Raw genomic sequence first — 107,535 nt, 5'->3', positions numbered from 1 at the left:
AGTGAACCTCTACCAAGATTGTTCAAATTATAGTCCTGGGGTCAAAATTGGCCCTGCCCCGGGGGTCTTTGATTTTCACTTTGTACATATATTAGAAAATAAAAAAATCTTATTGTCTGAAGGTACAAGGCTTAGAGCTTTGATGTTTGGTATATAATCATCTATAGGTAATCTACACAAGTTATTCAAATTTTGTCTCTAGTGTCAAAAGTAGCCTGCCCCAGGGGTCATAGGTTTTCCTTACATGTATATAGTAAAAACTTTAAAAGATCATCCTCTCTAATTGACAAAGGCTAGAGGTTAGAAATTTTGCATTAAACATGTGTAGTTAACTCTAGCAAGATTGTTCAAATTATACCCTAAGGTCAAATTGGCCCCGCCCCTGGGGATCATTGATTTGCAGTCACTATGTTATAAAGTAAAAAATTAAAAATCTTCTTGTCTGAAGGTACTGATCTGATAATAACAATTAGATAGGTAATAGATCTATGCATTATGGCACTATATCTTTTTTACAAATGCAATCTTGTTTTGGCATAATTTTTGTTACCACGGCAACCAAAAATACACCTTTTTGTAATCAGTGCATTAAGGAATATATGTTTTGCATTGTATTAAATAATGTATATACCACCATGTTACAGCTATGAGTTTTATAGAGGACTTACTAATGATATTCACCTTAATCATGGAAAACTTACTGACATTCTGAGATTTAAGAATTACGTTTATATTCTGTTATTTAAAACATTTTAAGGGAAGAATGAAAAATCTTTTTTTTTTCTTTTTGTGAAAGGTCTTAAGCCTGGTTGTCTTTAAATACATTAATTTGGTGATGAATTAATCATGTCAAATGCAATAATGATTTATTTCAAGTTTTTTTTTTTTTTTATTTGTCGCCAAGGCAAACGATTATTGTTTGATAGTTATTTTATTGTTTTTATATCATTTATAACATGTTTCATACATAGATGAATGATAACTTTATATTTTGTTTATTTTATTATTCAAAACAATGGAATAATTTCTAGTTTATATATACCAATAAAAGTTTAAAATGTTATTTTTGTTTTTTACGATGATATCTTATAAATTAGAATATTTGTAAAATATCAAGTATTTTTAAAAAAAAATTATTGTTTCCAGCTATTCAACAAATGTTGTTCTACCCCAAACTGGTCATAACTCATTTCTGCCCAGATACCACATTTGGGCCAAAACTCGCTTAGCTTGTCACATATAGTCTTATATATGTTAAAAAGACGCTATCATCACATTATGGGTAACAAATTAATTATTGTTAGCAAATTTGGGAACTAATATTTTTTATCATGTTCTTCAGAATAAATTGTTTAAAAAAAAAACACTGTTAAAGATTATCTGACTTAATTATTTTTTGTTTTTATTTATTTTGATTTTGATGCTTAACAACAGAAGGTGTCAAGAGCTTTGTGCCAGCTGTAAAAACTTGCCCCCTACTTCACTTCAGTGTTGTTTTATTTTTCTGGTCCTTCCGGATCATTGAGTACCACTTATGCCAGTGCTAGGGGGCGTGAAGGATGTTGCAATTTTTCATTATTCCTCATGTACACACTCAATCAAACCGAGACTGCATTTTCCATTTAATTTTGTTGTAATTAATGCTTTCGAGGGATCAAACTTTATCCAGATTTTTAAAAGCGTATTATAAGATGCTATGAGATATTTACGGTGGCACAAAGGTGACATGTGTGTGTTTTTATTTATCTCGTGCGCACGAGATACTATGTCGTGGCCTTGAGTTACTAAGTCGTGGCAACGAGTTAGTCCAGTCGTGCGCACGAGATAATTAACCAATCTTGTTACTTGACTTATTTATCTCGTGCTCACAAATTAGTAACTTGTGGCCACGATATAGTATCTCATGCCCACGACTTAATTATCTTGTGGCCACGACTAAGTGCAACCCGTTTTTGCACACTTTTAAATGCCATAACTAGATTAGATTTATTAGGCAACCTGTTTTTGTACATACATAAACACGTTAATTAGAAAAAATTAAAGCGTGTAACCCGTTTTTGTACATACATACATGCTTTAAATGGATTAAATTTTAGATTGCAACCCGATATTGTACACACCTACATGGCCAAAATAGACTCTACGTAAAAGTGTAACCAGTTTTTGCACACATAGATGCATTGAATTGATTCAATTTAAGAGTGCAACCCGTTTTTGTACACAACTATATAGCCAAAAAAGATTGTATCTCAGACATAGGATTGTAACCTGTTTTTTCACACACCAATATACCCCAAAGACACTCAATTAAGTGTGTAACCCGTTTTTGTACGAACATACATACGTTAAATGAATTCAATTTCAGAGTGCAACACGTTTTTGTACACATCTACATGGCCAAAAAGGGTCTACATAAGAATGTAATCCGTTTTCGCACACATGAATTCATTGCATTGATTCAATTAAAGAGTACGACCTGTTTTTGTACACACCTATATAGCCAAAAAAATTGTATGCAAGAGAGTAACCCGTTTTTGCACACACACCTTTATACCGTAAAGAGATTCAATTCAAGATTGCAGACCGTATTTGCTCACTTATAAATACCATATATAGACCAGATTAAAGAATGCAACCTGTTTTTGGACATACAGAAACACGTTAATTTGAAAACAATTAAAGAGTGTAACACGTTTTTGCATACACATTTTCACCTTGAATGGCTTCATTTTAAGAGTGCAACCCGTTTTTGTAAGTATCTATATGGCCGCAATAGATTCTTTATAAGAGTGCAACCCGTTTTTACACAAGTATAAATACCTTATATGGATTAAATTTAAGAGTGTAACCCGTTTTTGTACACACCTTTATACAGAAGAGATTCAATTCAAGAGTGCAATCCGCTTTTATTCACATCTATATTCACTTGATACATAAAATTTCAAAGTGCAACCCATTATTGCACACGTAAAAATACCGTATATAGATTAAGTTTAAGAATGCAACCTGTTTTTGTACTTACATAAACACGTTAATTAGAATAAATGTAAGAGTGTGACCCGTTTTTGCACATACATATATACCTTGAATTGCTTCATTTTAAGAGTGCAACCCTTTTTTATACGCATCTATATATAGCCTGATTAGATTCTTTATAAGAATGTGCCCGTTTTTGCACACAGCTATATACCCTAAAAAACTGAACTATGTAACCCGTTTTTGTACACATCTATTTTCACTTGATATATGCACTTTAAGAATGCAACAGGTTTTTGCACACGTACAAATACCTAATATAGATTAAATTTAAGAATGCAACTCGTTTTTGTACCCACCTATAAAGCCAAAAAAGATTATATATAAGACATAAGACTGTAACCCATTTTTGCACCTATATACCCCAAAGAGATTCAATTAAGAGTGTAACCCGTTTTTGTACATACATACATACGTTAAATGGATTCAATTTCAGAGTGCAACCCGTTATTGTACACACCTACATGGCCAAAATAGTCTCTACGTAAGAGTGTAACCCGTTTTTGCACACATAAATACATTGAATTGATTCAATTTAAGAGTGCAACTCGTTTTTGTACACATCTACATGGCCAAAAAACGGTCTACATAAGAGTGTAACCCGTTTTCGCACACATGAAATCATTGCATTGATTCAATTTCAGAGTGCAACCTGTTTTTGTACACACCTATATAACCCAAAAAAAAATGTATGTAAGATAGTAACCCGTTTTTGCACAAACCTTTATACCGTAAAGAGATTCAATTCAAGAGTGCAGACCGTTTTTGCACACTTATAAATACCATATACAGATCAGCTTTAAGAATGCAACCTGTTTTGTACATACATAAACACGTTAATGAGATAAAATTAAAGAGTGTAACCCGTGTATGTATGTATGTATGTATGTATGTATGTATGTATGTATGTATGTATGTTATGTTATGTTATGTTATGTAATGTTATGTATGTATGTATGTATGTATGTATGTATGTATGTATGTATGTATGTTATGTATGTTATGTTATGTATGTATGTATGTATGTATGTATGTATGTATGTATGTATGTATGTATGTATGTATGTATGTATGTATGTATGTATGTATGTATGTATGTATGTAAAAAAACGTCTTACACTTTTAATTGAATCACTTTGGGGTGTGTGTGTGCTAAAAAGGGTTAACACACTTATATTCAATCTATTTTGGCTAAACAGGTGTGTACAAAAACCTGTTGCATTTTTAGATTTAATCCTTTAATCCATATAAGGTATTTATATGTGTGCAAAAACGGGTTGCACTCTTTAAGTGCATGTATTAAGTGCATATAGATGTGTACAAAAATGGGTTACACTGTTAAATTATCAGTTATAAGGGTATATAGGTGTGTGCAAAAACGGATTGCATTCTTAAATTTAATTTATATAAGGTTTATATGTGTGCAAAAACGGGTTACACTTTAAAGTGCATGCATCAAGTGTATATAGATGTGTACAAAAACGGGTTACACTGTAAAATTAACTGCTTTTAGGATATATATGTATGTGCAAAAAACGGGTTACATTCTTAAATTTATTCTATTTAACGTGTTTATGTATGCACAAAAACAGGTTGCAATCTTAAACTTAATCTTAATACGGTATTTATACGTGTGCAAAAACGGGTTGCACTCTTAAATTGTATGTATCATGTGAATATAGATGAGTACAAAAGCGGGTAGCACTCTTGAATTGAATCTCTTCTGTATAAAGGTGTGTACAAAAATGGGTTACACTGTTAAATTCAATGTTTTAGGGTATGTAGGTGTGTAGCAGTCTTATAAAAAATATATTGTGGCCATATGGATACGTACGAAAACGGGTTGCACTCTCCAAATGAAGCCATTCAAGGTATAAATGTGTATACAAAAACGGGTTACACTCTTTATTTTTTTTCTTTCTAATTAACGGGTTTATGTATGTACAAAAAAAGGTTGCATTCTTACATCTTAGATACATGCATAGATGTGTACAAAAACAGGTTGCACTCTTAAATTGAATCAATGCAATGAATTTGTGTGTGTGCGAAAACGGGTGACATGTAGACCCTTATCTGGCCATGAGATGTGTACAAAAACGGGTTGCACTCTGAAATTGAATCCATTTAACGTTTGCATGTTTGTGCAAAAACGGGTTACACTCTTAATTGAATCTTTTTCGGGTAAATAGGTGTGTGCAAAAACGGGTTACAGTCCTATGTCTGATATACAATCTTTTTTGGCTATATAGGTGTGTACAAAAACGGGTTGCACTCTTAAATTGAATCGATTCAATGTATTTATGTGTGCAAAAAACGGGTTACACTCTTACGTAGAGTCTATTTTGGCCATGTAGGTGTGTACAATAACCGGTCGCACTCTGAAATTGAATCCATTTAACGTATGTGTGTATGTACAAAAACGGGTTACACTCTTGATAGGTTATCTTTGGGTTATATAGGTGTGTGCAAAAACGGGTTACAGTCTTATCTCTTATATATTATCTTTTTTTTTTTTTTTTGGGGGGGGGGGCTATATACGTGGGTACCAAAAAAACGGGTTGAATTCTTAAATTTAATCCATATAAGGTATTTATACTTGTGTAAAAACGGGTTGCACTCTTAAATTGCTTGCATCAAGTATATAAAGATGTGTACAAAAACAGGTTGTGTGTGTGCGTGCGTGCGTGTGTGTGTGTGTGTGTGTGTGTGTGGCGGGGGTGGGGGTTACATTTTGTGCTTTTGAAAGTTTATTTTACGTTGTCACGTGACCTTGACGGTGTTGGTGCAACAAAAATCCTCCCTTCCCCCGAAAAAAAATACAACAAATAAACACATTTCCATAAGCATAAATAAGTATTTCTGATAATCTGCAATTTTGATAATGTGACTGCAATGTTCAATACAACTTGTTACGGAACGTCGATGGTTCTACACAAGTGCACCTGAGGTCCTTCAACCATCATTAAAACTGGAAAGTCGCCATATGGTCTATACTGTGTTGGTGCGACGTAAAACCTACCTAAACATAGAAATACACATATGAATCATGGCGTTATTAAGGTGATCTACTGACAAGGATGGTGGCAATAAAAGCAGATAAATAATAAGATAGCATGATCTGGCATTTTGATATTAGGTAATAATCACTTTATGCAAATATCAGTTTGCGGAAACGAATTGTTAATAGGTTAGGCAATGTCATATTTTGCGAAATTTACACAACAGAATATTAGGAATATCTCATTACAGAGACCCTTTTATCTGTTACTTTTGTATATATTTTTTTCACACCACAATTACCAAATTGGACAAACAATACAAGATAACTAAATGTCATATAGATGCCATATAGTTATGGAATTACAAAACACATTTAAATACAAACGAAAACGCCAATACTTTTAAGGCTAACCAATTGGTCAATGCATACATTAATATAAATGTTTATGCAAGGAAATGCCAAACATTGCCATTTAATTTTTGTTGAATATAAAGACTCATATCTCTTCTCACATGAGTTTGCTTCAGCTCTAGCTACTAGCAGGAAGAAGCGCATCAAATCACTCCGCGGATTATTTCGTTTTCCAAATATATTTTAATTTAATCTTTTTTAATTGTTTTACAAGAACTTTTACTATGCAGTCAGTGTTGTGGAAATAATTTCCCTTCAATCATCAAGGATGATCTAAGGTGGATTATCATCTTAATTTTTGTTAGCTATTTAAATACAGGTTAGTAATCAAACTTTTTATTCAGCATGTTACATGATATAATTTCGTATAAGCTGGATGTTGTTTTCTTCTTTACACGGAAATTGCTCACGTTTTGATGCAATGATCTATATCAAAACATATATATCATTTGATTGTTCTAGAAGTAAGGTATTTGATATAAGAATGTTTCGTTTAATTAAATCATACAAAAAGAAGAAGAAAAAACAACGTAAAAGTAAAGAAAAACTCATCAGTAAAATTTTATTTGATAATTCATTTTATAATAATTAAAGTTTGCAGTAATCAAAATATCAAAGTACGAATGTACAGACGGACTTGCTATCTGTTGTTATTACATCATGTAATGTTAGTAATTTTTTATTGCTATCAGCCTGATTATATATGGGCAATTTATACAATCTGCATTGATTTAAAGGAAAAATATTGTGACGTTCATATAAGTATGGTCATATTCTTTCTAGTAGACCTCTTCATCTATTTAATAAAAAGACAAAATTGTCATCAAAACCTGATTTTTTTTTATCATATCTTAATATGCTGCGTAGAAAAATCCCACCATTCAGTGCCTTTTCAACCGCTGTCACATGGTACCTGAAACTACACTATAATTGCATAAGTAATATAACTGTCTGTTTCAGGTCAGCACTATTAAGTGTTGAGAACTGAGTGACGATCAAGCCGATGCAAGGGGACGTGAGGGATGTTGCATGTATTCATTATCCCTCATGTCAGACCCAATCAAATCGAGTCTGCAATTCTCTTTTAATTTTGTTGTAATTAATGCTTCCGAGGGATCACTTTGTTTCAAAAATTTCAAAACAAAGATGTCAAAACATTTTACGTTTGTTAGTCATATTATGATGTACTTTGAAAGAAATTTTTAAATATTAGTACCACGATTTTCTGGAAGAGTGCTGCTTATAATGATTTCATAATTTCTCTAAAAATTTAATTTTAAACCCTACAATTAAAAGTGTTTGTTTTTGGTTTCTTTCGAAAAGGGATATGTGCAGTTCGTGAAATATTGAGTAATTTCTATGACAATAATTAGATTTGATATTGATTTCCATATAACATTTAAACTCCACCGAGGTGTATAAGCCTTGAAATATAAAATTTGAATTTGCTACATTAATCTGCCGGTATACTAAAAACAGAAAAATATGCATAGAATAATCAAGAAATACACTAAGAAAAGAACATCGCTTTTTATGTTATTTTTAGCCTAATTTATATGAAAGCGTTGCATCGCTAGTAAATTTTGGGTCATTTTTTACAATTAGAATAATTATTCTGAAGAAAATGGATTGAGCGAATGATCTGAAATTTTTGACTCAAGTAATTATCAAATGGAGCATCGATTTCGAAAAAAAATATTTTGGGTCCCGTCATGTCAAAAGATTATTTGTTCATTTCTTTCGCGTTTTTATAATATTATCCAGGTTACAGAAATGCATAAATTTACTTACACATAAATTGCTGTAGACTGCAACAATAGTATGTGTTATACAGTATAAAGTATGTTATATTAAAGTACGCTGACATTGATAATTAAGACCGCACATAATCAACAAATAATATATTAGCTCGAAGTTATTATTGTAACGTGATATTTAACACCATTAGCAGTCTACGATACCACGGGGGTGGGGGTTGAACTCAATATGGATCTCCAAATTTAGCATAGGTGAATTTTATAGACATATTTCTCTCTCACATATGGTGGTATAGCGCCCATCTGAATCAGCAAAAATTCCTCTTTCATAAGGTAATGGCCCCATCCATTATTTTTTAGAAAAAAAAACAAACAAAGAAGATGAATTTAAGATATTTCGGGAATTTTAGGGAAAAACTGAATGAGTTCAAAGAATTGTACAGAGGATAAGAGGGCAATAATGGAAAAGGTTTTATAGAAGAAGAAAACAATAACGAAGTTGATGATAATGCTATAAAATCTTAAGCTGGCTGCAAAAGTAGGAATCAAATACCAGCTGTCAATACAGACCGGAATATGTAGCTCACGGGAAACTGTTTAGGGCGGTTCCGAGGTTCTGTCGTGTTTCCGATTCATTGTTACCTGAGAGCTAAATACCGACAGCTGGTGTTTGATTCTTTGTCTTGCATACTACATGTCATTTTTTTACAAACAAGAATAACGATAACTAATGTTTTCTTTAAGCACTATTTTCTTATAGTAGCGTAAGAATTTACAACTTCATTCACGGTTAATGATGTCATCCTAAGAACGCAATTCAATCATAAAAGGCGCACGGGAATTACGTCATTTAAAGCACGCGACAGGTTTTTCTAGCACCGGTGTAAACAGTTCATAAACCACAATCATGGGTTTGACATTGTGCTCTGGTCCTAGACCCTTGACGAAGAGATGACGAGATGTTATCGGAAATTTTAACACGACCCGCATTTTACCGTATTGAACATAGAAGAACCGAAAGTGTGTGTTATTATGCAATAAAATCTCTGATTGACGTTCTATATTTAGACATGTGACGTAATCATTATACACTTGACGTACTCACTAAAAATGTGACGCGCTGAAAATAACTACATAAACAAATCAGGCGCAATTTAGCTTGATATCAGGTACGGCATTATTTATTTGATGATGTCGTATTAGAATCGAAATAATATATCCAAAATGGGTGATTTTATCTCTTGATAAAATCACTGTTTGTCGTTCGGATGCGCATCATTATATCACACAGGCTTCGCCCTCTTGATATATATCCTCGCATCCAAACTTCAAACTGTGATTTTATTGAGCGATAAAATCACAGTTTGGGATATATTATTCTTCAATTGAAAATAAGTATTGACGAATTACATGTTTATCAAAATATCCTATAAATTTATCCATAATTTTAACACTAATTTTGTCACCATACACAAAGGTGAAGAAAAACGCCGTTAAACTGCCAATTTGTATTTCTGGCGGTTACTTTTTATTCTCTCGATAATAAAGTTACCATCTTTTAAGACAACACTAATAACGCATTTTAATTGATATTTTCCGTTCTTACAATGTTTACTTTTTTTATAATACTGAAAAAATATATTACATACACTACCGTCACAGGTTTGATCCATATCAGTTCATAATTTTTTATGACATAAACCGCGGCGCAGGAGTGTAATAAAAACTATATGACACTAGTGTTTTAACACTTTGACGTGACGTCAATTACGCTATATAGAAAAATAGTGTTAAAGCGCGCTTAAGTTAGCGTTACACTATGGGCGCTATTGAAACATTACTCATTCTAACAGCTGAATGTTTTTATTTTATTAATGTGATAAATAGAATATTATATTCGTGTAGATTCAAAACTAAATTTATTGAACTCATTGAATAAAACTATAGTATGCTCGCTACAGGCTCGCATAATGTGGTTTTATTCAACTCGTTCAGTAAATTGAGTATTAAACTACACTCATTTGATATCATCTATATATGACAATTCGGCGCCAATTAGTAAGCAGCGTAATGATGTCATCCTAAGTATACAACTCATTCATAAAGACGCTAGAATGACGTCATTTTAAACTGACAAGAATGATTAATCGTGTCCTGATGTAAACACAATAAATCCTGTCTGACACGTAAGTTTTAATTGTTGAAACCTTGATAAAATAACATTTTTTCTTTATTAGTTCTTTTGTTTAATAATACATGTATCTTATCTTAGAAACAGTAAATGCGAAATCGAACAGCGTAATACGAAAATCGGCACGGGAAGTTAATTCCGCTTGAAAAATAGCATAAGTGATCTTCCTTATTTTGTCTTGTTAAGATCGGTCTGAACGGTGTTTATCGGCAAATTAACACCGGTGTTGTCGTTTGATGCGAAAAAATAATTATTCAGTCCTACATTCCTACGCATCAAAACTCCAAACCGGTGTTAAATAGCCGATAAACACCTCTCATGCTCTCATTATTTCTTAAATAAATCGGAATCATATAAAATAACGAATGATGCAATAATAACAGTTGTAAACGATTTTCTATTCCATTTTACATTAAACAACGTTTAAAATAGATACATTTTACTCGAAAATGAGGGGGTTTCAGCGTCCAATTTACCCGTATAGTAAATGCATCATCTCTTATCGCACAATCATGTCATTTTGTTCGTTACTTATATTCACAATGAATTCCAACTTTATATCGTCCGCAATTTTTTTAGCCTGATCATTGTGTTCTTCACCATGTGATTTTGGTACCTTTTCAATCGTATTATGTCCGTGTGATCATTATCCTTAGCTTTAATGGGTTTTTTTAAGTTCAAATTTTGTGATTTCAGCTTGGCATTTTCCTTCACATAGTCAAACATGGGTTTCCATAATTTCTAGTTTTTTTCATAATTGATGAAGAATATTCAGATCGCCTCTCAAATTTAACATCTTTTACTAGATTTCTCAAGAATGTATCATCCTTCGTTATTACATTTTCTAACGTTTTGTTAATCTGTTTCAGCTGTTCTGCAACATCATAATTATTGCTTTCAGCTATAGTTTCATTTTTTTCGTCTTAATGTGTAAATTTGAATCTTCAAATGTAGTAATTGTCTTTTGTTTTTTATATTAGAACGTGTCTCGTAATTTTTGCTACTATTAATCGACCTGTTCCCATCTCTTTTATTTTGATTGTTCCTACCCATTCCAGAAATATATTTTCCAAACTTATTTATATTTATAAAACAGCAAATCCCTGTGGTGTTTAACTTTTATGGCAAATACTTGTCATTACACAAATTTGTCTACCTTAGTGTGTAAAGCAATGGATCCATGCTTGGAAAATAGTTTATATAGTATTTTTCTCAATTTTTAATATCATTAGAAGCTGTTAAAATTTACCATTAATTCTCCATATTATAGTCCAATATTTTCCGCCGACAAATCCAAAAGATAGTGTTATTTCAATTGTATTTCTATTTTTAACGCACTCACAAAAACATGCACATACATCAAGGGACATTACTCATACATTACTCTTACTCTTACATTTTATTTTTATCGATACTTTGTAGGTAAGTACGGAAGCATGGAGAGGACATAGTCGATTTATTTTAATAATCTGTGGGAACAACTTATTTGTCGAAGTATTTTTTATTAATCTGTGGGAACAACATGTTTTGTGAGAAAAATCTTTTTTTATTCTGTGGGAACAACATATTTTGTGAGAAAAATCTTTTTTTATTCTGTGGGAACAACATATTTTGTGAGAAAAATCTTTTTTTATTCTGTGGGAACAACATATTTTGTGAGAAAAATCTTTTTTTAATCTGTGGGAACAACTTATTTTGTGAGAATTTTTTTTTTTATTCTGTGGGAACAAACTATTTTCTGCTATATTTTTTTCAATATCTTGTTCCCTCAAGATAATAAGTTGTGTGAACAAATTAATTATGTTGTTCCCTTTTAATCCTCTAGAACGTAGGAATTCTAATAATTTTCTAAACATTTCTTCTGCCATTATTGCAATTGTGTGCAAATGGCGACTTTTTAAAAAGGGACTTAACTTTGCAGTCACTCTTTGTGGCAATCGCTATTTTGATTGGTTGAATTATGTTGTGGGAACAACATAATTAATTTGTTCGCACAACTTATTATCTTGAGGGAACAAGATATTGAAAAAATATCGCAGAAAATAGTTTGTTCCCACAGAGTAAAAAAAAGATTTTTTTCACAAAATAAGTTGTTCCCACAGAATAATTTTTTTTTTTACTCAAATTAAGTTGTTCCCACAGAATAAAAAAAGATTTTTCTCACAAAATATGTTGTTCCCACAGAATAAAAAAAGATTTTTCTCACAAAATATGTTGTTCCCACAGAATAAAAAAAGATTTTTCTCACAAAATATGTTGTTCCCACAGAATAAAAAAAAAATTTTCTCACAAAACATGTTGTTCCCACAGATTAATAAAAAATATTTCGACAAATAAGTTGTTCCCACAGATTATTAAAATAAATCGACTATGTCCTCTCCATGCTTCCGTAGGTAAGTGTGAAAACTATAGTGTGTTTTACAAGGGGAAATTTTCAGCAATTTCGATCGTGTTATATTAATGTTACGTAAAGTACAATTCTGAGTTTAACAGAACATGTGACTACAACAGGATAAAAAAGCAAAAGGTACAGAACTTTGCACAACCAGTTTGAAGATTTTTATTCACTACGCGCGTTCATTTTTCAATAATCTAGGTCTACCAAGTTTCGTTCTATCACCAAAACGTACTTTAAAGGTTTTTGTGCTTTTCAGTGTTAAGGTACAACTGTTATAAATTACTGCCACAGTACGTTCTCAAATTGACATAATATTATGACATTGCAATTAATCGAAGCATAAAGCGACGGTATATTAAGTTATTTATTAAGGTAGTACACCCCTAATGGGCACTATAAGGAATTGTAAATTTGACAACATAGGACAGTTATATGCCTTAAATGTCACCTGTATGCAAAATTTAAACAAAATTTACCGTGTGGTTTATGAGTTATGGACATTTTTATGAACTAAAACTTTGCCATTAGAAGGGATTTTTTCAGAAATGAGGAAACTCTAAATAATCTATAATATCATCATTATGAAAAATGTATTCCTTTTGCTCATTGTTAAGAAATAAATAATGACATTTAGGTAACAAATTAAACAAGCAAAATGATTGTTTTAAACTAAATGTTTTTAATATGTATAAAAATGTAACCTTACCCCACCCACTTAAAACACTAATTTGACCATTTCCCTATGTAAAAAGCCTTATTTAAAATATCCCTAAAATTTTCCAAAATGAGGGGCTATTTTCAAAGTTTGCTTTAATTTTCTTTAATGTATATTGGTTGGTCTTGCAAAATATAAAATACTTTTACCGTTTAGTTCTTATTTTATTAAACTTTGAAAATATCTGGTATTATATTTGCTATTAAATTTGGCATTATTTAGTAAATAAATACCTACAATAATTATATAATTAAAATAAAACACTTTTTTCTTCCATAGGGGGTCTGAGAGATTAATAAAAAATGTTAAAAAGAAAAAAAAGAAAGAAAAAAAATTGCCCCTTCTGGGGTTTGAACCCACGCCCCCTCAGTTTCAATACACTTTACAGTGATTTTAGCCTATTTGAATACTCTTCAAAGTGGAGACAATGCATTAGGGGTGTACTACCTTAATTAATTTTCGAAAACATATTGCCCATAGCGGCGTGCATCCTTAAAAACAGGTAACAAACTGTGAATCTATTGATTATTCGATTTAATGAAGCATTTGCACGGTTCATAATTTTATTTATAAATCGGTCAAAAATGGCAAATTCAGCGGGATTGGTTTTGGATCAACAGCAAGGTCAATATTTTGCGAGTTTGGAGGATTGAGTTCATCTACGACTGGAAGAAAATTTGTGTTGTCAATAATAAAGGCTAACACCACCGACCAGACATGTTGAATATGTTTACACTTGTGTGTATGGCTTAGATACTATCAAGTGAGACGAGAATGTCATAAAGCTACTGAACATTTCCTCGACATTTTGGAACGCTATATAGAAGAAACCAGAACACATACTTTGTATTGTTCTGTATTGTAATATGTTAATACGAACCATTTTGTAAGACTACAAATGAGGCGATTTTTTGAAATTTATGTGACGTCACTTCCGGTTGGATGGATGTATTTCTTCAACGGTGATATGAAGAAATATGGAAGTACACATGTTTTTAATCAGCTCAGAGAAGACAAAAACTGCACATAGTTTGACATATTTATTAATTACATATCACAAGTATATTCATACAAAACATATTCTTACAAAATTGTTCGCATTTACATATTACAATAAACACCATTTTCTGGTTTCCAGTACTGCCGTATGTCCTCCCTGACTCTATTTTTGATGACGTTACTGTCACAATAGGGACTACGCTGGGATACCAGGCCGACCACAATTGCTATCTAAAACAACCAACAACTCAGAACAGAAAATATATACAAATTTATTTACAAGAAATGAATATCTATAAATGAAAAATGATTATATATGAAAAGTCACTGCGCAAACAAACACTATCAACGTATCTCAGTCTATTTCTCCCGTAAAGTTTCTGTCATGATGTTTCAATAAAGTGGTGGCGTTGTTGAACAAAATTCGTCACAATGGCGGGCGTCTTGTATAAAATCTTATCAAGCGTAACTGTACTTCCTACAGTGTTGGCACAGTTGATAGGATCCTGAACAAGGGCATGCGTCACCCTTTAGCCATGGACATACGTGTGGAGGGCCCGTGTCATCTTCGGGTGTGTCCTCAAATAAGAAGCTACAAAGTATAAAACATGGTAAGTTCCATGATAATCCCCTTGGAAAAGACTCGACCTTTGTCGGTTTCGAATAAAATAACGTGCTTCTTTGAATAAACAAAATGTCCACTATAGTACACCATACATTCCGTGGAACAAAAATTCAATCACATCCGCATAATACTGCGTTGCAAATATATTCAAATATACGCCACATAATAACCACCAATAAATAAGTCTTCCAAAATCATGCCACTGAAGACCCTTCTCCAGAGATACGTTAGTTTTGATACGTTGTATTTACTTATAACAAAAACTGATGATAAATGAAATGAAGTAAGATGATAACGTAAATTAAATTGATTGAAACAAATCATTACGATACTGCAGCATTTTACATAAAGTTACACAAATACGGTAGAACCAGAATAAATTATTTATGAATATATATATATATATATAGTTTTTATATATGCCACTATGTAGGCATATAATGACATTTCCAAACAACAGAACTAAGGGGTACTATGTTATATATATCAACTATATATTTAATTTTACAATAGGTGCAAACATATTGACCAATAACATAAAACCCCATTAAAAATATATACATTTGTGGGACATATACCATTTACTACTAAAACCGGCCTACGGGCACTATTTTAGAAGGGTAGCCTACGCCCCCATACATCATTTTAAACATGCTAGAGTTGCGGGGCCTTATGTATGCCCCACATTAAATATAAACCCCACAAGTATGGTCTCAAATAGATCGATGCCCCGTAAATGGAGGAATGTGACTGTATATATATATATATATATATATAGATAAAATTATAATGTTTAAGAAATAACAAACTCTGTAAAATCGGTAGCGCTTTCAATGCTTTCTTCGCATATCTTCAGCCGAAACTTTAATAAACAATAAACATATAAACAAATGACGTAACGTCATGAAAAAAAGCGGGAACGTTAAATGATAACGTATTTCCCGGCAAACACAATATGGTTATTTATACTGAAAAATTATAATATTACGGACATTGAGCATAATCCGTACAATCTGGCAGTGAATTAATGACATTTATTAAAGGGAGGTAATAAAATTCACAAGTTAATGATTTTATGACCACAAATTGTATGGTAATTAACAATTTTTACTCAATAAATATTGGTAAATAAACGAACAATTGGACTGAATAAAATCGCAAGCGTTTCTTTCATAATTAAAAATGAAGAGATTGTGATAAATATGAAGTACTTATATATATATACCTTGTTAAACGAGTATTACCAATGAGCATTTAGCTGTGGTTTTAACAACTTGATTAAAAGTTTTTCTTTTTCTTCTCTAAAATTGTCACTTTCGATTAATATCTTATATAGAGGGAAAATGCTAAATTTACCTCCTGAACAACTATGTAAATGTTTATTTACTTGTAACATTCTGAGTTCTTCAGTGTTTGTTTGTTGCCTATGTAAAGTCATACGTTTACATAATTCATTTTTTGTTTGGCCAATATAAAACTGTTTACAGTTGTCACAAATTATTGAATATATCACATTTTTTGAAACACAGTTCATACTTTGTTTTATCTTAAATGTCTTACTGTTACAAAATTGTATTTCATTTCCTTCTATTAGAGAAGGACATGTCTTACACCTACTCCTGTTGCATTTAGAAACTGTTGTTACAGTATTATTTGTCATGTCGAACTTTGAAGAGGTTAAGATGTTTTGAAGATTTTTTGCTTGTCTTTTACTGTTTATAATGCGCTTCTTTTCTAAAACACTGTTCATCTTTTCACTTTTTCGTAACACATTCTCACAAGATCGAATTGCTTGGGAAATATTGGTATTTTTGGGATTAAATGTTGTTACACATGGGATAACGTTGTACTTGTTGTTAGCTGTTATGTTTTCTTCAGTTTTGATGGGACCTTTCAATTTGGCTTTAGATATTCCGTATGTAATAATTTCATCTGGGTAATTCTGATTTTTAAGTCTTCTAGTTAGTTCTGAGAGGCGTTTTTCTTGCAGTGTTTCTCCTCTTACTATAGTTATGATTCTTGACGCAAGGTTGAAAGGAATGTTTAACTTTGTATGTTTCGGATGACACGATTTAAAGTTGAGGTAGTTGTATGTGTCCGTCGGTTTACTGTAGATATCTGTTGTTATATGTGTTCCAGATTTCATAACTAATACATCTAAAAATGGCATGCTCGTTTCACTTTTATTCATCGTAAATTGAATACTGGGGTGTAAATTGTTTATTTCTCTTAATAAATCATCTGTGTTGATATTTTTCCCGACTATTAAAAAACAATCATCCAAAAATCTCTTCCAGTTCATTTTAATGTAGTTTGAAAAGTCGTTTCCGTGTATTGTTGATATTCTTTCGTAGAATGTTTTCTCTAGATATCCAAGTACCAAAGTAGCATAAGTTGGGGCGACTTTAGTACCCATAGCTGTTCCTTTATTCTGGATATAATATTTGCCGTCAAAATAAAATACGTTATTCTTTAGGATAAGTTGCAGTGATTTCAATATAAATTGGTGTTGGAATCTAGTATCTATTTTATCGGGAAAATTTTCTATCCAGTGTTGAATTGCCTGTAAGCCCAGATCATGTGGAATGTTTGTATACAAATTTACGACATCAAAGGTAACTAAAATGGAATCTTCTTCTACATTTTCCGGCAAGTAATTCAGGAAATCTAAGTCATCTCGAATGAAACTTGGAACTTGTCTGCATAATGGTTTTAATATGAGGTCTAAAAAGTGGCTAAGTCTCTGTGTAACACTGTTAGGTCCCCCTACAATAGGCCTAAACTTTAAATCATCTGGTGCAGAAACTTTAATGTATTCAGATTTATTATTATTAATTGCCTCTTCAATTTTCCTACTTTTGTGAATTTTAGGTAATCCGTAAAAAAAGCTGGTTGAACTTTCAAAATTAGTCAAATATGTAGATTCCTCCTTTACCAATCCTTTACCGTGTTTATTTACAATATCATTTAATTCTTTCCGTGTCCTTAAATCTGCGTTTATATCTGTCTCTGAATAGTAACTTTCATCACTCAACATTTTCAAAATGTGATCTCTATAGTAGTCATTGTCCATACAAACTACAGCACCGCCTTTATCTGCTTCTTTTATGATTAATGATTTTTTTGATAATATACTTTTCAATGCTGATCTATCTTTCTTCATTAAATTAGAATGAACATCAGATTTATTTTCAAGTGGGATTTCCTTTAATGATTCAATAGCCTCTTCTAAAAAGATATCTTTACTTTTAGGAGGTTTCCATCCAGTTTTATTTCGTACTAAGGGTATATCGTTTCTATCATTATCTTTATCTTCTTCATGGAAAAACTCACTAAGCCTTAATCTTCGACAAAATTCTTTTATATCAGTTTGTAATTCTGTTTTATTTTCCATTGGAGTAGGAGTAAATTTAAGCCCCTTGCTGAGTAATTTTACTTCACTTTCTGATAATTCTATAGTGGAAGAATTATTATTATTAGGTGTAAGACATGTCCTTCTCTAATAGAAGGAAATGAAATACAATTTTGTAACAGTAAGACATTTAAGATAAAACAAAGTATGAACTGTGTTTCAAAAAATGTGATATATTCAATAATTTGTGACAACTGTAAACAGTTTTATATTGGCCAAACAAAAAATGAATTATGTAAACGTATGACTTTACATAGGCAACAAACAAACACTGAAGAACTCAGAATGTTACAAGTAAATAAACATTTACATAGTTGTTCAGGAGGTAAATTTAGCATTTTCCCTCTATATAAGATATTAATCGAAAGTGACAATTTTAGAGAAGAAAAAGAAAAACTTTTAATCAAGTTGTTAAAACCACAGCTAAATGCTCATTGGTAATACTCGTTTAACAAGGTATATATATATAAGTACTTCATATTTATCACAATCTCTTCATTTTTAATTATGAAAGAAACGCTTGCGATTTTATTCAGTCCAATTGTTCGTTTATTTACCAATATTTATTGAGTAAAAATTGTTAATTACCATACAATTTGTGGTCATAAAATCATTAACTTGTGAATTTTATTACCTCCCTTTAAAATACGTTATCATTTAACGTTCCCGCTTTTTTTCATGACGTTACGTCATTTGTTTATATGTTTATTGTTTATTAAAGTTTCGGCTGAAGATATGCGAAGAAAGCATTGAAAGCGCTACCGATTTTACAGAGTTTGTTATTTCTTAAACATTATAATTTTATCTATTTCAACACTGCACAAGGAACATTTATCACGTTTTAATATATATATATATATATATATATAATAAACAATACTGCCAAATAACTAAACCTGAATCAAATAAACTATCATTCTAATAGAAAATAGTATTTTACGAAATAGCAAAAATTTATGAAACAAAATCACTAGAAAATTAAATTTACCTTGTACAAGCTGTAATTTTATGACAAATTTAATTTGTCTGTCACCGTCATAGTGACCTGTATAACGTCCAGTGCATTGCAATATATCACTTAAAATTTAGTCAGTATATAGCAAACTACTGAGTACTGAGCGGGAAAACGGATCGTGCAAAACATGAAAAATCGATTTGCCCGAAATATAGCTGGGACGGCGGGAAAAATAGTTATGTAAAATAAAGGCCCGTCCTTCAAATACAGACATAATACATATATCTGGTTCATAAAACAAAAATGTAACTTTCTTATTACTGAAAGGATTTTTGTGAAATAAACGGCAAGATGTTTAAATTGAGACATGGAAATTTATGGAAACCATAAGAATACTCTAAATAATAATTTCACCCGAAAACTCTAAATTGAACAAAAGATGATGCAATCTCACATCAATGAATATAGAGTAAAAATGAGGTTCGGCATGAAAATATAATGCAAGATTTTACAGACGTACTTTCACTTTGTGACAGTTACAGTAGACATTTCCTGCACAGTGGGTTCAATAAATTTGTCTGTTCATTAAAGCCCTGTCCGCATGTTTTAACTGATCTACTAGGTTTTTCCATCGAAATAACGTTAAGCTGATGACTTTTTTGTTGGTTTGTCAGCCTGCAATTCTCTTATGTCGACTCTTAGTTTGCCTTTCCATTTATTAACTTGCACATACATCTAATTACCGGTGTCGCGTAATTAACACACGCATGGTAATATTACCACGCGTGTGATTATAACGCAGCGGCGTAATATCTACACGGTTTGGGAAAGTGCCGTTAGAATCACACGCAGGTCTTATATTTACTCAAAAATAGCTGGAATATATACCATTTTATTTCAAAATGAATTCCGCATCTAATGGTATAACTTTTGTGGGATTTCATTAATTTTCTAAGACACGGGAGTGTTTTAAAACGCATGTATTGCAGTGATTTTTAAATATTACAACCTTCGTTCGTTCCTTCGTTATGAATAATTATAATTATGTTCTGATAAATAATCTTTAAAAATGTTTAGTCCTTCTTTTAGATGTGTTATATTTATTGTGTTTTCACTTGGTGTTCAAATCAGTTGTGATTTTAAATATTGATAAGAGCTATGCGTGTTTGTTATGTTTTGTCAGGGATGTAAATAGACAATAATTGATGTGTCATTTATCCTTAATTAGAATAACATTATCTTAACAAATCAAAGCGTTTGAAGGTAAGTTATAACATTTAAAATGGGTATTATTAAAAGTGCAATCAGACAGAGCCACTTGTATTTTTGGGTTTCAAAAACAGAAATCTTTAACTGATTGTATGTTTATTCTTCAATCTGTCATATCAAAGACGCTTAACGCGGGTCAAAAATTGTACACTATATTTATCGATTATGAGAAGGCTTTCGAAAAAATTGATAGGTCCTATCTAATGCACAAACTTCTGGCTGAAAATGTTAGTTGTAAAATGGTTTAGCAATTGACGCGATGTACACCGTAGTGAGATCATGTGTTAGGTATAACTTCAAACTTTCGGGCTTTTTCGACTCGAACATAGGTCTGAAACAAGGTCACCCGAGTTCGCCTCTTTTGTTTATGCTCTTCGTAAACGATGTAGTCGAAAATATAAATGCAAATCTTGAAGGAATTTTTACTGTAAATGAACTTAAATTATTTGTACTATTGTATGCTGATGACCAGGCCATTTTTGCGACGTCACCGGAAACACTTCAATCCATTTTAAACGATATAGAAAATTATTGCGCAACGTGGGGGTTAAAAAAAACACATCTAAAACAAAGGCTATGATATTTGAAAAGGAGAGGCATACTACTTATATTTTTTATGTAAATAATGAAGTTATAGAAATAGTTAATTCTTTTAAATATCTTGGCTTAACTTTTTAAAAAAATGGAAATTGGTATCGATCACAGAAAAATATCGCGCAGCATGCTGGCTATGCGCTACACAATCTTTTCACAATATTAAATAATGTAGAACTGCCAATATATCAGAATTGTAAGCTATTTGATTCATTGGTATGGCCCATCTTTAATTTCTGATCGGAAATATGGGGTATGCACCCTGCTAACGATATTGAGCATGTTCACACGAAATTCCTGCGCCGTATGTTTAGTGTAAAAAACTACAAAATTTTATGCACTCTATGGAGAATTAGCTAGAATACCTATGTCCGTAATTCGTAAGATTAATATGATTAAATACTGGGTGAAAATATTAAATCAAGATGAGTCGTCACTTCAGAAAAAGGTTTACATTATGTTGAAAACTGATTGCAAGCTAGGTAATGTTAACGAGGGTTACTGGGCGTTTCAAATAAAGAGTATTTTGCAAGAACACGTGGTTCTCTATGTGTGGCTGCAACAATCCGATATACACACACAAATACCCTTTTCAGAGATTAAACAACGAATAATTGATAATTTTCTCCAAAAACGTTATTCAGATGTGGTTAATTCTAGACGGTAAGAAACATATAGTTTATTTAAACACGCTTTCGAAAGAGAACGGTATTTGGAAGTTATAACTGACCAAAGGTTTAAAAATGCTTTAGCCCGCTTCAGAACCTCTTCTCATAGACTTAATATAGAAATCGGAAGATATAACAATATGCCGCGAGATCAAAAGGTCTGTTTATCATGCAACATGAATATATTACAGAATGAATATCATTTTCTGTTAGTTTGCCCCAAATACAGAGACTTAATGCGTAAATATTTAAAGAACTATTATTGTCACCGGCCTACGTTAACGAAATTTAAAAATCTTATGTGTTTTACATGAAATGCAGCTATTATAAGTTTGTCGAAATTTATATATTTTGCAACAAAACTACGTGTCTCCTAACCATAACTATATTTATATGAAGTGCTTTTTTTAAGTAAACAAAGATATACACCAATACACATCATTATACTGAATAGCTTAAACTTAAGACAGTGTCGCCTCATAGTATTGTAAATGTTTATGTTATCACATAAAATCTTACTTCGTAAAATGTTTAGAAAAAAATACTATGTATTTGTCTTAACAGTACTCTTCTGTAAATGATATAAAACCTGCATGTCTTTCTATTATCACTGAACTGGTTACATTTTGTATGGCTATAAATTGTTATTTGTTTTATGCCAATAAAATTATTTGAGTTGAGTGGAATATTACCGAAAAGTCTGATTTGTATTGGAAATTAGAACAGTGCACGTGTTTGATTTTATCGCGCCGAAGTAACAACGGCAATGCGTACGAAATTATATTTTATCAAACATAATTAAATTATGTTTAGTATGACACTATGTTCTCCAAAATTAATTTTTGTGCCTACGTGTGACTTCAGCTGAAGGTTTTTGCAAACTTTTAAAATGTTTTGATGAGTACAAGATCTCGGAAAAAATATATAAACCGCCCGCGGCAGTAAATCGTGATAATCGCACGCATGGTTTTATATTTCACCAAACATACTTGAATTAATAATATTGTTTTCCAAAAATGAATTGTGTCAAATAATTGTCTGTTTTTACCAAAACTTTTGTTATCCAACAAACAGGAGCATTTAAATAATTGCATGGAATTGAGAAAAAAATATATAATTATATAAAAACAAAACAAGCGTATATTAATATTTTTTTGTAGATAAATTATACTTGTTTATGTGGAGAAATATTATTTAATGATATAAAATATATTTTTAACTAGATCGAAATTATCAGTGTCATATCCGGGGGACTTTATACCGTTGGTAGTATGCATAATACGTATTGGTGCATGAAAGTGTCAATTCTCTTAAAAACGCAAAACATACCGTTTAGAGTGTTCGCCATTCATTTCATTATCTGTAACGGCATATATGCCCCTCCTTTCTAGCCCTTGACTCACATAATTTGTAAAATTGTTATAGAAACTTGCCATAAATGGGTACATGGAAGCGTTTAATTATGGAAAAAAGAAAAGAATGAAGATTTCGTGATTAATAGTTTTCAAGATAATGAGACATTTAAGGCCCCTGTAACATTGACCTTTGAACTAGTAATCCAAAACCATTAGGTGTCATCTAATTGTTATGACCAATCAATATTATAAATATGAAGAATTTGTGATAAATAGATTTCAAAATAATGAGCGGAAACCATACTAACATTCAAGAACCCTGTGACCTTAACCTTTACCTAGTGAGTCCGAAACCAATAGGGATCACTTACTAGTTATGACCAATCAATATGTGAAATGTGAAGACTTTGTGATAAATAGATTTCAAGATAATAAAAGGAGACCATTCTGACATTTAAGACCCCTGTGACCTTGACCTTTGATCTAGTGACGCCAAAAGCAAAATAGATCATCTGTTGGTAATGATCAATCACTATGTGAAATTTAAAGACTTTGTGATAAAAAGTAAGCAAGATAATAAGCAGAAATCATACAAAACTTCAAGGCCCCATGTGACCTAGACCTTTGACCTAGTGACCCCAAAGTCAATAGGGGTCATCTACTAGTTATGACCAATCAATATCTGAAATATGAAGACTTTGTGATAAATACCTTTAAAGATAATCAGCGGAAACCATTCTAACATTTAAAGCCCCTGTGAACTTGACCTTTGACCTTGTAACCCTAAAATCAGTAGAGGTCATCTACTAGTTATGACCACTCAATATGTGAAAGTGATAAATAGTTTTAAAAATAATAAGCGGAAACCATATTACCATTCCAGTGACCTTGTGACCCCAAAATCAATAGAGGTTATCTACTAGTTATGACCAATCAATATGTGAAATATAAAGACTTTGCAATGAAGTGTGACCAAAATAATGAGCAAAAACCATTCTGACAATTAAGGCCCCTGTGACCTTTTACCTTTGGCCTAATGACCCTAATATCAATAGGGGTCAACTGCTGGTTATGACCAATCAATATGTGAAATATGTAGACTTTTTGTGAAAGATACTTTTTAAGATAATCAGCTGAAACCATTTTGAGATTTAAGGCCCCTGTGACATGGACCTTTGATCTAGTGAACTAAAATCAATAGGGGTCATCTACTAGTTATGACCAATCAAAATGTGAAATATGAAGACTTTGCGATAAAAACTTTCAAAATAATCAGCCGAAAACATTCTGACATTTAAGGCTCCTGTGGCCTTGACCTTTGACCTGGTGACCCTAAAGTCAATATTGGTCATCTACTAGATATGACCAATCACCATGTGAAATATGACAACTTCGTGATGAATCCTTTTTAAGATAATAAGCGGAAATCATTTTTATATTTAAGGCCACTGTGACCTTGACCTCTGACCTAGTGACTCCAAAATATAGGGGTCATCTACTAGTTATGACCAAACACTATGTGAAATATGAAGACTCTGTGATAAATAAATTTCAAGATAATCAGCGGAAACCATGTAGTCTACCAACGGACAGACCGACCGACCGACAGACAGACAAACAGACAGACCGACATTAGCAAAACAATATACCCCCCTCTTCTTCGAAAGGGGGCATAATAATTGAAAAAAACTTGCACAACCCATTATATCATAATGGTACGACCGATTAATGTAATGTTTTCTCAGATAAACGAGAAGTAATTGAATTTAGAAGGATATTACATTTATTTACCATGCAAATTTAACAACATAGCCAACATATTCATTTCTATTTATTTAACGATTTGTTTTGCTTATTACAGTTAAATATCACACTTAAACTGTGTATGGATGACATTATGCCTTCCATATAATATGAACAGAACAGAATATTTATCTAATCTATTACTACTACTTGCACATGCATATGATACGGATAAAGGATAATGTGCAATCACGATAATTAACGCTCAACATTCAACATTCTGTTTCTCAAAGGCAGAATTCCTTTAAAGTCATATGCTTATTCCTTTTCACTGTCAATCTTTTTTGTCAAACACTGACTGTTATTAGGGTGATTGAATAGTTTTTGATAAATGTGTAGCATTAAATATAAAAAATGCTTAAAAAATTAAACAATGCCCCACTCTTTTTATAAACTGAACATTACCGATAATTACCGAAGAATATAAATAGATATTAAATGTCACGGGATTACTGATTATTCAAGGAAACTGAAAACAAATTTTACGATTCGAATTTTACCTGTGTTCAATAGTTTCACGGTGCATATCGGTACCCTCTTTGTGAAATCTACTGAAACGGTACCCTCTTTGCACATGCACATGCCATTCTCTGCTATAAAAAAACATATTACAATGAAATTTTACTTGATTGTTATCCATCGATGGTTTGTTTTTTGATGGTACCGATATGGATATGCACGTGAGTTTTAACAATTTATATAGTGGTTCTGTTCTGTGACCAGCGTGTGATTATTTTCGTAATTTCGCGGCGTAATAAGTAGAGGTTATTTGTTTGTTTTGCATGTAAGATTGAAATATATTTCACTGAGTGAACATCAGATGCAATATTTTCACGAGTGGCGAAGCCACGAGTGAAAATAGAATAGCTAGTGTTCATGAATGAAATATATTTTAATCTTATATGTAAAACAAATATTTTTTTTTAATTTCATGCTTTTCAAGTGATTTCAAGTATTTTTTTTATTGATTTTGCCGCGTAACGTCGCGTTTTCAACTTTGTGACGTCATCACATCATGACGTCACATATCAATTTTGAAATATAGTTCAGTTATATTTCTCTAATTTTGTTACATTATTAACATGATGTATGATGACATCGACTTTCTTTTCCTAAAGAAGCAAAATTTACGTATTACAGCATTTACATTTGCATGTTATTCCAATTAGTTATGATTTTCTTTTCATCCGCCTTCAGATGTAGTCCGGCTGTTAAAAGTGAAAATTATATTTCATAAATTTCACTAGTGGTTTATCAGAGTATAATCATCTGATATATTACAGTAAAACACTATTAAGTATGAAATAAAGACACGGTTATAGGAAGTGCCGTTATAATCACACGCACGACTTTAAAATAAATCAGTTTTATCCGAATGATAAATATTTTCTTCGAAAATAGTTCTGCGTTTTATGGTATTTTTTTAGAATACTACTATTTGCCCAATTTTCTTTATTACCACGGTTCGTTATAATCACACGGTTTGGAGTAGTGCCGTGAAAATACACTCCAAATAATACGAAATATATAGCATTTTATTCCAAAATGAATTCCGCATCTAATGGTATAACTTTTGTGCGAGGGCTATGTATTCCCAAAAGCCCATCTCACACATTACACACCTCCTCTATTGTTTGTGACAGGTCTACATTTTTCGGATAGACCTGTTTAAACAAAAGAAAGTCCGTTATGAGGTCTATCTTTTGCACGTGCACAGGTCTGTTATAGTCAGACAGACCCGGTCATGAAATACACGTGAAAAAATAGACCTGCCTATGCGCAGACAAAGAAAACATGAAATGCAATCAAATATTAAAACCCTTTTAACAAAGAAATTATTCCAGCATCCCTATATTCAATCTTTGAATAAAAATAATGGGTAGCATATCAAAGTTAGGACACATTTAACATTTATTTAATCGCGTAATTTTAAAAGTAATAGTTATTCTGTCATTAAGTTCATAATATAACAAAATGGACGTTTCAAGTTCATATCTATGAAACTATATAGCAGAAATCACAGCATACTCATTACGATTTTAAAATGTTAATAAAGTTATAATTGATTTAGTTTAAAACATTTTATGATGAACGATCATATTTTATTCCAGAACATAATAATCTGCTACATAAAATATAGTTTCGGTTCATGTATCTTACACTTGCCAACAATATACATATGTAAGTCTTTTCTTTTGCACTTTCCAGTACCGTCCATGAACAGACTCAATCAAACCGAGCCTGCAACATTTTCAATTTTGCCGTGGTGGGCCTTCTTTAGGGATTCTGTATTTATCTATTTCGTGGTCTGCTGGGTATCCACACATTGCCCTTCGGACAGTTGCCCCCTCGAAAGTTTGCCCCCTTTTTGCAGTGGCGGTCATTTGCCCCCTCTTATCATTGGAAGGGGCGGACATATGCCCCCCCCCACTCCCTGTTTAAAAAAATATTTTATTGTTGAATTGTTTGCTACCATAATTTATCGCCTATTGTGGAAATTTCATGGTGCTTAAATACACAAAAACTCGCGCAAATTTGTGAAAGTCAAAATAGCATCCATAAACAAATAATACTAAAAAATCTATACACGAGATGACAAGTGACAAATCACAACGGAAAAGAGGGGGCAACATCCGGAGGGCAACTGTCCGGGGCAAATGTCCTAGAATCTGCATTGTCTGATACGAAATATTATCAACATCCATTCTTTAACACACCTTCTATTACAGTTTGTTCACTTTATTATTGACAAATTGCACATTTAGCTTTTTTGATTTTAAAGGGGAAAGCAAAATTAATTTAAATGCAAAAAAAAATATATTGTATTTAAGCAGAACGTTGATAAAAGCTTACCTGTATATGCGTTGTGTTAAAACTAATATTTGTGCATTTCATCAAATGATTCGGATCAGGCATTGCTCAAGCCAATATAGTTTTAACGGTGTGTAAGTTGGATATCGGCCTCGTACATCGATCTTTCTGTTTAGGCAAGACCTGGTCACGAATTTCATGAAACACCTCGAGCGCTACGCGCTCTCGGTGTCACATGAAATTCGTGACCAGGTCTTCCTAAACAGAAAGACCTCGTACTCGGTCGACATCCTATACGAACACACGGCTTATACGGTTTGCGAGAGAATGAAGATGCGAGAGAAATTGTGCCATGGGTATTTTCATTATTTTCTAAACTACAAGCGTGTTGCCAATATATAAACTAATTTCAATCAACGATGAACAAAACATTATTCACTCTGATACTTGCTTTACCAGGCACAATGCTATTGTATGAGATATTTAGATTGTGGTATTCAATACCAAACCTCTACTTAATTTTATGAAATCATATAACCAGAATCAGAATTTACATTCAGATCTTAAGAGACCATTGGATCTATATGGACTTTCACAGAAATAGGTCTAAAGAAATACTTTAAACATTGTTCTTGTCACCAACGGCAATGGTTTGTGTTTAGGTAGTACATGTTGTGTACTATTTACCAAGACTGACCCTTGCGTTCAAACTTTTCCATCAGGAAAAAACACGCATCTTGTGTAAATCTTCACCCATCAGTCACTAGGGTCATCTTATTAGTCACCGGGGTCAATGTCATATTGGCCAACAGAACAAAGCATTACAACATTCTAATTTTCCTTATAGTCATCATTCCGTTTGCAGTATTCGTTGGAACGGAGGGGAGAAGCGGGTATTTTTACAAGAAAAGAGAGAATACATCTTAAAAGATTTGTACTTTTCATTGTTCTTCTTTTTTCTAAAATCGTTCTTTAAATGACACGTTTAGACAATAATCTAAATAAAATCAAACGTAAATGGATTGATGTTGTATGTTGTAACTAATCGGAGGTTTCGATCACTTTATGTCTTCAGAAAAAGTCAGAATCTTCATTTCCATATATGCGTCTCAAGGTCACTAAGCATACCGGAAGTATAAAAGTTATGTTAATGCATGTCAGTCATAACTTTAAAACATTATTACTAAAAAACATTCTGCTAAATTAAATCTTGGCGCAGTCTTAAATGAAAGATTTTTAGGCATTTGAAAAGAGATCGACATAAAAATAATGACCAAAAGCTACTACTGAAGGTCAATGTCATGGACAGTGTCAAAGGTTAAGGCCATTGGTGTACTCGACATCTTCGGAGAAGTATAAGCGAATTTTTTAAAAACATTCCGTAAAACCTTCAATGCTATATTTTTATTTTTTTTACCAAAATTACAAACATATTTTCAACTAAATGTCGGCCATTTGAATGCTATCCTTAACACAAGTGGCAGTATCGGTGTTTGGACACCCCACCCCTATCTGCCCCTGGACCCCTTCTACAACCCTGAAAAAAATAACACTCTAAATCTTGCAGTAGGGTTGTAGTAGGGGTCCAGGGGCAGATAGGGGTGGGGTGTCCAAAACACCGATACTGCCACCTGTGATCCTTAAGATAACTTTGCAATCCAACAAATGACTACCAATAGCACTTGTGAAAATATGGAAGCATTAAGTTGCATCATCATATAAATACATCTGTATATCTTGGAGGTAAATATAGTAGAAATTATGATACTTGAACGAGCGGATTTTACTAGGATAGGATCTCATGAGGCACATTAGCTTTGATTTTAGTGCTAATTGTAAAATGTATAAGTGATATAATAAACCTTTTGAAGTCCTACTAGTAACACTTATTACTGTTAAAAATCATGGGAGCGATTTCACATACGTTTATGCATTTATTGTGTCAGAAGATCACCTTGAACGTGACTTTGAAACTGTAACTTGGGTACAACATCCCAACACACTAGCCGAGGGATATAATAATAGGTGAGCCAAGCACAAATATGTACCAAATAAGCAAATATTATTATTTGCCTAACTTTAATGCATGTATCACATGCACAGACACTACTCGCCAGAAAAAAATCTGTATAAAACGTAAGTGTACCAATAACATTATGGTTGTATCTGTAGTTTAAATTCAACAAGATATTATTATAATTATTGTATTCTGTTCCATGTTTATATAAATTTGACAATACCTCTCATGTGTGTAAAGTTACAGTTCAAGTTGGGCCCTATGAACATTGTGAGAACTGCTTACTATAATGGTATAAATACAAAGTTGTTTGTTACGAAGCATAACATTCCTGATCTGAATAATAATAATAATTATAATAATAATAATTATAATAAAACAGAAAAAACACTTAATTTCGCACTTTGTAGTATATATTTTCTTCTTACATTTTTCTGTTACTTATCATTGTGCAAATGTGGTGCTTCCTCAACATCTCAACATGTATACATTACTGTCATATCGGAGACTGCACATTTAACACTTGTTTTTGTATCTACGTAAATGCATAACATCTTATTCTTAACATCTGATATAAACTTATTTGTTATTGTTAACGCATAGGCAATTTATGATTCGCATCAAGAATGCTGCGCCAACAATATACTTAAACGTTATCATTTGTAATTATCTAAATAAATTTCTTGAATTCTTGTTTGCTTAATTATTTTGTATACGATGCCGGATATATTGTGAAGAACTGAATTGCGCGTAAATAACACTGTATTTCTACATCAGTTTAGTATTGAGTAATGCCCCGTTTAAAGAACATTTTCTGTGAATTTTTTGTTTTTGTAAAATTATTAGTTTCCACAGGATGTTTTTATTTGGCATGGAATAAGTTATATCAAGACAAAGGTCAAGTTTGATTTCCATTATACAATCAATTTATTATTGATATAGTTATGCACCTTTATATACACATTTTCTGTGAAATTAATGTTTGCCTTAGATTCCGCAGGATTACTTTTGAGAATTTGTATAATATTAATTTTGTCAATAAGGTATATATCAAGCACAGGTTAAATTTGATTTTATCTATCCATTAGAGATAATAGAGTTCTGCCATTTTCTGTGCCTTGAAATTATTACTTTTTTGCATTAAGGGGCATGACATTGCCTTTGAAAAATTATATGTATTAATCACTGATATTACTGAGTAATAGAGTAATGTTCACAGCCTGGAGTATTTCAATTTTACTTTGTTTTATGTCGTTTTAGTGCAAATTTGTATTGTATAAGGCAACTTTGAAATAATTGATACAATAGTTTTATGTGTAATGTGTATATTTGTTCTTTCACGTTGAACCAAAAAAAAAAACAAAAAATAACAACAAAAAACAACAAAAAAACAACAAAAAAAACAACAAAAAAACAACAACATTATTTTTTGCTCTTATTAGACAATATGTTAAAGGCATATTTTGATTGTGTCGTGTTCCATTTTCAGATTTTTTAATTCTTTGGTTGTTAATTACTAAATTTTATAGCTCAAATAAAATATTATAATCATCTTTACCTTTGTAACACAAAATTATAATATTCTGTAAACAAGACCAATCGTTACAGACACAAGATACACAGTTGTAACGGACTGTCGGGACTTGTTTTGCAGAAATGAGTAAAAATCATTGCTAATAACGTTAACTTCGCTGTAAAGGTGTGTGGCTGATATAGGTCAACATTGACCAATGGAAATACTGGTATATATGACATTTCTTTATGTTGACTCTGTATGATAATAATAACCATTCATGTGAAACAACTCATCAAAATCATTACAGTATTTCTCTCTTACCTAATACCAATTATGCATTTCTTTTCATATCTGAATATAGTTACTGGATACACTTCATTGTTGTCTCTCTGTATATAGATATAAATCCATTGTCATAAATAATTTCAGAAAACAAAGAAGCTTTGAAAAATCCAGAGAACAAAGACTACCGGTAAGTCCGGAGAACAAGGACGTTTGAAAAGTCCGGAAACCATCTATATAGACGCCTGGAAAGTCTAGAAATGCCCCAATTACGGAAATTAGAGATGTTGAAGATACTGATTTGCATTACCATGGTGATTCTCCTTATAGTTGGCCAGTCTTATGGATTTTATTGCGAAAATGGCCAGACAAATTATACAAGAACATATTAGTGAGTGTTAAGAAAATATCTAATTAATATTGAATATCGTATTTTAGTTTTAAACAATTTTTTATTTAATCTCAGTTGTGAAGAAAAAAGTTTGTTACTTAATATGTACACTCTCGAGTCCACTTCCTGGTACTAGCCATTACTCGTGTCACACGAAGAAACATCGTAATATTAGTAAGGCTCGAACCCACGATCCCTTTGTGAAGAGGCACACACCTTAACTTCGAACTCTAGGCCACCGTTCTCCATGTTGGTCGTTAATCATCTATATGTTTATTTGACTGGGATGCACTATCACTTCGCCCAAATATGTATTTCTAACGAAACGGTTACTCTTATGTTGCCAAAGCATAGACACTTTGAAGACTTGCTAAGTGTCCTTACAGCATGCCTAAATACTACTCAAGTTACTCATATAATTGCGCGTGTAGACTACTCACATGTTTGTACACTAATCTAATGATAAAAAACGCCCAAAGACTTCTTCACAACTTCTGTTCATATAATGCCGAAAGACTTCTCTCACTTTTCTATATTATATAAGGTCCAATGACTACTTTAATAACGCCAAAATATTTGCACGTATTCGTATTTGTAACAACGCCCAATAACTACTTCCGTGTTTTATGACAAGACCTAAAGACTTGCACTTTGTGCCTATAACATCACCGAATTAATAATACCGTATTCCTACGACATCGCCCAATAAAAACCATATTCCTATCACATCTCACTATGAATACTACCGTATCCACACAATGAATATCGTATTCCTTTGACATCGCACAAAGACTACATGTACTTCCTTGTTCCTTAATTAACGCTCAAAACATACTCCCTAGCTTGTATACGTACTACTACTACTGCTACTGCTACTACAACAACAACTACTACTGCTGCTACTACTACTACAAAAACAACAACAGCTATTACTACTACCACTACCACTACTTTTACCACTACCGATGCCACTATCATCACAATCACCGCCAACAACACAACCACCACTACCACAACAAGAACAAGAACAACAACTACTACTACCACCAACACCACCACTACTACTACTACTATTGCTACTTGTACTACTACAACAACTACCACTACTTCTACCCCACCACCCCTACCCCAACCACCACTACTACTACGTCTAAAACAACAAAAAACAAAACATCACAACCACCACCATCACCACCACCATCAACAACGGAAAACCTGAAAAGCATACACACACACGAGCGCACAAGCACGCACACACACTCAGGAAATTGCAATTGAATGTTCGCGTTCTCCTATAATCATGCCAAAATTTCATTTCCATAATATCATTATATGAGTTCTTAAGTAGAAGTATCTCTGTGCTAAAGAGTTCCAGAAATATCGCGCTCTCCTTTTTATTAAGCGCAGAGGACTTTCGTGTTCCAAATACAATTAATGTGACGAGGCAGATGCATAAACATGTACCTGCTTACAAACTGTAAACAATGTACCCGCCTGGTATGTTTATAACTGACATCATTCTGCACTTTGCTGGATATTTTCTTCTTTTACATGAGAATGTATTTTGTACAAGTTTGAAATAGTTTCTGTTCTGTTCTGTTTCTTCTTTTTCAATTCAACAGTGTTTATAAACGTGGTTACACAAATGCTGAACGCAAATCTTTGATTTTCCACTTTTAATTCAAGTGAATAATAATGTTTTATCTGAATTTCAGCAAAGACGTAAGCAGGGAAATATATACGAAAAATGTGGTACCTGTAAAGTACAAAACTTGTTTTTTATTTGTTTGTTGGACAAAATATAAGTGAGTACCTTTTATGATTTCTGCAATTATTTGAATATGTATTCTGTATTTCCTATGCGCACATGCACACTTCGACGAATTTCTAATTGGTCACTCACTTTTTATCACAACGAAAAAATGTAAATAGGCTTATATGCGATTAATATCTTTTATTTTTCATAAGAAAAACAAAACTTTATTGAAAATTATTAACGGAAAGAAACATATATGAGAGGGTAAACATAGCAAGGCGCTTTGCTATTTAATTGGTATTATGTATTTTTGAAGGAATGAGGTCAACATTTGATGATTTACACGCCTTTGGTCTCTGAAATTTGGTAGAAGCGGCTTATAAAATCAGTGCGCGTTAATGGATCTTAGTCAAATATTACACAGTGTATGATTGTTATCATTTCAAAGCTTTTTTCATATGAATTTTAATTACCTATATGATGATGCAAACATAATAACGTAAATGTTTTGCATTTATTTAATCAACAAATAAAGCATATTCAACTTTAACAACGACGTTAATCTTTCTGACTGGCCGGGGTAACACTGAATTTTGAAAAATGTTCCCATTGGTCACTTTTCATTAAATTTTGATCAATTCTAAACCTTGAAAGTTGACCCCTTCTCAATATCTAATGACCTACCCACGCATGAAAAAATGAACCCGTTGAAAACTGATCACCAATTGACAGACCATTAGTGATCAAAATAATAATGCAAAAATGCCTATATAATTATGGTAATACACATGAAACAGTAACTAATATGTTTGTACTCCGTCTGGGACTTAAAATATTCCCAGATTCCAGATCTTTAAGTGATAAATATTTATTCTTTTATTCAAAATGGACCAGGAGCTTATAACAATTTGCAAATCCATCGGAAATAACTTATAATGGACAGCTACATGGTACTTTATAATATTGCATAGCATTCAGAATAATGTATAGATGTGTATATATGTTGTTCCGCTATTAAATGGAATCGCCTGCTGGTATTAAAATGACTGCATTCTATTGTCATTAATGTTAAAAAGACATAACAATTGTTCGTGAAATGACCATTATCATGGGACAAAAACACAACTTAGTTTGAAAAGATGCTTTCTCTGTGAGTCTCCGCGAGCATGAGGACTCCGACTACATAGAGCCATCTTTTGGAAATCAGTGTCTTAAACTTTCGTAAAATAGTTCCCTCTTCAACATACAGATTATCTTGCATTGTTCGCATGTGCCGAGACTTTTTTTATTATTATTTATTTTTTTCTCAGTGATCATACAGTAATACAGTGTACATAACATATAATAAACTTCTGTCCAGATAATACAAAAGCATGGTCACAAAGAGTTGTTTTTTTCACACCCAAACACACGCACGCACACACATCCGCACCCATACACCCACATTTCCAATTCATAGATACCAACAGGATTTGTAACTATACATATTTCGAACATAACGCACACACAAAACAGCACACACAAAACAGCACACATACATTTCGGGTACCATCGGCAATACGATACTCGTATTAGTGTAACCTAATATTTAAACCAAAAAAAAGGGAAAGTAAAGGGGGTGAAAAATTAAATACAAAAGAACAAGAAGAAAAAAAACAGAAGATACATCTACAGTTTTTGACTGCTTCTAAACATAATTGTTTTTTATTCATGTAAGTAAGGTATTTTCATATGTTATTATATTCGTATCTGGGAAAATTCTATTCCATTTTTTGAAAATGAGTTTCCAGTTTATCTCGATTAAATGCAATACATTTTTCAATACATAGTCTGCTCCGAAAATAATGTAAAAATAAGTTAAATTGTGGTGTGCGTTTTCCAATTTTGCAACTATATATGTAGTATTTTGCCTCCAAAAGAATAAAGTTTTTTGCATCTTTTTGTGTATCTGTGCTTGTAATTAAGTGAGATATTGTTTTCAAATTAATTTCTATAATAATATTCCTTTTTTTGAAATATTCTATTAAATCCCTCCAAAAGAGTTGCGTGTAAGAACATTGCCAAAAGAGGTGTTCAATAGATTCAATATCCATTGCACAAAAATCACAAAGACTCGAGGAAGAAATGTTTTGTTTTAGAAGTCTTTTGTTTGTTGCAATTATTCTGTGTAGATATTTATATTGAAAATTTCTAAACTTAGTGTCAATCGTTGTTGATAGAATGTTTTTGTATGTTTTTTCCTAACATATATTTTCGTTTTCAAATATATTTTCCCACTTATTTTCTGCAGTATTTTTGATAATGTTATCTCGTTTTAACTGATGTTCATATAGAAATTTATTGGTTTCATTTGTTTTAATAAATGACGCTAAAATATATCTATTTGGGGTATTGATATTGACGTTGTCTAGATTGATACCTGTAATGACGTCAGGATGTATATTTCTTATTAAAGTCTGATATTTGAGGTAATCTGCATCAGGGATTTGATAAATTGTTTTAAAATTTTCAAAAGTGTAAAATTGATTAATTCTAAAGTCAAACAGATGTTCCAAATACACAATACCCTTTTCATACCAAGACTTATAGAAGAAAGATTTTTCATTTGATGTTATTTTCATATTATTCCAAATTATTTGTTTATTTGGGTTGTTACATTTTGGTATGACTTTTATTTGGTTCCAGGATGAAATTATATCTCTTAAAAATGGATAACTTTTAAATTTGCTTTGTATAAATTTGTCATTTATTTCACATTCAAAAGTAACATGCCTCCGTATCTGTCTAATTGAGATAAGTATATAGATTTTATTAAAGATGTCGAGTCATCATTTATTTATTTTTTTCACCCAGGTCGCTTTTATTGATAATATATATTTTCTCAAATCAATCATTTTTATTCCCCCATTTTCATACTTTTTCTTCAATGTATCCCTTTTTATCTTTTCTGGTTTATTATCCCAAATGAAATCAAACATACATTTTTCTAAAGTTTTTATAATTTTCAAGCTAGGTAAAGGTAATACAGATAAAGCATAGATCAGTTTTGGTAAAGCAAAAGATTTGATGAAAGTAACTTTTCCAAGAAGTGTAAGTTTTCGGTGTTGCCATTGTTTTAAACAATTTTTAAAAGCATGAATTTTAGGTTCTAAATTCTTTTGGAGAGTTAAAGTAGAGTTTGCACAAAATGTCATACCTAAAGATTTTGCATTGTCAGAAGTCCATTGGAAATTTCGGCAATATTTAGTTTCGGAGTTTCTTAATGAGCCTACTTTTAATACGTTACATTTCTTTTCATTTAATGTTAGGCCTGATATTTTATTGAAATCATCGAGTATTGCAATTAATGTTTCGAAAGATTCTTTTGACCAATCAGTTACAAAGGTTGCATCATCCGCAAATAACACATTTTTAATCTCGATTCCATTTATGTTTATCCCTTTTATTTTTTCATGTTTACAGTTTGAAAGGAGTTCGATGCATACAATAAATATCTATGGAGAAAGTGGACATCCTTGACGTACACCTCTATGTATTTTAAAGAAATCTGACATGTGTCCGTTATTGATAACACAGCTTTGTGGGTCATTGTATAGACTCACTGGACCTATGCTCGCCCAATAAAGGCAATTATTTGATAACTATTTAATACACTTTGACCTGAAAAAAACTTTTTCGAATTTTTTTTATAGCTGGTCATATTTGGAACGTAATGTGACCCATTTAAAACATAAACACTTACATCCGGGTACTGTCTGCCAGGTCAAACACCACCAAATTAATATTCTGAAATGTTGAAGGGAGGAGACCCATGCTCGCCCTCCGGTATATTACGAATATAAAACGGATATAACCTGGAATCATTCATCATATTTTTAGACTAATTTGTTAATATATAGCGGGTATTTATATTTTTGCATATAATTATATTTTTACACCGAAAAACTTATTAAGATATACTGACTATGTAGACTTTTCATTTTTTTAAAAAGATAGTCAACTGCTGTTGGTAGGGTGTGACTAAAAAGTTTATGTGACTTAGTACCATGTAAATAAGTTTTTTTTCAAACCAAAAAGTTAACTAGAAACATAAACTAGAAAAAACAACAGTGTGTGGTCTACAGTTTCAACAATTACACCTCTTTACAATATCTACAAAACCACCTTGTGCTGGTTACTTAACTCAGATCTACATCTGTTTGCACATTAGATGGCAAGCACTCATAGTGGCACTACTTGTCATATTGCTCTTTTAAAAGCTTTCTTGCCTTTTCAAATGTCTCAGGATCATGAATTTTTTGTTACTTGAGCATACTGATCACTCTGAAAAGGATATGGGAATATTAGTGGCGTAAGACCTAGGTTATTTTTAGTAACTTCTGATAAAAAAACGAAAAAAGTAATTAATTTTATATTTAAAGCTGTTATTATCTACTAAGTTATTGATAAATCAATGTCTAACCAAAAAATACACCATAAATGCACCAAAAGCGACAGATTTAATGGAAAAAGCCGTCTATTATGGCTGCCCTGGAAATTGCATGTAGAAAAACAATATGACAGCTGGTGTCAATACCAGTTTATGACTGTTTTAAGTATATCTGAACGACATAAACTTTACAAAAAGTAAGAACAATGTTTAATTGTTATTTTAAGTTTATTTTTATTGAGATTTTATTAAATAGTCACACATGACTCGTTGTTTTTATTAGCATCACGGACTTTCATTTGTACTTCCGTTTTCGTTTTCGTCTGCTTTATTATGCTAACAACTTCCGTTAAACTCTTCGAAAACAAGGTGAGAAACAAGAACACTTGCAGCATCAAGAAACAACAACACATGATTCAGATAATATTTATTTTTATAAGTTTATATCATAAAAATAAAAATCTGGGCGAGCATGCGCCTGGGCGAGCATAGGTCCGGTGAGTCTAAACGTTTTATCCATTGGATTATTGTATTGCCAAAATTAAAAAATTCCAAAACTTGAAAAATAAAGTTATGGTTGATACTATCAAAGGCTTTTTCAAAGTCTGTAAAAAAAGTGCATCTTTGTCTTTTTTTCCATTTGTTCTAATACTTCAAATATCGTCCGTATATTTTCTCCAATGTATCTATCTTTAATGAACCCGGATTGATTTTGACTTATGATTAGAGGTAAAACTTTTTTCATTCTATTTGCTATAACTTTTGCTATTATTTTCTAATCAATATTTTAAAGACTAATTGGACGCCAGTTTTCTAAGAAAAGAGTATCTTTGTTTGTTTTTGGTAACAGAGTGATGATACTTTGTTTCTGAAGTTCAGTCAAATTTTTAATTTCAAACGAATGTTTAATAGAGTTAATGTAGTAATATTTTATATCATTCCAACAGATTTTATAAAATTCTGTTGTTAATCCATCTGATCCAGGACTTTTATTATTATTCATACTTTTTAGAGCTGTTGTAAATTAGAGTTCAGTAAGTTCGCTATCTAGAGATGTCCGTTCTATATCACTTACTTTTGGTTTAGTTGGATCCATAAAATTAAATTTAGTTGTTTTTTGTTCAACCTCTTTATAAAGATTTTTATAGAAGCGCTTCTGCTCTTCTATTATTTCATTTTGTTTTGAAATTATTCGGCCACTAACTTCTATTTGAATCATAACCTTTTTTTTCAGAGTTTCTTTTTTCTAAATTTGCAAACAACTTACTATTTTTCTCATTATATTCAACATTTAACGCTTTTGATCTTAATATTATTCCATTTTTCTTCTTATCGTAGATTTCGTTTAACTCTTCTTTATTTTTTTCTATTTCTGACTTTATTTTATCAATATCATTGTTTAGGGAACAAGAACTGAATGTCTGTTCTAAGTTAATTAATTTTAAATTTATTTCTTTTTCCCTTTTTTCATCATCTTGTTTGGTTTTACTTGCAAACTTAATAGTTTCGTTTCTAATATTTCCTTTCATTATTTCCCACATTGTATTTGGATTTGCACCTGCATTTATCATAGCGGTTTCTTCAATAATTTTTCGTATAACGTTTTGGTATTCATGTATAAGTAGTAAACTGTTATTAGTTTTAAAGTACCCTTTTCCTTTTGTATGAATATGTGTGTTCATTGATAGTGTAACTCTAGAGTGGTCCGATTTATATCCATTTTCAATTTTACATAGGCAAACATTATTTAAAAGATTTTCTGAAATTAAAAAAAAAATCAAGTCTACAGAATATAGCAGGTTTGTCATGTGAATGCCATGTGAACTGACGTTTATGTGGGTTTTTAGTTCTCCAAATATCAAAAACGCTATATTTTTCAATTATGTCCTTAAGTTTTTGTCTGCATTTTTTGTGGCCATCTTTTCTGCCATTCTTTTTGTCTATTTCTGTATCTAAAACAGTGTTGATATCACCACCTATAATATTTTTTTTCTCTTCATGTTCCAAAATAAATTTATCTAGCTGTTCAAAAATTGAGGTATCATCATTATTTGGTCCATACATATTTATAACTATATATGTGTTCATTGTCTGTTCAAACTCAATTGCTATTAATCTACCACAAACTATTTCTGTATATGTTATGTTTTTGCAATCGAATTTGCTGTTAATTAAGAAGCATACGCCGGCACTATTGTTAGTATTTCCACTGAAAAAAGCCCGTCCATCCCAATCTGATGTACATTTAAGATATTGTTTTGTGTTTAAATGCGTTTCTTGTAAAAGACATATGCCATACTTTTGTAAATTAAGCCAATTAAAAACTTGCTTCCTTTTCATAAAATTTCCCAAACCTCTTACCATTAAAAGTACAAATTTTCATACTCATTTCAATTCAATATGAAGCTTACGTTCAAAAACAGTAAATGATCTTATATAAAAAGTTTAAGAGACAAAAACATATTGTTGAGTTTACATGTAAAGATCCATCATGTCGCAAAACATTATTAAACAGAACATCAAAAGCATGTATTTACTCACGCACGCACACACACACGCACTCACATACACATATAATATACATATATATAATATGCATGTGTACAAATATTAAGTATTTACACATTAAGCACAAAAAATCTTTCTTCAAGGTATACAGAGTGTGATAAAGAAAATATCTGTACATTTTTCCGGATCTTATATAAAATATTTTTGGAGAATTGCTACTGGTTATAAGGCAAAAAGGTTTCTGAAAGCTATTTTCCTATTCAGCTTTCAATTTTGTAACTTTTAGCAAAGGAGAAAAAAATAAAAACTTATCGCTATAATGCAAACAAAAATATCATTTTCGGACTTATCATTCATTTTTTAAATTAAGCCAGTTTCGCTTGTAACATAAAGGAGTATTTTTTGGATAAGTACACAACACATAAAAGCATGATTATATTCAGAAACAGAAAAAGCATAACAACATTTATATGACACAACTATACCTAAGATAGTTTAGTTAATGATATTTATTGATTTCTCCAAGAAAAAGACGTTAAGTATAATGATAATATATCATTTTTAAACATACAGTGTTTGTGTATTTTATTGTGTTAACTTAATCTGTAAAAGGTATGGAAGTACAGACGAAAGACAAATGACTTAAACAATGATTTAGTAATCATTGTTGGCCAATTTCTCTCTCATTAAATAACAAGTTTTCAAAAGAATAAGTGTAAAATCTTAATTAAAAAAGGAAAGAAGTCATCATTTCACCCTTATTCTTTATATATTGAAATTATTATATGTGTTACAGCTTAAACAGCCATGGCAGAAAAAGACTTGTTTTTAACATAAATATGTATCTTTTGAGCAAGTATTTTTAAAACAAAAAACAACAAAATATATTCAGTGACAAAAAGCAAACAATATATATATGACTCAATTTTTACATGTATGTTTTGAGCAAGTAATTTTTACACACAAAAGAAACCTCAACAAAATAATATTCAGTGACATAAAGCAAACAACATGTATATAACTCAATTTTTACCTAGGACAGTTTTGTAAATGATAGTTTTGCTTTCCTCTCGATAAAGATATCAAATACAATGATATAATAATATTTTTAAACGAACAATGTTTTGTGTATTTTATTATGTTAACTTAATCTGGTGAAATCGTGAAGGTGCAATGACTAAAACAAGGAAAGAAGATCATAATTATTCTTTTATATTCTTAAATCAGCTGTTTCCATATTGTGTGCTTTCAATAAAATTAATGAAAGAAATCCTGTTAATTCTATTATGACTTAAGCTCAAATAGTTAGTTCAGTTTTTTATGTATACTTTATTAAAGGTCAGCATTGCCATGTGTGTATAGGGGTATATTATATTCTAATTGTAAAAGAAAAAAAAAAATATAGTAATTTAAATTTACTGCTTCAGGATTTTCATATTAAATGTATATTTTAGTAAACGATAGTATAAAGTAGACAAATATGGAGAAGGATACAAAAAATTAACAATGAAAGTCCATTGCTTGACAATGTGTACTTATGCGTCTACTTTTATATAAGAAAACCGGTTTGGCAACTTCACTGTTAAATGTTTGTATTACATATGCTGATCATTGCTCATATAACTACTTTGTTAATTTCACTGGGGCTAACCATGCATTGTGGGTTGCTGGACGTTTAAGTTGGTCTGGTGTTACTGTCGGCCAAGGTAGATCGATCCATGTCTTGTATTCATCAGAATGAACTCGGTGAACTGATCCCATTTTATTTTTGTAGAAAATGTTACCGTTTCTAGTCCACACACCTTCCACTTCATCCGACAGTTTTTTCCTTATACATGTAAAAACGTGTTGATTCAAACGAGTAAGGTCTTCATTAACGTAAATTCCTGATCCTTTTAATAGTTTCCGATTTTTTAGTATTTCTACTTTTGTGCCCCGTGAGCAGAATTAAACAATTATTTGTCTAGGCTTTTTGTCATCTTGTTTGCCTAAGCGGTGACCGACTTCTATATCGTCTATTTCTAGTTTTAATTTAAGCATGTAAGAATTTAAGGTATTCATAACCTTTCTCTCCGTTTGTTGCTGGTCTTCATTAGTTGTTTCTTTAATCCCGTCAATTCGAAGGTTGTTTATTCGACTATATTATTCGAGATCATTTATTTTTCCTTTTGTTTGCCTTTCGTTTATACGTATTTCTTCGACTAGTTTTTCATTTTCGTTTTTTTGGTTTTCTAGTACCTTTTCAAGCTCTTTAACCTCTTGTTTTAAAACTTCATTTTCAGTTTCCTTTTCAAATAATTTTCCTTCAAGAATGTCGATTCTTTTACTAACAGATGATAGCATTTCTTCTTTCATTTGACTGAACATGTTTTTTATCATATCTTTTAAGCTACCATCATCTTTTGTGTACACTTTTGAAAGCTTCAAGTTTATGTCTTTTAACTGTTTGTTAATTTTGTTTAGTTGTTGTGTATCAGTTTCTTGTATTAATGTGTCATCCTCAATATCTTGTTTACCTTTCTTCTTTTTCTGTTTTTCTCCTATTGTACACATACCAGTACTAGTATCTAATGTGCTACTTACACTACTACATGCTTTTCTTTTCCTTTTCATTTCATCATTTTCATCAGAACAAGAGTAATTTTTTTCTTTAATATTTGACATTTTAATCAATTTCTATATATTTCAATATTGAACGGTTAGACACTGTGGTTTTCAAATATCTGCCTGGTTCCCATTTAGCAATAGAAAATATTTCATGACTTTTTCGTGCAGAATGATTTTTCAGTTACCTCAGTTACCTCAGTTCAATAATGCACTATCTCTGTGCGAAATGATATAGCAGCTAGCTCGTTTTTGCGACATGATGAATTTGGCTATTTATAGAGACATAATGTACCAATATTTTTAATAGTTCACAAACGTTTTTTTTTTAGAAATTATAGTAACCAAAGTATATCCTCATACAAAAACTTATTTATTACATGCTTTTCGGTGGTTTATAGAAATATATCAGTGATATAAAACTGGTAATTTCACTGTTTGAATTTAAGCCCCTTACCTTGTTTCAGTGAAATACCAGCGTGCACAGTACTGGGTACCAACTTAATGACGTGACGTCGTAAATGACGTCACGTTGTATTATTATTTGGCGCGCTTTTCATTCAGAATTGGGTTTAATGTCTTTTTAAAACGTTTCTTTGCATATAATAAAAAGAAAATTTGTTTAGTTTAGTGTAAGATCAAAATATATTTCACCTTGTGAACACCAAAAGTTCATATTTCACTCGTGGCTGCGCCACTCGTGAAATATACCTTTTGGTGCTCACTCGGTGAAATATATTCCTATCTTACACTTAACTAAACAAATATCCTCTATATCTATATATCCTTAAGACACATTTTATATAACACTTTGCACTTATTTATTGTTTATATATCAATATTCCTCGAGTGGACAAAAACAAACATCCGTTACCGCTGGTACCCGATCCATTGATCTATTGCCTAGACTTGGCCATGTTATGCTTGGGAAATGCCTGTAAGAGATTATGTTTCTTCTATGTGTTTCTCTACTGCAAACAGACGTTTAACTTAAATTTAACTAACTGTTAAAAAAATTACCCTAATGTCATAAAAATAAGACTGAAGATTTTTAACCGCATTTTTTTTATCAAAATGTAATGTTGAATTGTTGGCAGAGTCAAGTTTCAGGTAAATTTTTAACGTGGTCAAAATTTAATGTTACACAGGCACGAATAATCTCAAGGCTTGAGGGCATTGTGTAAAGGTCATTATTGGAATGTTTTATGTTTTACATAAAAGAAAATAAACAAAGAATGCATTTAATCTTAAACAACCATGTCGTGAACAAGGAACACAAGCTTGGGTAAATGGGATAATGAGTAATTTGAACGCAAAAACAAATTTTATTTATCAAACTAATCGAAAGGTTAGCGTGTACAATACTTATATTTGTTTATCAAATTATTTCTTATAAAATATCATATATGATATAGTGGCCAACTAATAGTTCGTTAAAGTGTAGCTCTATCTAACTCACCTGAGCACAATGTGCTGATGACGAGCTATTATGATCCATCTCCGTCCGTCGTCCGTCGTTTGTCGTCAACGAATACTTAGAACTAATCTACTCTGAAACCAATAACTGGACATCAACCAAACCACTACACAGGAATGTTCCTTTGATGGTCTCCTATATCAAAGTTGTTCAAATGATTCCAATCGGTTTAAAAGGTAGGTCACAGAGTTTCCCAACCCCTCCCCCCAAAAAAGTTTTTTTTAAACGCACCTTTCTCGTGCATCGATATCTGCAGAAGCACTTGGATGCATTCAAAGCCGGTGAGGGATTTAATATGTCCGAGGGCTTCTGTATGTGTTAATGAACGAAAGAGGTGCATTAGCGATATTGTTGCATAAAGGTATGCGTCTGAATCGGTAATTCCTATTTTCGTTATCTGTATTTCGTATAAAGAAACCATTGCTTACAATGCTTTCCATGTACTTGTGGAAAGATGATTGAGACAAAAATATGACCATTAGAGTGTTAACAAACAGATGTGGACGGACGGCGGTCGATGGACGGCAGACGACTGACGACAGACATTTAAAGGCCATCCTGAGCTAGCTCAGGTGAGCTAAAAAACCCAAAACATCAAGAAAAGAACAAAAAGATAGAAACAAAAAAAAACAAACAAAAACAACAACAAAAAAAACACGACTTCGAATTATACTTACGCTGATAAATTGTCAACTAGTTCGTTAAAACAACCATGCCTGGAACCCAGATGTATTGATTTAGTTACTCAAAATTCACAATTGCAATTAAAAAAATTTAAACCTCCCTGAATCTTTACATACTTTTAAGAGAGTACCTTTTTTGTCTTTCAGAACACAGATAACGACTATCAAGAAAACAGTAACCGAACAAGAACCGTACGAGGTTGTCAAATGTTGTCCTGGTTTCTTTAATGAGAGCAATAAATGCACTCCAGGTAACTAAATGTTGAAAGTTGCATTTTATACTACTATAAGTTTCATGCACTTGACGCGCTTTTAGATTAGTATCTATCAATCTCCATGAAAAAAATCAGACCCCACATATTACAACGGTTTCCCAGGTAAAGTTGAACAATTTAGAGTATTTATCCTTGTCCTTGATATGACTCGAACCCGGAACTTCTTGCTCCACTGCTTTTCAAGAGCAGGTATTTGGTTAAAGTCCAGTGGAAAGACATGCACTTTTGCCAGTCGTTGAACGAGCCTTATTCTATAACGAAATAAGGTTTCCTGGAGCAAGCGTTGCAAAACAAACCGTTTACTGTTCAACACGAACTTCCAGCGAAGATTCAAACGTCACTCAACTTATTTCGTTTTGTCATATTGTATTGATACACATTGTTCTTTGGTAGGTTGCGAGGAAGGCCTGTATGGTACTAACTGTACGCAAAACTGTAGCTTTTGCCCTTCATATTGCGACATTGATTCAGGAAAGTGCATTTGTGAGCCAGGGTATACGGGCGACAATTGCACACAAGGTATGTGCTTCTAGTGAAATTAAAGGACACTGAGGTCCAAATGCCTAAAAAATAAAATTTGAATTTCTTAAGTTTACCGGCTTGGGCACTTTAAACAGAAAGATTTGTGAAAGAAATATATCCAGAAATATATTGAAAATATCAAATCGTATTTTTGTGATAAAACACGTCCGATTTGAGTAAAATGCGTCGCAACGCTTTTTAATTTTTGGTGTTTTTCACAATAAGAAATATTATTCTGGAAAAAACGAAGATATCAAATGATCTGAAATTTTGCATATAAGTTATGGGTCTAGACCTATATCAAATGAAACATCACTCTCAGAAAAAAAGTTACGTCATGGGAATAGACCTCAGTTGAGTACCTTTAAAATACTAGTACCTCAATATTGTTGTTATTATTCAGATGTTAACACTACCCATTTTTAAAAGAAAGTACGTCCTTTTATCGATTGTTTAATGTTTTGCATGCATATCTTTATTGCTCTAGGATAAAAAGTATTCCATTCCACAATTTTCTTCTAGTTCAGAGCCTGAGGGCTAAACGGGCATCCCTCTGGCTGACTTTGACTGAAACTAAGCCAGACAAAATCATTCGCTGTGAGACATGGCTCTATCCTGGTATCCATGAAAAGTTTTTCCCAAATGGATACTACTTCGTTGTCAGGAAAGACAAAGGGACAAATCGTCATGGAGGTGCATTGCTGCGAAAGACAACATATGAGTCACAGAACTAGACACAAAATCAACAACGTAGATAGTTGCAGATTCCTTAAATGGTCCAAACAACTGCCAGCTTGTCATCTGTTCTACATATCGCCCACAAAGCAGCGACCTCACTTACATGGAAAACCTCTGCACATGCATCAAGAAGCTACACACATAGAACAAGAACGCCACCATCTGGATTGCGGGTGATATGAACCGACCAGATATTGATTGGACCTTAAACTCTGTGGTTGGGTCAAACTACCCTAAGAGCATTAGCAAGTGTATGCTTTACACTAAATACGATATTTCATCTGAACAGATTGTGGATTTTACAACCAGAGGCAACAACACCCTGGACCATTTCATAACAAAAAGACCTTTACTTATTGAACGTAGTAACCCGCTCCCATGACTCTTTTGTGCAGGCTAGGACTCAAAAAGCACGAACAAAGGCACCACAGAGGAAGATACTTTTGTGTTAAAGGGCTGACCAGGCCATCATACGCTCTGTTGTACAAGATTTCACTAACGGCTTCATACAGTATCACTCTGCCACCTCTGCCATTGAAATCATGTGGACCGACTTCATAACTGCAATCTCACAGATCATAGAAACCACAGTCCCATCCAAGATGTCAACAACTAGGCACAACCAACCTTGGATTACAGCAAAAGATTAAGCGCCTTTCTAGAAGAAAGAAAAGAGCATTCAACAAAGTCAAGTGCTCAGGGACAGCAGACGAAATCAAGCGGTACAAAGACCTTCAAAAGGAGCAACACTATGAATGTCGGGAGGCAAAACAAGCTTATGTAAGAGACATGGTTACAGGAAACACTCAGAAGCTCTACTCTTTCATCAAAGGAAGCGGTCTGACAGCATGGGAATCTCTCCATTGGAATGTGACGGTGTGACCCACAGCAATCTAAGTAAGAAGGCTAACATATTGAACAAACAGTTCACTGGGGTGTTCACCACAGAGGACACAACAGACATGCCAGCCGTGGATGATGTCTTTCAATCCCAGCAAATACGAAGTAATACACATCACCAAGATAAGAAACCCCATCATTTATGCCTACAAGGTCCGCCAATCAACTCTTCAATCAGTCAAACGTGGAAAGTACCTTAGTGTCAACATAGCAAATAATCTCTCATGGAACATACACACAGAATCTACCATCAAAAAGGACAACAACTCCCTATCATTCCTTAAAAGAAACATCACAAGCTTCCCACAAGACATCAAGGCCCAGGCCTACAAGACCCTTGTTAGACCAATTCTGGGGTATGCAGGCACAGTCTGGGACCCACACACAGCCACTAACATCAACCAGCTGGAAGCTGTCCAAAGACGAGCTGCCCGATTTGTAAAAGGTGATTACAAGACTTCCAGCAGCACCACTGTAATGATGGCAGTCCTAGTCTGGCCAACTCTACAGCATCGCCGCTTCAATGCCAAGCTAATGATGGTCTACAGGATCACTCACAACCTCATAGCCATCCCAGCTGCACAGTACTTCCACCCCTTAACCCTTGGTGGCCACGGCTTCGGACAAAGATTCCATGATCCATTCTGCAGGACATACACCATGAAGTTCTCCATTGTACCTTCGGCCATCCGTCTGTGGAACCAGCTTCTAGAGCACCTAGTCACAGCAGTTAACTTGAGGCCTTCAAGGGAGGACCTGTCATGGGGCCCTAATATGACGGAGTTTTTAACCTGTTCTTCTTTTAAACTTACACTTTTTCGCCGCTCAGCACTTTGTACATACACCCTGTACGTTAATTCCCCAAAGCGGGTTATGTACAGTACTGGAAGAAGAAGAGAAGAAGGATTTTTCAGGTTAAGTCTTTTAACAAACAATTATCATAATCATCATTTTAGAACAGTCATGACCGCCTCCGTGGTCGAGGGGTTAGAGTCGATGACTTCTTATCCAGTTACCTCTATGGCGTGGGTTCGATCCCCGGGAGATGCTTTGGTAGTTTAGCGCGGAGAACGGTAGTCTAGTACTGGTGTAACTCACCAGGAACGATGGTTAGGAAACTACCCGCCTATATGACTGAAATACTGTTGGAAAAAGGCGTAAAATGAAACAAACAAACAAACAAAAGAACAGTCATTATATGGCACTTGATACACTTTGTTATTTCAAATTTGTTTGTTTGTTTTGTTTTACAGAATGTTCTACACATTTTTATGGTGTTAACTGTGAACACAAGTGTAGGTGTAAAAATAACAGCACGTGCAATGCCGCTGACGGATCTTGTAACTGTACATCCCCTGGTTGGGAAGGAGAATTGTGTGATCAGGGTATTATATCATTCTAGTTTCTAATGTAATGAGATTGTAAGATAAGGGTATTGTCTCATTTAAGTGAAATGTATGTTAATGATTTATCTCATTTAAGTGAAATGTATTTGAAGGGTTTTTATTGTCTCATTTAAGTGAAATGTATGTTAAGGGTTTTATCTCATTCACGTGAAATGTATGTTAAAGATATCGTCTCATTTAATTGAAATGTAAGATAAGGGTATTATCTCATTTAAGTCAAATATATGTTAAGGGTAATATCTCATTTTAGTGAAATGTATGTTAATGGTATTGTCTCATTTACGTGAAATGTATGTTTTGGATATCGTCTTATTTAATTGAAATGTAAGATAAGGGTATTATCTCATTTAAGAGAAATATATGCTAAGGATATTATCTCATTTAAGTGAAATGATTGTTAAGGGCATTGTCCCATTTAAGTGAAATTAGTGTTAAGGGTATTATGTTATTTAAGTTAAATGTATGTTAAGGATTTTATCTCAATTTTGTTGATAACATGAAAGGACTGCTTGATAATGGTATAATCTCCGTCTGGCTGAGAAAATCATAGATCGGTCAATAAAGATAATGGGATTGTGTAATAAATCTTGTAAATGTATCTCATTCTGGTTGATGAGGTACAAGTTGGATTATATGTCATAACAAAAGTATCTCTACCTTTTTTAATGAGATAATAGGATTGTGCCTCAATGGTTGATAAATGGTTTGTTGGATTAAGTCATAACAGAATTACCTAAGACTTTTTATGAGACAATGGGATTACGTATTAAGATTATTAACTCGTTCGGTTTTTATAAAATAATGAAATAGTAAGAGAAAGGTCATATCTCATTCTGGTAGATAAGATAATTGGAATTGGTCATAATGATATTTTCTAAGTCTTCTTAATTATGATTTGAATATGAAAGAAAATGAAAAACATGTACCAATGCTCAGAGTCTTTTTTCTGGAATGGATACCACTTAAATAAATATACATGTATATACATATTTTTTTTTAGAATGTACCAATAATACATACGGGTTGTTTTGTAATGAGACTTGCATGTGCAACGAAAATCAAACATGTGACCACGTGCACGGTTCATGCATATGTAAATCAGGATGGCATGGAGAGAACTGTTCTAAAGGTATGCGTTCTTATCAAAGGGCAAGGAAAGCCTTACCATATTGTAGTATCCTTTAAATTTATGAATTGCAATAATAGCGAGTTTCAAATAGAGATATGTAAAAACACCAACCATTGGATTTTTTGATAAAGACTTCAGCTAACAAAGTTACTTTAATCGATGTTTTTTAGAAATACACACAGTTATTTCTATCTTCGAGTCAAGTCTAAACAACTAATTAGGGCCAAACATGCCATTATTTGATTAAATAGATATACATGTAACAACAACTTTATATAAAAAATCAAATTAATTCTTTCATCATTAAAATTGTCTATTGAACTATGAACATAATTGTATTTCGTTTTCCTTTAAACACACAGAGTGTGACGCAATGACGTTTGGTGTCGACTGTTTGAAGAATTGCACGTGTGACCGCAGTAACACGCAAACATGTGACAGGGAAACGGGCTACTGCCATTGCAAGCCGGGTTATGAAAACAGAGATTGTGATTCGGGTAGGTAATAATCGACTTTTATATCAGTTTGCTGGATCATAAACATTGTGTTTTTAGCATAAATTAAAGTGACATGGTGAGCTTTGGTCATCGCTTTACGTCCGGCGTCCGTCCGTCCGTAAACTTTTACCTTAAACTACATCCTCATAAATCGCTAAGCAAATTTCATTCAAACTTCACAGAAATAAAGCCCTTGGTTTAAACTTGGCCTCGGCCCAGGGGCCTATTTGCAGGACCATCATGACCCTCTTGTTTCTTTATTCCAGCAGTTAATGTAGTATACATATGAGTAAAAATGCCCTATCTTTTTTTTTAACTTGAACATCTGATGTACAAATTAAACATATTTGAATTTATAAACATGTATAAAAATTCATAATATGAATTGTTTATGTGTAAAATTAAGATAAAATAGACACATGTATAAAATAAATGATAAAACGTCAGTTCCAGTCAATACATGTATAATTACAAACAAATCAATAAAGGTTTCGATGGAACATTGTTGGAAGTCAAAAGACTAAATGAGCAAGTCTTGACAGGACATTAATATCACTTAATTTGCTAAAAAAATATATGATCATTTACAGATTAAATTGTTTATCTTGAAACAGTTTCGTCAATTTTCCTTTGAACAAAGCTGGAAGTCATACAACCTTAAATGATATTCGTAGGATGTTCCTTCAAAACATGATGTGATTATATGTTAGTCTATTATCTTCATTACTGTCACATGCTACTGTATGTTTAGGTGCTTATCGACCGCTGTACAGTTATGTACCTCGCTTCAAAGGACATTTTTAGCTAATACTCCAAGACATTTGTATTGCTAATACTCTGTCAAATTTTCAACTTTTTGTTTCAAAATTTACTGGCGACATGTACTATTTCGTACTTGACAGCGAAAGCTGCTTTTTGTACCCTCTCCCGAACAGATTATTTTACCAATTACTGATTGATAATGAAAATCAATAACCTGCTTAACGAGCGTTTGCTTTTCTGATAAATTCTAAAAGATCTTTTGATAGTGTTAACTTTAATTTATACAAATTCTCTTTCAGTCTGTCAGATGGGCACCTTCGGAGAAAACTGTTCACGAAACTGCTCTGATAATTGCACTTACACGGACTACTGTGATAATATAAACGGATCATGCATTTGCCTCGGAATGCGCGGACCTAACTGCTCTCAGGGCACGGTTACTTACACACTAATTCACCGAAATCATTTATTTTATATTGCATTCTTATACATGCGCCTTGACTGTCATATTTTATCAAGCTCATCGCTCGGGTTATTTGCAAAATTGCCAAAATAACTAAGTTAACTATATAACTTACTAAATAATTAATGCTAAAGTGAGAACGTATACGTGTTAAAGAAAAGAACGTACAAGTATATATATGTTAAATTTATTTAGTTTTAGAAGAATATGTTTTCTCTCGTATGCTTATTATGTATGTTATATTTTTCAGAATGTACAGCAGGTACATTCGGGCCAAATTGTATCTGGCTTTGTAACTGTAGAAACAGTTTAAACAACTCCTGCAATAATACATCTGGCCAGTGTGTCTGCGATTCTGGGTGGACCGGGCGAACATGTGACAAAGGTCAGATAATATCTGCACACTTATAATGATAATGAATTAGTGCCGATAATTATAACCGTATAAATAAAAATAAGTATAGCTGGACACAGGGCCCATTTTTGTTATTTTGTCCAGTTCACAATTAGATTGGGAATTTTGGACGTCGGGGATAGATATCATCTGCTTTGTGCAATTATTTTAATAGTTAGAGAAAACAGTGGCGAACAAGTTGGAACTTGACCCGACTGCAAGTTACAGGGCTTTTGGCCTAGTACTAAGCTCTAACTAAAGGCTTTTATAACCGCGCTTATTGTTTGGTACATGTATATATTTTGTCATTGATCTTTAGATCTGTGTACAATTCTGATCTGGCATGTTTTACATTTTCATGTTTCTTTTTATTTGATATCTTTTGCGTCAGTTTGATATGTTTTTGTATATAATTTTAGTAACATGCTTAAAAGCCCATTTTGCCTCAGAAACATATAGTTGTTCCATCTTCCATACAAAATACAAAAAAGACAAAAGATGAAAAAGAAAAGCTTTTAAAAAAAGAATACATGTAACAGCATTTTTGGGACATAATAATGCAGGCTTAACAATACACCAATACACGATGCATATTACATATACTGTGCAAATGTTGCAAAAATAATTTATCTTCATGTCAGTACACTTTATACAAAGATCAATTTCAATACGTGCACATTTTGGCAAAGATTCATAACTTTATGGGTGTCATCCTGCAAAGATTTAGACCAATACGTGCACATTTTGCAAAGATTCATAACTTTATGGGTGTCATCTTGCAAGGATTTAGACCGATAGGTGCACATTTTGCAAAGATTCATACCTCTATGGGTGTCATCCTGCAAAGATTCATAACAATACATGCACATTTTAGCAAAGATTCATAACTTTATGGATGTCATATCCTGCAAAGATTCATAACAATATGTGCACATTTTAGCAAAGATCCATTACTCTATGAATGTCATATCCTGCAAAGATTCATAACAATATTGTGCACATTTTGGCAAAGATTAATTTCAACACATGCTCATATTTGCAAAATATTATTGCTCAATGTGTGAAAAGCTGCAAATACAATATGTGTATACACTTTGGCAAAAATTCATAAGCAAAGATTTCTTGATTAAAGGATAAAAAAGAGATATCAGTCAATTTTAACCCCTAGACACTTGTAGTGGGAAGCTCAAAATGCCTTTAAAATCCATAATCTATAATAATTATAGAAGTTGAAATATGATTTTTTTTCAAATAGCTTATATTACGAGTGGCAACCCGTTGTTTAATCAGTGCTTTTATTGCGTGGTTCCAAGAGCAGGTTCCTTTAAAACACTTAGCGATTTCAGGGTAATCACGAAAACATATGAATTACAGAATAACAATGACATGTGACCTCTAAAACGTTTGAAATGCTATACTTACTGTGTATTTCTGTTATTTCAGAATGTGAGTCAGGTACATACGGACCAAGCTGTTCCTTGCATTGTTACTGCACTAACAGTAAAGATAAATCATGTCACAATGTAACTGGTCAGTGTGACTGTAAACATGGTTTTATAGGACGCACGTGTGACAACGGTCAGTATACGTGTATATTTAATATATTCAAAAGACGCATCTTTGAGATGAACAAATGAATTCAAGCTTGATCCACACATAATTGTATGTTTGCAGATGAGCTTCGGGATTTCCAATCTGTCATTGTTCCTGATTTGTATTAAAAGGATATATATCACCTGCCTAATGACAGACATCAGTTGATTGCAGTTACTGATTGCGTACACCTCAGAATATTGTTATAATACGAAAACAACATTATACATATATTAACATATCAGAAACAAAATGATTTCTGAGACACTCCTTTCTCTCAACTAGAACAATTTCGGTACTTGTTTATGTTTTTATTAGCTACAACATCACATTTAAACAGTACTTTTCATGTCATATTTGATTGCTATATAGTTTCCTACTTCGATAACACATTTTTGCATCTTTAATTTTTTCCATTTGTCATACTTGTTGATATAATACAAAACTCGACACATTATAGAAATACACTTAAAAGGAGAAGGATATTATAAGACTAAGTCTTTCGTTATGATCCTTTTCTTGGATGTAAGAATGTTTGATTTGTATTGTAAATGTTTATATTTATATGTATATATTCTGGAATAAATATGTTTAAACTATAAGGACATCGTTTTGAGATAATTTGACATTAGTGACATTACATTCTTACTTTGTCAGTTAGCCATTCATTTAAAGTTTGTTACTATAAGAAATACAATCTTAGGATTCAAGTGCATGCTCAAATTATCAAATTCATTGAATCTAAATTTCATTAGACCAAAAATGAAAATAACATAAATATTAACAATGGCTTATTTGGTAATAATGATTGTGAACTATTTATGTATGAAGATGGAAAGACGGATTCACTGTCGAACAAAGCCAAACCTTTATCACCGCCGTCTTTTATCATGTATATGAAGAATTCTGGGACGCATCAAAGACTAATTAAAGGAATTTACTGAAGGTTATTTACATGACGTGAATGGAAATAATTTTCCGAGATAAAATTCTATGATATATGTCTACACTAATAACTTGTGTGCACAGTTTAAGATTATTTGGTCACTCCGTTCTTCTAGAATACATGTACATTGTAATTATTGTAATTGTGAAAAATGACCAAAACTTTCGTTCAAATCAGGCTAAGAATAACACAAAAATACGAATTTCAATTAATTTCTGAGTATATATCGATACTATCGTGTGAATATCTTTCTTTTTTAAGTGTCCCAGATGGTCGATGTAAGAAATTCAAATTTTATGTTTTTAGGCTTTTTGGACAGCAGTGGTGTTCCTTTAAATTCTTGGAAGTGAAGTTCCTCTTAAATCTTGGCGACATTGTTGTACGAAGAACAGTACGACCAGCTGTTAACAATCGTTCGATTTCTAAGGGCAAACCGATGAGCTTCCAAATTTAAATGTAACCTTCCAACTTCAAAAACACTTTTGATATTACATTCAATAAGACAAAATACAACAAAAAAAAATTATAATCATATATTACACATTTACTTTACAGAATATAAGAAATATTTGTCCGACAACTCACAAGGCTTTTTTGAAGACAACATGTTGTACCTGATAATTGGGCTTATAGCTCTTTTTGTTCTCACCACCCTCACAATCACTGTCGTCTGCATTCGCAGACGACACATGTGCAACAGGTCAGTATTACATAAAAACAATATATATCCTTCTTTAATATTTTGAATATAAATGTTACAACTCCTCTTATTTTAACATTATATTCTGTTAACGTACATTGAATAACATGTATAATTTTCAATTCGGAGTAGAGTCTCAAAATGCGTTACTTAAAAGCCGTGTATGTACAATGTCCTGCAAGTCTATACAATTCAATGTTTACACTGTATTGTGATAACAATCGTTGCTAGTGCTACTTCCGATTACTTTACCTGTCATGGGAGCCAATATATTTTAACTTTTAACTTTCTTGCGAAAACTGGAAGTAGATGCGTTTATCCAGTATCTTGTAGGACGTTTGTTGTAATGTTTACTTCTAAAAAATTCAAAACGAGATACTAGTATAAAGACAGGTACACCGGTACAAAACAAATTTATTATGTGTTTTGGATATGCTTCAACAACAACATTATTTAAATTAGGTAATTATCTATAACCATTTACAATTACCACCCCAAATTATCTTTATTTGCTAAATTGTTTGCTAAACAACAACAACAACAACAATTGAAACAGAAGCGTTTAAGAGTGTGTAAAATTATACGTACATATAATCAATACCATTTTATTACATGATAATTTTCTCATAAAGAATTATTTTTGTGATTCTTATTCCTCCTCAGTATGTTTAAAAGCGGAGCAAAGAGGGCCCCAGTCATTTCTAACTCTCAAGAAAATCCATGTTATGATGCCAGTAAGTCTGCCTACTTCTTTCCATAATTTCCGAATATTTTTTGTAAAAATATTAAGATTGTCCAACAAATGATAATAATGATGATGATTATGATAATGATGCTGATGATGATGGTGATGATGATGATGATGGTAATGATGAGTAATAGTTATAAAATTTAAGTAGACCTTACTCACATAGAGTTTGGTGTTGTGATATCAGTTATTGGAAAACATTTAGTTGAATATGATCAATATTTTCTCAAAGCTTAATTTACGAAATAATTTTCAGAAAAAAATTATTATACATGTATTTAATCGATAGAAACGTTATTATGTTTCAGGTTTAAAAGATGCAATACAAATTTCGAATATGTCCTCTATTGCAACGCCGGACAATTACGAAGATGCTGAGATTGAAATAAAAGGCGACACTGCAGCAAATAATGATTCGTATATTACATCGAATGGAACGTGCTCAGATTAAAAGAAAGGCGTACTGAAGATTATGAAGAGTTTGATTCATAGCAAATACAGTATTTGCTAGTCCGAAAAAAGTATCATTTTATAAGTTTAGATATAAAATAAGAAGAGAGGCGATAGTAAACAACGATAGTGTTCTAAATAGGACTGGATCCCGAAAAGGTTTATTTAATAAACACAATCCGAAGGATAGATTCTCTCTACAACAAACTTTATTTGCAAACCTCGGAGGGTTCAAGCATGTTTTACAATACAAATGTTGGGCATGTCATTACAGACATCACTCTACTACAGTTATTGCATACTCATTTGTCTAAATATGCCTAAACAAATAAGCGGTTACAGTCATTAAATACTGCTTGAGAAGGACAGGATATATTTTATATTATATTTAATATTTTAATGCTATCTAAGTAATAATATGGTGTTGACAAATTGTCTTATCCAACATCAAAGGACCATTTACATTTAAATCAATTTATATTTTATTCAGTCTTTATATATACAGTATATAATTATGGTTAAAGTGATAAATACGTTTCTTGCCAATCAAAGTAATAAATACTTTTCTTGCCAATCAAAAAACAAAATAATTTATACTTTGAAATATCTTTTGATATTTATACCATTTTAAAGTATGCTTTTCTTCTTTTAGTGATCAAATGAAATATTTCATCTGCGTATATCTACCACATTATATAGCATCCTGTTTACATGACAACCATTTATCTTTCTACATGCATATAATTGCATTTATAGACTTTATCATTACGAAGTCAAGTGCGACGTTATCATTAGAAATACTTGTCAAATGAATGGACTCCTCGACAAAAAAAAAAACAACAACAACAATCGGTACATCTCGGCTATTATAATTTTTATCTGAAGTTTAACGGAAAAGGTCAAGATGATGTGATTGACAAAAATCATTAATCATTTCTATGAAAATTCCAAACGAAATACATGTATATACTGACTGAATAGCAAAAAGTGCAGTGAATAGCGAAAAGTGCAGTGAATAGCGAAAAGTGTAGTGAAAATCGAAAAGTGCAGACCATAATCAAATGATACGGATGTACCGGCTGATCTTGGTCTGCACTGGTCACGTAGGTAAAATATGATTGCCGCCAGAAGGATTTTATATTATAATTAAGATACACAACAATATTGCTTGTCTCTGTTTAATGTGAATTATGACTATATAAGTAATATTTTATAATATATTTGACTATCACATTACAAACTTTAACACTTTCAAAAAAGATGAAGTTTCGATAATTCATATTAAGAAAGGCAGTACATTCATATATTTAGATGTAATATCTTAAGTTTAGAGAATCATTTACATCTACAGTTACTGACTAACACCATATACGTTGCTACTCATTTCATTTTTACTACATTTGTCTTCATTATGTCTTCATTATGTATTATGTATTTTCATTATTGACAATACAAAAAGACATGGACCGTATTGAATTATCAAAAATCTATTTTAAAATCTGGCCAATTTTATTAACAATTTGAAATCACCGTGATGTCATTCTAAGATCTACTCACGCATTGTATTTAAGCAAATGTAGCTTTTTGTATGAAGATGTTGTTAATATTATATTCCAGTTGTCTTTAATTTGTAATATTATCATTGCCATCATAAGATAATCATTTATTCATATTACTCATTATTGAAAAACATCACGTCACATAACCAGCATTAACCCTTAACCAACTTGGATTGTGTTATGAACTTGTCCAACACTGAATTTGGAACAGTTTATTTAATTTTTAAGGGATTCCAATATCAAAAATAAAATTTAGAAAAAAAAGTCGAGATACCAACCGCGTAGCCTGTCCCTAATCACTTCATGAGTGATTTAGCAAGCTACTTGTTTCAAAATATTCTAGAAATTAGTGTTAAGTTAGTACACAAATGTTGCATTTCATTAAAGGGTAAAAAGCTAAAACTTGCCAATAAACTAGAAAATTTGGAAAATGTATTTAATGTGTTTTTTATATTCTTATAGTCATTTTTGTATGTTTTTAACAAACATTGTCTCTGTTTATTAAATGTACTGTTTTACATATAGATGTTAAAACAAGGAACAAATTGCCATATTTGAGACTCGCTAAATGCTCTTATAAATACGATTTTAATAAAAGCAACAACAACACCTACAAGAGAAGATGACCAATTAGAAATAACCTAGTATAGCAATTTACCCATTAAAATATTGAGTTCATGCTTGAAACAAACAGTGTGTTGCTTTCACATACTAGGATCTGGACTTGATTCAATGTTCACATAATGATTGTTTAAGCATTCTTATTAACTACCATTTTATTATAATTGTTTGTTTGTAGTGTTATAAAATCATGTTAAATCAAATTTAAAAAATGATGTGTATGACATTTTCTTATTAATTTTTATATAATCTTACCATTTATTTTAGGTCAATTTTGGCCAAAGTATATACATTACGTGTGAAATAAAATAATCGGTGATAAAATGTGTTGTTTTTTTTTTTTTGGAATGATTTTCTTCTTTATTATTCCAATAATCAAAGTTTTACTTTATACTGATTTATTTTAGTTTGATTGTGTTGGAAGCTATAAGCTTATTGAAACATTCTCGTATCCGTTCCTGGAATCAATCAATAGTAAGCAATGAGTGTAAAGTGTTTTGCCCAAGGAAACAACGGCTTGACCCTGACGGGGTTAGAACCCTCGCGGCCAGTAATCCTTAGGTTACTAGTCAGACCCTTATATTACTGGTCCGACGCGTTAACCACTCGACCACGCCGCCACAATTTAAGTATTAATAACGTACATTGTATATGACAGAACACTTTTAATCCAATATGTAAGATTTAAGCGCACCATGGCCAGTGTATAACATTATCCCACAATACATTTAGTACATGCTATGACTACATGTATTTTATTTCTTAAAAATGTAAAACATGATCTGTCCACCATTTTACAAAGTTTCAGTAAATTATTTTTCCACCAAACAGTATTCCATTGTTTTATTGTGTAACTTCTGAAATGTAAACAAACAATGGACAATTAACGTTTTGAAAATCTTATAAAATAGAGAAAAACAAATCCCTAAAGAACACCAAAAACTACAAAATTGAAAATGTTGCAGGCTCGGTTTTATTAAGCCTGTTCATGGACGGCACTTGAAAATGCAAGTCACCGGCTTAAGCAGAGTGCAACTTTTAATTTTAAACATACATGTATTCTACTTCTCAGAATATATTCACATGTTACATTTTAAAATATACACAAAGTGTTTTCAAATATTCTTAAAAAAAGGATTAGAATGAAAGCTAAAGTGTCATCTGAAATACTTCTCCTTCTGGCAATAAATTTAAACATCGCAGATGTGTTCATCACATCAGCAGTTATCAAGGAACTTTCAATGTGACACGTTAGCGCCACTCCAAGCATATTAACATGTTGAACTAAGTTTTCTATGGTGACAAAGCTTGTATATTGCGATTTATTTTAGTCGTTGAAGCAAAGGATCATCATAAAGTTCACTTGAAACACATTGAAATAGTACAATCTCTGGTTAAAAATCAACACACAAAATGTTTAAGTACATGTGCTTTGTTTCCGCAAATATATTACTATTCTGTTTTTGTCAAATAAGTGATTACTTATTCGTAATCATTTCAAGGTCAACTAATTTCAGACTACCAGAATGTAACGATAATAAGAGGTTATTTTACATTTTTGTGTACAATACTGAATTCTTTTGGACGAGTACCTAGCTGCCGAACTTATATAGGACGAGGCGCTACATTGAGTACAATATGGATTTGATATAGATTTCCTCGGACTCGAGAAATGAAAACGAAGTGACATTGGTAAGAATTTGGATCCAATAATCCCTCTAGATAATTGCAAACTGTTTGCAAAGTGACAAAATGAAAGAAACGAACATAAACATTTCAAATTGTTTAATTTGTTATAAGCGACTTTGGATATGCCGACTGTTTCACAATACTTTAACTTAAAGTACAAACATTTATATAATACAAATGCAACGTCAAGGGATAAGCGTAATCATCTTCATTTCCATGTAAACTTTCATAACAGCATAAACAACACAAACATATATAATAAAAAATCTTAATAACTTGGCGCAACTTCATATCTTAAAATATTTTAGATATTAAAATTAGAATTTTCTTCACTCATTATCGTCGGCTGTCCAAGCGCTGAATGATCACGTTGTACATTATACCCGAGAAACTCGTGCGCTACACAGCGCCACCTATTGCAAAGAATTAAAACGAAACAGGGGAAAATAATTATCTTCTAATTCACTGCGTTCAAACGCAGAAAATTATATGTATTTATATTTGAACATAGTGTGGTGCTAACGTTTTGAGTTTATTGGTTACCTTAGTTGGTTAGTAGCCTTTGGGTTTCAACAAGGTTTTTCCATACTTGTGACCTACTTTTACCCAAAGTTACCCATATCGAACTAAAGATCATCATAACAACCTTTCTGACCAATTTCCAGGATATTTGGACTGAAACAGTAGTCACTCAAGTGTTAACAAGGTCTTACAATATTTGGAATGTGTGACCTACTTTTTGACCCCAGGTGAATCATATTCACCTCTGGTAGGGTTGGGGCCAGAATTACAATTGACAAGTGCGTATCAAAATGATGGTGATAAAATAAAAGCAGGACATGTGCATTACACACATCAACACCTGCAGGGTATTGTGTAACATCAAATCAATGTTGATTTCAAAGGAAAGTAACACATTAAATTAATTATAACATTAATTTATTAGGATATAATGTCTACATAACCAGACAACAGATGAAATTACAATGTAACAAGACTTAGTATACTTCATCAATATCATGAAAGCTGAGATAGTGTGTATATATATAATGTTATCCAAATGATGCAACAAGAGATAATCACCTTCTTAAACCAATAGACTGTAGTTTTGCAATTCAACCAGACTCTAGATATACAGTCCGACCAGACTCATGATTAGCAGTCTGACTAGACTCTAGACTAGACTTTCAATTTCGTTCAACCAGACTAGACTTACAATCCAACAAGGTTCTAGACTTGCAATTTAACCAGAATTTAGACCATACTTGCAATCCCATCATATTCTAGAATTGCATTTCAGCCAGATTCCTCGACAAGACAGGCAACTCTTAGACATGCAGTGGGATCAGATTATATAATGTTGGCTACTTTACATTAGCATCTAGTTGTTAAAATCCCTTATTATAACAACAGAAAGATTCAAACTCAAATTGTAAAACTAAGGTTAAGCTGTATTGATGTTACAAAAAAGAAGATAATTTAGATCAAAAGCATTAACATGCCATAACAACGCTTTATAGGGTAGGGGGTTAATTCAAACCAACAATCATATTCTACTGTAATTCAATCGATGCTTTTTACAAAGCAATTATTACCTCTCCTGGAAGCCATTTTAGGGTATTTCCAATACATTATATGATGGAGATCAGATAAAAAAAACTCTCATAATTATATCATCTTCATGAAAACTGATAAAATCTTTAACATATTGGTACTATAGAAATATATCAATATATGTATCAAAGAATTTTTACCTAAATCAGCTGTCCATAAATTCATAAAACAACAATACCTATAAGCCTATTTCTACCATGGCACATAACATTCAATACATATGAGCCGCGTCACGACAAAACCAACATAGTGCGTTTGCGACCAGCATGGATCCAGACAAGCCTGCGCGTCCGCGCAGTCTGATCAGGATCCATGCTGTTCGCTATCAGTTTCTATACTTGTAATAGTGTTTGTAAGCGAACAGCATGGATCCTGATCAGACTGCGCGGACGCGCAGGCTGGTCTGGATCCATGTTGGTCGCAAACGCACTATGTTGGTTTTGTCGTAACGCGGCTCATATTTAAATAAAAGTTTTAAATTGAAGTAGGTTTACATTGTTGTTTCTGTTGGATAAAAGAATACAACCGAAAGGTGCACATGATGCAACTATAAAATATTTCACACAATACCCCTGGTGCCCACAATATTATATAGTAGACGGGAATTTATTGTTTCTGCTATCTTTTTTTTAATTTTTATATATGCATTTCAACTTACAACTTTTTCATCATCAATGTGAAAACTGGTCTTAATTCAGTAACATTGAGGGGAAATAATCTCTCTCTCTCTCTCTCTCTCTTTATATATATATATAAATTCTGTAACAGAAGCAATTACTTCTTCCTACTGAGCATGATAAAAATTATAATGTTGTGACAAAGTGTAAGCTGCATCTATTCTTATCTTGTTTTTCCTTCATATTATAAAATAAAAAATATGACTGTTCAATTACACAATGTATAGAAATAAAATTTTAACTTCAAAAAAAAGAAAAAAAGAAGAGTATTACATCACAATAAAAGTCTTCATTCTGTGAAATGAAACTTTTTTGTAAAGCAATGTCACATGGTAATCAGCAAAAAAAGAAGAGGGGAATTTGTTGGGTCTTTTTAAAAACAGAATGTTCTTAGTTAAAAAAATTGTGAGGTAGCAAAATTTCAAGTTTCTGCTTGTATATACTGACACCAGGCTATATTTAATCGCCTACACTTTTTGTTTACTCTGGACCACTGTTCTAAGAATGAAGACGTTAAAATATCTACGAAATCTTAAAACAATATCTCAAGATTTTATGAACTAACATATATTAAGGGGTTGGACATGAAGCTGGCTGTTCCTTGTTGTTTCATTGGCTTACAACAATATGGTCTACGACCCCTGAAATGCCTGATAGCAACATCAAAATGACTAACATGACTAAAATATTTATTGGATTTAACTCAATACAGGATTGGAGCAGTACCTCTAGACGCTTGCAAAAATCATGATCACAAAATAGACAAATATCGTTTTTTTTTCGCCGATTTTTACATTTTTCATTCATTATCGTACTTATTTCGGTGTGAAAAGATGAATTAGACCTGTTAAAGTTCATTCCGTTGCGTAAAAAGGCAAGATTTTAGCATTTTATCATTCAAGTGCCTTGTCCAGTATATACCGGAATACGGTATTTAGTGTGGTGCTCCAATCCCTTTTATAGTCTCACTCATATTTATTGGCTACCTTGTGACCTGATACCTTTCCATTGTTATACTTACAATTTTTTATCAACCAGCCAAAAGGTGACCAAGTCATATGGGGAAAGAAAGTGAATTAGTCAGATCATAAACAAGTGACCAATTGAAATTTGGTAGCAGTTGTCGTTGTAATACAACAATTAATGTTCGCTGATCTGTAAACTCATGAATTGTATCAAATCTTCAAGTCAATTATTTTATGCATTTATTATTTGTGTGTGTGTTTTTTTGTTGAAGATGTTACACAAAATAGCCAAAGATATTGTTGAAGATGTTACACAGAATAGCCAAAGAGTAAGTCAACACATTAGCTAATATGTCAGTCATTTTCCTTTACTAGTGAATAAGTAAGTAAATTATTTATTACAGTCATATAAACAACTATAAATGAAATAAAAATAGTTTATGATTAATATAACATATACCTGATCTGAAATGCATCAAATATAAGGCAGAATTTCTCCAAAAATGTTTGTTTATAAAATATATTATTCATATAAAGGATTTGAAAATACTAATCTTTAAACTTATGGTTAAACATAATAGTTTGATGTCGAATCCAAACTATATCAAAATTTTGGAATTAAGAGAATCTTTTGATTTAAGACCAACAAAATCACACAAAAATGTCTATAAAGTCAAATTGTACAAAAAGAACATACAACTAATATAGACTATGTCAAAAAAGTAAGTGCTCGCCAGAACCGAACATGAACTACTGCTTGTTTTTGTCAAATTGTAAATTTCTGAAACGGAGGACTTTTAATGAAATAGCAAATATAAATAAGCATTTATACAAACAAACATATACAAATATAAAAAGAAAATGTAATGAAACGAAAGAGCTTCTTACATATCTTATGAAAATGAATCTAGCAATAATTCATAAAAGTGTATATATATGCTGAAAATACTGACAAATATATGGTACAGAAAATAAAATTTAACAAATGCAGGAAAAAAAATGTAAAGATAAAATAAGAGTCAAATTAAAAAAACTGATTCTAATACAATGTAGCGTGTTTGAATTAAATAAAACACTAAAATTATGTTATTAGAAAATAGTAGAGATTCAAAATAAGAGATTCAAAGCAATGTTGAAATGTAACTTAGGCTGACAGTGACTTTATTTGATTTACTCAAACCCTTAAACTTTAAGGCAACCCTGTTAAAACAAGTACAGTAGAACTTCGGTAAGGCGAAGAAGCTCGCATAAAATCTTAAAGACAATCGGGACTTCAACTCATGACTGCTGATCGGTCTCATTTAAATGACAAAATTTCGAGCTTTGAAACTTACCCGTTACTTAGAATCATCTTGTATCAAACAGACGTAATAATTGTACTAAATATATTCATTCGAATATAAATTTGCCACAAAAACACAAAGCACTCAAGAATAAATTAGTACTTTGCATCTTTACAGGGTCTCAGTCTAAGAACTTAGTACAATTTAAGAAAATAAGCATCAAAATTAATAAGTCAAAAAAGCATTGGAGTACAATACTGGACTCCAGTAAATACCATAACACGTGTATCATATAAAGCAGTTGCTAAGGCTAACATTATATTATTTTAAGCAAGAACCAAACTTGCCACACTGAAGAAAATGCTGAATAATGATTATCTTCATCAAGAATAAAGACAAAGGCAATAAGTCATGTTTCTTTTCAGCTGACAAAATACCTGAAATACAGTCAACTCTCGTTATCTCGAAGTCATCGGGACCGTCAAAAATATCAAAATAACGAAATGTCGAGATAAATGTATTAGAGTTTGAACCAGTTAGAAACAAAAGACATGTGCATACCTTATATTTGAGTCAAATAAAATAAGTATGAGGTCTACTTAGCTTATTTGACTCAAATATAAGGTATGCACATGTCTTTTGTTTCTAACTGGTTCAAACTCTAATACATTTATCTATATCTATATATTTAAGTATGATGTCTACTTAACATGTTTTTTGCGTCTAATATCGCAATTTCAAAAGCCAATAATGTACAAATATGTTACCAGCGGATGTTTACTAGTGGACATGCAGCAGTCTGTGATAAACACACATAGTGAGGTTAACTCAGGAATACACCACAAAAGCAAAAGCGTTGTTTTTATTTGCGGTCAATTCAGCTATCCACACGTGTTTCTCATGTTCGAACAGTGTTTAATTTCCAGACAATTTGAAATTTTCATCTGCCTCCCGAAATGATGTAAACAATATTGCAATGACAATGTATTTATACTGACACTATTTCATCGAAGTCATAGTAAATTAATTAATTTAATACTACAATCAACACGCTAATAGGATTTAGTTTTATGTAAAAACAGCTCGACTTGTTTAAAACATAATTACACATTATGACCGTCTGCTTTGTGTTACTTACACCTCTGCTGAGGCAGACAAAAAATATAAGTCAAGATAAACAAACTTTAAGGATACTAGTGTGAAAATAACTGTTGGGGATGACATTAAACTTCAATTCTGAAAATATCGAAATAAAAATATCGAGATAAACAAATATATTCAATATAGATAGAGAGGGAAGGAAATCGGGACTTATAAAGTTACATCGAGATAATGAAATATCGAGAAAAGCGATGTCAAGGTGAAGATAGTTGACCTATCTTATTCGAATCAGCAATCTGATCATTTAAGTATTCATATGTGATTGTTGATGTAGCAAAAACCGTCAGCCACAACACAATGGCGAGAATGATCAAGGCCACGCCAATCACAATGCTTGTAATCATCAAATTTCTAGCCCTATGAGACATCCTATGAGCCTCAGTCATGTCCCTTGCAGCTGCCAGAGTGTTTGCCTGAAAACATGAGTGAAATTCTCATAGACCCAGGTGAAATAGTATTCAATCATAAAACAAGAGCCACCGACTTTTTTACTTTTTCTAAAAGCAAACAAATAAACGGTTTAAATAAATAGTAAAGAAAAAGTTTTCCTTTTTCTCTCTTTATAGGTCTGGCTATTCACACTAGTTTAAGAAGGTTTTTTTTTCAGAAAACATGACTTTTAGTTAATACTTTTGCATATAATGCAGTAGTTTATCGATGTTTCTGAAATGTTATTGAATTATTTGTCCTACATCAATAAGATGAATTATAATACTGAAATCTATCGTATCTAACCTATCTTTTAAGTTGATAATACCTTTAATAATCATCAAGTTATGTCCCAGACAAAGTTTTAAGTGTAAAAATGAACAAATGGGGGGGGAAGCAATGACCCCAGTGAACAAAGGGTCAAAACTCAAAAATTAGGGAAGGGTGGGGGTTACGGTTCTTCTGCACTGCACTTCTACTTATTCAGATAAATCTACCTATAAAGTTTCAAGATGATACCTTTTACGTCTCTCATGTTTTGTCCCGGACAAAGCTCAAAGTGTAATTTGTTTTTGAAAGGGCAATAACTCCAACATTAGGGAAGAGATGGTTACAATTCTTATGCATTGCACTTCTACCCAGTGAGATCTATTTATCTACAAAGTTTAAAGTTGATACTTTTAATAGCTCTCAAGTTATGTCTCGGACAAAATTCAAAGTGAAAAAAGAACAAAGGGCAATAATTCCAAAATTTTAGATGAGATGGTGCATTCCTTATTCACTGCATTTTAACTCAGTGATATTATATACCTACAAAGTTTTACTTTTGATACCTTTTATAGTTCTCACTTTATGTCCTAGATAAAGTTCAAAATGTAAAAATGAATAAAGGGCAATAACTCCAAAGTTAAAGAAAGAAGAGTTATGTTTTTTTTGCACTACTATTAAACTTCTCCACTGAAATCTATCTACCTACAAAGTTTCTTGTTAATACCCCTTGTCGTTTTTGAGTTAAGTCCCGGACAAAGTTCAAAGTGTAAAAATAATCAAAGGGCAATAACTCAAAATTATGTCAAGACATAGTTTTGGTTCTTTTGCACTGCTCTTGTGTATAATGGGATCTATCTACATACAAAGTTTCTTGTAGATACCCTATGTCGTTTTTGAGTTATGTCCCGGACAAAGTTCAAACTGAAAAAAACAACAACAAAGGGCAATAACTCCAAAATGAGACAAGGCAGAGTTACAGTTCTTTTGCACTGCAATTTTACTCAATGTGATCTATCTACCTACAAAGTTTCTTGTTAATACCCCTTGTTGTTTTAGCTTTATGTCCTGCACAAAGTTCAAAGTGTAAAACAACATAGGGGAAATAACTTAGATTTAATTAGGCAAAGCATAGTTACGGTTCGTTTGCATTGCACTTCTAATCAATGAGAGCTATCTACCTTCAAAGTTTATTGTTAATACCCTTTGTCGTCTTAGAGTTATGTCCCGGACAAAGTTCAAAGTGTTAAAAAAAACAAAGGGCAATCACTCCAAAACGAGACAAGGCAGAGTTACAGTTCTTTTGTACTGCGATTCTACACAATAAGATCTATCTACCTTCAAAGTTTTTTGTTGATACCCCTCGTCTGAGTTATGTCCTAGACAAAGTTCAAAGTGTAAAAAAAGCAAAGAGCAATAATTCCAAAATCAGGAAAGACAGAGTTATGGTTCTTTTGCACTGCACTTCTACTCAATAAGATACCTTCAAAATTTGAATTTGAAGATTTCTGCAACGGACGGACGGATCGACTACAAGCTGACTCCAGTACACCCTCTTAACTTTTGTTTGTCGGATAATATGTATATTTATTTAATTTTACCCATGACATATGGTGCTATATCAGTCAAATATATTTCATATTTTTTAAAAAAAAATACGAAATATAAATATGAAAGTGGGCGGTGTTAAAACTAATATTAATTTAAAGGACTTCTTTCGCCATTCTGTTTGAAAAATCTGATAAATGAGAAAAATAACTTTGTGTTGAATTTTTTTTGAAAACTATCTAGATTGATAGAAAATGGTCTAACTAAGAAAATGAATCCGAACACCAATATCTTTAATTCAATCATCACGCTGTACATATGTTTAAAGAGTTGCTCACGTGACATCACAATTAAGTGCTAAACAGCGCATGCAAAAACAGTAAAAACAGGACGCTTCTTTAAGTTATCAATATATTACTGCGCGCTGAACAATTGCAGTGGCGTAGCAAGCAAGGGGTTCATAACCATTTTTCTGTGATGATGAAATTAAATAAAAATGTTATTTTTTCGTTTGTTTGTGAATATGGTACATATTTTCACTCAACGTCATGTTTCGTGAAAATATATTCAATATTTCGTACATGTATACGCACAATATAAAGATATTAAGTCATTATATAGTATTCATTTTCTATAAAGAAGACATCATTAATAAACACCTAGCAAGTCTCAATCACAAAATTCTTTCCTCAAAATAGACAAGCTAACTACAGCTGCCATTGATTCAGTTCAAAGCATACTGACTATTTAGTCATATAACAAATATTGAAGATAAATCAATATATTGAACATTATATATCTATGTTACACTTTCATTCCTACTTTCATGATTTCAGTAAAGTACATGCTCTGTACATAAAATTATTTGTATTGCATCTGCATCTTTTTTCTGACATTTTTTTCCTATTACTGTAATGAAGTATGGGAATTTAATAACAACAGCATAGCTTCAGATGTGTCCTTTTGACAGGACACAAGCTTCCATTTATATGCTGGGTATTTTTTTGTCATTTGTACACATTTAATTCATTAACCAAAATTATTGCCATTTTCAAATTTGTGTGGATAGACAGAAAAAATCAATGATATATCAGCATGGTCTTTGATAAATCAAAATGGTTCCTGATATATCAACATGGTTACTGATATATCAACATGGTTCTCCAATATATCAACATGGTTTCTGATATATCGACATGGTTTCTGATATATAAACTTGTCCATCTTTCAATCTTGAACTAGTTATTCATCATGTTTAGGAAAAATAAGTAGAAATTAAAAAGTTTAGGGTTGCAGACAATGATTTTTGGTCTGTATTGGTTACTTGTGCAGATTCGGTTACATATATGTAGTCATTTTAAGTGTGTGAGAGTGAGGGTAGAGTTTAAAGTACTTTTCCAACACTGCTAAGGTCAAATGGTGACTTTCCAACTTCTTAGTTGGAGGAAGATCTGTAGTACATCATTCAGGTACAAGCGAAAATCTAAGTAGAACTACCACTTTCTATAAGCTAGCTGTATATGTTTCTCATAAGAAACAATATGAAACAAAAATTGTCGAATGAAAAATATGCCCCTTTCTAGCCCTTGACTGTTGGTAATTTTGTTATAGAAACATGCCAAAATTTGGACATGGAACTGTCCAACAAACTTTGACAGTTGTGTGACTTGCCATTCAATAGTTATCAATCAAAAACAACTTTTATATTTTAAGCTACTGTAACCTTGACCTTTGACCTAGTGACCCGAAATCAATAAAGCGCATCTTCTAGTTATGACCAATCAATATGTGAAATATGAAAATTTTGTGATAGACAGTTTTAAATAAAATGAGCGGAAACCATTCCACAATTTAAGGCCTCTGTGACAATGACCTATGACCTAGAGACCCCAAATCAACAAGAGCCATGTCAACATGGCCATCCCTCGCCGAATGTGTTTGCTCATTGGAAGAATATAAATGTTGTAGAGCAGAAAATTTTAATTCTTAGAGGTCTTAAGGTTATGAAAACTGATGGCTGAAGTGATTTCAGATTGGAAACCTATGTGAATACTGATGGCTGAAAATAACAAAGGGCAATAACTGAAAAAAATGCAGGGTAAGTTATCATTCTTGTGTGCTGCACTCCTCCTCAATGAGATCTATCCACCTATGAAGTTTCAAGTTGATAACTCAAACACTTTTTGAGATATGCTCCGGACAAAAAGTATAAAAAATAACAAAGGGCAATAACTCAATAATTATAATGGGAATAGTTATTTTTCTTGTGCACAACATTCCTCCTTGATAAGATCTATCCTACTATGAAGTTTCATAATGACATCTCAAAGACTTTTTGAGTTATGCGTCACACAGGTGAAAAATTAAGTATGAAAAATAACAAAGGGCAATAACTGAAAAGTTATACAGGGTAGAGTTATCATTCTTGTGCACTGCACTCCTCCTCAATATGATCTATCCACCTATGAAGTTTCAAGTTGATAACTCAAAACATATTTTCAGATATGCTCCGGACAAAAAGTATGAAAAATAACAAAGGGCAACTACTCAAAAATTATAATGGAAAGAGTTATCTTTCCTGTGCTCAATAAGATCTATCCACCTATGAAGTTTCATGTTGACATCTCAAAGACTTTTTGAGTTATGCTTCACTCAGGTAAAAAATTAAGTATAAAAAATGACAAAGGGCAATAACTCAAAAATTATGAAAGGCATAGTTATCATTCTTGTGCACTGCACACCACCTGAGTGAGATCTATCCACCTAAGAAGTTTCATGTTGATATCTCATAAGCTTTTTGAGTTATGTTCTGGACAAAAATTAAGTTTGAAAAATAACAAAGGGCAATAACTGAAGAATTATGCAGGGTGGAGTTATCATTCTTGTGCACCGCACTTCTCCTCAATGAGATCTATCCGCCTATGAAGTTTCAAGTTGATACCTCAAATACTTTTTGAGATATGCTCCGGACAAAAATGTCGGACGGAAGGACGGACGGAAGGATGGACGGACGGAAGGACGGACGGAGACTATTTCTATATCATCTATTACTTATGACCAATCAATATGTGAAATATGAAGACTTGGTAACTAATTGGTGTCAAGAGAATAAGCGGATCATTTTTACATTCAACGTTATTACGACCTTGACCTTTGACCTCAAAATCATCCACTAGTGACTGTGATGATCAATTACAATGTGAAACACAAAGACTTGATAACAAGTAGTTTTGAAGGTAATGAGTGGAAACAATTCTGACATTTAAGGTCCCTGTGACCTTGACATTTGACCTAAAGACCCAATCTATATGGGTCATCTACCTGTTTTAACCAATCAATATTTGAAATATAAAAACTTAGTGATAATAAGTGGAAATTATTCTTACATTAAAAGGCCCCTATGATCCAACCTTTGAACTAGTGACCCAAGAATCAATAGAGGTCATCTACTTGTTATTACCAATCACTATGTGAAATATGAGAACTTTGTGATAAAACAGTTTCCAAGAAATTGAGTTGAAACCATTGTGACATTTAAGGCCCCTGAGTGACCTTGACCACTGACCAAGTGACCCCAAAATCAAAAGAAGCCATCTTCTGGTTATTTACAATCAGTATGTGAAATATAAAAACTTTGGGATAAAATAGTTTCCAAGATATTGAGTTGAAACCATTGTGACATTAAAGGCCCCTGTGTGACCTTGACCTTTGACCAAGTGACCCCAAGTCAAAAGGGGTCATCTGCTACATATGGCTTTTCAGTATGTGATATATCAAGGTTTTGGGATAAAATAATTCAAAATAATGAGCATAAACAATTTTGACATTTAAGGCCCGTGCCCTTGACCTAGTAAACCCAAAATCAATAGGTGTCATCTACTAGTTATGATCAATCATTATGTGAGATTTGAGGCTCCTGTGATCTTGACCCGAAAATCAATAGGAGTCATTTACTAGTAGACTTAGTGACAAATATTTTTTAAGATAATCAGCGGAAACCATGTGGTCTATCGACGGACAGAACAATCGACCGACTGACAGACCAACCAACCCTTGCAAAACAATATACCCATGGTGACAAATACGGCATCATTCTTACCCCCCCCCCTCTCACATTCTGGTATTATAGGTTTCTGTTATCCATCAACAAGTATATAGGCCTATGGTTTGAATTAATAATTCTGTGTCTTGTTCGAGGCAATTACCATCATTCACGTACACTTACTCTATTATAATCAAGCATTAATACAGTGACACATTAATTAACTTTTACATTGCTGTAGGCGAAAGTGATTAGTCTTTGCCACCAGTATATAGACAGACCAGCCTGCACATACATGCGGTCTGATCATGGTCTATACTGATGGCTGGCTAGCATCAAACTCTAACCTTGATAAACATAAAATGGATGGACTATTCCAAAATGAAAATTGGAAATCAGCAGATTAAGGGTTAATTATTATACAATATATAAAGTCTGCTTCGGAATGCCTTCTCTTATACCTACCGACAATTCCATCATTGTTTACCAAGACAATAATAAAAATACTAGAATTTTTGTTCATTTTTTCTTTTGAATTTTGATTAAGACTAAAATTCACTATAACCTAAATTGATTACACTTTCTTAGTTTAGACTGCCAATTTTATATCAGATCCAAAGCGTATATGCATATAACCTTTTCATTGTAAAGAAATATTTAAACAGTCAACAATAGTTCATTTGTACAAGAACATGTAACTGCTTATTAAATACTTACCCGGTAAGCATAGTATATGGCACATAGACCTGTTGGACAGAAAAACAATAATGCCAGTATTGATGGGATCATGTAATCTGGAGGTCTTCGTTGTGTTACAACAAAACCAGCTTGGCCAGGCTGACTCACAACCTAAAAAACAACAAAATATATATGTATTGCTATGAACCTTAGTCCTATGTTTTTTTAAAAGGAGTGAGATTGGGGATTGTCATGGGTTGAAAAGTCTTTTAAAATGAAATTCATCATGATTTGACAAACTTTTGAACATTTTTCATAAAAGATAATGAAAACGCCCTAAGATTATACAAAAAATAATTCTGAGCTCTGACTTGGAGTTAAGAATTTTTATTAGAATTCTTATAGACCACACTCTGAGTTTAAACAAGTGGTTAGTTTTGACTCTGTTTTATGTATTATATTGAATCTGACAAAAGCTGGTATAATGTATTTATGCTTTTCTTAAAACATATATTATCTCCCCTTTTTTTGTCAATACATTGATAATTTCAGGAATCCTAACAAAATATGATAATTAATGCTCTCCGAGGGATAACTGTGTTTCCAGATTTTAATGTCAATAAGTATTGACAGTAAACTGTTTGTCTATCTTCTTTTTAAAAGTATTAAGGCTTCGTAAATTCAATCAGTCACATAATAGAATAAAGCTATTTTAAGTAAGGACAAGTAGCCATGTCGTTTGGTAAAAATAACTGAAACATTCGCTCAATCCTTTAGATTTCAGCACCTAATTTTCACGGTGTTTGAGCACTAATAATTGCCTGCAGGCGAATTAAATTTACCAATCAAAGGATTAGTGTCACCATTTACTGTATATTGCAATGCTGTACGGGGATAATCGTTCGTTATCAGCGTTCTAGAATACTTGACAATAAGATTATATAACGAATGCTCCTGAAAAGGTTTCTTAAGCATGAAGGTATTATGAAAAGAAAAGAGAAAGAAAGTAACTAATTGCTTAATATTGATCTTTGTATTATTGTACCTGTAATCTCGTATTGTGAACCTTCAAAATAAAAGTGTGACCTTGATCTTTGAAGAAGGAACGTGGTTCCTGAACGTGACAGAATGTTGTTATGAGATAGACATTTGTGCAAAGTTATTTCAAAATCCCTAAATGCATGACAAAAGTACAGTCTGGACATGATTGTTGTGTAAGTGGGGACAGACGGATGGACAGACGGACATGAGCCTAGTTGAGACACATTGCCTTTAGGTGGTTGACATTTGTGCCAATTTATTTTAAAATCCTTCCATGCATGACAAAGTTACAGTCCGGACATGAATTTGTATCTACAAACTCTTCTCGAGAGAGTGAGTACCTATAAACTATGAGTGTGACCTTGACCTTGAAAGTAGGGTCGCGACATGTCTTGATGTGGTGGACATGTATGCCTAGTTATATTTAAATCCTTCAATGCATGGCAAAGTTACAGTCCAGACACGAATGTGTGTACCTATAAATTCTAAATGTGATAAAGTGAAATTCAAAATGGTAGTGTGACCTTGACCTTTGAGATAGGGACGTGATTATAAGACGCCACACACCTTCTTGATAAGGTAGACATTTATGCCAAGTTACTTTAAAATCCTTCCATGCATGACGAAGTTACAGTCCGGACAAAAATGTGTGTACCTATAAACTCTTATTTTGATGAAGTGAAACTTCAAAATGTTAATGTGCCCTTGACCTTTGAGGTAGAGACGTGATTATTAGACGCGACACATTGTCTCTATGTGGTAGACATTTATGCCAAGTGTTTTTTTTTTAAACCCTTTGATGAATGCCGGACAAGATTGTGTGTACCTATTAATTTTAATTGTGATAATGTGAAACTTCAAAATGTTAGTGTCACCTTGATCTTTAAAGTAGGGACGTTATTCTTGGAGGCGACACATTGTCTTGATGTGGTAGACATTTATGCCCAGTTATTTTAAAATCAGTTGATGCATGACAAAATCACAGTCCGGACATGAATGTGTGTACCGATTTACTCTAATTGCGATAATGTGAAACTACAAAATGATAGTGTTACCTAGACCTTTGAGGAAGGGACGTAGCTATTTAATGCGACATATCGGTTTGATGTGGTACACATTTGTGCCAAGTTATTTCAAAATCCTTTGATGCATAACAAAGTTACAGTCCGGACACGAATGAAGAAGGGACGCAGAGACATACGGACGAACGGTGCGATTTTAATATGCCTCCCTTCGGGGGGCATAAAATGTAATACTTCTGTCTTCAAATTGGAAGTTTCTTTGATTTTAATTTTTACGTGGATATGAATCTTCTCCGGGACGCAAACCTTATTTCCGGGACATTCCCGGATGTCCGGGACGTAATGGAATATATGTTCTGAATATATGTTGATGAAATCTTTACGATACCAAGATTTGAGAGTATTACATTATATAATGTCATACAAATTGATTTCCTCAATGGCAAGCTACATTGTCTCATTGTTACAATAATTGGCATTTGTCCTTAATGATATTAAAAAAGTGGGAAATGACAACGCATATTTTACAATTTATTCCCAAATGTCACAGATTTTGAAGCAAATTGTCTGGGAATGTTCTTTCTTTTTTGTTCTTTTTTATTTATATTGGACTTCAATTATGACATATTAACACACCTGACATTATATTAAGAATATATTTATAAATTTACAAATGTACAAAAGGGATTTATTTATACACCAGTCATTTGTATTGTACATAAGATGAGATGCTACTTTTTCAACCTCAGATCTACAGCTTATAAGGAATGAATGTCATAAAGTTAAATTGTACACAAACCTAACCCCATAATGTCTTTTCCCCTTAGATCAAGCAGGCAGACACTGTCATATAAAATTAGCTGGAGAGGTAAGTTAAAAGTGGGAAAATGGCATTCCCCTAACCCAGTCCCAACTGCAGATGGATAATTACAAGATACTATTTTGGTTTTAAAATTGGTCTTAATTTGTGGCAATAAAGTGTTAAAACCAGTTAATTATATCATATACAGTCATGTAATAATAAATGACCACATTGAGTTTTTCATTTAAACTTTAAATTCGACAAGCGTTATACCAGTCTACATATTAAACTACTTTGAAAGATCCCCAGATAATTTCACCAGTTTTATGACATGTGACTATGTTGAATAAATTAGTTTTTCCTTTTTATCGGTCCCTGTGTTAGTTACACAGCAAAGTCATGTAGACTATACAAGAAAAACTATATTTTACTGACCCTTTTTTCACTCTTCTCTCTTGAAGTAAGAGGTCAGTTGTAGTGAATTTATAGGTGAATCTTAATTAGAAAATATGATAAACAAGATCAACAAGGAAAGACGGCTTTCAATGAACGCAACCCCCACCCGAAATATAATTTCTTTCTTTTTTCATTTTAACATTTGAGGGCATATTGTTCTAAGAATTGTATAGAAAGGAAAGACAGTGAGATTTAATATGGACAACAAACATTTTTAGCTAAAATGTTGAAATGTTTGCCATGTAAACTTTTTAAGTGTAAAATGTTTACGTTATTACAATTTGTTTCTATTGAAAACAACCTCAGTTTGTCATTGCCAACTGTAAAATGCTTATGGCAACAGTAAATTAACTTGTAACAAAATTTCCAGGAAGATACCATTCATTTCTTCATTATTTATCTATCAAATAACAATTACATTTAAATTGTAAAGCTTGTAAAGCTTAAAATGTAAAACCTACAACTTGCTGGGTTGCATAAGGCTGTCCTAGTTGACCATAAGGAGGTTGACCATAGGGTGGTTGTCCTGGTTGACCATAGGGTGGTTGTCCTGGTTGACCATAGGGTGGTTGTCCTGGTTGACCATAGGGCTGCTGTCCTGGTTGTCGATAGACTGGTTGTCCATAGGGTGGTTGTCCTGGTTGTTCATAAGGTGATTCCTCTGATTGTTGGACCGGCTGGTATCCACCTGGATGCCCTCCCTGTGCATGCTCATAGGATGGTGATCCTTGGTTCAACCCTTAAAAAATGCTTTAATTATTTTTAAAGATATAAGCAAAAGTCTCTAATGCTGCATAACAGTTTTATAATAGAGAATAATAGAACCCCTACACGTCAAAAAAGAAAGATCTACACGGCACAATTGTAGATGTTGCAGGCTCGGTTTGATTGAGCCTGTTCATGGACGATACTGGAAAGTGCAAATTACCGTCCACGCGCCCTAGCACCGGCTTAAGCAGAATTCAACATTTAAACTCGAATATGGTGAAATTTTGAATTTAGAAGCAGCCGCAGATGTGTTGAAATGGCGGTTAGAAGTCATAGTCACATAACAGCCTCTTATCGCAACATCATTTGTTGTGCGAGTTTACAATAAGTCAATTAAAGTGGCAATAGACTTGTCATAGGTAATATGCAAACAAAGGGCAGCAGGGACAGTGACTAACTTGGCAACTCAAAAACATCACATTATATTATCTTAAAACTACATCACCTGTAACCTTGACTTTTCAGTAATAAATTGAGTCATGGTTAAAACTAACAACAAATTTTGATCTATATCCTTTATCAGAACATAAGATATAATCTTTTTTTTTAAGAACACACTATAAAATAGCATCTGACCGTGACATACATTATTTCTATAAAGATCGTTCAGCACGACAATATTGTTGTGTTTGTGGTATTGTTTCAACTAGTTGGCTTTATCGATTTGGGTGGTTCCAATATTCCTTCTTTAATAATGTTTAATCACCCTTCTGCGGATGTTTCTAAATTCAAATTTTTGCCATTGCATGTTTAAATGTTGAATTTTTTCCTAAGCCGGTGCTAGAGTACATTGGCGGTAGTTTGCACTTGACAGTACCGTCCATGAACAGGCTCATTTAAACCGAACCTGCAACGTTTCAATTTTGGCGTTTGGGACTTTCTTTAGGGATTCTTATTTTCTCTATTTTGACACTACTTGACCTGTATAGAACATCAGTTGCTCATAGAAAAAATGTCCAGCTGTCTTATTATCTTATTAGATAGATTTGTAATGAAATTTAGTAATGATCAGTATCAGTATAACAGTGTTATCTTAATCTTTGATTTTATAATGACAGAATCAATGGAAGCCTGTTTTTAACCTGCTGGAACTGAAAGGGATAAGTCTGTGTAACCAGTTACTGGTCTTTCCCTTGGAATTTGGCTGAGTATAGAGCCAGGCCATCCTACACATCCATTTGGTCTGACTAGGCTAGACCCAGCAAGCACTGGGTCGTGTATTTCAGCCGCTGCTTTTCTCAGATGATTTAGGAAGTGAATTTCATAAATAATTCCTCCTATTAGAATTTAATAAATCAAATAATGAAAAGTGATTCCATGTTCTTCATTTCTTCAATAATCAAGAACATTACATACAATTTGTATCTTTTAATAGGTATTACAGCTGATCAATAAGGATCATTTTGGCAACAAAAATTGAAATAACTTTTATCAATTCAATCAGGAAACATCTCATATTGCATTAAATAAAAACAATCTATTGTGACGGGTCGTTCACCGTGAAACTATAGTGATAAAAGTATTTTTGTAGAAAAATATTCTTTATTCCTGAGCAAGTCTATTTTGACAAAAAGTCTATGTTCTAAGCGGCATAACTCCAAGTATATTGCTTTCATTATAATGGCCCTTGTCTTACAACAGTACTGTGACTAGTCATTAAAAACAAACATTTCAAGCTTTGCGTTGATAACTTTAAAATTATTTGAGTATGGGCCACATTTAAGATTCAGCACAACAACAACAAATTCATCATGATAATAGCTTGACTTTTTTTCGAAATAGATGAGCTAAAGATGCATTTTTAGCAACAAAGTTGTAATTGCTAGTTTTAAAATGATCTTTGGTCAGAAATCACATGCTGTTAATTATGGTCATTTTATAGTGGGGGACGGGTACAAATTTTTAGCAACAGCAAAAAATCTACAAGGCGAAGCACCTATTCCTTTGAGACATTTTGCATTCAATTTGAGTTGCTTAAGCATAGATAGTGATTATGTAGCCTCTTTTATAGCAAGTATCTTTGCATTGTTACGGGTCTTGGAACACAGAAGATGTTTGGATTCTATGGAGTGAATTAAAGTTTTTTGAACTGCCCAACCGGGATAATTTCATAATAGATTTGCAATAACAAAATAAATGTTCTCAACAAAACATTTTTCCTTTTTCCAGGTTGTGTTGTTTGGGTAGCTACACTCAGTCTGACAGGAGGAAAATAAAATTTAATACACATTGTGCTACTTAAGCAATACCAGTAAAGATAAACAGTAGTACATCCCCTCCTGCAGAGTGCCCTCTTTAGTGCAATAAGTTCTTCACAACAAAACTATCAACTTTAAATTTAACTTTTTTAAATAAGACTTTAATAGTTTATTTCTTTATTATATTTTTAAGCTTTAAAATACTAAAATTATACATCTTAATCTTAATTTATATCAGAGGTACTTTTTGGATGTGAACTGCAGTGTGTATAACCATGACAACAATGATCATGTGTAAGCTTCTGCTTGTACTGCATAAACAGGGGGAAATCTTGATCTGAGGCTATCAATAGTGTATGATATTTCATCCCTAAAAATATTTTGTTATCATTTTTCTCTCAGAGTTGCCAGACACACTTAGCCTGGCTGTCGAGCAATTAGGGATCGTTTCGAATAACATCCCTTGTGTAATTCAAGAATTATATGGCTATATTACTTTCCTTGTTAATTAATGGAAATATTTATAAAACATACTCATTGCACATTTAACATATAAATAATTAAACATAAAGCTAAATTAATGCAGGCTTATTAACGATCCTGTATATGTTATGTAAATAATTTACAGAAAATATCAGAAAGGTTTGATTTGATGGTAAATGCGATAATTTTACAAGAACAAAAAATCAAAATTGGTAAATTATACAGAAAATAGAATGATGAAAATAATTTCAAAAATTATGTGTTATAAAACATGGAAAAGAGAAACAATTCTTACAAGGGGTTAGGCAACCAGTCTATCCTTTTTAAATCTTATCAAATTTAATGCCTAAAATTATATGGACCCAAGTTTGAAAGAAAGAATCTTTTAAATTAAAAAAATGTAACTGTTAAAATATGATAAACAAGATCAACAAGGAAAGGCGGCGTTCAATGAACGCAACCCCCACATGACCCAGCAACAAGAACCAATAATTTGACCAGCTAGTACAATTGCCGTAACATAAAATAATACTCAACAGATAACACTTTTCATAATTTTGCATTGACATCTAAACTCGTTACTATGATGATTTAATAGCCATTTATTTGCATAATTTCTATACATGTGTAAAGAAATTATGCAAATAATGTGCGATTTAATCATCATAATGATTGTTTTTGAAATGAATATTATAAACTTCTGATAATATACGTCTACAAACTGTAAGTTTAGTATAAATTTCAATTTTAACGCTATATTTAATATTTTATAAGTCACTTTCGTTTTTTTCAATGTGAGCGAAAGGAAGATGGCAGAACATTGTGTATAAAAATTATGCAAATGAATGGCGATTTATTCATCAAAATGAATATTTTTGAAAAGAAATATTATAAAATTCTGATAACAAACGTCTAGAAACTGCAATTTTAGTATAGTTACATTTCAATTTAAACGCTATATTTAATATTTTATAAGACACTTCCATATTTTTTAATATGGGCGAAAGAAAGATCTCAGAACTTATGTATAGAAATTCTGCAAATAAATGGCGATTAAATCATCATTATGATTATTTTTGAAAAAAAATGTTATAAATTTCTGAAAATGTACGTCTACAAATTTTTATTTTAGTATAAATTTCAATTTAAACGCTGTATTTAATATTTTATAATTCACTTTCGTATTTTTTAATGTGGGCGAAAGAAAAATTTCAGAACTGGTATAAAGAATTTATGCAAAAAAATGGCGATTTAATATCATGATGATTATTTTTTGAAAATAAATATTATAAGTTTCTGATAAAATACGTCTAAAAACTGTAATTTTAGTATAAAAATCAATTTAAACGCTATATTTTATAAGTTACTTTCGAATTTTTTCAATGAGCGAAAGGAAGATTTCAGAACTTGTGTATAGAAATTATGCAAATAAATGGCGATTAAATTATAAGGACTATTTTTGAAAATAAATATTATAAATTTCTAATAATATACATATACAAACTGCAAACTTACGGTAAAGTTCTATTAAAAGGCTATAATTCATATTTTAAAGTCACTTTCGTAAACAAAGTTACTTTTGTATTTTATGCATACCGGTTTCATACTATACCAATATAAAATTATTGCACTTACCTTCGTTTTCACTCATTCTTAGTATTTTAGTTAATGCACTCCTATTTTGTTGTTACTATGTATAATGTGTGTTAATGTGTGTCCCAAATACTCGACAGTTTTTGTTTTTATTTCAGGTCACGACGCATGTGCAACGCTCCGAGTGAAGTTAAGGGTTAATTGATGCTTTAATTTCCACTACAAAATAAATTATGCAAAGTCAAACAGATGCATATATTCCAGTAAAATTACTAAAAAAATTTTGATTCGAACTGCTCGAATAAAGGAAATTTACGAAAATTCCGAAACATTCTGTAGACATATAAATAGTTCTCGCTTCCATAACGTTAAAAGCCGCTGTTTTAACATTTTTTCTTAAAGTTTTAGATCAGACCAGTTATGAAACCTTACCAGAATAAGAGAAGTTAGAGAAACCTTGTTAAATTTGCAAATATCCTTTCCCTAATTTATTCTTGTACATTATCCGATGAAAATATCATTTCAGCATCGTTCTAGACTATTTTTATTATTGAAATATTAATGCTGTCAATAAAATTGCATATCATACAGCGAAACATCATTTTAACCGTCTGATATCGATATGACACTTAGGAGTCACGCGAGACCATGTATGGAGTATTTCGCGGGAACAGCTTTGAGTCCTGACATGTACGATATTTTTCTGAGTGAACACCTGAAGCAGGTGTTCACAAATATATATTTCAATCGTATATGTAAAACAAATAAATGTCCTTTTAATTACATGCTTTGTACGTGATTTAAGTATTTGTTACTGAGTTTGCCGAGTAACATCGCGAATTCTCTTTGCTATGTGTGAACTACAATTATGTTAAATTTCTCTAATTTTGTTACATTTTTAAAATGATGTATAATAATATCGAGTTTCTTTACCTTATGAAGCAGGATTTACGTATATGACGGCATTTATTTTTGCCTGTCATTCCATTTAGATATGATATTTTCATCCGGCTACATTACAGTGAAAAACCTATCTTATAAATTTCACTAGTGCTTTATCAGAGTATAAAAATCTGATATATTTCAGTGAAACACTGGAAAAGATGAAATAAGTATTTAAAAAAACTTGTAATAACTTAGCCATGCATGTAGAGCAATCATAATGATGAATGGGTCAAGTGCCAAAAATGCCTACGACAGAGGTACTTGCTTTGTACATGCTTGCAAATATTAAGCTAGCAAACATGACAACCTAAAATAATGATGCAGACATTATTGACCACTAACATCCCTTTTATTGATATAACTGTTGCTTTTGCAGTGTTATAATTGTCTGAAGTTTTGAAGCACAACGAGAAATTTAAGATGTTGCAGACTAAATATCCCTAAAAATACTGACATCAATTATTGATGATACAATCATCATTATCAGCATCTCATCAGCATCATTATCATCATCACCATTACCATCATTATCACCATCATCATCATCATCATAACCAGCACCACATCATCAATAGCAGCAGCAACAACAGTAGCAGCACGGCATCAATCACGAATAACAATTTGTCACTTTAAACTACTGTTTATCATTTTTTTTATCTAATTGTTATTGCACATGCCTGTAATACTTTGTTTTTGAACAGATGTTGTTGACAGTGAAAAGTTCACAAAATGTCAAATATGTCACCTTTCAACAAATAAAGAAAGCTCTAAAAAATCCAGAAAAGTACTGGGTTTATTTTTTATCATAGTTTACTTTTCTTCTTTACGCGAATCAGACCATTACATATACTTCAATCAGTTTCTGAATGATGTTTCTGTGTGCATTTAAGGTCACTAAATAGGTTTTGCAGAATCTTGAAATGAAATATTTGTACGTAAAGAATATCGATGGTAATACTGAGCAATCTTGGTGTGTTTAGGAATAAGATCAACCACTATTTTAAACAAGTTTGAAAAAAACAGTAACCAAAAAACACGAACATACTGATAGAGGCACAAAACGAGTTTTGTCTTCTAAAGGCAATTACATATTGAAAAAGGTATTAACGTTTTTATGTATTTCAGTCTAAATTGCCCATAAAGAAAGCATCGCTTCATCTTCAAAAAGATGACAACGTTTATGTCTCAGAATTATCACCCCTATAGCCGGATACCCACATTTGAACCATTAACATTTATCAGCATGTTATGTGACATGTTTATCTGTCGTGGGTATCCGTCGATGTAGCTGAAGTAAGTTGTGACCTTCTCAATGTGTCATGACAAAGCTGCTGCCAAACTGAGTTGTAGGAGTTCTTCCATAGATCTGAACCAGGATTAGGTGAGGGCCTATACTCAAACCGAGAAGGATTTGGTAACAGCAAGGTCTGAAAAATATGTAACACTAGTACATGCAGAAGGAAATTATAAGAGACACTAATGCTGTAATTCTGATATTTAAAAAAAAAGAAAATAATGTCTAAATAAATGGCTTGATTTGCTGATTCACACAGCAGGGCTAAATATTGTTTGCTTTAAAATGCATGCCTGAAAATAGCACTTTAGACATTATAAACCTAACCTAATTTAAATGTTGTAGCAACTACAAGAACAACAATAATCACACCAATTGCGTTATTCAAAATGAGCCGATTATCCATAAACTTCACTGTTAAATGAGTAGAAAATCTATTATGTGTATATATTAACAAATACATTCTGCGCCACAGCAAAACTAAGTTTCACTACACAGAAAATGCCAATATTTCCAACAATATGAATCACATTTGCCCTGTTTAACTGTCAGTTCTGCTTAATAGAAGACAATAGTAAATATTTACATATTGATAACTACTGCATAAATCCTTTGCCGAATATGTAACGGAAAAATCATTAACTAATGGCTAAAAATTGTCTGTTGGATAAATTCTGTTGGTAAAAAGTTATCTAACGGATAAAATGTGTTATCCAGTGGTTAACTTAAAACCAGTCCTATGACCTAAACCCGTGGTTAGTCATCATTATTAGAAATCTAAGACAGTAAAAGAAATTAAAAACATTTTGATCCTAGATTTTTCTTACAAATATATGTTTATTTTTTTTTAACTACAAAAGTTTCTATGAAATGCATATGATTAAATTGAAACAAAAACTTGTTTTTAGAACCATTTTTCAATTCAATTTGTTGTTGTTCTTGTTCAGAAATTTCAGATAACCAATCTTAACTTACTAATTTGTTTATAATACATACAAGTGGCGGTACCCATTTTCTTAGTTAGAACATATCCCATCTAATGAAAGTGGTTTCAAGTCAAATTTGAAAAAAATAGTACATTGTATCCAGTTTCTTTTAACTCTACCTTGTTTAGCAAATATCATATGTAGCAGTGAAAATGATTTTAAAATGTATATCTTGTGTATTAATGCTTTACATCTTATTACGCTAATTTAAAAACAACTCTCTTTTCATTTGAGAAGTAGTATTGCTGTATTTCGTACTGACCTAGCATGCAATAAAATGACTAACATTCTTTGAGTTAGACATATAAATGGGTTTCCGGTGTAAACAATAAATGTAAAACCCGGTAATTTTTTTATTTTCTGAAACTGGTGAGTAATTTTGACAATGAGGACATTAACTGGTATACATAAATTTACATATAGACAAATGTTTCTGAACAATGGTTTAATCATTGAAACATTTTCCTTTTATTTGCAAGACCTGTAGATTTTTGTACTCGTGAAACTTACCGATGGTTGAACTGTTATGTCAATGCATTTGAGGTTCCAGTTAAATCTGAAGATGCTTCAAAACATTTCAATAACAACAAAAACAACAACAATATGTCAAGTGTACATGTAAACATACTTAAGGAAAAAAATGATTTTCGGGTTTATATGTTGCATGAAAAATGTTGGTATCGTAAATTAATATACAATATTTTGTCAATAAGTAAATGATTTTGTTTGTTTTTGAGTTCATTTTCTTTTAAATACCCGATTCAATATCATTTTACATGCTGTAGGCTCATTTCCATTCTCAGCAAACTCTCCCAAATCTTCATTTAAATCAGCTTTACGTCTTTGTTTTAAACTAAAAGTGAAAAAAAACATGTACTCGTATATTAAATCATTTTAAAAACCTTATGAAACTTTTTATTCTTTAATACAAAAAGCTTTTGTTTAGTGTTATGAATATGTTATAAATGTTTTTATACATGTAACAATTTTAGCGTTTGGTTATCACTATGACACGAAAACGCCTGAAAACGACTGTTCAAGATCGTGGCTATGCTTGGGTAATTGTAGCTGCGTCGTTCTGTATCCAGTTTATCCAAGATGGCGTGCGTTTCTCATATGGGCTTTTCTTCGTAGAGTTCCTAAAATAATTTAACACAGGCAAAGGTCAGACGGCATGGATTGGTAGCATAACACTGTCTGCGTTCAATCTTCAAGGTAAACACCATTGCTTTAGAATGATGAAAACTATCGGGGTAAAAGTTAAAGGGGAGTGGGAGGGTGTCTGATTGTGAACTTGTCTTTCTCTAACCTACAAACCTACAAACCAAGGCTAGCTGTGTTTAGAATAATTATACAAACAACTTGTTTGATAAAAGATATAACTAAGTGCAAATGTATGGCAGTCATAGATCCGGTCATATTTTATGTGGGGTACTGAGACTGGCCAGTCGTATTTGAATATTTTTTTCCAGAAAATCTTTGTGAAGTTTAATGGGACATGATTAATTCATACCACAATTTGTTTACTTCACGTGTTTAGAATCGAATTTCATTTTTATACTCCTACCCTTGTATATTATCTAAACAGTATACATATACAGGACATATAGCCGTGTATAAATTGTTAAGATGATAGAATTAAGCAAATACATAATGGTGTATCTTACCGATTTCTGATAAGGGCAACAGTTATAACAATTACATATACCGCAACTACAGCAACGAAAAGCAACAGCATAATGGACAGTATCATCAAATTTCAGCACAAACTCTTCCTTAAAAAGATGAAATAGAAACATGAAAAACCATTTAATGTAATTTGGGACGGAACAAGACAATTTTGGATTACATGTACATAATTTCCAGCGCCAGCTAAAATAAATAGAGTGCAATTTTCTTTTGAGTTTCATGTTTTATGTATATTATAAACTAATATAGCTGTCAGGATCTATTTATGTTATAATGTATAATCATAATCAACTTATGTTACAGTAATACAAATTTTAAATTATTTAATAATAGAAACAAACTCTCAAAGAACATAAGATACATGCGGCCGTTTTGATTTTTGAAATTTTATCTGTAACACAACGTTTCACGAATTATGTATAAAATTCCTACATATACGATAATCGTAATATAGTACTCGTGTATTAAATACTTTCATGACGAACAAAAGAATGGTAATGAATAAAGTAGCAGTAAGTTTACCAAGCCTATTTCTTGAGCCATAATATTAATTCAATCGCCTAATAAAATAACGTAGTTTAATTTAATGTGTATTGAAATACTCAGTATAAGCGGTTATTTTGAAGAAAAAAAATTGTTAATACACGGCCACAGAATATATAAGACATCACTATAGTTGTTTTATTTGAAGAACAATAAAATGATACCATCGTGTATGTAGATTATAATGACGATTGTCAAATGAAAAGCGCCGTTAAAGGCACGAAATATAATAAAGAAATATATAAAGAGACTTAGAGACACTGTTTCATATATCAAAGAATAAATACCGTAACACTTTAATGGGATGCGTCATATCTTCTTCCTTATTAGGTTTCATACACATATAAAATAAATCAACACATACACGCATGTTGCTTTTTATCGAGATGTTATGAAGATACATGTTAATTCACTGTTAAAATATAATAAAGATAAGCTGATGTTAATCAATATTTACATTCCATAATTTGTTTCACTATTTTGGACGTGCAATGTTTTAGGTTACAACTTGATGATTGAGTATTGGCAAGATTTGGATTAAATGATATAAAAAGTAAGTAAATCTTGTAATTCATTTGATTTAATCGAATAAAAAATCATTTGATATTAAAATACAAAACTGTGCGTGGAACCTAGTCGTTAAAGAGTCTTAGACTCGACATGAAAGTTGGAAACAATTCTGTTATTAGATCTGAATACGATATGATTAATCGTGAAAACATCTGAGAGTGAACTATTTTGAAAAGGTACATGTATATCAGTAATTATATATACGAAACCTTGATTATTTCGTATAAAATAAGTTACATGTTTATAACCACATTTTGTGTCAATGTGTGGTTAGTTTCTCTATAAAACCGGTCAAGCTGCATGACCGTTGGTACATCCTGACACATTAATTTGTTGTTTTCGATATATCATAGGCGCAGCGTAGGTGAATTACAATTAACAATGATAATGTTATTTTGAGAACGATATTTAGATAAGTGTGATATATTTGATGGTTATGATAACCAGTAAACGCATGGTTTTTTATGTGAAAGTTATGAAAACAAAATTTGTCATTGCAACGTACACTTATGTAAGAGAAAAAAGTACCGCCTGTCAAACTGGGAACAAGAGTGAACTATGCTAAAAAGAAAACGCAAAATGTAAATTTAATGACAACGATGTTCATCTACATGTACCCGTTTTTAATTGTTGCTCAACATATGACAATTTTTACATTGGCTAAATACATAACTGTTGTTTAAAGAAAGATAGAATAAAACAGTTCATTAACTGCATACCAGCAATATGAAGAATAACATGCTGAATGGTAATAATAACAGCAAAGGAAATGTAGATATCTTACAAAATAAATTCTTCAAATTTATTTAAAAACCTTAAATAACAGTCTAATTCATTTTTCTATTTACAGATGTTGAATTTGACATTCATAGTTTCATTTTTGTTTACAATGAACATCGGTAGGTACTTTTGTTATCACATATTCTACTTTATTGGATTTTTCAAAATGAAATTAAACAGCAAATACAAACGAACAATAAAATAAGCAAAACAAATCAGTAAATATTTATCAAAATCCTTAATGTTTTAATATTCTACCTGTAAAACAAGGGCACCGTTTAAATTACATTTTATTACAATATAAATTCAGCGTATTTCGGAGTTATCCAGTCCACTATGCCAATAAATGATAATTGAAATATTCAGGTATACCTGCATATTAAATAAATTAATATAAGTTTATTAAAATTCATAATAAATGGTCTGATTTATATTCTTTTGATATCTCAGTGTCAATTTTATTATCTCAGTGTCAATTTTATTATAAGGAACTAAAAAGGAAATGTGGAAGAACAGTAAATTAAAACCAAATTGTTTGCGTAATAAAAGTTTATTATGAATAATCATAGTTAATAACATATTAATTGTAAGTGAAATGAATGAGAATAAACGAAAAAATAGTACTGATTTTTTATTTTAGCATCAATGAAGTCATTCTGTCCTAAAGGTTGCAAATGTAAAGCATATGGCTTTTGTTATGATTGTGAAATGGGATACATCAAGCAGAATGGCTCATGTAAGAGCTGCCCAGCAAATTGTCAGAGTTGTTCTTCGGTTGATTATTGTCTGCAATGTGACACCGGATACTATAAACAACAATATCCAAATGTTCCAGCATGTCGTCCGTGTTCCGTAGGGTGTGCACAATGTAAGTCGTTCAAAATTTGTATGAAATGTAATACTGGGTTTTATAGAGATGGTTATGGATGCACTAAATGTCCGTTGCGATGTAAAACCTGTACCTCAGAATATAACTGCCTAACATGTGATGATGGAATGATATTAAAAGGTAATGTTTGCCAGAAATGTCCAGAGGGTTATTATGAATTCAGTTTTATGTGTTTACCGTGTCTAAATAATTGTGCTTCTTGTTCTTCGAAAAATGAATGTGTCAAATGTAAACAAGGGCTTTTCGGAAAGACATGTAACCAGAGATGCTCATCGAGATGTAAAGACAACGTGTGTGAGAAAAACACTGGTAACTGTGTTTGTAAGAAAAATTATATGGGGAAAACCTGCAGTCATTGCAGACCTAATAAAATTGGAGACAACTGTCATCTAGACTGTCCACAACATTGTGTGATATGTAATTCAGATCGAGGCTGTCGCGTGTGCAATATACCTGACTTTGGCATAATGTGCGACTGTGCAGAAGGTTGTATTGACAATAAATGTGATAGATATACTGGAGAATGCTTACAGTGTAAACCTCATTTCAAATTGCCTTGTCTTAAATGTGAAGACGGCAAATGGGGAAATAACTGTAAACGTAACTGCCCCATTGGGTGTCTTTCGTGTTTATCGGAAAGCAACTGTACAAAATGCAAGAATGGATATTATTTCTCAAATGGGAAATGTTTAAACTGTCCTATCAGTTGTCCTAATAGTTTGTGCAATGCAGATAGTGGTGCTTGTATTTCCGGATGCAAGCTAGGTTACTGGGGAAATTTATGTGAGCAGTCCTGTCCAAAATACTGTTTAAATCCGACATGTGATGTTAAAAATGGAACATGTAGCCATGGCTGCAATGATAACTTCCAAAGGTTTGGGAAGTTTTGTGAAGAAAACTGTAGCAGTACCTGCATTGATCGACAATGCGAATCGATAACTGGGAGTTGTAATTTAGGATGCGAGCCGGGATACTATGGGGATACATGCAGCAAACAGTGCAGCGGTGATTGCCATAACCTTACATGTCATAGAGAAACAGGCTTGTGCTATTTAAGTAAGAATAAATAATTTAATTTAATATGCTAAATATTGTAATAAATTGATTGTATTGAATAACATTAGAGTCAGCTAAGCCAACTAAAAATAAATACCCACGATTCAAGGTAGAAAAATAAACTGATACGATTGTCATTGCGATTGTATCTTATTTTTTGTTATTTTAAATGAGGTATCCTAAATAGTAAATACATAATTTAAGCTCATTGGATAGTTTTATAAATTGTATTTGAAAAATAAATATCGAATAAGATAATGAACGTAAAAATATTGATATATTTGTCTTGTCTGTTCAACAGATAATGTGCTCATGTTCCCTTCAAGCACACAACAACGGCATGGTTCAATTCTTCTCATTTTATCGCTTGTGTTTCTGATCCTTGTCATTATCATAACAGTCATATTAACTGTGAAAAGGTATTTATCATAAAATACTAAAGAGGTTACACGAAATTTTACCACACGTTTGAATGGGTTTCCATAATCATAAAACTACATGTTTAATACCTACATTTATGTATTAAATGTATGACGAGTGTTTTATTTTTTATCAAAACAGCAAATATGCTTTTGTTTGTTAAACCTTAACGTAAATGTCTCACGCTGACTTTCCACTCACTGGTTGCAGAAGACCTCACATGGCCATGCATGTATTTCTTACTGATACGAGATGGTAACTGAGTAGAAATAGCGCACTTTCATAAGCCGGACTGGAGCTTTATCACATGAAAGTATACACGGGATTCGAATCAACAACGGGGAAGGACAAGTTTACATAAACTTACTCGTCTAAACCGAGCTTGCAACATTTTCAAATCTATATTTTGTCGGTTTTGTCATATTGGATTCTTATTCTCTTTGTATCAAGTTTTTAACAATTGTACTGAAATTCATAGTATTGACGTAAATGTTACATTTCTTCGTATTTTATGTAAAGTCAGTGAAAGAGTCATCTGATCATATTTTACATTCTCTAAAACATTTTATGGGCACAGAACTGTATTATTTGACAAAATAAGATTTCTCTTGAAGTCTTATGAAACAGTTTATAATAGTTATTATTCATTTTGAAATATTCAGTCTTAGAAAGAAACAAAACCGCCATGCAGTTGAGGTTTTAGAAGAATCCGTTACATATGCAGGAGTCAGAAATTCTGAGGAAATATTATCTTGTAAAGGTAGAGTTAACATTTCTGTTCTACTATTTGTTTTTTTTTACTCCCTAGACGCTGATTACGTTTTGTATTTATTGATTTTAATGAACAAGAAAAAAGAAAATCATAACAAGGATATATTTTGAAACCGACGAGGACGGCGTCTGTTGTAAAATTTAATTTCTTCTTTTTGAAAAGCAGTTAGGCTTAAAAGATTTAGGCACTTAATTGTTTTTAACTTTGGATAATCGATAGATAGCCAAAATGGGCAATAACAAAATATTTCATACTTTCAATCAGTCAATAAATCAATCAATCAAACAAACAAACAAACATGAATTGAATCGGTTTAACCTTTTATGTATTATCATTGGTCTCATATTTATTTAATCATATTGCAATAATGACAAGATATTATTGTTAACTGTATATTGTTGTTATTTTATCAAAGTTAGTTTATATACATGTGCAGCAAAGGAAATTACGAGTGAATTGTAAAGATTCACATAGTCAGACTTCATTTTATGTAATACATATTTTGTTATATCTTTCCTTATTATTGATTTAATAACAACACGATCAAAACAACAACACATTTGCAATAGAATCACGATGCTTCAACCTTTACATTTCTCATCACAAAAATATGTAGATAAAACGTAGATTCTACAGATGTAATTAATGATTTAATAATGCAAAACAAATAATACATAACCATTTAAATTTGATATCTGATTCCTTATACTTTATTATAATTAAGGTGAAGCGTGTGTTTTTATCTCAGATAAACCATTTTCTTTGTTTTATAACTTTTCTATTTTTCAATTCATGCAACGTTATGTGTTTACATTGTTCGCTGTATCGTTACTTTGCAAATTTCGGCATGTCGACATTTCCAAAGCCACCTTAAAACCTTTCTACTCCGTTTTACAACCACTAGATTTCTACGAATTTAAATGTTAAAATAAAAACTGCACAAAGTTTGTATACATAATTTGTATGTTAGACAAGACTTATTTATTAAAAGTTATTTGATATATCGTTCTAAACTGTTGTGTATTTTCTTGTAAGATTAAGATACATGTATATTCTAACTTCGATAGAACGTCCAGTGATTTCAATTACATTTAGAGTGCAGTATTACTCAACCTATTGAAAACGTGACTGACAAATGTTATTTCTGAATAAGTCCTTTACCGTATCTATGCACGATGGTATGTGTCAGACAATACAACCTTGTGCCCTTTCGTTTGTTTTTCATTGTTTTTCATTTTATTCATAGTTACAGTAACTGTTGTGCATCATTTATACATGTTTAAGTATGAATTGTTTAAGGAAAGAAATATTACAAATGTCATGGATAAGGAACATAATATGAAAGCACAATTATTGTCTTTTACGGAAATTGGTTTTCTTTTTAAATAATTGCGATTCAAAGCTTCATATCTTACATATGGGTCAATTAAAGATGTTGATCTAATACTATTGTGCTTTTTTGTTTAAATCTTACAATTAGATTAAGTGTAACTTTATACGAGTATCTTAAATTGTAAATTATAAAGCAGAAATAAGAAACATCAAACAAATTATAATGCGTAAAAAAGTATTTGAAATTTAAAATTTAATTATTTCATTTCAAAAGCAACTGACTAATCGCCATAGGATCTTATTATAAATGAGGAGAAATTTATTCATACCTAGTTGACAAAGCCTGTTTGTATTACTTAGCAATACCAAATAATATACAGGTATAACATTGAGATGTTATTTTCCAAACATTTTACTTCATATATCTGATGTAATTACAGTCAAGCTGCTTAAGTAATACAGATGTTCTTCTATGGCTTGACCAGTTTCTATTTTTAATGATATCTCATTCATTTGCCATATTTTTTTTTTGTGCAAAGTTTAAACATTTTGCTTTGTTTCATTTCGCCCATTGTTTTCTCGTTCATGACACAGGCTTTCTATTACTTGGGGGACCATGCGTCGCTTTTCATGGAATGGCACGGCAGTGTCACATTGAAGGTTCCATGATAACCGCCGTATGACCACATCTGCGGATGTTTATAAATTCAAAATTTTACCATTTCATGTTTAAATGTTGAATTTTACTTAAGCCGATGCTAGGGGGCATAGACGGGATTCTCATTTTCTCTATTTGCTGTCATTCTGTTGTGAAGAAAAAGAATTACAATAATAACAGTACTTTCAGTAAAATGACACCTTATATTCTTTCAGTAAAATGACACCTTATATTCTTTCAGTTGACACCTTATAACAATGATTTATTTTTTAACGCATTTAATAGACATATTATTACCAACAGTGTAAAAATATGTTTTAATTTAAAGTAATGTTCAGCACCAGAGCAAGGAATAAATTATAAATTAACTATTTATTGACATATGTAAATTTACCTGTGTAAAATAAAATAATTCTTCCAAAAACTTATATTTAAGTTTAAATTAAATTAATCAAGACGAATAATTTTCTACCTTTTCCTAAAAATATATCAAATCAATTGCATTTTAGACGAGCAGAGAAGTCAGCAAAATGTACAACAAATTGAAAATATTAATTCAGCTATCGCAATCTGTACAGAAAATAATGGCCGTGAACAAACCGCCGAGGAAAATGTTTATGTAAACGTTAACGAATATGCAAGCATTGAACGAAAACAATTTCAAGGCATCACTGAAGACAATGAGGATGAAATTCGAGCTGTAGATGACAATGATTTAGTATGTATATTAGAAATATATGCAACTAATCTTTCAGATTCATATTTTTTGGTTCAAAGCTTATAAGTAATGCTTTTTATCCGACAATTTAGTAATATAAGTAAGTAAGTAAGTAAGCAAGTAAGAAAAAGTACGAAATGACTTTGTTTAATTATGCAAAATAGTTTGGTGAAGTCAGTCTTATCTCAGCAATGTCCAAAATATTTCAAATCATACAGCACATAAAGACAATTTTTATCTGATTTGATTTCTATTGTATTTTGCCATAATGATTACTATTACTTATTACTTTATGTAAGTTAGTAAATCAATCCAATCTTTAATTTCTTTCTCTTTTTCTGAATGTAATCTAATTTTACCAATCAGGTTGACGACTTTCTATACGCTAACACGGAAGAATACTTCAAACGTAGAGTACCTGTTGATAAATTCAGAGATTTCGTGAATAACAAGACAGAACTTGAATACAGTGAGGAATTTATGGTAATGTTCAAATATAACAATAATATAATTTGATTTTCAGTGATAATTTAATAAAATTTATTTTGATATTAAAGTGAGACTGAGATGTATTACGTGTTTATGAGATTCAATGTCAGTAGAAATAAATTTCACCAAATTTCAACATTAATAGTAAACTTCTTCTGATATAGCACCTTTTGTTTGTTTTAGTTTTTTTAAATTATTTTTGATATTGTATTTGAAAGAGTGTTCTTTTTTAATTTTGTCTTCTATTACATATTAATCCTATCTTTATCAAATATTTAGACATTGTTAAGAAGAACAATTTTCAATTAGAAGAACAGACTATAGTTCAGATAATTTTGACTCCTGCAAACGAAGCTGTTTGTATTTTTAGGACTTACCACCAGGACTCATAAAACCTTTTAATGAGTCACAGAAGACAGAAAATATTATGAAAAACCGTTATAAAGGGGTTTACCCATGTAAGTCATAACAAATTATGTATGTTACTCAAAATAAACTAACAAACGACATTGTCTTTTCAAATTGCTTCCGATTTAGTGCTAGTTGATTAGGTAATTTTCAATTAGTTATATGTACAGGTATAAAAAATCGCCGTTTACATTAACCATCACATGTCACGGTCAAGATTTCCTTTCTGATGATGTAATGTATATGAAAAAAAATGATTTATATAAAACAAAAATACACATGTACCTAAAAACAACTTAAACTGGATATATTCTAAATCAGTAGAAAACAAGATGAAAATAAAAAAAAATCATTTGCACATGTATCCCTTTCTATGTTTCTGTTTCTTTTGGTCCAGTAGTTCAGTTCGTGTTCATATTCAGTACTGATTCTTTTATATGGCTAAGTATTTCAGTATGTAAATTAAATTTATTTTATTATAGAATAGTTTTTATGTTACTTTATATCATCTAAAAATAAGTGTAAAATTTATTTTCGTGCGATCACCTGTATAGATGATAACAGACGAGTAATTGTGAAAGACATGGAATCAGACTACATTAATGCTAGCTATATAGACGTGAGTCATGTTTAAATAATTCAATTTTATTATATTATTGTTTTGACTTCTGAATGTTATGTTTTCTTATTCGTCAATCCCGATATTGTGACTGCTTCAAATGTTCGATGAAGACATGATTTTGTTTCCAGTTTGTATTTTATGGTCTTAAAAATAAGTATGTAAATAATTCTTTGCAACTTTTACGGTGGAAACCTGTCTGTCAAGGCCAAAATTTTTGCGTCAAACAATTAACAAACATATTTTCCGTATTTATTGTATTCTGTTTCGTTTTAAATGTTCTCTTTATGTACATATCTTAAGCGGTACAACAATAAGTGCAATAAAACTTTTTTTTAATAAAACAGAAATAACTAATGAATATTCACATTTTTTCCTTTTAGTCATATATTTATCTTAAAGCAAAAAATTTAAAATGCATAAAAATTCTCTTGAAACTGTAGTTTGTTTGTGCTGTTTGATTTAATTCGACAATCATGACGCTTATATTTTTGTATACACAGCGACTGCAATTTGTAATTTAAAATCAATTTTAAGCTATTTACAAACCTTCATATTGGGCCATATAACCCGTCTAAAACTTCAAAACTAGAACAAATTTTAAACATGACGACTTAATAATTTAAACCACAAATAATATACTAGTATCTGAATAAAATAATATATTCTGCCTCATAAGGGAGGAAACCACTGTTTCCGATTAATATTGTTATTACATCAAGCCAATATTTTCACATTGGCCATGCGTAATTACTTTTTATGTTTCACGTATTTCTGTTATATTTTTTCCACTCAATATTATGTGAATCAAAATCATCTAACAAATCTAAAAAAGAATCTGAAAAGTGTAATTCTTTACAGCATAATATTATATCTATAAAATATTTTTTAATTCCAGGGTTACAAACGACAAAAGGCTTATATAGCATCTCTAGGTATGTACGTAAATTGCAAGTGTTTGTCATAAATTAACATTTTTACATGTTATAAAAGAAAAAAAGTTTGTTTGTCTTGTGAATAATGTATTAATTTTACTGTTTAAATGTACCAATGGTACAAGTGCATTATTTTGTTGTAGTTTTAAATGTGAATAGTAACATTACATTAAAATTTTCAAAAACATAGCGTACATAACACTCATAATACTATTAAATATACCTGTACTTTTAGTTACGAGAATTCTTAAAACCTCATTCATATTATCTTTATTATAATTTATAAAGGACCAACAATTAAACAAATGGGTGATGATTTTGGAGTGTTCTGGAACATGGTCTGGCAAGAAAGAGTTTGTAAAATTGTAATGCTGACCAATCTGACAGAGCTAGGGGTAAGTAACAATATTTTTCTTTGGTGTTGAAGTTGAATTGCAACTACCTTGAAAAAAAAGTTATCTTATCAAAACTACAATGTTAACAGATTTTCACGGAAAGAGGTATAAATGTAAAGAATGTGTTACAGAATTGTATTCATTTTAACAGTTTTCTTCCAAAGAGGGTAAAACGCTATTATTTTGTAAAATTTAGGTGAAAAAATGTGACAAGTACTGGCCAGATAAAGACGTAAGTTGCACTTACGGAGGTGTGAAAGTGACTGGTAAATCTGAGGAAATTTTTCCCTGTTTTACTGTCAGAATATTCTCAATCGAGGTAAGAGAAAAGTTGTTCAACCAATGTGTCAGCTATGTGCAATTGTTTAGTTGCGTTATTTATTCCATGAAATCAAAAATAGATAGATAGATAGATAGATAGATAGATAGATGGATAGATAGATAGATAGATAGATAGATAGATAGATAGATAGATGGATAGATAGATAGATAGATAGATAGATAGATAGATAGATAAATAAATAAATATATATATAAATGAATTAATAAATAAAATAAATAAATACACATGCTGTTTCCATTAATGGAAGAACATCACAGTAAAAAGCAAACAAATTAAAAAAACAGGCGTCATATTAGAAATAAACAGCTTTTTAGAAATAAGTTATCTATTTCAGAAATTTGAAAAGAGAATACTTTATCAGATGCACTTTACTGCATGGCCAGACAAAAGTACACCTAAAGATGCACACACCATTGTAGAGTTTTGGGAGAAAGTCACAAGAATTCCTACGTTCGAGCTAGGGCCTATAATAGTACACTGCAGGTAACTATTAAATTGTTTGTAGCAAATCTTTAACTCAATCTTGAACAAGGAATATCTTTTATGAGCTAGGAAAAGAAAGGGGAAATGAAAAGTGCGATTTTCACATAACCGAAGCGCCGGGATAATGTATAATGTACATGTAATGAGTGATCAAAAAGGATTAAAGGACCAAACAATAAAACAACACTTACATGAAGTGCGTAGTCATTTTTCTGCTACCACAAAGCTCATAACACTTATTGTTGTAAGTAACAAGATATATCTGACGAGAGTATTTACAACAAATCGATTGTATTTGTTTGTTCGTGAGAGATTGTGACAAATGCGTCGTCTTAAAAATATAAATGAACTTAACATATTTTAGCGAAAGCATAAACAAATAATATGTTTTACTTATATAAACCATTTGTTTTTCTTAGTTAACAAAATAGTAGTAAACATTTTACAGTGCCGGGGTTGGACGAACGGGTACATTTATTGCATTGGACATACTAGCGAATGAGGGAGTTTCTGAGAGTACAGTGGATCTATTTGCATGTGTCAGAAATCTCAGAGAGGATCGAGTTAGTTTAGTACAGACAGTGGTAGGTCATGCTTTTGAACATGTACTTTTCATACAAAAATAATTTTTACTTTGAGAGCGAAAGGTTCAAAATTAAAGTGATAAATACAATAAACAGGCTTTTGTCAAATGACAAATATTTCTTCTCCAGTAGACAAACAACTGAGGTTTCCCTAAATTTACATCAATTAATTTAATATAACGTTATAAACCCAACTGGTTTGAACTGCAATTAAGCAACTTATGGAAATACTCCCGGTAATGCACCACCAGATGATATATTTTATTATACATTTGTGAGTACACTACTGAATTTAATTGGACGAATATACAGTTGTCCGACCTATATTAAGAGGCGCTTGCCCAGTCTGATAAAGGGCTTGCAGCTGTGTACCAGTCGAATGGAATCATTGTTATTCTTAACAATGTATAATAGTAATAATCTTAAGTTTACAATTTCTTACATTTTATCAGAACTTTTGCTTTAAGTACATGTAATATACTTTTATACCCTAAAAATGGAAATGAGACCAGATGGAGCACGAATTGCATTTGATATAGATGTCTTGAACTAAATTCTGAAGCATTGGAAATTGAAAAGAAGCTAAAATGATCCGATAATGATTTCACGTGGTTCAAACGCTGAAAGTGTTTTAGTTATATTTTACATGCCATGAAATAATCTAATTATTATTATTATTATTATTATTATTATTATATTGTGATTATTATATTGTTATTATTATTAGTATTATTATTGTTATTATATGCCCGAAAACAATTTCGGCCTATATTATTTTGCTCCTGGTAGACCTTCCGCCAGCCTGTCTTTAAGCAATTTCTAAACCGGTCTTTATCTTTTAAACCAATGGTATGAAATTAAAACTATGTGGCAAAAATGTTTACCATGAGACAATGTACAGAGCGCAGGCCAAACTCCGCGCACAATTGCAATAAACAGCGGCATTATAACTTGCTCTGGTGTCAAATCTGTCGACATTTCATTTTAGTATAGAATCGTAATTATTAATTACTTGAATGATTTCTCTTTCGAAAGCGGCCATTGTTTTAGAAATAAACGGTGTGATATCAATAACTATTTTCATAATACTTGTTCACATCTAACACTTTAAAGTCTTGAAACATTAGCAAAACCGTGTTTACTTTGTAAAATAAATATCAAAATTCAAAACATCAAAAATCTTGAAAAAATGGTTGTGATGGCAGAGATCTTATCCTGTAAGGGGAGATCACTGCGTGGGAGATTGAGCACAGTTTTGACCTTCTTCAAGAAAACGCCAATGTCAAACTCAGTCATTTTGTCTTAATTATAAAATTCCGTTCTCGCTTTGCATTTTTGGAAACGAAAGGTAGAAATAATAACGTTTCTGTATAACAAGACAATGTGCAGAGTACAGATGTGGGCTTTTTGAGATTGAAATTGGCCCTGTCCCGGGGACTACTGGATTTATGTAAACTTATATAGGATCACATTGTGCAAAAGTACTATATCTAGAGGTTTTAAGTGACAGTTAACAAAACTGATATGAATCATGTCGTTTTGTTCATTATTGGCCCCGCCCCACGAGTCACTTGATTTATAGAGACTTATATAGGAAAATACACATTTGCCTAATTGTGTGAAACTACAATGCCCAGAGCCGAGATGTTTGGTATGTAACCTCACTTTGTCCACTACAACATAACTGTTATTTATCATGCCCGTTGGGTTAATATTGGCACCGACCAGGGGTCACTTAGTTATAGTTTTCAATGGGAAAACCCATTTAAGTGCTATTTTGAGAAACTTATACAATTCCCAGAGCTTAGATATTTGACATATAGCATTACCTTGTTGGCCTTAACAAAACGGGTATTAATCATGTCCCATGGGTTTCTTAATTAATTTTGCGAAAAAACAATGCCCGAGTTAAACTATTTGTCATGTTGCATTGATTTGTAGACAAAATTGATATTGATCATGCCCCTTTTTGTTATAGACATCCATAGGAAAAGCTTTTTTTTAATTAGTGCTAAGCTACAATCCACAAAGCTTAGATATTTGGCATGTAGGCCTCCTTAAAATTTAAATTATTTTCAATCATGTCTCTTCGGTCAATATATGACCCGTACGGGAGTCATTTACTTTACCTTAGATATTTAGCATGAAGCATCAATTTGTAGATTTCTACAACAATATATATAAATCATGAACCTCAGGTTAAAACTAGCACTCTCCCAGGAGTCACTTTCTTTATGCAGACTAAGGTATAGGAAAACCCATCTCTTTTTGTGGATAACTACTCTATCTCTATGACATATTCCAGTGGACCTCTATAATAGGTTTGCGTATCATGCACCTATGGTAAAAATTCTTCTCTAATTGAACGATTATTTTTTTATACTCAAACAAATTTACATCCAAGCGTATATTGCCCAGCCTCTGCGGTGCTCTTGTTATTAAAACTATTTTGATTAAACCATGAATTTTACGAACGTAGACGTTTGTTTTGTTTGATCTTGTAACTGTTTGTTTTGATTTGACAACACTTTACGACCACAGGAACAATACAGATTCCTTCACGAAGCTTTGGTACAGCTGCTTGATTCTCACACATCTGTGAAGGCTCTCCTTGCAAATGATGTAACCGTTCAGAATGATTCTGCCGACAATATAAGCAAGACTGCTGAATAGACTTAGGAGTGACAATTGTAACAAATATGTTGTACAATTAGATAATTGTGTTTATACCAATATATGTGTAAATAATGATGTTTACTAATGTGAATTAGGTTCTTTCCGTATGTAATATAAGAGAGAATAATAATTATGTAATATTTGTACAAAAGTTACATTACTGTCTTCTTTTGATGATTGCAAAATTTAAATTATATCCGTCAGTGTTACATTCACATGTATATATACAGTAAGGTTAACCGCTTTTTACAAGAAATTCCATGCATGGTTTCAACCATTTAGACTATTGTATATGATATTTGTTACTTATTTTATACAAAATGCATATCGCTTTTTTAACATTTATGGCACAATTCTTATTATGTTAATTTTATACTGCAAATTTATTTCATTATTAATGTAATTATACTGATGCAATTTTATTTTTCTGTTTTTTCAACTACATGTATATTGTATGTGTATTTTGTAACTATTTTCATATCGTTTTCTTAATAAATATAATATGAACATGTTGATCATCTTTTGTTTTGTTAGGATTCAAAACAGTAAATTTGTCTTAAAATTTAATTGATAAACTTCGAAAATTCTCATTGTAATAAGAACGTATCAAAGCAAAATTATGTATTACAATATAAAATTTCAAGTATTAGAGTATATTAGTATTTCTTCTTAATAGTGACACTGGTCCGTTATAAATAATCTGAAAGGCTTGATCCAAGTTGTTAATAAAACAAACAAAGGAAGCCAGGGGTGATAACTTTTTAAACATACAAATAATTGATATACATCAAGTCAAATAATTTATTACACACTCACCAAGCCACGAGCAACACAAAGGAAATGTCCTAACACGCATCCGCATTTACTTCATGTCACAATATGATGTATGAATTTAATTCTTGACGTTTCGAGAGCCTTTTAGAATAATTCCAATAGCTTTGAATCACCGATCTATTTAAGTTTTCAAGCATTGAATTGTATGAACATATATGTGTATTATTTCATGTTGATATTTTCCGATATCTTAAACTTAAACGATACAATGTTGAATATTTGCAAGCGTTCAACAATACGATCTTTTCTAGTTTTATATATTATTTATATTCTTCAATAAACCCAAAGATAACACGATTATTCTTTAAATGATCTTGTAAAATATCAAATTCCTTAATTCAATTTTTCACATATAATGTACAGAATACAACAGTACAATTAGTACATTATGTATTTTTATTTAGCTAAGCAACTAAAGGATACAACTTCTTATCATAAGGAAACTGATGTATAAATTTATAATGAGGACAGTGCCATGAACATATAAATACTTTTCTAATAAATATCTATATTTCCATTTATTTGCTCTTGTTTTCATTGCTCTTGGGAGATCTTTGGTTTGAAAAGGGCGAGCAGAAAATCAGTGCTGCGTGACAGTTGTAAAATGCCGCCCAATTCATTACTCAGTGGTGTTATATTTTCTGGTTCTTTAGGCAAATCGATACCAATACTAAAAGTGTAAAGGATTGCATACTTAAGCTGAAAATATGTTGCACTTGACGTTATGACAAATATATGAGATACAGTACACGGCAACTTTTTTTCTTTTTTTAAGATGAAATAGCTCGGAGTAGACAAATAATAGTTTCGGTCTGTTTATGAGACACTTTCTAGAACAACTGGTGAGTTAGATATGATAAACAATATCATCAAGGAAAGGCGGCGTTCAATGAACGCAGCCCCCACCCGACCCAGTAACAAGAGCCAATGGCAAGGAGCCAAGGAGGACCCCAAACAAAAACAGGTAAGGACATACGGCAGAGTACGGGCAGGCAAACCACTACCTAAGAATAAATAATTAGAAAGTAATAAGAAACCAAAAGAAAACAAATAAATGATTACATATTAGGCCCATAAAGTCAAAAGGCACAGGGGAAGGGGACATGAGACCCGGGGAGTTGGGGAATAAATAGAATAAATAAAACAAGGGGCAAAGGGAAAGACTAGAAAACAGCAAGAGACACAAAAGTGTCACCGAAAAAGTATAAAACAACATAGACAAACATTTGAGGAACACAGAGGGGCGCCTTGGAACGGTCAGGAGTATAAATACTGCTGGGGAGTTTAAACCGGTTAATTGTGCACTAAACCTCACTCTTAGCCCCACCATGTTCCTATAAACGAGACAGTGTAAATAAAATGAATCCCCGCAAAGTGAAATTCTAACAGTTGTCATGGTTACAAAAGGTGAAATCTCTAATCACGTTCATGGATTAAGTCGTTCCTGAGCTTATTAAACGCGGATATTTTATCTATAGTATAAATGGTAAGTAATTAGAAACATAACACATCTGTAAAAACGCTATTAAAAAATTCACTTCATATTTGCTGTATCTTTATATACCTATTTGCTGTATCGTTATAATATGAAAGAAGTATTTAATTTTATGTGTTTTTGCCGATTTGTTGAGATTTTAAGTTGTTCAAGTGTTATAATCAATGAAAAAGAACATTTTTAATGTAACCTTTGAGTAGTGGAATAATGTTAAAACTAAAAGAAAACAAAACATAAAAGCCTTAAAACAGTTGCCATTCTCTTTATCCAAATATTTCTAATAAGAAGTACAGGCTTCGTATTCATTTTGTTGAATACTTCAAGTAACCAAATTGTCGATTATATGGTATCATATCACATACCTTAAACGATATCAAAAAGTTTAGGTAAATTCAGAAGTGATAATTTACAACAAAGTTATGGCATTTAGAATGTAAAAGATTTAGAAAATCAAAGCAGTCATATCTTTTCACTCCCGTGTTTAGATCTGTTAACTGCACCGAGGACTTTGTCCCTCCAAACTGCATCTCAACTTCATTGTCAGGCTCATGGAGATCAATATTGATAAGTTTATAACAGTTTTCTTCAATGACATATGCTGAAAATTATCTGGCTGAAGCGATACCTACACCTTCCTCGACGTCAATAATGTTTGACGTATAACTATTCCGTACCACTTCATCAACCGGACCAACTTGTCAAGCACGAACAGATGGATCAAACAAATACCGGCATTTGTAAATCCCTTCTATAAACTTATATTCTGCATGATGCAAATCTTCATTTAACGGAGCATGGACCTCAACACCATAGGTGTATCTGAAAAAGCTGCTCGTATTTCGACTTGATAGGTGTAGGTGATTTTCTTTTTGCTCTGCCTTCCTATAAGGATCGAGTAGTTTGGTAATGGGCATTAGGCTGTACCTTTTTCTACATTTTTACACAATCTTTTATGTGGTTTATATATCTCGTCTAATGTAAACATGACCATTGTTAGAATTTCACTTGGCGGGAATTAATTTTATTTACACTTTCGTGTTATTCAGGAACATATTGGGGCTAAGAGTTAGGTTTGGCGCGCCTAAAACCGGTTTAAACTCCCCAGTGGTTATACAATCACTGACCCTTCCGAGGCGGTACCCCTCTGTGTTCCTTCCAATAATTTTTTGTTCTATGCTTTTAATGGAAGGAAGATTATAAAACTGCATGTTCCACTTCTTTAATAATGACACACTTCACTTTAGGTCTGAACATAAAATTTAAGCCACGCAGTTAGGATCATACGACCACCTAATAAGCCAGGCGAGGTTTAATCAATATTTGTTTATTTATTAAAAGACTGTTTGAATTCAGAGAAACCTATAAATAGTCAGGCTCGTGCAACCATGTGTTCTAATCGATTGATCAAACTGTAATATATCTAAAAACAAACCTTTAATCAATATCATGAATTTCATGGTTATACGATGTATATGGTTTCATATTAGACTTCTACAATACTACGAACACCCGGGACCTGTTTCGGTCCCCGGAATAATAACAACCAGAATTCTATCGTTAACATGTACCGACATACCAAATGCGCTTTTTTGAACTAGTAACATTTTATATATGATCCATAAATTTTTAATACGAAATAAATACGTTAAATGGTTTAATGAGTTACCTGCCACAGCAGCCATTCCGAAAGTATCAGCCTTTATCATTAGCGCATGTTCAATACAGGACCGGCTTGGGCTAATCTTTTTGCACTGACGTTATCGGCTAAATGTTTAAGATGCCTGAATTCTGATATTTAAACTACCCCATCACATTCGTTCCGGCTGTAAGAATTTGAATAAAAAATTGTTTTGTGAACAAAGCCGTTGTAAAGTTTATAGATAGAAGTTCCAGCGACTGGTATATCATCCTTGTAATTGTAATATTTCATAGTTCCAGACCTTTTGTTCCAGTATAGCGTACATATATACATGTCATGATATGGAAAAATGCCTTATTACAGTTCCCATGGTATTATATAGTAAATTAGACCATATAATTATACTATTATTATATACTCGATGTAGATATATTTATATGAACCAATATTATTATACAGCTTATTTCCTTATTTATAAATAGATGAAGCAGACCTAAATAAATTTTGGATGTACTGTCATGTCAAGTTTTGTGTTTTGGTTTTCCCTTGAAGGTTCAAACTTTGTTAATATTCCATGTGTTCAAGAAGAACTCGTCCTGGATATTTAGGCGTGTTTGGGAAACAGAACCCGAATGCATTTCAATACACTTTGCGTATTTTCTACGGAATATGGTAAAAGATATATATATATATATAGTTCAGTTAGCTATAAGATATTCCATAGCTAAATGCAACAATGACTCTTGCTTTAAAATTGATCGAATCGGTTGTATTGTGTATATTTCTTGGAAAATCAATTCTAGTTGAATAGCGTGTCAAACCATTACAACATTAGGCCAATATCCGATCAAACTATTTTTAGATTAAAAAGGAAATATCATAATAGTTTTTTTGTCATATTGAAAGGAACGGGACATTGGACAAACCATAGCGACATAAGGTAAAATATAAACATAATGTTTTTGTTATTATTTTGTTTTTCAAGACAAGAAAGTTATCTGGAAATTTTAACGGTTTATTGACTTTCACCTGTCAGGAATTGTTACACGATAGATGGAATAGAGTAACATCTTAATTAAAAAATATTTGGAAATGTTCATGTCAATCCGTTGGTACAAATAAACATTTATTGTCAAACTGTATTTTTATAATAATAAATATCGGTGAAACACAAAAGAAGCCTCCAAACCGGTAGCCAGGTCATCTTCCTCACGAATGATCATGAAACATTAACACTTTCCTTGAAAAAAACTTTTATGAGGTTTGAAACGGAATATTTTAAAGTCGTATTTCGCAATTTGTTCTTTGAACTCGACTTACTTTTTATAAAGATATATTGATTCATTATTTTGCGTTATGTGTCGGTTTCTCGCCTTAGTGTATAAAGCTATATCTGATGGAAAATTTTGTAAATATTTCAAAACAGCAAAATTACTTTGTTTTAATAACCGTATGGTGCTTTTCCATAAAAAGTTATAACATAGAATGACTCTGTTAATTATCACACATGATTATTGTACGTAAATTAGAATAAAATGTTCAGGACCAAAATATTACCCTACTATTTTCACTTAGCTTATTGATTATTTGGGGCAAGTTTCTCTCAATGTAAATAAATAGATGTGTAATCTTCATTCTTTTCTAGGTATTTTGTTTCTATTCTGATCATAATATAAACAAAACGTTTGCACTCGTAACACATCAAAGATATAGCTATATACACTTTCATTTCAACATTCATGAGTAATTTTTCTTTTTCCTGTGTCATTCAATAGCATGGCTTTTATTTAAAAAAAAGCCACGAGGATATACACGGTGTGAACAGATAAAAGCTTGTATGTATCCCCGGAGTGTAAAGGAAAACTAAAAATACCGAGTTTTGGATAGCATCCTTTCTTAAG

General features: G+C 31.9%; 3 protein-coding genes across 5 annotated transcripts; 2 read left to right on the top strand and 1 right to left on the bottom strand.

The window, feature by feature from the left end:
* Positions 1–6,596: 6,596 nt before the first annotated feature.
* Positions 6,597–58,424, top strand: LOC132748803 (multiple epidermal growth factor-like domains protein 11). 3 transcript variants are annotated; one of them, XM_060738441.1, is made up of 14 exons: positions 6,608–6,767; positions 31,963–32,206; positions 33,922–34,011; positions 45,811–45,914; positions 46,332–46,457; positions 49,352–49,483; positions 50,505–50,633; positions 50,996–51,130; positions 52,192–52,323; positions 52,606–52,740; positions 54,193–54,327; positions 55,844–55,988; positions 56,652–56,722; positions 57,045–58,424. In XM_060738441.1, the coding sequence occupies exons 2-14, from the start codon at positions 32,076–32,078 to the stop codon at positions 57,185–57,187; spliced, it is 1,608 nt and encodes a 535-aa protein (XP_060594424.1). In that variant the 5' UTR covers positions 6,608–6,767; positions 31,963–32,075; the 3' UTR covers positions 57,188–58,424. The 3 variants fall into 3 exon arrangements, with proteins under 3 accessions (XP_060594426.1, XP_060594424.1, XP_060594425.1); XM_060738442.1 differs by lacking the exon at positions 6,608–6,767 and adding an exon at positions 31,622–31,759; XM_060738443.1 differs by lacking the exon at positions 52,192–52,323 and having other exon boundaries at positions 6,597–6,767.
* Positions 58,425–63,131: 4,707 nt separating this feature from the next.
* Positions 63,132–82,196, bottom strand: LOC132748802 (uncharacterized). Its single transcript, XM_060738440.1, has 4 exons — positions 82,125–82,196; positions 77,502–77,779; positions 73,759–73,890; positions 63,132–67,168 (listed from the first exon to the last, which is right to left on the bottom strand). Exons 1-4 carry the CDS (start codon positions 82,138–82,140, stop codon positions 66,950–66,952), a joined length of 645 nt encoding a protein of 214 aa, XP_060594423.1. The 5' UTR covers positions 82,141–82,196; the 3' UTR covers positions 63,132–66,949.
* Positions 82,197–87,941: 5,745 nt separating this feature from the next.
* LOC132748794 (cell death abnormality protein 1-like) lies at positions 87,942–102,073 on the top strand. The gene is made up of 15 exons (XM_060738429.1): positions 87,942–88,092; positions 88,960–89,008; positions 89,530–90,834; positions 91,136–91,253; positions 91,917–92,014; positions 94,526–94,734; positions 95,101–95,217; positions 95,594–95,681; positions 96,186–96,250; positions 97,149–97,185; positions 97,474–97,580; positions 97,777–97,899; positions 98,258–98,406; positions 98,855–98,990; positions 101,532–102,073. Exons 2-15 carry the CDS (start codon positions 88,960–88,962, stop codon positions 101,661–101,663), a joined length of 2,733 nt encoding a protein of 910 aa, XP_060594412.1. The 5' UTR covers positions 87,942–88,092; the 3' UTR covers positions 101,664–102,073.
* Positions 102,074–107,535: the final 5,462 nt, after the last annotated feature.

The sequence above is a fragment of the Ruditapes philippinarum genome, unplaced genomic scaffold (genome assembly GCF_026571515.1).
Source record: "Ruditapes philippinarum isolate M1 unplaced genomic scaffold, ASM2657151v2 ctg98_1_1_1_1, whole genome shotgun sequence".
NCBI classification, from domain to species: domain Eukaryota; kingdom Metazoa; phylum Mollusca; class Bivalvia; order Venerida; family Veneridae; genus Ruditapes; species Ruditapes philippinarum.
This window is presented reverse-complemented; position numbering and strand designations above follow the sequence as displayed.

Coding starts and splice junctions, on each gene's coding strand:
- LOC132748802 (XM_060738440.1), bottom strand. Junction 73,891..77,501: donor CTTATGCAACCCAGCAAGTT/GTAGGTTTTACA, acceptor GTTGTTTTTTAG/GTTGTGAGTCAGCCTGGCCA. Junction 67,169..73,758: donor CCATATACTATGCTTACCGG/GTAAGTATTTAA, acceptor TCATGTTTTCAG/GCAAACACTCTGGCAGCTGC.
- LOC132748794 (XM_060738429.1), top strand. CDS start 88,960: ATGTTGAATTTGACATTCATAGTTTCATTTTTGTTTACAATGAACATC. Junction 92,015..94,525: donor GGAAATATTATCTTGTAAAG/GTAGAGTTAACA, acceptor ATTGCATTTTAG/ACGAGCAGAGAAGTCAGCAA. Junction 97,581..97,776: donor CCAATCTGACAGAGCTAGGG/GTAAGTAACAAT, acceptor TGTAAAATTTAG/GTGAAAAAATGTGACAAGTA.
- LOC132748803 (XM_060738441.1), top strand. CDS start 32,076: ATGCCCCAATTACGGAAATTAGAGATGTTGAAGATACTGATTTGCATT. Junction 32,207..33,921: donor AATTATACAAGAACATATTA/GTGAGTGTTAAG, acceptor TCTGAATTTCAG/CAAAGACGTAAGCAGGGAAA. Junction 50,634..50,995: donor TGGAGAGAACTGTTCTAAAG/GTATGCGTTCTT, acceptor TTAAACACACAG/AGTGTGACGCAATGACGTTT.